Here is a 144,179-nt window from a genome sequence, read left to right as displayed (position 1 = left end):
AAAAAATAAGAGATTAAAAGTTCAGTAATAGATTTAGCTTGATTAAAATACAATAAACATGAAAAAGAAAATAGATAGATACTGTATCTTAGTTTATTGCTCACATTTTGAACATGTAATGCACTTTAAATTTCCCTATCCATCCATACTTCCATATGTCTATTCAATCAGTAATATTTATTGAGTTCTTATAAAGGGCAAGTACTAAATACACTCTCCCCAGGTCTCATGGAACATTCAGTCATATGAGATAGGAATGGACCAAATTAAGTAATGATACTCTGTATATGTGGAAATGAGATTCGGGCTTGGAAGAAAAGGAATATTCTAGGGGAAGAAAAGTTCATCTCAGGAAGTGACATGAGTAGAGATCAGGGTGATTATGAGTTTATTCAACAACAAAGAGAGGACAAGTATGCAGACACAGGGAACTGCATCTGTCAAGATCCTGTTGCAGAAGAAAACATGGCACATTTGGGGAACTGCAGCAGAGTGAGTGTGACAGGGCTAGGCAAAGAAGATGTCAAGTAGGGCTTCCAAGGCAGGCAGGAGCTTGACCAAACGATGTCTTGAGTACTGATATGGTTTGGCTGTGTCTCCACCCAAATCTCATCTTGAATTTCCACATGTTGTGGGAGGGACCCAGTGGGAAGTAATTGAATCATGGGAGCAGGTCTTTCCCATGCTGTTCTTGTGATAATAAATAACTCTCACGAGATCTGATGGTTTTAAAAATGGGAGTTTTTCTGCACAAGCTCTTTTTTTGCCTGCTGCCATCCACATAAGATGTGACTTGCTCCTCCTTGCCTTCAGTCATAGTTATGAGGCTTCCCCAGCCACATGGAACTATATGTCCAATTAAGCCTCTTTCTTTTGTAAATTGCCCAATCTTGGGTATGTCTTTATCAGCAGCATGAAAATGAACTAATACAAGTACTTTCTGTTTTCTTATCTTTAGAGGAACAGAGAACACTAAAGAGTTTTAGACAGGGGTGAGGTAGGGAGGACATAATCATATTTGTATTTTGAAATAATCAATTTACCATGATATTGGAGAATGAATTATAGTAGATTTGGGGAGACCTCATAATGAACTACTATAGGTCTTCAGGTAGGACAGGTTGGCAGCTTGGGTTAGGTTAGCAACCATGAAGATGGAAAGAAGGAATGAAATTCAACAGATATTCGCAGTAAAAAGTCTTTGATGGGCCTCGAGAATGAATGAGAAATGTAGGCCGAGGAAGAGAGTTTCTGATTTATATAACTGGGTGAATGATGATGCTATTCTACTAGATAAAAGGCACTGAAGGAGAAATTGGTTGTTTTATCCTGTACATGGATATATAATCATGCAATTGCTTTTGATTTTGTCATATTTGAAGATATTTGAGGAAGTAGGCAGAAGTATTGGTGGACAGTTATACACATAAACCTGGAACTCAAGAAGAGAGGCCTTTGCTGAATCATTGGTATGATAATAATGCTAAAAGTATGGATTGGAATAGAATCCCTAACCAATATTGTAGAGGGAAAGGAGGGTGAGAATCTGAACTTTAAGAAAATAAAATATTCAATGCCTGTGTAGAGAAGGAATTTTCCAAGAAGCATAGAGAGATTGACCAGGGAGGCAGGAAGAAAACTAGGATGAAAGAGTTCCAGAGGCCAATGGAAGAACATATCAAGAAGAAGAAAGGGGTTAACTCTATCAAATGCTGCTGAGAGGTCAATCAACATGATTTCCTTGAATACTCTAATAATAGTCTTTTCTTTGCAATGATTAGGAAACACACTAGATTTTTGTCTGAGTAAAAGATTAAGGATGGAAACATTGAGATTAAAAGTTTGGCTTTGACAGAGAGGAAATGGAGGATGAGGCTTGAGTGTTATTGGGATCCAGGAAGAGTTTTTATGAATATAAGGTGTGTATCAACATGTTTAAATATCAGAGGGAAGATTTGACTTAAGGAAGCAATGAAATATCCAGAAGATAAAAAGATATTAATATTCAAAGTTTCAGGGATTTTAAGAAGTGGTGAGCAGGTGGGATCCAATGAACAGGTAAATGAAATGTCTAGCCTTAGGCAAGTAAATAAATAATATCTCTATTTTATCAGAAAATAATGATGGAATAGTGCAGAAACAGACAGTGCAATAGTTGTTACTGTGAGGGTAAAGACTTTTGTCTGGTTGTTTCTATTGCTCTGATAAAATAGAAAACAATCAACCAACAGCATGAGAGAAGTGCAGGTGGCTTGGAATTCTGAGGACAGTGAAGAAAGTGTGAAATAGTTGTTGTGAAAGTGGGAGAATGAGTTAAGTTGAGACATATGGGGAGCCCATTAGAAGTTGATTATTGTGTCTTCACGGAAGCAGTTTGCCCTTCTGTACCAAGTAGTACTTGGCTATAGGGAGTAGTTGTGGAGAAAGAAGATAGCAGGGGTCTTTCACGGTTGGTGTTTGGCTGAAAAATGTCATGAACAGCAGTGAGCAAAGGATCTTGCCAAACGGACCGTAGGACCTCAGCTGGATGCTGGGGAAAGTGACAAAGTAGAAACTGGAGGTCTAGGAGAAGATAAAGGGTTTAATGTACAAGAAAACTTGATGAGCTGAAAGACATCAGGAAGAACTGAAAAAATAGCTAGAAGGAGGGAAAAATGTAGTTATAGATTAATACTTTTAAATTTGAAATTTTTGACAGGGAACAATTTCAGTAAGTGACCAGGTCCTGGCTGTGTCTATGGGAACAGATAGCAAAACTGGAGTGAAAAAGTCATTGAAGATGAGATCACCAAAGACTGATAAATCCAGGATATGCAATGATATTGAAGCCACCCTGGATGATTTCACAGCTTGGAGTAGTAAGGAGGATTGTGATCAAATAATAAAATCTTCAGTAAATGGGCATGAGTGACTAGTAGGTTGGTGTACCCAGCCAGATAGAGCAGAATAATCCAATAGCACAGACCCCAAACTACCAGAGCTTTCAACATGGGAGGAAGACATGCATACTGATCTGCAGTAATGGTGACAAATGTTCCAGTAATGATTGAAAGCACAGTGGGTATTACAGTGGAACGGAGGGAGCTAACTCTACTTGGGAGGTGGGAAGTCTAAAGAGGACTTCCAAAATGACATGAAATTTTAGCTGTTACTACTAATATGAATCATTGCTGTTAACATATTAATTATGATTCAAATGCCAATTTCTGTAACGAGAAATGTGTTCCTTATAATGTTTAAACCTAATTTCTGTAATGAAAACACTTAATTATCTCCAAACATATGTCCTTCTTTTGACCCTGGAAGTTTTCTTTTTCTTCCTTTTTTTTGAGACAAGGTCTCATCACGCTGTCACCCAGCTTGGAGTGCAGTGGTGTGAACACATTTCACTACAGTCTTGACCTCCTGGGCTCAAGTTATTCACCTCATCCTCTCATGTAACTAGGACTATAGGTGTGCACTACCACACCCAATTTTTTAATTTTAATTTTTTGTAGAAATAAGATTTCACTATGGTGCTCAGGCTGGTCTCAAACTCCTGGGCTCAAGTGAGCCTCCTGCCTTGGCCTCTCAAAATGCTAAGATTAGAGGCATGAGCCACTGTACCCAGCCTGGACTGTCTTAAACGAACCACATCCTTAACCAGATTGCACCATTTCCAATAGTTTCAAAGCCGTAGGATTTGAATGTTCAGTGCATTATTTCCAACACCATGAAGTAAGATAGCAAAGCTCCTAGAAGGGGCTGGGCATGGCGGCTCACACCTCTAATCCCAGCACTTTGGGAGGCTGAGGTGGGCGGATCACTTGAGGTCATGAGTTCGAGACCAGCTTGGCCAACATGGTGAAACTTTTTCTCTACTAAAAATACAAAAAATTAGCCAGGTGTGGTGGCAGGCACCTGTAATCCCAGCTACTCAGGCGGAAGGCTGAGGGGCAAGAATTGCTTGAACCCAGGAGGCGGAGGTTGCTGTGAGCCAAGATCACACCACTGCACTCCAGCCTGATGACAGAGCGAGACTCCCTCTGTCTCAAAAAACAAACAAACAAATAAAATCAAGCAAGCAAACAAACAAACAAACAACAAAGCTCCCACAATATTCAGTGTGCATTAGGGGGATTGCTTAGGGAACAGCTGGGGGCATTGTTCTAGGCATGCCTGTCAGAGGGAAAACTGTGTCTTCATCATTATCTAACCCTCACATGAAAGTTCTTTTCAATACCTTGTCTTCATTGGATGCACATGGTTAATGAGGAAATGCTTTTCTAGCTGCATTCTTCCTGCCATCGTTATGGTTTCTGGCAAGTAATAATTTATTTAGTAGCTGTGTTGTTTCTGAGTATTATAGTCTTCTTTACTCACTCTTAATGTGTAAAGTGCTTTAAAAACCTTGCAACCATCAAAGTAAAAGATGAAACTCAGTGCCTCACTCCCCGGCATTGCCACAGGGCTCAATAATCTATAGATCATGTAATAATTTCATTTAGCAGCACAATAAAAGTCAAATTAGTTTCCATAAGACAGTTATGTATGATAATCTGGATTACTGTGGCCTCCTACTGACTGTATTAGCATTGTAATGTTATTTCTGCTTCTGGGATTCTGGTGGAATTTTTTCTTCAGTTTATATTTATTGAATCATTATGAAAACTGAGTTCTCAATGTCTTGAAGAAAGAGATTTATAAAAAAATTAATGTGCAGTGATAATGATCTTAACTTCCAATGCATCACTTTTCTTTCCTTTAAAGTAGCTACTTTAACTGCTGGGTTTTCAATGTACTTGAAAATGTGGCACTATGAGTTTGAAGCTGAAAACTAATGGCTAAAGCCTGTGCCTGTATCCCTTATGGCTAGCCTTTGCCAGAGGCTTTCTCATCTCCTACAGTGGTATTCTACAGGTATATGGCAATGGAGAGTCCACTATTCTGTCTGCATTTCAGAGTACTGGGCCATGATTCCCAGTCTTCTATGTCAGTTCCTCCCGTACTTCATTTTTAGGTTTTGGCATCAAAAAGAAAGAAAGAACATAGGGGTGTTTGTGTGTGTGGTGTGTGTGTGTGTGCACACACACATATATACATATATTTCTCACACACACACATATATATATTACACACACACACACAACAGTTTCATGGTCAAGTATAGCACGATGTATCCTACACGACAAATAAGAAACAAGGTCACTTTTAATAGGATTAATCTGCTGTGTCTTGATATTTCTGAAACATTACGTTCATACATCTTCTTAAGACTCTTTGGTAATATATAGTTAGCTGTGTAGCTATCTTTCAACCTGACCTTTCTTTTAAATATTTTCAGGACTTATCAGGATGCAGTTATTGCTAGAGAGGGTGACAATTAGGAGAGCATTCCATCTTAGGAACAAAAAAATCGGTCCTGTGGAGTTTCAGTATCAGACTTATAAAACTCATAAATATAGACTCATATTCAGCCCACAGTTAGTTTGTAATTTGTGAACATCAGGCCATTCTCTCTGCTTCTGCTCTTACCAAGGAGCTCCTGCTGGCTGGATTGCTCATCTCCACGCATCGGTACATCCTTAAAGTGTTTTTTCACCCTTCTTACTTGCAGCTGACTCACTTCAGTTCACCAGACAGCATAGTCGCCATATCCTGTTATCTTAGAGCTGCCGTGTGTGTCCAACTCAGCAAAGTTATGCACCGTAGAACATCATTCAGGCCTGGGAGACAGGGCTTGGTAGCAGGAACCCACTGTGAATGATACTTTTTGGACATTTTTCATTAGGCACAGAGGAAACTAAAGCAGTAAAATACACACTATGCTTGCTACTCAAGAGATACTTATGTTAGAAATGGAAGGACATAGAAAGTGGTAAAGGAGGGAAGAGAAGAAAGAAGCCATGAAGGAAGGAAGGAAGGAATGAGAGGAGAGAATTAAAGAGGGAAAGAGGAACGGGAAAGGAGGGCAAAACAGAACAAATTTACAGCAAGAAACCTGACTTTATTCTTCATTTAAGATTTTACCCTCTTAGAGAACTTAACCTCCCAGAAAGAAAACACAACACGAAAAACACAAAGCAACACAAGGCAGTGCTTCAGCATGATTCTGGAAAGTGTTTCCTTTATTCACAATGCACATAGATAATAACAAAATTGATAAGAAAATATGATTGAAATCACATCATGAAATTGGTTATATTCAGTTTACTTAAAATTAAACATGTAAAAGAACATAAATACAAACTATATATAGTGAGCAGCATTAATGTGAAATGTTGATTTTTTATTTATTTTATTTTATTTTTTTTGAGACAGAGTCTCCCTCTGTTACCTAGGCTGGAGTGCAGTGGCATGATCTCAGCTCACTGCAACCTCTGCCTCTTGGGTTCAAGTGATTCTTCTGCCTTGGCCTCCCAAGTAGCTGAGATTACAGGCATGCACCACCACACCTGGTTAATTTTTGTATTTTTGGCAGAGACGGGGTTTCATCATGTTGGCTAGGCTGGTCTCAAACTCTTGACCTCAAGTGATCCACCTGCCTTGGCCTCCGAAAGTGTTGGGATTACAGGAGTGAGCCACCATGCCTGGCCTGAAATCTTGCTTATTAATGACCTGTGAAATCTTTAGTCAGGGGCATTTGTAATGAATTCTCTTTGTTTTAGTCCATTCTAGACCTTATTCTGGTTCAGTTTCATTTGTCAATTATCTGTGCTGTCTTTATTTTTGCTACAGTGCATTTTAGCAAAATATAAAAGCCATGACTGTGGCTTTTAAAATAAATGCAGAGAATTCTCAACCTGCAATTGAAAAAAAAAAATCAGAATTTCAGGATAGCCATGCTTCATCAATTATAAACTAATAGCCCTACTTATCTCTCTTCTGATTTCTTATTTTATGTCAGAAGCTTTGTTTCTTTCAATGCCCTCACTACAAAATGACTGTTGCAGGTGCTCGTTATCATTAAATGACAGCTCTCTCTCTGCTTTGCTCTGGGATGTGATGGTTGAAGATATTATACAAACTTCCTTGTCTTTTTACAGGAGGAAAATAATTTTCAACTTTAGTATTAATTGCAAAAAAACCCACACCATTAAGCAGAAGTCAATGACTTGACGCAACTTTCTCTCCTAAATAGCTAAATTGCAAATTAATTATTCTCCTTCCCTTTTAACATTTCCTTTCCACCTTCCAGTAAGCAGCTCTGTTTGCACCAGTGGTTTTTCTGTTCAGAATTTTTATGCTTCAAATTGTGGATTACCTTGTTTTGGGACAACAGTGATTTAATGTATAAAGCATGATGTGAAGTGCAATCCCATTGGTTTCTTTTAGGTAAAATAAGTTATTCAGAAGTCATAAAATGTGCCATTAATTACCATTAATGACAATTGACGTTGGGTTCTGATGATTTTGAGAAAGCAATGCAACAATTAGTCAGAATAAGGAATTATTTTTGGTGTTACTCTTCCAGCTGACTCAAATTCTGCATTTCTTGTTTTTAATAAAAATGCAAACTTGGTCATGTTAATTTCCTGAAACAATATGCTGAAACAAGGTTAAAGAGCATGTACATTCTAGAAAAAAATTAATTTGTTGTAGATTAATATGAATTCTGGTTTTTAATATTTCTGTCTGCTTCTCCAAAATTCTTAGGAGATAAACACCTTGGATAGGGAAATGTTCTACCCCTGAAAGGAACATTTGAGATATCAAAACTGAATTGTTGTTCTAACCCAACAGTGGTAATTAGTATCACCTAGTATATGAAAAATACACATTCCTGGGATTCTATTTTCAGAGATCCCCATTCAGTAAGTCAAAGGTTGAGCACAAGAGTTTGCATAGTAAAAGAGTTGCACAGTTTATACTGATTCACATACTTCATTGATCATATTGATCATTTCCCTAAGTTTATAGCCCTTACTATGAACAACTTATAGAATGGAAGCCAGGTATATTATATTCCAGTAATTGTTACTGAAGGAAAAATTGTGACTGCATCATCACTCCTGTATTGTCATACCCTCAGGATGAAATATTAAGTCAAAGATAAAGACCCATGCACAGATGAGATGATCTAGATGTGGACAGCGTTGGAGAGTCGAAGGATTTAACTGGTACAATTTAATGTGGTGCAAGTAGCATATATAATCACAGCCTTAATGGGAACACGGATTAGATGGTGAAAAGTGGGTTAACATCCAGGGAGAGAGACAGAGAGGTAGAAGTCAAGGAAACTGTGAGGCACAAAATGCTACAGGGAATATCAAGGTGTTTAGATCAATATATGCAAGCAATACCCTTACAGCAAAATTCCATAAAATGGGCACTGTTGCTCCATCTGACCTGCATAAGTGCTTGTTGCTAGGGCAGGACCGCCTCCCTATCCCTACCCCCTAGTCTTTAAAGGGACCTCAATTTGAGAGATTGCTGCAGGATCAGTATATTGAGTTAGATTTTCACACATCAAACATCACGTTTGATCTCTGTTTACATCTTATAATACAACTAAACAATATTATGAGTGAAAATTTGGAACAGATGAAGAAAATAACATTAACATTGTACAGAAAAGCCTAAAATAAGATTTTATAGTAGATGGTTCTAAAATTGGTAACTTAATCAAAACACATGATACTTTCAAGGAAAATTGGTAAAATTAACTAATAGCCAAAAGTAATTTATAAAAGGCTTAGAAATCAATCATTAAAGGAAAGGAAATGAGAGATAGAGCAATGTCAGAGAATAGAACCCAACCAAACCACAGGCTCAAGTCCTTTACATTCACCCGTACTAGCCTGACACATCAAACAGGTATTTTTACTAAACTAGAATCCCCTCACAGAAACAAAAATCATAAAATAAACTATTCCGAATCAAGACCAAAGCTGTGAATTCATTGACTAAAATCTTTTATTATATAAGTCCTATACTAGGTGAAAGAGTTTCTGATTTTATTTTGTTGTTATCCTTATTGGGTTGAAATCAAATGGACAGCTAAAGCAGTTGTATCCAATTCAATTTAGTATATAATTAAATGTGTATCTCTTATATGCCAGTCACTTTGTTCGACATTAGAGAACACAGATGAATAAAATGACATTTCTTCTTTGAGGAGTTCTTAATCTGGAAGAAGAGACAGAATAGTAAACAATTAGCTGTGACATAACATGCAAACTGCACAATAGAAACCTGATCCTAGTGCTGTGGAAATAATTACACATTGTCTAGGGAAGGACAGGGAGGTGGGAAGGGAAGTCCACAGGGAGTGAGTGACATTGGAGACTCTGAAGGATGAAGGAGTTTCTCCAGGTGAGCACAGAGAAGAGAGGGAGGGAGGGAGGGAGGGGAAAACCCCAGGAATGGAGACAGCATGGAGTGAGTAGAGCATTCCAGGAGTAGCGGCCCAGCATCTAGTGTGGTGACAGTGAGGGTTGAAAAGGTAGTTTGTGACCAGGTTGCTGTGGTTCTCTGTCTTCAGTGTGGCCGCGGGGGCAGGGTGTGGGGCACACTGGGGATACACAGTTGGAGGATTTGGATCTGCATTCTTTCTCACCACTAATAGCACTGTGATCTTTGACAAGTTATTCCTTAATTGTGCCTCAGTGTCCTCATCTGAAAATTGAGAATGATAAAAACAATTTCAAACTCATGGTATGGTTTTAAAGAGATAGTGAAATGAAGAATTTAGAACAGGGCCTGTCACCTAGAAGTGAGATAGAAATAATATATGGTGGTCGTAGAATAATAGACAAATCCAGGCAACAGTTTTACATGATTAGAAAAAAAGAAAAGAAAAAACTGTTGAAATAACTGCACAAGCTAGAGGCTGATAAAACCATGAAAACCAGGGTGTGGACTGTCATGTGCAACCATGTGAAGAGACCACCAAACAGGCTTTGTGTGAGCAATAAAGCTTTTTAATCACCTGGGTGCAGGCGGGCTGAGTCAGAAAAGAGAGTCAGCGAAGGGAGATAAGGGTGGGGCCGTTTTATAGGATTTGGGTAGGCAAAGGAAAATTACAGTCAAATCGGGGTTGTTCTCTGGCGGGCAGGAGTGGGGGTCACAAGGTGCTCAGTGGCGGAGCTTTTTGAGCCAGGATGAGCCAGGAAAAGAAACTTCACAAGGTAATGTCATCACTTAGGGCAAGGACAGGCCATTTTCACTTCTTTTGTGGTGGAATGTCATCAGTTGAGGCAGGGGCAGGGCATTTTCACTTCTTTTGTGATTCTTCAGTTACTTCAGGCCATCTAGGCATCTAGGCATATACATGCAAGTCACAGGGGATGCGATGGCTTGGCTTGGGCTCAGAGGCCTGACATGGATCAATCTGGCTAAAAACACTGGATGCAACATGGTCCTGGACTTAACCTAGATTTTCACCCAGGACCTCATTATCCACTCATTAACATCCTAGATCACAGACACACACCCCTGCCATGACAGCTCTGGGAACACTCTTATTTGGTGTAAAAATGGGTGGCAACACAGTTCCACCTTTTTCCAGGAATCTTCTTGAGTAATTTACCCCTTGGTTAAAGAAACCCATAAATCTAGAAGCCCCAGGCGCCATTGCCCAACTCTCTCTTGAGTACACCTACACTCCCCTTTCTTGAGTATGTACTTTTTGCTTTGCAATAAATCTCTGTACTTTCGCTATTTTCCAAGTTGTCCTTGAATGCCTTCTCACTACGATGTCAAGAGCCTGGACACTGGCTTGGGTCAAGGTCCTACTGGTGTCTAGGGACCTTCCCTAGCTCACCAGTATCGGAAGTATACTAAATAATGTTAACTACTGTCAAAATATTTTGGTGGTAAAGAACTTGGAAGGCAAGATGGAATGATGATTAATGGCACGGACTCTGGTGTCAGACAGACTGGGAAAGTATTTATCTTTTGCCATCCATACAACCTTGCAAGTGTTACTTAACTTCTCTGTACTTATAAATTACCAATTATTGTAAAGTATCACAATGTGGTTTTGAGAACCGAGAAAGTCCAACACTTAGCAAGTACTCAGTGAGGTTAGCTGCTGTCCTTTCAGAGTCATGAAAGAAGAGGTGAGGGTCTGTGTGGGTTAGGAAGGAAATTAGATGCATTTGGCTCCTGTAGAAAAACATGATAAGAAAGCAACAATAAGAGTAAAATGTAAATAGTTTAATTTGGCATTTGGAAGCAAATGGCTAATGCTTTGTGGTGGTGATCGATGGTGGTGGTGCTATGTGTGTACGTGTGTGTGTATTTCCTTAGAAAGTACAGCTTTTAACTGTTTTTAAAAGAGATGGTCATTTGTGGCATTTACTGGGTGGTTACACTGGCTTCGAGTCTTTCCATTCTTCCAAGCATAATTTCCACAATCAAGCAGAGCCAAAAATCTCTCTCAATGCAGTCAGAAGCAGGACTCCTGACTCTGAGCATTCAAAATACATTTAGCCTATGAAGCTGTTTGGCATAGCCACTGATTTCAAATGGCAGAAGCCACGGTTTGCTAGGATGGGAGAGGCAGCAGCATGAGGAATCTAGCCAGAATGCTATCTAGAAAGAAATCTAACTGGCATGCTAAACCATTGATGTGTTTGTTTGTTAAAAGGCACTTTGAAAATAATATATTTGAACTATCACAAATCATTCTTGATCATGATTAATCTGTTGTTTTTCAAATGAGGAAAAGGAGTTTCAGACATGTTAGGTAAATTTGCCCAAAATTTCACAATAAGTCAATAGTGGAATGTGTTTGGTCTCCACATTCTCTGTATACATTCTAAAACATCTTTCTGCATGCCAAGTAAGGTAGTTGTTGTGGGCAGAAGTATAACTTGAACCATATGTTTTCCAAATGGAAGTAAACCACAAGGCATCGCTCCACCTTTCTGGTCATAACATTGATTTAAATGAGTAACTCTGACTGTGCTTTAGAGATGGCTTTACAGAAGCAACTTTCAGTTCATGTGTACATTTCCCTGGAACATTATTAGTAAAACTGATCACTTCTCAAATTTGAGGAAACAAAGGCAAGCCATGGACTCATATAAGTAAAGCGGAAGACTGTCACCTTCTTCAGTCCCATAATCCTACCCCATCCTTAGAGGAGCAGGAACTGCCTTTAGGCTCTCAAGACACTGATCAGCATCCTGCCTTGCCATTCTTGAATTGTTTCTATTCCGTCTCAGGGCATCGATCCTTAAATTTGCTTCGATTGTCTTAATACCATGGCAAGACCCACTTCAAGTCCGATACATAAAATTCTTTAAATTAAAAAAATTGAGTTGGAAGATGTAGAAGTCTGTAGATGTGTGATGTGGATGTATATGTAGTGAGATGGGCAGGGGACAAAGGGGTGAGGGAAGGGCAACTGCAGCTGGAAGCTTAATCTAATCTGCCAGCCCCCATTAAGACTCTTCCTCTTCCTTTCATTTCCAGGACTTGAAGCTTGGAAATATCAGGGTTAAGAGAAGCCAAAAATTTGGTGGCACAGGCGGAACATAAGAAACAGTAAGGAATGAGAAACGAAAGCCTTTTTTTTTTTGCCCTCTGTCACCCAGGCTGGAGTGCAGTGGTGCAATCATAGCTCACAACAATCTCTAATTCTTGAGCTCAAGTGATCCTCCTGCCTTGGCCTCCTAAATAGCTGGGAATATAGGCATGCACCACCATGACCATCTAATATTTTAATTTTTCATAGAGACAATGTCTTGTTCTGTTGCCCAGGCTGGCCTCAAGTGTCCCTGCTGCCTCGATCTCCCAAAGTGCTAGGATTACAGGCGTGAGCCACCACACCTGGCCAAAAGTAATTCTATTTGTTGTATTTTCATCCTTAAATTCTGTCTCTCATCTGTAAACATCCTTGTATGATCATGCGATGGCCCACGTGTCCCTAGGCTCATTAACCTAGGCAAACTTTGCTTTGATATAAAGCAAATAAGTTGGTTTGGACTGTCATGCTACCGTCTATGGAAGAAAACCTACAATCTCATCTCCTTTTCCTTTGGGATGCCAGGTATTTTGGGAGGGTTTACAGTTTCTTTACCAATTTTTTTTCTCTTATCTCTTATTTCTGATTCATCCTTGTTTAATTTTGACTCATTTTCTCTGTTCCACACCCCTTAGCTCTTCTCAAAGCTAAATTTTGGGTGCTTAAAGTTTCTTTTTTTTGGAAACGGAGTCTTGCTCTGTTGCCCAGTCTAGAGTAGGGTGCAGTGGCACAATCTTGGCTCACTGCAACCTCCGCCACCTGGGTACAAACGAGATTCTCCAGCCTCAGACTCCCAAGTAGCTGGTATTACAGGTGTGTACTACTACGCCAGGTTAATTTTTTGTATTTTTAGTAGAGACAGGGTTTCAGCATCTTTGCCAGGCTGGTCTCGAACTCCTGACCTCTGGATCCACCTGCCTCGGCCTCTCAAAGTGTTGGGATTACAGGCGTGAGCTACCGTGCCCAGCCAGGTGCTTAAAGTTTCTTGACTTTTAAAAATGTCACTCACACGTGTGTAGCAGACTTTTTGATGAAGATCAAGAGTAATGAATGGGACTGCACACAGTCATCATAGAGTCAACAACTTGAAATCTAGCATTACCATGCCTTTTCTAATGAAATCCTCAGGCAGCCTCACCTCCATCTCCTGGCTGTCTTAGCCCTTCAGATTCCTGGTCTTTGTGCAGGGCTAACCCCGCCTCCTCTCACTGGTTTTCGTTTCTTCTCCGCGTTTATAGGTTTTTTCATCCTCTCTTTCCAGCAATGCCTAGAAAAAAATAAATTTTTTTCGGTTTATTTTTTTTTAATTGTATTTATTTTTTTTTTTTGAGACGGAGTCTCGTTCTGTCGCCCGGGCTGGAGTGCAGTGGCCGGATCTCAGCTCACTGCAAGCTCCGCCCTCCGGGTTTGCACCATTCTCCTGCCTCAGCCTCCCGAGTAGCTGGGACTACAGGCGCCCGCCACCTCGCCCGGCTAGTTTTTTGTATTTTTTTAGTAGAGACGGGGTTTCACGGTGTTCGTCAGGATGGTCTCGATCTCCTGACCTCGTGATCCGCCTGTCTCAGCCTCCCAAAGTGCTGGGATTACAGGCTTGAGCCACCGCGCCCGGCCTTTCCCTTTATTTTATTATGCATAGTGCTTTAGCTTTCCCTGGTCTTATTTCCCTTGTCTAGTCACATTTTGAAATCTAAAATCAAAATGACTCATTGAATCTTTTTGGTAAACAAAAGATTGCTCTTTCCTCAAACTAATTTTCCTGCTTTAAAACAATAAAGTCTTTGGGTGAAATCTTAGTTGGGATAAAATTCAGTAAAAAATCTCTTCACAGCCTGTGGGGTTGAGGGGTAACACATTGGATTTAGCTCAGTAACCAGTGAACTAGCTTGAGCAAAGCATACAAAGAAAATATTGCCTGCTTTATTTTACTTTTTAAAAACAATTTAAGTCAGAAAACATTAAAATCCACTGGGGAAATTTATGTAAAGTTGCTTCTCTTGTTGTAAGAAACCAAAGGTTCAAAAGTACTTCCAGTGGCTCATGCCTGTAATCCCAGCACTTCGGTAGGCTGTGGCAGGTGGATCATAGGTCAGGAGTTCGAGATCAGCCTATCCAACATGGTGAAACCCCATCTCTACTAAAAATACAAAAATTAGCTGGGCGTACTGGCACACGCCTGTAGTCCCAGCTCCTCAGGAGGCTGAGGCAGGAGAATTGCTTGAATCCAGGAGGCAGAGCTTGCAGTGAGCCGAGATTGTGCAGAAGATTGCACCAAATTGAATGTAGACTCAGAGCTACTAATTCAGTGCCACTGCACTCCAGCCTGGGTAACAGAGTGAGACTTCATTTCAAAACAAGAAAAAAGAAAAAGAAAAAGTGCTTGCTTCCAAGCTTTGTGTGTTTTGAAAGTTTCCATGAAATACATCTTGTCCAGTTTAACATTTTTCTAGGGTTTAGATGTGACATGGGGCCTAAAAAATATTTGCAGCTGCATTTGCCACAAATATATAAGGAATACAAGAACAATGACAGGGCGTGGTGGTTCAAACTTGTAATCCCAGCACTTGGAGAGGCTGAGGCAGGAGGATGGCTGCAGCCCAGGAATTTGAGGCTGCAGTGGGCCAAGATTGTGCCCAGGAATTTGAGGCTGCAGTGGGCCAAGACTGTGCCACTGTAGTCCAGTGTGAGTGACAGAGCAAGACTACTCTGTCTCTTTAAAAACAAACACACACATATACACACACACACACACACACACACACACACAGAGGAAGAAGGAAAGAAAAGCGGTTTCAAGCAAATCAGTAGCTCTGAATCTACATTCAATATTCAATTTGGGGCAATCCCCTGCACAGCTGTGCTGCAGACTCCCATTATGACCCAGAAGAAAAGGGAATCTCAACAAGTGATTTGAAAAGGTTGGACAAATACGAAACATTCACACATACAAGAATGTCAGTTCTTAAGTCAACTAAATATTAGGTTGGTGCGAAAGTACGCCGGCGCCGTGCCTCATGCCGGTAATCTTAGCACTTTGGGAGGCCAAGGCGGGCGGATCATGAGGTCAGGAGATCCAGACCATCCTAGCGAACACGGTGAAACCCCGTCTCTACTAAAAATACAAAAAAAAAAAAAAAAAATAGCCGGGTATGGTGGTGGGCGCCTGTAGTCCCAGCTACTCGGGAGGCTGAGGCAGGAGAATGGCAAGAACCCGGGAGGCGGAGCTTGCAGTGAGCCTAGATTGCTTCACTGCACTCCAGCCTGGACGACAGAGTGCGACTCTGTCTCAAAAAAAAAAAAAAAAAAAAAAAGTAATTGCGGTTTTTGCTATTACTTTCAAATGGCGAAAACCACACTTACTTTTGCACCAACCTAATAGATGGGAAAGCAGGAGCTTTTTTATGTCCTAAAAATACCTCAGAACTCACCTTGCCTATGTACTCAGCTACACACAATTCTAGTGGTTCGGAGAGTCCTGCTTTGTGGTGCACTTTCATTCTGAAAGACTTTGGTGAGTCAGAAGAGCAACTTGTTTGAAGCATACTCCAAAAACTCGAGAAATCTTGCTATTCCGAGCATGGATGCCCCTGGAACCTAATATTTCTATTGAATTTATAGACTGATATTATGAATACGTGTTGGGTAGTGGGGCAGGCGTCTGGGTTAAGGGTTCTTTCAACTATTGATCTCAGCACAATAAACAGTAAGTGGTGCCACTGGAAATTGGATTCTGATGTGATGGAAACATGCTGAGTCATCGATTACAGTTATACCCCATGTGTTTCAGGGACATTTATAAAGCTGTGGGGCTAAATCAAATCTGACTTGGAGAATGTACAGAAAATATTTGCAGAAAGCATTGGTGGGGGCAGGGAGATTGTCAAAAATATGACTTTAAAAAGCAGTGTTTAGGGTATTTCTGGAATAATTCTGGGCAAACCACAGAGATGTCTAAAGCTACTTTGAGTGTGCTGAATTAATTGACTTCCTAAAAATTAAATGCAAAATACATAATTTTAGTAATGCAAATTGTAACAAGGACACAAAATAGTTTATGTGCTCTAATGCCTGTAAATAGCTTTTGAAAAAGCCCAAATGCCAGGCAAATAAAATATGCCCCTTATGCATATATTGACTCCTATTAAAACTAGGGAGGATAAAAAAAAATGTCATGTTTTGGTAACAAGTAAATTTTTTAAAACTATGCTAAGCAAGAAACTGGCAGATAAATGCTGAGATACAAAAAAAATCTAAAGATGCATGGGATTCTTTTTTTTTTTTTTTTTTTTGGAGTTGGAGTCTCTGTCCCCCAGCCTGGAGCGCAGTGGCGTGGTCTCTGCTCACTGCAAGCTCCGCCTCCCGGGTTCACGCCATTCTCCCGCCTAAGTCTCCCGAGTAGCTGGGACTACAGGCACCCACCACCACGCCTGGCTAAATTTTTTTGTATTTTTAGTAGAGACGGGGTTTCACCGTGTTAGCCAGGATGATCTCGATCTCCTGACCTCGCGATCCGCCTGCCTCGGCCTCCCAAAATGTTGGGATTACAGGCGTGAGCCACCGCGCCTGGCCAGATACCTGGAATTCTTAAGTGATTAATGATAAAGGTTAGGATTTAGAGCTGGAAATAAAGAAGTATTTGCTAAATGATGTAGATATTGATGATGTAAATTTAACTGAGGCCTCAAATTTGAATGGAACCTCCCCCCCACCCCCGCTCCCCGCATGAAGAAATCTGACTTTTGTAAATATTCTGTTACTTACCCTTTCTGGTCTATTAAGCAATAGACCATGATAACTGCAAGCAGTGATCGAAGTGTTGCAACGAATTTGTAAACCTAACCACACTTTATGATTTATCACCACATTTTAAGGCGGTGCATTTCCTTTCTGTATCATCTCCCCTTGTCAAGGAATGTAAGAAATCCTTGTGGGGTGGCCATTGCAAGTGTAAAGCACTGAACTTTGAATGAAGAAATCCATAGTTTAGACTTCACTTTTCCATAACTAGATGTATGACCTTGGGCAAGCCATTTAATTTCTCAGGATAGTTAGACTAAATAGTGTTAATAATTCCAGTTTATTATATGCCAATACACTGCTAAATACATTCTTACACCATTAATAATCCTTTGAAGTAAATATACTTTCGTTGACACACACACACACAAAACAGAGTTTTAGAGATGTTAAGAATATTGCCCAAGGTTGCAGGGCTAATAAAGAGCAGAAAAAGGATTTTAATGGAGACGTTTTCATTCTAAAACTTATGTTCTTACTCAACATGCTGTGGTGCCATTCTAAAAATATATGCATTTTCCAAGTTAGCTTGGTAACATAATGGTTAGGAGCATAGATTGGAATCCGGAAAGCCTGAGTTTTAATCCTGGTTATTGACACTTACTAGTTTTGTGACTTCAGTAGGCTACTTACCCTTTGTGTATCTGAATACTCTCATCTGTAAAATGAAGATAATAATAGTATATCCCCCTTACAGTAGTTAGAAATTATAAGTAATACATTTAGAAGAGTGTCTGATGTATACATTATGAATATTACTATTTACTGTTATTTTACCCTCAAACAAATTGGATATATATATATACTGAGAAAAATGTGAAAATACAGTGGGATGACAGAACAAATATTTATTAATATCCTAATACAGTCAACAAACCTGTCCCAGGTTTTAGGAAATGCAACATTAAAAAATATTGACAGGTTCTATTGTAAACAGCAGTCATTCTACAGAGTGAAAATTCTTGCCTTCTTGTTACTTCTCTAAATAAAGTCTCCTGGAAGGTGATTTTTGCTTAGAGAAACTGATGTCTATCACACTGCACTCTTCTTTATCATAGGTGACTAAGATGTCAGGCAAAGCATTTCTTTTTGGAAAATATTAAGTGATAAATTACTGGTAACTTAGTTTTCTGATTATTCCTTTTAAAATGCATTCTTTTATAGATTTAAAGATATTATATTTTATTTATTATGACTCATTTTCTTGTGGCCTGGAGAGGATGTATTAATACTTCATGAGAACTTATTTATATTTATAAAGCTTCAAAGAAAATAAAGCTTCAAAACCAAAGGTTTTCAGTTTGAGACTTTTATGTGGTACAAGAATTGGTGTCTGAATGATGGAAAGATTAATTTCACTAGTGGAAAGTAGTTTGTACTTAAAATAAAAAAAAATTAGTAATTTAATAGGTGACATTTTCCACACAATTATTGCTAAGGTATGACTAGAAGTTATGATATTTGAATACTTGGTGAAACTTATATATTTTACAGAAACCCAAAGTATTCTCTGATAACGGTATGTTGGAGATATAGAACTTAACTGCCTGATTAAATCAAGTGAAGCATTTCTGAATTTGCCTAAGGTTACAACCTGAAACAGAGATAAAATCTGGAAATCATTTCTGGATCAAAGTCTAGTAAATCACTAAAATCCAACTGCGTATCACACATCGTATATAGTGTGAGGGTAGAAAGAGAAATTCAATAAGCCAACAAATACTTATTGAATGCCAATATATGTCAAGCATTTTCTTTCCACTTGTCACAAAGCAACCTCAGAGTTCTGCATGTTATCACTACTTTTAGTTTGCAGGAAATGAATCCTATTGGGGTTTGGATTCAGCAAATAGTCACCCTTTCTCTGTTCTACTGTGGGTGGTTTATTTTCCTACTTCATTGATGACAGTGGGCTGGGCCATGGACTTGATTTGGCCAAAAGGTGTTGTAAAACATGATTCAATCTGAGACTTGAAATGTGCTTCTCCATTAGAGCCATCTTTCTGTGTTTTTGCCATTGCTACAAAAACATTGTGACCTTGGCAGCTCATTTGTTCACAAAGAATTGGAGATATTTTGAGCAGAGCTACCTTAGGTGACTGTCTCTGGAATCCTTGGTAACTGAGACAATCTAAGGAATCTGCAGATCTGCAATTTGAAACAGACTCACCCCAATTTACCAAAAGACTTTTGAGAATAATAACCAGTGTTTACTGGTGCATATCACTGAGTTTTGGGGTATTTTTTACCCAGCAATAGTTGACAGATACAATTATGCTGACTGAAGTCACATAGTTAATAATTGGGGAAAGAAGATTCTTGCTTTCACATGTCAGTAGAGGAAGATAAATCCAGAGCAATAGACAGCAATTGATAATCTAGATCATACATTTTAGGCAATATTATCTCTTAGAATTTCCACAGATGAAAGATTAGTGAGAACTGGAATGTAGATACAACATTCAAAATGGTAAAGTAGCCCAATGTCTCTACTGAGGACACTAGGATTGTCACTTTAACATAGATTTAAAAGCTCTAAAGGGCAAGTATGTTTGACAATTAGCATCATGCCCAAATCCTGAACCAATGACATGGGCCCTAAGGCCATTAAGATGCTCTTTTCTGCAGTGCCTGGAAGAAATCTCAACAGTCCTTGTTAAAGCAGTACTCTAGGGAGTGACGATCAATTGATAAAAGTTGGCATGTAAGCCAAAATCTGTGTCTCCCTTGATCTTGGCAGAAAATCTATCAAGATATATTAATATGTTGGGGCTCATGGCACAATACCCAAAGTATGGTGCTCTGGCCTGCTAAATATTTAAAATGAAAAGAGATTAGTAGGGCTGAGACCTCTCTGACTTTCTCTTGCCCTCCTATCTCTGACCCCTCATTCTCTCCGAAGCCAGTTATAGAAACCAGAGTCCCTCTTCCCCAAGTTAGGTCAAAGAGACTAGAACCTTTTCCTCCAAAGGAAATCATAAACCTAGAAAGGCCATTCTCTTCCTTCTCCATTCTCCCTTGAATCTGTCATTCTAGAGAGGTCCTGCCCTGTACCCAGGAGGAAAGAATGCTACATATAGCAGCCAAGAAGAATCTGAACAGACAGGCCTTGGTGGGGTTCCCCACTACCTCCATCTGTTACCATTAGGTCATATTGATTTTTCCAATCACATTTTTACATCACTGCTAGGCAGTTTTGCTTGGGTCTATGGGTATTCATTTCTGAAAGCTCTCGTGTCACATAAAATTTTGCTTAAATAAATTTGTTATGCTTTTCTCTTGAGAGCCTGTCTTTTGTAATATACCTGCTGGCTGTGACACTTACGATGGGTGAGGAAAGGGATCACATCTTTCTAACCTGCAGTTTTGGCACACAACCCAGGGTGGCTGAGACAACTGACTTGCTCTAGAGCCTGCAGATGAGAATCTGGAACAACTGACAAATAGCCAGGCAAGAAAAGGTAAGAACTTTGTATTAAGGTCAGCTCTCCTGGATCTCGGACTGTAGTGCCTGGTTGAGAATAGAAAGTAAACATTTCTCTTTATCCCTCCCCTTCTAAATTCAGGTTAGCTTGAGAAAATCATTTGTTTGGATCATGAGTCTTTTGTAAATCTGGTTTGGGTTTGGGGATACCCATTTCTTATTGGTCCTTTCCCTCTCAGGGACAGCTTTTTCTTTCTTGTCTCATTTTGTGTCCTGAGAGTTTGACTTTGTGACCAGTGAGAACACACTCTGATTTCTACCAGCTGGAGGACAATATTTTACACAGTATCTATTTAAAAATTGTTTCAAAAATATATTTGGTAACTTAAAACCAAATATTTTTTATCTGTTAAGTGAAATTAACAGATACTCATTATCGGGGTCATTTCTAAGTAAGTTAAAATAATGAAACATAAATTGCTAAACATAAATTTAAGTTTATATATGTTGGCATCTCTTCTTTTCACATGGTATAGGGAAGCTAAATACATTTGGTTCTATTAATAAAAATTGAGATAAAGTGAGTTTCTAAAAATTATAAAATAGTGAATGCGGATGTAATACAGTTCAAAATGCTTGCTAGATTTCACTAGAAGTAAAGATAACTAAGAGTTAAGTATTATAATTAAGTAATGTGACTACATTACTAGAAATTATAAGGGAAACAATTATGTATGTGAGAAAAGTAAGGTGTATTTGATAAGGAGAAGTATGAGGAATTAGTTTTTCTTCAAAATACAAAGCTAAGCATATGAAAAAAGGTTATAAAAGGTTTGTGTAAATCTTATATTGTGTAATTAAAACTTACTGAGATTGAATGAATTTATTTAAAAGATTTCATTAAAAATTAGCTTTAGTATTAATATTACACAGATGCAGAAGTCAAGCTTAGTCTGTTAAAACAGAATATTAGTCTGAAAATTTAGTTTTCTTTTTTTACAAGCTGTTGCTTAGGAAACAAATATTATGTGTTTTATTAAGATTTTTTGTAATTATTGTTGTCTTTTATTAGGCCTTTGATTACTTAAGAAAAGTGAGTCTTCTTAATGTTAAAAGAGGTAAGTTGTTTTTTGCAACTACGTGACCTTCTGTTTTTGCCTTTAAAATATTTTGTTGTTGCTTCGATTAAACAGATAAACAAGAAGACCCTATTCAATTGTTTAAACCTATTTACATTTTTGACAAACTTCCCTTAATCCAATTCTAAATTTAGTCTTTTGACCTTGAATTAACTTTGGAATTTCCCAGTTTTGCTACTGAAAAACTGAAAGGATGTGTGCCTCACCTTGTACAAGAGCAATAGTAAATGAATTTGGCTTATTTATATGTTAAATTATGTGAGAAGCATTGCCAAATAAGTGATGCCTGCCATTGATATGAGTGTTTCGAAGTTTATATAAAATTCCTGGGAATCTGATATGTTATCAATCATAATTTTGGTAATTATGTTAAAATGTTATTATATGCCATGAAAATAACCAAATATCCTCATGAGTTGCACCATTAACTTGATGAACTCATCAGATTTTCAACCGTAGTCATTTTAAATATTTGTAATTCAGTTATTGTTTTGATTCTTTTTAAAAAGTATTCCTAGTCAGCTGCAATATGAAATAGTTTGATGATCAGTTTTTGGCTTGACTTCCTATCCTTGAGAGGCTTCTTAAAAGTTTAATCTGAAATTCCTTATGAAAATTTTCACCAAAGCAAACTTAAAGAGATCCTGTGTGGTCAATCACTATTCTTGCTGTACTTGTATAAATGATCAGACAAAGTTTCATGAGTTTAGACTTATTTTGCAAACAAATTGATGTCACTTTGATTATCTTTGGCAGAAATGGAGGTAACTGTAGAGAGAAAAATTACATTAAAAAAAAAACTGCAGCACACTGATTATTAGATTGTAGCTCATTATTTCTGAGGATTTGTTATCCACCTGAAATCTGGACTGGATCTTAAATTCTTCCAGTTTCCTCTTATATCTGGCTATGATCCTTTAAACTAACATTTGTAATTTTTCTCTCACCCTTCTAGCTTGGCCATTGAAATTAAGACTGCCTTCTTCCTGAAGTCCCACAAACTGAAGCTAAATGACTGATACAGACTTCCAAGAAGTCACTACAACCCCACTTATATTGAACAGCTTTCGTACTTGTTGCTATATGAACTACTCAGAATGTTTACTGGGACACCAGAAACAAATTGCAAATCAGAAAACTCTGTCAGAATATCACTGCCTATCCTCACTCTGACTAAGAATGCTTTGAGCCTAACATATAGAAATCTTAACTGGTTGCCCTCTAGACCCCAAAACTGAGTTCATAGTTTGTTCTAACCATTAACCTTTTCTTTCTTTCTTTCTTTCTTTTTTCATAGAAATGCTTCTCATGAAATACCCAATTGTTCAAACTATATACAGGCCTGACTTTGGTAGAAGCCCATCTGCCACACCACCTCCTAAAGTGAGACACAAGTGCTGTTAACTGTCGAACTTGACTTAGCTCTCTCAGGACTGAGAGACTGGTTCAATGGCTTATGAGACACAACAGCATCCCAATTTCTTGACTGTAAGATTTTTGGGTAAGTTTCATTCAGGGGAATGTTGAGGCTCAGAACATGACATCCTAAAGAATGGCGTTTGTTCATATTGAGCATTTTGAAGACAAGGACATTGGAAGGGCCTCAGAAACAAGGTCACTCTGACCTTTTCCTGCCTTCCTGAATTCCACTCCTCTTTCTTCAGCTGAAGGCAGTCGTGGAAACCACAATTCTTCTTCCTTAAGGCAGGTTGCAGAAAAGAGAACTGCTTCCCGCAAAGCAAGCCATACAACTTAGAAAGGTCACTTTCTCCCTTCTCCCTCCTCCCTTGAGAAGGACCCTCATTTCAGAGTCCCGCCCACTATCTGGGAGGAGAAATGGTACACAGAGAGGCCAAGGAGAATCTGAACAGAGAGGCCTTGCTGGGTTCCCCTCCCCTCAGCTACTACCCTTAGATCACATTTCGTCCAATCACATTTCTACATGGCTGTGCATTCTTCATCAAACTTAAGCCTAAAAATAGAAAGTTTTCTGTAGGTTTTGGATTTTACTTTTGGGGGCTCCCATGTCAAGTAATACTCTTTGATTGAAAGATTTTTTATGCTTTTCTCTTTTTAACTGTCTTAAAGTGTGAACCATCCAGCCTACCTGGCTTGTGTTTCTCTTTACTCCTTTTTGCCTTTCTTTTCCTGGTCATGTCTTGTACCTTATGAAGAGCTGTTTTTGAACTTATGGAGTTAGCCATCTCTGTCTTGCTTAGTTACTGCTGTCAGTCTACCTGCTCTTTAGTCATAGCAGGATTTTAAGCTCACTACATGCTTCTACCCCTTGTCTCTCAGCCTCCTCATAGATTTCTTTTCCTTATTCAATTTTGAGTCAACTAATTCAACAAGTCTTTTAAAAGTACCCTAAATTCTCATGACCCTCTCATTTTGTCCTAATAAATTTGTTGTCTCATTGCCTCTAATGCAGATGGGGCACTCACCAGTCTAGGCCACTTTGAGGCAATGGCAGAGAGAAGAGGAGAAAGAAGTGGGGACAGAGGAGTGGAAGTACAAGTGCAAGTAGGGATGGCACTTACCTCCCTGCCACAATGCCTGGTTGGCTGAAGATTCTATGACCATTCTAACTTTAATGGACTAAGCCATTCACCTATTAGGCACAGAATCTTTATTGCTCTACATGAAATTGTCATTTTGTTGCACTCAATGACAAAGTATCATTCAAATGCATTCATTTTCTCTAGTACTCACTTGCTGTCATCCTTTTCAGGGATCTCTTTGGCTCTCTTTTGGTTAATGGCATCAATCCCTAGCAAGCCTCTCAGATTTAGTCTTGTTCTCTTATAGGTCACCCACTATGTTGTTTTCAGGGTGAACATTTTAATATTTAGAAAACGATAATTTGATTATTCCTATTTAAAACCCTCCTACAGCTTTCCATTGCTCTTGGAATGCAACTGAAACTTTGTGGGAGTATTTCTCCCATAATCTATGTTATACCTAACTCTATATTCTCTTACCAAGCTCCATGAACTCTTATATTTTACACTTTATCATGTTGTATTCATTTTGACATTCAAATGTTCTGTACTTCCTTATTTCATGGCAGTTGAACATGTGTTTTTTTTTCTTACCCTGAAGTTACATTACTTTTTTCTTTTCTCAGTTCCTCAAGCCAGTTTCAATCTAAGCCCCACTGCCCTTAGAATGCCATTTCTAATGACTAGATAAGAGGAGTTGCCCTTTTAATTTTTCTAATTGTTCCTTATATACTTGCTAAGTAGTAGTTATCAGAATTTATTATCATTGATTGTTTAATTATGTCTCATTTCTACTAGACTGAAAGTTCATGCAGTAGTTATCACAGATGTCTTACTCATCCCTCTATCTCCAGTGCTTAGCATAATACTTGGAACATGATGGAACAAAAAACAATTCATCAAATAAGCAATTACATTATTATAGCCTTGGTTAGATGTACCTCTATAGACTCAGTGACTCAGTACATTCTGGGACAGGTTAGGCTGATTCATTGTGAGTCATCAGGTCCATAGGAAACATCAGTAGTGAGGAAGCAAGGAAGATAATTTGAGGATATGTATTTGAGGGACTTGAATCCTACTGTAGTTGCTGCAGGCAATAAGGGGATACCGCCTTTCCTAAGGTACCTTCACCTGAGTGCCCTCTGGTCAGTTTATTGGCAACTTTCTAGCAAGGAAAGTTAGGATAGCTAGCAATTACTTCTAATCATTTTTGATTCTGTGGCATCCAGACATAGCATATCATCTGCAATTACGCTGGTAGCTAAATGGCAAAAATTGAGGTAAGATTTGATGTAAATAGAACAAAGAAACCTTGATCTTTATTGAAGATGCATATTCCATTGCACTTAAAAAGAAAGTATTCATTACTCTCAAACACAAAAGAGGTGGCAGAAATTCATATTAAAAGTGGAAGGTTAAAATTTGATGGGTTGTTTGTGTCACCCTCAAACATCTTTGTGATCATAGACAACTAAAGAAGTATCAACAGGCACATCTCTTCCTTAAGAAAGCTGGAGAACAAAGAGTTTCCTATATTACTTTGCTTTCAAATTTAGGTGTCATATTTGACATCTAAACATATGGAGAAATGCTCACCAAATCTGATCTTTTTTGTTGTTGCTGTTGTTGTTGTTGTTGTTAAATAAAGTCAATTCAGAAAAAAATGTCATTCAACCCATAAGATAAAAGCAAATCTGTCTGTGTATAAATTAGAAGTAAATGAACTTGAGGAGAAAATACACTGATTCATACCTCAAAAGGCATGATTTAAAGGCTGTTGTGTAATGAACGTTATGTTTTGTATTTTTAAAAATTGGTATATCACTATGAGATATTTTTAACATGGTTAATGTTATGTTTAATATGTAATTGTTATGTTTACCATTGTCATTTACTTCGCTATAGCCACCCAGTAGTACAGAAAAAGAAAGGGCAAAATATAGATAGTAATGCTAGTGCAATTAAATAGACATCTCTCATGTTTTCAAGATTCATTTGCAGCACAGCATATTCATGATTCATGTAACTGTTGCTCCCACTAGGATGAAGAACCCTACAAACACGTTCAGCCTCAACAAATGAACTAAGGATCCCTTGGGCTGCCTTTCAACATGGAGAGATTGTTCTTTGTGTTCAAGGTGATGCTACTGGTGTATTAAATACTTATTTCCCACTAAACAAATATCAGCAAAGAGACCAATGCGTAACCAAAAACTGAAATAGAAAAAAAGTATTAAGGTTTGTTTTGAGAAAGCTCTAATGCTCAGATGTTCAGTGAGTTTCCCTAGTGGACTTCCCTGTCTCATGGCCCTCTCAAGTCCTCTTTTCATACATTTAAAGTTTTTCTTTAAGAAATCTCCTCCCTATTTGCTTGCTTTCAACTTCAACTGGCAAACAATATATCTTTTCAACTCCACAATACTAGCCGTCTAAAAGGAGAAAATAGAACTATCTATTCCATGTCAGCTTATCCCCAAATGAGGTCCCAGAACAGCTTCTTCATGAAGAATAGCCTGGAATATTGTGTATAAGCACTTATTTCTGGATCTTACCCCAAACTTAGTATGAAAGAATCTCTGGGGTGCATCTCATGAATGCACTTGTCTTTTTTTTTTTTTTTTTTTTTATGGGGTCTTGCTCTGTCTCCCAGGCTGGAGTGCAGTGGTGCGATCCTGGCTCACTGCAACCTCCGTCTCCCAGTCTCAAGCAATCTTCCTGCCTCATCCTCCCGAATAGCTGGGATTATAGGTGTCCACCACCACACCTGGCTAATTTTTGTATTTTGAGTAGAGATGGAGTTTTGCCATATTGGTCAGGATGATCTGGAACTCCTGACCTCAGATGATCCACCCACCTCAACCTCCCAATGTACTGGGATTACAGGGGTAAGCCACCGTGCCCGGCCAAGAATGCTCATTTTAAACCATCTCCCCATGTGATGACTCTGACACATGCTACAGTTTGATGTTCCTGTGGTTTGACAAAGGGAGAGTTGAGATAGAGTAGACCTTAGCTGAGGCTGTGCCTGTCACCTAGGGAAAAGCTACATTAATTCATAAGTGTGGCTTATACTATAAATAGAATAATAGTGGCTAACATGTAACACTTATTAAGTGCTTAACACATGCCAGACACTGTGTTAAATATACTTATACATGCTACTTCATTAATTTTTTACAATATGACCATGAAACAGATGCTATTATCACCCCTAAAGAATGAATTAGACCTTTTTCAGGGTTGAAGATGTTACATAACTTTGGTAAAGTCACATGACTACTGACACCTAACACTCAAAATCATTTTATCTAACCATTCTCACCATAGTATCTCCCAGAAAGAAATAAGCAAAGATTTGGTATGTAATGGTCAAGTCCTCTACAGACCGGTGAGATTACATAATCCTTGCTCTTGTTTAGTTATACAGAGAAAATAAGATGGACATAGCCTCTTAAATGTGATTGTAACTTTCTAACTTTTCTAGATTATCTCTTAACTGTAGGTCTGATTCTTCTTGTATACTCTAAAGAAAACACCATACATCAAAATGGTTTGAGGGATCTCCTCCTTCTTTCTCTCTAATAGTATTCCTTCCTACATTTTTCCCTACATAATAGCTCTTTTTTTTTTTCAATTCATTGATATAACAGGTATTTATTCAATATCTACTATGTATCAGCCATTGTGGTAATGTTAAGGACACAGTTATAGACAGCAGTTTTAGTCTATGCCTTCGAATAAATAAGCCATATAAACACTTAACATATATGCTTAGTGTTTTTTTTTTTTTTTTTTTTTTTTTTTTTTTGAGACGGAGTCTCGCTCTGCCGCCCAGGCTGGAGTGCAGTGGCCGGATCTCAGCTCACTGCAAGCTCCGCCTCCCGGGTTCCCGCCATTCTCCTGCCTCAGCCTCCCGAGTAGCTGGGACTACAGGCGCCCGCCACCTCGCCCTGCTAGTTTTCTGTATTTTTTAGTAGAGACGGGGTTTCACCGTGTCGGCCAGGATGGTCTCGATCTCCTGACCTCGTGATCCGCCCGTCTCGGCCTCCCAAAGTGCTGGGATTACAGGCTTGAGCCACCGCGCCCGGCCCATGCTTAGTGTTAAGAAGGAAACATAAAGGCATGAGATATAAAATCTCTGGAGAAACTAATTTTATTATTTATTTATTTGTTAACTTCGCCAGGACCAGCTGAAAAAGAAATCAATTTTGATTAAGATTATCCAAACCTTTTTTTTTTTTTTGGAAGAGCTGACGTTTATGCTGAAACCTACAACAAAGTGAAGAGAGGAAAATGATCCTATAGAGAAAGAATGACAAATTCAAAGTTTCTGAGATGACAAAGATCTTGCATGTCAGAGGACTTTAGAGAAGGCCTGTGGAGCTAGCATTCAGTGAAAAATGAGGCTAGTGGCCCAGTTCTGAGTCAGTATCCTGCAGGGAGGGCTCAGGAAATTGGGTTATCTTCTGAGTTGAAAGGGAAGCCACTGAGGGGTTTCGTGCAAGGGAGTGACATTGTTATTTAATTTATTTCTTAAGAGGCTCTCTTTTGCTAACATGTGAAGAAAAGATTGGAGGGGAATGAGTCACTGAAAGACCAGTCTGTTGTCTATTGCACTATTTCGGATAAGAGATGATGGTGGTCTAAGGGGATGATTTTGGAAATAATGGATGTGGATGATTTTGAAATATTACATGCACATGTAATTAACAGGATATGCACATGTGTTAAACAGAGGGCAAAGGGAGAGAAAAGAATCAAAGTTGACCCTTAGTTTCTAGATCTAACACCCTTGAGAAAGCTGAGACGAAAAATTTAGAAATAGGGGATATTTCTGGGATTAGGTAGGGAAAAGAGTGGGAAAACAAGATTGATTGTAACAAAACTTTGTTTTAATAAAACTCGAGGTGTCTATGAGAAAAATTAAGTGTGGATGGCTACTGGCTATACAACCTTAAGACTCAAAAGAGAATTCTGTAATAGAAAGATAAATGTAAGAATAATTAGCATAGATATGCTATTTAAATTCATAGAAGTAAATGAGATGATGTAGGCAAAGAAAAGTATTTAGAATAGAACCCTGTGAGGCTCTAACGTTTAGAGGTCAGATGAAAGAGGCTGAGAAATCAAAGAAACTTAAGAAAGAATGGCCTTAGAGGAAAGAAGAAAACAAATAGAGCATGTTGTCATGGAAGCCAAGAGAAGAGTGTATTAGAAATAAGAGAATGTGGTCAAGTATATTGAATGCAGGTCAAGTAAGATAAAGACAAATAATTTGTACATTCAATTTAGCACTATGGTTATCATCAGTGACCTTAACAAAAGCAGTTTCAGTGAAGTGAGAGAGAGTTAAACCAGATTATAGAGGGTGAAAGAGTAATGGAAACAGAGCATGGTTTCAAGAAACCCAACCATAATCCAATGAACTTGGTCCAAAAATTTCAATTGTATAAAATGTGGAGGGCTGTTATTTCAAGGTTAATAAAATGACCTGTGCAGCAATCATGCTGGTAGTTGTAAGGGTCCAGCTGTGTGATCCACATTCATCCAAGTTCTGGCTGTAATTTGCAACCACATAACAGTTGTCCACTCTCGTTCAAATATAGACAGGGATGATTCTGGATCCTGCAGCCGTCTGGACTCCCATGACATCTGCAGTGATTGTGATGTCTCCTGATATTAGAGTGATTGAAATTGTGCTGGAAAAATTCTAGGGATTTAGTGTCTACTCCCTGCAATCCAAATTCAATCCTGCCATTCCTCAGCCTAAACACTCTTCTTATTCTTCATTCCAAAGTAAAGAACTTTAACCTACCCCATCTTGAGACTGTAGGTTGGTCAGAGAACTGAATCAAAGTGCCAATTGTTTTATATCAAAATTTGAGCTGTAGATTTTTATTATGTCTAAAAACTTTTTGCTGCAAAGAAAAGTAAAAAAAAAAAAAAAAAAGAGTGATATATGAGGTGGAGTTGAGAGGGTTTTTGTTTGTTTAATGTTGTTTAAGATGGAGCTAGTTAAATATGTGAGATGCTAATGGAAATAATATAGTAGATGAGCTTTCTTAGGAAAACAAAACTGCTAACGGTAAGGTGGACAGCAAGGACTGTCAGCACATGGAAAGATGAGAGCCTCCTTGTTTGGGTTTAGTGCAGGATATCTGATCCTGAAAGGGCAAAAGGAGAAGGAAGTAAAATTGCTGATTTAGGAAAACATGAGACTCCTGCGAGAAATTAGAGCAAGGGGTTAGGCTCACATCATAAGAAGACTCAAGTTACTGGAACTGGGACACGAAGCAAAAAATTGTTTTAGAAATGAAGCACAAGTTTAGAGGCAAAAGATCAGAGCAATAGCAGCAAAAGTTCCAGCTCAATGTTAAATTTTAGGACTACCAATTCTGATTCCAGTCAAGAGACAGCTTAAGAGACCTATACCCAAGACAGGGCTAAGTCAATACCTGGTGATTCAGTTCGTATCACAGAGCTGGACATTAGAGGGATATATGGCCAAAACCATTAGATATAACTCCTTAATTGAATATTTCTTTCTCTGAAGACTCAAAACATCACTTAAAAATTATCTATCAACTCTACTTTCATTTCAGATTACTCAACATTTAACATACTTTTCTATATTACATTTTATAATACATTTCCTGCCTCACTTTTTATATTTCTATTGCAAAATGTCATAAAACAGAAGAATACAGGTTTTATAATCCTACACACCTAGTTTTAAATCTTCAGTCTGCTACTTACTACATATGTAATATTTTACAACTTAAACCTAAGTACTGATTTGCTTTTTGTAAAACAGTGTTAATACCTGATAATTTTAAAGTATTTTTAAAAAATAAAATGGCATAGTGTATGTAAAATATCTAGTGTGATGGAATACATAGTAAGTACTCAATAAATATAAGTTTCCTTTTCCTTTCACAATTTATTCAGCATAGATTAGAAAAATATGTGGTCAAATGTTCCCTGTTCTGTTTGCATTCTTTGGCTGCTTTATTCTTTTGACAATAACTTTGACTACGTTCATATCCCTAAAATACACTTAGTCAAATGCTTAATAGATTTTCTTTATCAACAACACAATCTCTATATTTAGATCTTCAACTATCTCTTATGTAAATTCTCAAATTCCGAGTCAGACTTGGCCACTTAATGGCTGCTTAAAAATATGCTTCTTCAGACCAGTGTTTCTCTCTGCTGATTCTGTTTAGAATGTTCTTTCTAATTCTCTCGACCTAACAAAGCTCTATCCATCAAGGCCCAGATCTAGTAATGTCTTTCATCCACAAAACCTTATGGTATCCCTGAGCCCTTAATGAATGTTTCTCATCCAAAATCAGCACTTATTGTTTTTACCCCTCATGTGGCAATTAATCTTATATAAGAATTGCCATCTGCAATGCTCCCCAGCAGTGTTAATTCTTGGTTCATTCAGTGCTAGATAACTAAGAATTGTGCTCTCCTTTGCTAGACTTTAGTTAGTACTATACTACTTTCTGAAACTAGACCTGGATAAGACACTGGACAGGAGCAATACTAGCAGGTGCACTTCATTCATTTTAGTACCTGAAGATCCTTTCCATGGAATCTGACAAATATCTGGCTACCTGCCAACATTTCAAGGCTCCTGATGGCCCTTCTCATTCTCCTTACACATATATTCTTTGACTCTCCATTGGGAGTTGTTTTTTCTTTCAAGAAAAAGTGGTTTTGATGTTGAGAAGGAAAAGAAAAAAGTAGAAGAAAGGAAAACAGAGAAAACATCTGTCCACATACATATAATTCAAGTAATGAACCATCAAATATTTTCATACTTTTATGCCTTTTATAAAATAATATTATCCAATTTTAAGTTTAGTTTTAAAGCAAATAAAATAAATCTAAAAGCCTCAGCAGGTTATAAAAGATTTCTTGGAGGAAAACATAAAAATGAAAGAAAAGAGGATAGCTGAAATTTATGTGGATGATATTTATAAGAGATAAATTAACTTAGGCAGTTATTCATTTATCCATTCAATATATATTTACTGAACATGAACTAGATGCAAAGCAACTTGGCTCCAACCTAGGCACAAAGATGAATAACCCATTTGCTTCCTGGCTATTAGGAAAGATACATGTTAATCAACTTATCTTATTAAAAAACATGAAATTGGTGGCCAGGTGCTGTGGCTCACGCCTGTAATCCCAACACTTTGGGAGGTCAAGGAGGGCAGATCACCTGAGGTCAGGAGTCTGAGACAGCCTGGCTAACATGGTGAAACTTCATCTCTACTAAAAATACAAAAATTAGCTAGATGTGATGGTGGATGCCTGTAATCCCAGCTACTCAGGAGGCTGAGGCAGGAGAATCACTTGAACCTGAGAGGCAGAGGTTATAGTGACCCGAGATCGCACCATTGCACTCCAGCCTGGGTAACAGAGTAAGACTCTCTCTCAAAACAAAAACAAAAACATGAATTCGTGATAAAGTCAAGAGCTGTAAAAGGTGTCCAGCACTATGGTAGCCCTAAGGACTTTGTCCTAGAACAGAAGCACATAGAATGCTTTCTTAAACAAAATAGTAATTACCTAGGTAAGGAAGTGGAGATTTTCTAGGTAGAGAAAATTACATGTGCAAAGGTCTATGCTATGATGAAATGTGAAAATTACGATGAACCAAAAGAAGGTCAGTGGCATGGGTGAGAATGATTGTGAAGAACAGCAAAGGGCAAGAGGAACCTGGAGAAGTCAATGCCAATGACAAGCCTTCCTGGCCATGAGAAGGCACTTGCTGTTATCCCAAGATCATGGAACTATTTTTAATTGTGTAAGATATGAGGAAGAGTGACACAAATTAATTTTAATTTTCAAAAGATCACTCCAGCTGCAAAGTTGCAAGAAGAAGAAGAGCTTTTGGGATAAATGGTTAGGACACTGTTGCCATAATTTAGGCAAAAGAAGATGGGGGAATTAAAGACTGATATAGAGATAGAGGGATTTAAAATATCTTTTAATGGGTAAATTAATAAACAACAATTATCAAAGAAGACTATGAGGTTTTTGACTTGTATAGCTCGATGGTAGGTGGTAGCTGTCACTGAAACAGAAACATTGGAGAAAAACCGTATTGGTGGCAGAGAACATACAGGTGATTTGTTTTGAACATACAGTTTGAGATACCTCTGATACATCCAAAAGAAGGCATCATCCGTGCAGTTGTACATACAATAAAAATAATTGCTAATACTTATAAAGCATTTAACATGTTCCATGTTCAAGTGATTGAATATATCAATTCAAATGTGTTCTGGAAATCCAAGGAGAGCTTAGCTAGATATACAACTGTATGAACTACCTGCATTTAGATGGTAAATTTATCTAAGATTTTGTATAATATTACCTAGAAAGAAAATATGGAATGAAAAGAGAAAGATTAGGATTGAGTCTTGAACAACTCCAATTTTTAATGCCTCATGGATGAATTTTAAAGAAACAAGGAAAGAGGAGAGGAGTTGCCAAAAATGTAGAAAGGAAAACAGGATAATGTTGCTTTAGAAAAACTAAGGGAAAAGAATGCTTCAAAAAAGGCAAAGTGGTTATCAACACCCAGTGCTACCAGGAAGTCAAGTAAAATGAGGACTGAGGAATATTTGTTGATTGCAGTGAGACACAGCCCGTGGTATCAGTAGTAAGAGCTCATTCGGAGGCATGGTAGATGAGATTCTTTTTTTATTGTGTAGATATGTGAGAGAAAGGTGAGAAATAAAAGAATGTAAGAATAGGTAGCTCCTTTGAGAAACTTTACGCCAAACTGAAGGAAATATGTAGAGGAGAAGAGAGAAAAAGGAATAGATACACAAATGAGAAGCTGAGTGAGCATGTTTTCTTTTTTAAAAGGAGAAAAATTTGAATGAGTAAAACAACAGCAACAGTAATCATATTCAAAACAACAACAACACAAACATTGGAAAAAAATCTATTAGAGATTGAGAGGCTAACTATAAAATAGAGAAGCAATAATTGATTGTGAAATTGTTCTTGAGAAATCAACTGAATAAAGTTAGGCTTGTATAGAAGAGTGACAGAGAACGTGGATTTATTTGTTTGGTATCTTGAAAATGAAGGCCGGGCACTGTGGCTCACGCCTGTAATCTCAACACTTTGGGAGGCTGAGGTGGGTGGATCACGAGGTCAGGAGATAGAGACCATCCTAGCCAACACGATGAAACCCCGTCTCTACTAAAAAAAAAAATACAAAAAAATTAGCTGGGCGTGGTGGCAGGCGCCTGTAGTCCCAGGTACTCGGAAGGCTGAGGCAGGAGAATGGTGTGAACCCGGGAGGCGGAGCTTGCAGTGAGCCGAGGTCGTGCCGCTGCACTCCAGGCTGGGCGACAGAACAAGACTCCGTTAAAAAAAAAAAAAAAAAAGACAAAAAGAAAAGAAAATGAAGAAGTTGCTGTTTAACGGATTGTATTTTTTTTGGTAAAACACGAAGGTGAGAAAACTAAATGGAGAGTTTGAGGAGACATAGTCTAAGAGGTAGTGGGTGGTAGAGTGAGTAAACAGAAATGTGGTAGGACTTTTGAGTAGTGTTGAAAGATCATTTGAGATTGAATCACAAATTTACAATGCATGCCATCTTCTGTGTTGTCTGTCTCTTACTAGCAAGATCAATGAGCTACTAAGAGATAGGCATGGAGGAGTGGATAATTGATATATTGGCTATCATAAGGTTCAACTGTGAGTAACCAAAAAACAAACAAAAAAAAAACCAAACCAAACCACAACAACAATCTATGATAACGATAACAGTAGCTTAAGAAAAAGAGAAATTTTCTCTCCCTGAACATTCACTGACTTTGGGGATGTTCTATCTTTCAATGTTGGTCGTGCTCCAGTGTTCTATCTAGTTCATTTGCTGTGTATGGCTTTTTTCCACATTCACATCATGAAGCAAAAGAGTTTCTGAATTCCAGTTGTTATGTCTAAATTTTAACAAGCTTGAAAGGGGAAGGAGTGAGCAGAGCATGTGCTCTTTCTCCAATGATACTTCCTGAAATTTCACACAATGTAGTCACATGGTCACCACTAGCTGAAACAGATGTTGACATCTTTGGTGTTTATTCCAGACTTCCATGTACCAAAACAACATTCAAATGTTCTGTTACTGAGTACAAAGGGAAGATTAGCTATTAGATGGAACCTAGAAGTCTTTCTTAGAGTTGGGATAATCCAGGAAAAAAAGTTTGTCAAGGTGGGTGGTGGTAGTAGTTGCAAAAGAAGCATCTGGATAACACAAAGGCTGTGGCTGAAGTGAGATGCTTAGATTGGGATTTGGTAGGTGAGGCAATGATAAATAATGAAGTAGCCAAAGCATGCCAGAGGATGTCCATGGACATGAGGTGAGAAGCTGAGACACGTGTGATTAAGTCTCAGAAATTCATGTTAATGCTGTTCCAAATGACAGCAGAGTTTGGAGCAGGGAGAAAGCACATTCCAGGTATTGAACCTATTCATGAATTAGAAGTTATCAGAGGCATGGCAAATTACAACAGTAGAGGACAGGAGAGAAGGATATGGCTGAATATCATGAGCTTTAGAGAGATAGACTTTTAAGATTATATTGGTGGGGTGATGATCTGAAAGCAGCAATGAGTAGCAAAGATAAATCTAGATCAATTTCTAGTTTGAAGATATAAGCTTGGGGAAAATAAACTGCCGCCATCTCAGAGAGTCTAGAGGAATCATTACCCTCTGAAGATCAGCAGGTGTCAGTTAAGGCAATGAGAAAAGAAATTAAAGACTGAGATGTTTGTTGGGCCATGAGGTGCAATTTCATAGAAAGTTTAGAAAGTCAGAGAGGCCAGGATGAGGGAGGGTTTCAGAGCAATATGGAGATGATCATGGGGGAAAGGATGAATGGGAACGGTAGGAAAACAGAGAGCAAGGGAAGGGACATTTTGTTTCTACAGCCACCTTGACTTGGATGGACCCTGGACATAATGGCCTGGGAACTTCTCACTCTTATGAGGTGATGGCAGATCCTGAAGGTAGAGACTCCACATGTATCAGAGACTGGATGAAGAGAGAATCATAGCTGGAGTTTCGCTGGTTAGTTGTCTTGATGATGGTGATTCCAGGAACTTGGAGGCATCACTCACTATCAGTGGGCTGATATCAGACCCACTCAAATCATTCCATGCTAAAATACATATTTAAAAATAAATACAGTTTAAAATGTTTAGTCTTATGTCTAAATTAAATATATATTTTATAAAATATAGACATGCATCAAGAAGAAATTTTTAATCATTGGTATTTTAATCTTTCCAAGCAAGTATCTTTTAAAGAACAGGGAAAATACTGTATATTAAGTATATAATGCGTGTAGAAATTAATGCTTTTGTTAAAAAGTAATTAAATGTATTCAAAGTCTGTACCTTTTATACTATTTTTGGTTCTTTCGCATAGTCCATGAATGCTGTACCTTCACATTTCAGTTAATGGACTCTGATTATAATTTTACTGCCTTAAATCATTACCAAGGTTTAGAGTTTGCATTTGCTAGTTTATTCTTTCTAGCCTTGATTTATGTAACATAGAATGAATGGCAAGGAGTGCAATATCCAATGGTTCCATTATCATTAAAGTGGTCAATGGTAAAATGCAGTTTCCCAGAATCATAAAAAATCGAAGCTGGAGATAAAGTTAGAAATCATTGTCTAAAATCCTCTCATTTTACATGAGGAAACTTGAGCATATGAGTTCTTGAGCACAGCAGGGTCTTGTCATCAGTCACTGAGCTAGTTAGTAGTAGGGATGAAACTAGAACAGTTCTCCTATCTACAGAGACGGTGCTCTCCCACTGCTTCGCTTCCATGGTATTTTCTGTTACCCTCTGAGTACAAACTGCTCTGAGTGTCTATTCAAGAACAGGGGAGGCAGCCATCCCCTGTGCTGATTGGTGACATCTTTTGTGCCACCAAATAATTGGTGACATTTTTAAAGTATCCCTGTATATAAAGTTGCCCTTCCTCTTACATGTCATCTTCAGTGTAAGTTGCCTATGGGCAGAGATATGATCTGGTTCACCCCATATTCCCTCAGCACTAAGCACACTATTGCAGACAGATTGGACCTTCAATAGTGTTTGCTGGATGAAACATGGCCAAGTAATCCTACTTTTTCTCCTTAGGTAGGGTGGGGTAGGAATTTTTAATAATGTGCAATATTTGCTTTGACAGAGGAGTAAATAAAGAACATCTGAGTGAGAAGCAGTGTTGCTCCATCAGAGGCACAGAGTGAGCCGCCTATATGGTGGCCCAGCCAAGAAAAATAGGTTGTTTATGGTAGGGGATGTGTCCTGAGGCGGCGACTCCCTGGTGAGGCAGAAGCTGGTTTGGGGAGGGATCATCTCATTTATACAGAGATGGGAACAGTCAGGTTAGTTTGACGTATCTTTGAATGTTTTTATTATCTTTGTAAACCAAAGTTCTGAAGTGTATCAGGGCTCAAAGCCAGGCTCTCACTGTGAATAATGAACTTAAATGAGGCCTTTTGTGTTGATTATCTGATGATTCATTCTAATGCAGCCGTCATTTTGGGCTATACTGAGAAAAAAATAGAGGATATGTTCAGGTGGCATTTTTGATTCATGGCCTTTCTTTTATAATTTATTATTCTGAGGTATTCAGTTTGAAAAGCAAATAGTTTGATACCAAGTGATAGATTATTTTTCTTCAGTGTGAAGAAAGCCACGTTGACAAGACCGGAGGAGGGACTAACAGTGGGAGGGGAGAAATTTCTGTCCTCATGATCCATCAGGAAGTGGGGCTGACTCTGAAAATGAGACACTCTTTGTATAAAAGGATCATTTGTTGAAGCCTTTTATTCCTTTAATAAATAATTTTGAACACAAGCCTAATTTAATGTCAAGGCCTTTACTAAGAACAGTGGAGGAGTAACAAAGTGGAAAACCGGCATAGGCTCTTAGGGAGAGACAAAACATGTTACAGGAAATGACTCAAGGGTGGTGAAAAGGCCTCATAACAAATGCACACTAGAGGTAAGCAAAAAAATGAAGAAGGAAAAAGGGCAAGGAAGTGATCATAGTGAGATAGAATTTATCAGGAAAGGCTTTGGAAGAAAACCAAAGACGTTAAAATCAAACTGAATTCAGGCATTTGCAGAAAGCTGAGCTCTGGAAGATCAGGTGTGTAGATGTGGTTGCAGAATCTCTGCTGTCTTGAGATTACTTTAAGAATTCTGAGCAGAGAATAGGGAAGAGAAAATAGTTATGAAACTGTACTAAGGGGCAGGAGTGGTGGCTCACACCTGTAATCCCAGCAGGGGGATTTGGGAGGCTGAGGCAAGTAGATCACTAGAGGTCTGGAGTTCAAGACCAGCCTGACCAAAATGGTGAAACCTCATCTCTACTAAAAATACAAAAATTAGCCAGGTGTGTTGCCGAGTGCCTGTAATCCCGGCTACTCGGGAGGCTGAGGCAGGAGAATCACGAACCTGGGAGACAGAGGTTGCAGTGAGCCGAGATTGCGCCATTGCACTCCAGCTTGGGTGACAAGAATGAGACTCTGTCTCAAAAAACAAAAAACACACAAACAAAACTGTACTAAGGATATTTTAAAAGATCAAAATAAATGCAAAATATATACTATTTTATGGAGAAGAATATTGTGATAATATAAATGCTACCCAAGTTTATCTATATATTCAAACCAATTCTAAAAAATTCCCAAAAGTTTTTTATGAACTGGATTCTATGATTGTTAAATTTATCTGGAAGAGCAAAGTGCCAACGATAGCTAAGAACTTGCTATTCTTTTCAAAAAGAAGTAGAAAAAGGTTCTTGCTTTTAGGACTTTTCATAAAGCTTTTGTAATAGCCTAAGGTCGTGAGCCTAGGAATAAATAAATTAGGCAGAAAGATAGACAATAGAGATGAGATCCGATCCACATCTTTCTGTGTCCATGTTAGAGAAAGAATATAAAGCTAATTTGGAGCAAAAATCTAATTTCAACTAGCAACTTTTACAAAATGTTGTTAGAATTTTTAAAAAGTTGTAAGTACTTGGCTAGCTAAAATGGATCTCTTTAATCTTGAGTTCTATTCTCCAGTGAATGTCACAGATGTGGGTGCCATTTATTTGGTCAGTGTTTTTTAAAACACATATTTTTGATTTTTAAAATTGAAAATTTAATTTTTAATCATTTCTTTATTTTAAGTATATAATTTTCAAAAAAAATTAAGTTGTATAATGGCCTTATTTGGACCCCTTTAAATGTTGATTCCTTGGTGAAGCAGCTCCTGACTCCCTTTGACCAAATAAATTGCTGTGTTCTTTGAGTTTTCCCAGCTATCTGAACAAATTCTCATTATAATGTCTTTTATTTAAAAAAAAAAAAAAATCTGTCTTCCCTTCTATACAGTGAGCTCATCAAGGGAAAAGGCAATGTCTTTTCATCTTTGTGTCACTTGGGCTGAACAGGGCAGTTAGTTTATGGTTAAGCATTAAATAAATATTTATTGAAAGAATAAAAGAATGAATGGATCTTTCCAAGATGGTTTACATAAAGTACTTTCTGAATGCAAGGACAGGGCCTGGAACACTACTTAGGGAATCATTTCCAGCATTGTTTTACAAGTCACTGATGAAACAGGAATGGGGATGTTAAAGACCCAGAAGTAAAAACAAATGAAAATTCAATTTCTCCAGAAAACGTTCTCTTTTCCATTGCAAGCACTTTAAAGTTACATAATTTATTCTCACTACTAAACTAGTAATTTCAGAGCAGCAAAAACAGTTATATTTTATGCTGTTGCATGAGAACAAAAGGTATTAATTATATTTGTGTGAGAAAGAATAAAAGGTGCTTTAAAATTCTAAACAAAAGTGATTTCTCAATGACAAGAGGCGAACCTATTAAAATCCGATACAGAAAAGAAAAGTTTGGCAACTGCATTGTAATAGACATTTTTGAGAATGCTGCAGGGACAATGATGCTTGTCTACCATTTATTTCAACCTAAATAAGACAAGGAGCAAAAGAGACCTGTCAGGAATATTGCATAAATTGAGTTAGGAACTAGCCCAGTGCATTGGTTTAGGATACACTTGTGAATTTCCAGAAGAGGTTTCTATATCCCTCTTCACACAGTTAATCACTAGTTTAGTCGTTTGTTCATATATACACATTTCTACCCCACTGTATGTTTTTATTAATACAGGGAATATGACAAAAAATAATTATGCATCTTCTCTAAGTTAAAGCCCCAATTTTCCTTCTTAGAAGCTTTTATTAGGCAGGACTTGCCATGTCGCCAAAAATCAGTAGTTTATTTTTATAATTTGAAACTGTGAGCTCTAGATATATCTTTAAAATCAGTAATTTGGGTAATTGGTATAGTTTGGGTTCTGATTTCATTATGAAGATCTTTTTAAGTAGCAATTCTCATTTGCTCTATTCTACTTGCATTTGTTGAAGCATGTTTGTCATCAGAGCATACTGTTTCATAGCCATTCCGTAGACTTCAAAAATTAAAATAGCATTGTACAGGGGTTAGGAACAGAGACTCTGGAGCCAGACTATCTGGCTTTGAACTTCAGCTGTCACTCACCCACTTCATGATCTTGGGCCCATGGCATAACCCGTCTGTGCCTCTATTCCATCATTTGTAAAATAGTAGTGATGACAATGAAAGTACCTACTCATAAAGTTATTTTAAGATTTGAGAAATTACTCTCTATATTAAATCATTTACTTATTTTATTTTATTTTTTTTTAGACAAGGTCTCACTCTGTGCAGTGGTGCCATCTCGGCTCACTGAATTCTTAACCTACCAGGTTGAAGTGATTCTCCCACCTCAGCCTCCTGAGTAGCTGGAACCATAGGAGTATGCCACCACATCTGGAATTTTTTTTTTTTTTTTTTTTTTGTAGAGATGGGGTTTTACCATGTTGCCCAGGCTGGTCTCAAACTCCTGGGCTCAAGTAACCTGCCCATCTTGGCCTCCCAAAGTGTTAAAACATTTAGAATAAAGCCTAGCACACAGGAAACATTGTGTGTGCTTATTATTGCTATTATTATTTTTGTTGTTATTGTTGTAGGTTTCTGCCAAGATACCATACTATTTTAACCATAGCTTCTTCCAACCTACTCGCTACTTAAACAATCCCCAGAAAGGCAAAGTGAAGGACTAGTGTGGAATCAAACATGTGTAGACTGGCATTGTAATGTATTTGCTTGAAAATAAAGCAAATATTGTCTATGAGTCACAGAAGTACCATCCACCCCTTTCATAGCACCACTACCCCTGGATACAATTTGAGAAACTTCACATTATTTACTTTTGTGCATCAGTGAAGAGCATGGGTTAGCAAACTTTTCCGTAACAGTCAAGAGATCATGTATGTTCAGCTTTGTTGGTTATACAGTCTCTATAGTCATCTAATAGTGCATTATGAAAACAGCCACAAGCCAAAAGGTAAACAAGTAGATGCGACTGTGTTCCAGTAAGGTTTATTTAGAAAAATAAACCTGGGCTGGATTTTGCCCATAGGCTATAGTTTGGTGACCCCTGATTCAGAGCATCAAAGACACTGATTTTAGTTTTTAGCAACTCTGTTGACTGCACATGTTATGATTTGTGCAGAGTAAAGGGTGGCTAATATCAGCTTCTGCTTTCTTCTCTGCCTTTACGTTTTCTAGCTCTATCCATGGAGGATTAAGTTGTCCATGGAGGATTAAGTTATGAGTCCTAACTATAGATTTGGACGCTTGTCGACTCCCTTTCTTTTGCCCTCCAGATCAACACTTCAACAATCTTGTTGGGTTAGTGTATTAGTGTGTTCTCACAATGCTGTAAAGAAATACCTGAGACTGAGTAATCTATAAAAAGGAGAGGTTTAATTGGCTCACAGTTCCACAGAATGTACAGGAAGCATGGTCAGGAGGCCTCAGGAAATTTACAATCATGATGGAAGGCAGAGGGGAAGCAGATATTTCTTACATGACCAGAGCACAAGGAAGAGAGCGAAGAAGGAGGTGCTACACACTTTTAAACAACAAGATCTCATGAGAACTCACTCACAATCATGAGGACAGCAAGAAGGTAGTTCACCCCATGATCTCATCACCTCCCACAAGACCCCTCCTTAAACACTGGGAATTAAAATTCGACATGAGATTTGGGTAGGGACACAAATCCAAATCATATCATTCTGCCCCTGGCACATCCCACATCTTATGTCCTTCTCACATTACAAAATACAATCATCCCTTCTCAACAGTCTCCCAAGTTCTATTTTTTTTTTTTTTTTTGAGATGGAGTTTCACTCTTATTGCCCAGGCTGTTGTGCAATGGTGCTATCTCAGCTCACTGCAACCTCTGCCTTCCAGGTTCAAGTGATTTTCCTGCCTCAGCCTCCCGAGTAGCTGGTATTATAGGCATGCACCATGACACTCAGCTAATTTTTTTTTTTTTTTTTTTTTAGTAGAGATAGGGTTTCTCCATGTTGGTAAGGCTGGTCTCGAACTCCCAACCTCAGATGATCCACCCACCTTGGCATTACAGGTGTGATCCACCGTGCCCAGCCCCAAATTCTTAACTCTTTCCAGCATTAACTCAAAAGTCCACAGTCCAAAGTATCATCTGAGACAAGGCAAGTCCCTTCCACCTATGAACCAAAATAAAAAACAAGTTAGTTACTTCCAAGATACAACGGGAGTACAGGAATTGGGTAAATACTCCCATTCCAAAAGGGAGAAATTGGCTAAAAGAAATGGGATGCAGACCCTGTGCAAGTCTGAAACCCAGTAGGGCAGTAATTAAATCGTAACGTTCCAAAATAATCTCCCTTGACTCAATGTCTCACATTCCAAGCAATACTGATGCAAGGGCTGGGTTCCCAAGGCTTCAGCCAGCTCCGCCTCTGTGGCTTTGCAGGGCTCAGTCCCAAAGGCTGCTCTCAAGGGCTGGCTGGCATTGAGTGCTTATGGCTTTTTCAGGTACATACAGCAAGCTGTCTGTGTATCTACCATTCTGGGGTATAGAGGATGGTGGCCCACTTCTCATAGCTCCACTTGACAGTGACCCAGTGGGGACTCTGTGTGGGGACAGCAACCCCACATTTTCCCTCTGCACTGAACTAATAGATGTTCTCCGTGAGGGCTCTGTCTCTGCAGCAGATTTCTGCCTGGACATCCAGAGTTTTCCATACATCTTCTGATATCTAGGCAGAAGCTCCCAAGCCTCAACTCTTGCACTCTGCCTACCTGCAGGCTTAATTCCACCATGGCTTAGGGCTTGCACCCTCTGGAGCAGCAACCTGAAAACCTGGGCCCCTTTGAGCCATGAATGGAGCTGGAGCAGCTGGGATGCAGGGAGAAGTGTCCTGAAGCTGTACAGGGTACTGTATGGGGCCCTGGACCTGGCCTACAAAGTCATTCTTCCCTTCTAGGCCTACGGGTCTGTGACGGGAGGGACTGCTTTGAAAGTCTCTGAAATGCCTTTATAGCCTTTTTCCCATTGTCTTCGGTATTATTGCTCCTTTACTTTCATTCAGTTGTGCAAATTCCTGCAGCCTGCCTCAATTCCTCCCCTGAAAAGGGGTTTTTCTTTTCTCCCACATGAGCAGCCTGCACATTTTCCAAACTTTTACACTCTGCTTCCCTTCTAAATATAACTTCCAGTTTTAGGTCATTTATTTGTTCACCCATATGAGCATAGGTTTTAGAAGCAGCCAGACCACATCTTGAATGCTTTGCTGCTTAGAAATTTCTTCCACTGGATGCCCTAAATCATCTTTCTCAAGTTCAGAGTTCCACTGATCCCTTAAGCAGTGGCACAATGCCACCAGGTTTTTGGTAACATAAAGCAAAAGTGTTCCCAACAAGTTCTTCATTTCCATCTCAGACCTCCTCAGACTGGACTTCATTGTCCATAGTACTATGAGCATTTTGGACACAACTTAACAAGTTTCTAGGACCTTCCAAAGTTTCCCTCATTTTTGTCTTCTTCTGAGCCCTCCACACCCCTCCAACCTCTGCCTGTTACACAGTTCTGAAGTTGCTTCCAAATTTTCAGGTACCTTTATAGCAACACTCCACTTCTGGTCAATTTTTGGTAACAGTTTATTCTCACACTGCTACAAAGAAATACCTGAGACTGAGTATTTTATGAAGAAGAGATATTTAATTGGCTCACAGTTCCACAGGAGGTATAGGAAGCATGACTGGGGAGGTCTCAGGAAACTTACAATTATGGTGGAAGACGAAGGGGAAGCAGTCACATCTTACACAGTCAGTGCAGAAGAAAGAGAGAGAAGGGGGAGGTGCTACACACTTTTAAACAATCAGATCTCATGAGAACTCATTCACTATCATGAGAACAGCAAGGGGGAAATCCACCCTCATGATCCAGTCACCTCCCACCAGGCCCTTCCTCCGACATTGAAGATTACAAGTCAACATGAGATTTGGGCAGGAACACAGACAGGAACACAGACTGAAATCACATCTGTTGGTGTGATGAGAGTGGTGAGGTTGGATGCTAGCCCATGGGGACCATATGACTGGGTTTCCACATCCTCTAGCTTTCAGTTACGTTCATCCAATATGGATCCTAGTTAGAGATCAAAGGAAAAAGAGAATTGAGGTCAGGGTACTTCTTTCTCTATGCCCTCTAACTCCCTTCCTGTGACTACCCCAGGGTGACTGTGTTCTTCCACAGAAGTACTATTCTTCTCAAAATGAGCAACATACTATAGCACTCTTTTCCTCTTTGGTTTTATGCACTCCTTTTTGACCTCATACTTTTGAGCTTATGAGAAATAAACTCTGGATGACCAAACTCTGTCTTGTGATTCCCTACCCCATCTATGGAGGTAATTTTTTGGGAATGAATCCTTACTGACATGTCCTAATTTGAGTGTTTCATCAGTTTCCTGTTGACACCTAGGCTAACGAAGACTTGGTCTCTCAGAATAAACCCTACAGGAACAGAACTGGCATCAGCAGGCTCAAAATCAATGTCTTATGAATCTTAGCATTTGTTTTATTATTGATTAGTCCTGCAATGTAAGGTTGGAGTTTACAATAAAGAGTAGTCAATGTTGACTGTACAGTTCTCTGAGTCACACAGCATGTTGGGAAACGTTTCTCAAGAAGTTCTGAAGAGAAGGAGTTATCAGAAAGTTAGCATAGTATCAGAGAAATGAAGGCAGAGATGAAATCTCTGAGAGATACAACTGGTAATCCAAGGATCAATACAAATAGATCAACTTTGGTTTTAGGCCAAGCACCAGATGAGGAGGAATTTGATCTGGTGAATCAGAGAAGAGCGCAATTTTTGTGCTAAGACAGAAAGAAGTGGGTACTGAGTGTAAGAATTTCAGGTCCAATGTAACATGTCTGTTTTGCTGGATCTGAGTTAACCCATAGGTCTGCTTCTGCCTTGCCTTGGGTGTGGTACTGAAGTATACATATCTGAAACTGTCTTCTTGAGATTCTTTCAGGTCATTGGAAGAAATTCCATCTAAGTCCATAGCATCCACCAGACACTATACCAATCCCTTCTATTTCCCTACCCCACTGTGTTGAGTCCTCATTCTTTGTATTCTAAACTACTGGTTGAAGTCCTATTATATCACAACATCCAATAACTAAAATGCAACAACTCCTATATAGTCAGAGTTCTGAGAAATAGAATCAATAGGATATATGTGTATATATATATATATATATGGAGAGAGAGAGAGAGAGAGAGAGAGAGAGAGAGTTTTCTTTTAGAAAAACTCTTTCAGGAAAACGCTTGTCTGATTATGGAGGCTGAAGTTCCAGTGATGTCATCTGGAAGCTAGAGATCCAGAAAAGCCAGGGGTGTAATTCTAGTTTGAGTCTAAAGACCTAGAAACCAAGGGTGTTGATGGTGTAAAGCTTAACTCAAGGGCAGAAGAAGATCAATGTCTAATCTAAAACAGGCAGGCAAGAAACAAAAGAGGGTAATTCCTTCTTCCTTTGCCTTTTGTTCTATTTGGGGCCTCAATGAGTTAAATAATGGCCATTCACATTGGGGAAGGCAATCTACTTATGGAGATCACTAATTCAAATATTAATCTCATCCAGAAACACCCTTACAGACACACACAGACATATTTAATCTGAGTACACGTTGGTTCCAGTAGTTATCACATAAAATTTACCATCATGCTTTATTTTGTAAATTCTTGCCTTCTATCTGAGATTGGTATGTTTTCTCATCAGAATTGAATCTCCTGGAACAAACTCATCGTATAGGACCTTCTAGCTGTACTTGTGTAGACCAATCTCTATAGCCAGGTTAATTGTCTCAGAACCATGTCATAAAATTTAGAGAAAAGGACTCTGACCAACAGGCTCCACCTTGATTCACTGAGTGCTCCCCTTTCTAAATGCTCTGCTACTCTAACTCCTTTCTATTTTGAAGTTGGCCTGTCTGAAAATTCACTGTGTTTCTTGACCTTGAAACGTCCACACATTTATACATGCGTGCACATTCAGGGAATGCAAAATGACCTTTGATTTCAAACTGCATTTGGTTAAAAGCAACAAAATCTAAGTGTGAAGTATCGAGGAATCAGAAAACGCATCTACTGAGAGTACAGGATGCAGAGATAGTCATAGTTTGCATCTTTACAAGAAAAAAGCCAGGCCAAAAATGATATATGGAGAGTGAGAAAAGTGCAAACTAATGGGTGGCTGGCTAAATTCATCTTCAATAATTCATTTAGATATAAGTAGCAGAATAGAGCCTGAGAAATCTGAAAATGTCAAGAAGAGAGTCCTATTAAATGACTTTCCAACTGTTATCCAAGGTCAGGAGAAACATTAGCTTGAAACCATGAATGTCCTGGTTCCTAGGTTCCAATTTTAATAACTAGATGATGTATCCTGTTCTTCCAGGTGCAATCTTCATTCACCGAGGAATGAAAAGGAAACAAACCCAGAGATAAACAAACTTATTCCAGATTATCCTGACTTTATCTGTTAAAAGGCATTTGTTTAGTAGAAGTAGCAGTGAGTGTGAATTATTCAATGCCCATATCCTTCCCAACTTTAAGGATTTTTTAAAATCCAGGTATAAAGACCATTAAAAATTGATAAAGCATTTGTAAACCCTTAGCAAATGAACCGTCAAGGGACACATTAATAAAACATCTTTTAAAATCTCCGTCTCTGAGCTGATTCTCATCATGCTGTCCCAAGGCAGAGTAAACCGCGCTGCTTATCTTGCAGCTCTTGGTACTACCCAGCATGTCTAGCAAGGTGAGACAGAAGACAGAGGGCAGGGCCTTTTAGGAAACCAGTGCCATCTTTCACACAGGTATCCACACTCCTCCAGCTGATTCACAGCTTAGAACGATTCCCTAAGTAAATAAATCCTTAGCCAGAATTTTTCACTGGGTCACTAAATATAAATTTATAGATGGGCCTTTCGACATTTCTATTTGCAAAGCAAAACATTCAAGATCCTAGGGGAATTGAAGTGTTAGGAATTTAGGAGGAGCCAATGAAAGTTTTCACCTTGGGGTCACTGTTCACATTCAGCCCAGGCTAAAGGAGCAGTCAGGGTCACTGAACAGCACAGCTTTGAGGCAGTTAAGCGACTTGGCTCATCTTATTCTCACTGGCTAATGCAAAAGATATAAAAATGTATTTTACTGACATGGCATCTTTCTTCTTCGCAATGAAGAGCAATGCAGGCACAAGAAGAAACCAGCTATTAGCATATCAACCTGTCACTGTCCTTGGACAGAGCAGAGGTTGTCAAGAAAGCTTAGTGTAAACAAGATCAACAACAAGGATCTGGAATCAGGAGCAGGAAGAATTTTCTACAATCCTATAAAAAGAACTACCGACCTGGGGTGTGACTAGAGATTACCTAGTAAGCACGTATTCATCAAGAAATTTGTCCCCATGTCAAGGCACAGAATAGTCATTTTAAGGATGGTGAACAATTTTGTCATTAGTAACACCCCAAATACTTACTGAAGTCTAACTATATGAATGACTTTGTTGGCACTGAGTGTATAATGATATCATAAGACCCAGTCTGTGCTTTCCTGAGGATATCACTACATTTTTTAAGGTAAAATTCATAGGTAAACAGGAAAATAATTTTTCTAGGTGGCACAAAATTTCCAGGTATCAGAGAAAAATCAATTTTACAGAAGTACTAAGATGAGATGGGCGTTTTAAGAGTCTACAACTGATATAATTAAGGACATTATAGGATAATAAAACAGAAATTTTCTTGATTCTTATACATTTTGGCCTAATTTACTTAACACTGTGCCCACTTAGAATCCCACTTCGGTTCAGTTTTGCTTCATCCAAATGAAGGAGGTGAACCTCTCATTTGCAAGAATACTAGTTGAGACACGGAGTTTAGATTTATTGCTCTGAAGGAAGTCCAGAGTCTTTGTTCATCTTTAAAAAGTACAACTTTACCAAACTTATATCAAAATTTCCAAAAGAGAATAAAGCCGTTTCTCTGTATAATTTCCCCTGATAATCCCGTTAGCTTGTGTTAGGGTTAGAGTTTGGGTTAGGTAAGGATTGGAATTCATGTTGCCCCACATTTTCCTGATTTACAAATAGAGGTTGCCAAAATAAAGACATATGCTCATTCCAGGAAGACTTCCTCTTTGTTTCATTTAATTGCCTACATATTTTGTCCTCAACAACCCCAGGGTGAAATGATATAATCCACCCTCATTCAAGATGCATTCACTCTCACCTGGACTAATGCATCCTCCTTGTAACTGGTCTTCCTCTTGCCATTCTGGCACGCTTATAATCCTGTTCTACACAACATTCAGAAGGGTCTTTAGCAATGAAACTTAGTCTATATTACCCACCTGCTTAAGATGCTCCTTTTCACAGCCCACTAGAGCTTTATGATGGTTTCCCCAACTTCTATCCATCCCTTAATGTTGACCGAGAACACATACCCACAAACTAACCACTTTTTCTTTACCGTGCCTTCTAAGGTCATAACTGTCTAAGAAAGAGACTTGCTCTCCGTTGCTTGTCCATAAAACACTCTAGTAAGAGATATTTGCATCTTCAGTTCTTTCTTTTCCTTCAGGCCTCAGCTTGAACATCCCAGAGGCTTTTTCTGATTATTCAACTTCTCTACTATCTACCTCCTCAAGCATAACAATGCACCCCACCTCCACTGCCTGGTCACTCTCTACCACATGACTGTTTTATTTCTTTTAAAAATGATTATAGTGTTAATATGTTTACCTTATTATTTTATTTGCTTCTTTTTTTTTTATTTTCTCTACCCCTACCTTCAATTAGAAATGCATCAGGAAAACAAGACTATGTTTAATGTTCACATTTATGTGACAGTGCACTTAAGATATAGTCCCTACTCTTAAGAAAGATATGTAGTAAAGAAAATAGGGAATACACCTAAATAGGTATGAAAGACAAGTGCAAGAAGTACTATAAGTGAAGGTGAGCCACAGATTGGAAGAGGTCAAGGGAAGACAACTTCTAGTTACAATTAATAAGGAAAGCATTGTGATCGAGGTGATTCTTTAATTGACAAAGGATCTGGGATTGAGGGTGATTTTAGGTGACTATTCCACTCAGGCTAAAGCATAGGCAAATATTTTTCAAGACATATAGAAAATGAACCCCAAGCTGCCATCCAAGAATGATGGAACAGAGACCAGGTGACGCAGCCAAGGCCCTCCAAAGAATTTTATTATTTCTTTCATTATGTGGCAAAAATATTTCCCATCATTCAAACTAAGAAATTCAAGGCAGTTTTTCTTAAAGATTTGAAAACAGTAAATAAATAACTTATTTTAAATAATTATATTGCCTGGCACGGTGACTCATGCCTGTAATTCCAGCACTTTGGTAGGCCAAGGCAGGTGAATCACCTGAAGTCAGGAGTTCAAGATCAGCCTGGCCAACATGGTGAAACCCTGACTCTACTAAAAGTACAAAAATTAGCCAGGCGTGATGGTGTGCACCTGTAATCCCAGCTACTCAGGAGGCTGAGGCGGGAGAATCACTTGAACCCGGGAGGCAGAGGTTACAGTGAGCGGAGAACGCGCCACTGTACTCCAGCCTGGGGGACAGAGTAAGACTCTGTCTCAAAATAACAACAACAACAACAACAAACACAATAACAACAACAAAACAACCCGTTGGCAGGGCACGGTGGTTCACACCTGTAATCCCAGCACTTTGGGAGGCCGAGGTAGGCAGATTGCCTGAGTTCAGGAGTTCAAAATAATTTGGGCAACATGGTGAAACCCTGTCTCTACTAAAATATATATTTAAAAAAAAAAAAAAAGGAAAGAAAAATTAGCTGGGCGTGGTAGTGGGCACCTGTAATCCCATCTATCTGGGAGGCTGAGGAAAGAGAATTGCTTGAACCCGGGAGGCAGAGGTTGCAGTGAACCAAGATCCGGCCACTGTACTCCAGCCTGGGTGACAGAGTGAGACTCTCTTTCAAAAAAAAAAAAGCAAAAATAAATTATATTCTTCTGTAAAAGGAGCATATTCACATAGCTTATGTATAGCATATAATCAAATACTTGGCTACCTATAATAAACCATGCTTTACTTCCCTTGGACAGGAGATTTTTGCTTAAATAATAGAAGAGATAATCTCAAAGAATCTTAAATCCAATGTTTCTTCTTCCCAATTATTGTCTCCTCAATGACAAGATACACACTATTTTTGAATATATAAACAAACTAACTGTCTAAAATAAAAAAAAAAAAAACAGCTGTGACTGTAGATGCAAAAGTCCTGGAAATTATTCTTTGTTACCAAAAATGGTACTCTCTTCTCCCAGGTGATATTTAAGCCCGCGAGCACCCCAATCACTCACTCCCTGTTCCTCACCCAGATATTTGCTCTTGTAATAGTCTTGTTCTTCTTACAGCAACACAATTCTCTCCAACAACCTCCTATATCCTTATAGGCAATGGGCTGTGTCCATCCCTATTAACACAAAGGATACAGTGAAATAGATCTTGAGGTACCATGTAGTGCAAAGCCCAGGAAAGAGGTTTTGACTATGACATGGCCCTAGTTGCTTATGAGCACTGTCCGATAAATCACCCAGTTAGACCCCTACTGCCACTTGGCTTCTGTGCTGCTGTAGTCTGATCTTTTTCAAAGCAAAGTCCACCCAGCCATTAAAATAAATAAGGAGACCATTACTGACTTTCAATCTCTTCACAGAAAAATAAGTTAAGAACAACCACACACAAACACATATATACATAACACACTCCAAGACTAGTGTCACTGAAGATTTCATCAGCTGTCTGACAAGAAGATATTTAATTAACTCTCCTACCTGTCTCTCCCTGCATGATACAAACAAATCAAGGAGCTTTGGAAGAATAATTAATTCAAGATGTAAAAGCAGTGTCAGATTAAAAAAAAAAAAAGAGAGAGAGACGGAAGCAGGAGGATTCTGGAGTGCTTAATTTTCATTAAATAGCACCCTTGCTAAGAATTTTGCCACCAAGCATGCCTCTGAGGTCAGGACTTAGCATGTCCTGATCCACCAAATGTATACAATAAACCTGAGGGTCCTAACAGAGGGCCACATCAGAAGGTGAAAGTATGCCTTTGGAAATGAGTGCATCCAGAGTATTAAAGTAGCTCTCCAATCTCATCTTTGGAAGTGTGTAGGTTGGGAGTTCTCAATGGTGAGGGTGGGTGGTGGCTCACACCTGTAATCCCAGCACTTTAGGAGACTGAGGTTGGCAGATCACCTGAAGTTGGGAGTTCAAGACCAGCCTGACCAACATGGTGAAACCCAATCTCTACTAAAAATACAAAATTAGTCGAGCGTGGTGGCACATGCCTGTAATCCCAGCTACTCAGGAGGCTTAGGCAGGAGAATGGCTGGAACCCGGGACGTAGAGGTTGCAGTGAGCCGAGATCACATCACTGCACTCTAGCCTAGGCAACAGGAGCGAAACTCTATCTCAAAAAAATTTAAAAAATAAAAAAAAGTCAACTATATCCTGGCTGGGTACGGTGGCTCATGCCTGTAATCCCAGTGTTTTGGGAGGCTGAGGTGGGAGCATCACTTGAGGCCAGGAGTTCACAGCTGCAGTGAGTTGTGATTGTGCCCCTGTACTCCATCCAGCCTGGGTGAAAGAGCAAGACTCAATCTCAAAAAAAAAAAAAAAAAAATTATTTCCCTTCTGTCAACTTATGGGTGCAGAGGAACTCTAGCCTCTCCTCCTATATATAACCACCCCTACCCAATGGGAAGAGATGTAACTTTCTTAATTGATGAATTTGGAAGAAGTGCTTGAGTGTTCTTGGTTCTGCTCTTCCTGCTCTCCACTTTGGGGCTGATCTTGTCAACAAGAAACTTCCATTTTCTGATAGACAGTTCCTCACAAGCGAACTTTGATTTTCCTGTTTTTCCTGTCATGGGAATGAAGCATGAACAAGATCAGTGTATCACAGGTATTACATCACTTTCTCCAGATTTGCACTGTTTTGTAGTAATGAAGCTACTATTTTGTTCTCTATCTCTCTGGTGTCTCCTTCTCTCAGTGATTTTGGAATTTGGAAAAGGAGGATGGATGTATTTATTGATACCACAACACCTCTTTCACCTTGTGGAAGGAATGTTTAGATACCTGTTATGATTTAAATGTGTCCTCCAGAGTTCAGGTGCTGGAAACTTCATCCCCAATGCAACAGTGTTGGGAGGTGTGGCCTGATAGGCATTTAGGTCCTGAGGGATCTACCCTCATGCAGAGATTAATGCTGATTATGAAAGAACAAAGTCTGTGGTATTCCTTTACAGAAACACAAAATGAACAAAGACAATACCATAAAGATAATTTCAATGATTTTCTGTTTTCTTTTGCTACATTAATAGAGTCTTACTAACTTTTTGACTTCAGGCAAACCAGGATAAAATTAAAAGGAACAGTCACACAATCAGAAATTGTTCTTTTTAATATGTTTTGATTTGAAGTTATGAAAGTTAGAAAATGGTCTTAGGAAAGAATTCTCAAATGGAGGGATGTGGGTCAGGAAACCCTACATGCATTTACAAGAAATGTAAGACTGAGAACAAACTGTCATTTACTTACTATAGCCTCTGTCTACTACATTTTCATTAATAACAGTTTGAAGAAATTTACATATTTTTAAAAAGTAGCCACACTTGCCAGGCTTTCTGCAAGGAGAGTCATTTGCTTCCCTGGTTACATCTTTAACACTAGTTGGTTCTGCATACACTGAAAACAATCCTGTTCCTGGTGGCCTCAGGCCCTCTCTTCTGACTCTGATTTTCCTCTTCCAAAACTTCTTGATTAGCTGACTGTGCAGATCCCTTATGTCAGGTCAAGTTTTGTCCAGCTCTTTCTTCCCAATACACTTGGTGCTTTCAGCCATCTCCTGATTTTCAAGCGTTATCAGTCAGAGGCTTTTTCTTCCTCTTTGTATACCAGACATGTACAGTCAATAATAACCTCCTCCTAACATTGATACCTCAAACACTTCTGGATATCAGCCTAGGCGCTCTACAAATTTGGAAGGATTAGTGACTACTTTTGCTATATACCCAACACTTTAAAAATGTTATGATACTTATATCAATACAAAAGTACATAGGCACAAGGTTATTCACTGCAGCATTCTTTGTAAATGCAAAATATTAGAAACAACCCAAGTGCCATACATAGAAGAGTGTTTGAATAAACTAAAGTATAGCCACACAATAGAGAAGTATGCAGCAATAAAAAAAAATAAGAAGATATCTTATTAAGTAAGATGGATGAATTTCTTGGATGTATTGTTAAGTAAAAAAAATCAAAACACATATAAATATCTACGGTATGCTACTTCTACTTAAGAGAGAGGAATACAAGAAAATATATATATACCTGATAATATATGCAAAAATAAATACAGGAAAGATAAACCAGAGACTAATGACATAACGTACCTAGGTGGGGAAGATGACATTAAGGTAAAAAGGATGAGTAAACGAAAATGGGATAAAAGGATTGGCAGGAGTCATACTTTGCTGAGTACAACTTTTGTGATAGCTTTGACCTGTAGAACATATCAAAAAAATGAATGAATGAAATTTACTCATTGCTGGAGAAATCATATAACCATATGTGTGTGTATATGTGTGTGTGTGTATATTATATATAGCCATGTGTATATGTGCATGTGCATATGTATGTGTTTGTATTATACACATATTTCCTAAGAGTATTTATTGCAAGCACCTAGAAGCAATAATATCTTAGTAGGCATCAGCTCACCTAGCATCTAGATATTGATTTCTAAATGCAATTTCCCAATAAAAAAACTAGGACTCCTTGGAGAAATAGTTGATTCCAAAGTTGAGCAGGAAAAGTACAAGTTAAGCATGGAATTTTTGTGGTTCCAGAAAGTCAACAACTACTCAGAAAATGATGGGACCATGTTCAAACAACTCAGAGTCTAATTTGACATACCTCTCAATGGTCAAATCTAGGAAGAGTCAAGCAAAGAATATACACTGATGGAAAGAGATTATAACCCATACAATAAAATAGATATATATGAGTCCATATTGATGGAAGTAAACAATTAAATAAATAGATAGGGAAGAAGAGATAGCTCTTCTTTACAGTAAAATTCCAATTAATTTGCAGGAATAATGAATAACAAGTGACCATTAGGTAATCAACACATATGGATTGCAGGCAGGAATCATGGGTAGATAATAAAATTAGTAAACAGAAGTATGAGAAAAGGGATACTTTTATGGTCACAAAATATCTCACCATAAGACATTCATTACAAGGAATAAATGGTTGCCTTACAGTGATAAAATCTGGCAGGCCTATCTTCATCAAGTGATCAAAATTAATATCACTAATAACAAGCCATAACATCATGTTCTCACTGTTTTGTTGTACTGAGGAGGACTCATCACACAATCATCACAATGCTACACATTGGGCTGCATTCTTGACAGAAATGTGTAATCTTAACCTAATTATAAAAATAAATCAGCCAAGTCCAAATGGAAGGAGACTCTAAAAGATAAATTGTTAGTACTATACAAGACAAAAGTGTTAAGGTCATGAATGACAAAGAAAGACTGAGAAACTACCACAGACTGGAAATCACTAAACAGACTTGAAAACTAAATGCACTACCAAATTTGGAATTGGATCTTGGACCAGAAAAAAGGACATTAATAAGAAAATTGATGAAATTTGTATAATACACATACATTAGTTAACAATCTCTAAATTTGAACGATATCAATGCTAGCTTCCAGGTTTTGATAATTGTAGTATGGCTATAGAAGGTGTTAACATCAGGAGAAGCTGGATGAAGAAAATTTGTGTTACTTTTACAACTCTCTAGTAAGTCTAATATTATTTCAAAACAAAATTCTAAAAAATTCTATACTTCATCCTCTCATTAACATTATTATGTAGATATTACTACCCCCACTTCATAAATGAAGAAACTAACCCAAAGAGAAAGCACCAACATTAAGATTGCTAAACAAGTGAGATGCTGGATCCAAGTTTATTTGACTACTACTATGAACAGGTATTTTCAATATACTACACTGCTAAATCTTTCCTTGGTTATTTAATTCTAAGATTAGATGGGCTCTGTGTCATCTCTTTTACTTATGGTACAGACAATAGTAATAAAATATTCCTGCTTTAGATAGACAACACAGGCCAAGAATAATTGTGTGATATTACAACAAATTGAAGAGTGATTGAGGACATGAACACTTCCAAATACACCTAGAATTAAAACCAACCTACCAAATTCATCAGAGAAAACAGTAATATCTCTGGACTCTTTATGCTCTATATTAGATGACAAATTCTTTTAGTGCAAGGGCAGTCACTTAATGTAGAGTATAAAGATGCTGTTGTTTATCTTATCTTCAACACCTAACATTTTTCAGGGAACTACTATATAGCAGACCTCATGCTTAGAGCTTTATATACAGTGTTGCATTTCTTCTTTGCAACCTTCCATGAGTTAGGAACCAACATAATCTCCATTATCTCAGGAAGATATATCATGGGCTAGGTATCTTGCCTGGTAGGAAATTTAGATCCAGACTTTCCATCTGACTACAGAGCCCATGCTCTTCCCAACTGCACATAATACTCAGTGTAAATGGAGTGTAAGTGCATTTAACTGTAGTATGTTGTTCTCTTCTTCATTTGGTATCTTTGAAAACTCAGTGTGCTTCTAGGACACACTTATGACTGCTGGTTTCTTGAAAAGGTCAGGCAGTGTCCCTGAAGGTGCATTTTTCCATCACACACCATGCAAGCATATCTCTTCCAGCTCTGTCATTTATTGTTATGGATTTCCTATATTTTCAATTATGTTCTTTTTTTTCAGCAGATTAAATCAGATTTGAGGACAATAAAGGGTTAATGAAATGATCTTGGTGTAATTACTCATTATAAAACATCTCCCTCTTGGTTGAGGCCTTATTTGGAGAGAAAAAAAAAAACCCTCCTGGGGCAGCAGCAACAAAGGAAGCTGATAAAGGAAGGAAGAGTCGCCTGTTCTTTAGTGAGTTTTATTGCAAATGGAAAAAACATGTTACTTGTCAAAGGCGTTATTAGGAAACTCACTGAAAGATAAAAAGTGGAACCAAAAAAAAGAAACCCCTTCAAAAAGAAAAAAATAATAATAACAGCCTGCTTTGCTTCTTCTCATTGCTCAGGAATGTTTGTATTTGCTTGTTTAAAATGACAGTTTGAAATGTAAGATGGAAAATGACTGGTTGACACGAGCCTTTGTTTTCTACTCTGTGCCTATTGTACCTGCATGCACTGTATATGTATAAATCTTGCTAACCCTCCCTCCTCCCCTCTCCAAAGTGTCTGGATAATGACACGATTGGAATGCTTAGTACTCAAAGTTGTATCTTAATTGAAAGAGAAAGAAAAGGAAAACATTAAAAAAGACAGCAATAATAAATATCTGGGGTTGTCTTTTACCTAAAGTGAAATGGATTTACTCTATACTTAATCTTTATTACCTAGTCATTCTGTGGAAGGTGTTTTGGTTGATGCCTGGCTTTTTTTTTTTTTTTTTCTACAGCAAAAAGCATTTATATAACTCAAGCTGTTAAAATCATGGATAGGAATGCCAAGGTTTTGAGGTTTTGCCTCCCTCCGGTGTGGAAGCATGGTACATCGCCATCTACGAACCTGAAGTCATCAAATCCCCTTTTCCAGTGATTCACTGGTGCTAAATGAAGCTAAATAAAAAAGCAAAGATCAAAGCAGAAAATCTCAAGAGATCTGTGTGCTTCATATTTTAGACAGCTTCCTACATGAAACTACTAAGGAGTAGATGGCAGAAAAACATTGGATTCCAGTTCTATCTCAGCCCTCATCTGGTTTGAACACTAGAAAAGCTTCTCGCTAACACCTTTACCATGAGTCTCATTGCATTTTAGTTTTTAGTTGTATAGGTGTCTTCCTAAAAAGCAAAGTTAATCATGGCATTTCCCCATACAAAAGAATATTTTAATTACCTCAAAACAAAGAATAAAATTAAAATTGTTCAGATAGACATTTAAGGCCCTTCACAACTGTAGCCTTTTCTAGAGTCTTACCACTTGTTTGTCATCTTTGTCATCTTTGACAGGCTTTGAAAAGTGGAATAGGAGGGACAGTAGCCTCTGACAGGGCTTGGTAGATTACTAGGTGAGTCAATATGATTCTTTCCCTGGAGTTTGTGTTAGGAAATCTGGAGGAGAATCATCAAATTGTTAACAGAAAAGTAAGTGGACAGATATAGAGATAGATTTGAATTAATAGTAAAGAGTTAGAATAAAAATTGAGAAGCTTTGCTGCAGATATTTCTAGAGCTGTTTAGGATTCAAACGACTGACTTGTCCAAGCTCAGAGACTAGTTTTGCTACTGTTTCTGCTCCTTCTTAGCTTGGATGCTTTGCTTTGCCTGGCTTCCCTTGAAATCTATGCATATGGCTGAAATCCTTGTTTACTTATCTACATGTCTATCCTTAAAATAAACTCTACATAGTTTAAGATAGCCACAGTTGATCCTTGAACAACAACAAGGTCAGGGTTGCTGAACCCCACACCCTGTGCAGTCAAAAATCTGCATATAACTTTTGACTCCCCAAACACTTAACTACTAATAGTCTATTGTTGACTGGAAACCTTATTGATTACATAAACAGTCAATTGACACATATTTTATATATGTATTATATCCTATATTCTTACAGTAAAGTAAGCTAGAGAATATCAGAATGTTATTAAGAAAATCATAAAGTAGAGAAAATATATTTACTATTTATTAACCGGAAGTGGATCATCATAAAGGTCTTCATCCTTGTGATGAAGGTTGAGTAGGCTGAGGAGGAGGAGGAAGGGGAGGGGATGGTCTTGCTGTTTCAGAAGTGGCAGAAGAAGAAGACAATCTGTGTAAGTGGGCCCTTGTAGTTCAAATCTGTTTTGTTCAAAGGTCAACTGCATAGTGAGCTTATCATTCCCAAACATCACCAGCACGACCAAATTAAGCTCTGCCAACAGGAATGAAACGGTAGATTGGCCCTAAACTAACTTCACCTGGAAAATACTAACTCTTTTTTAAAGTTCTGGGTCTGATATCATGTCCCTTGTAAAACCACATTGCCCCACAGAAAGCTTGGTTCTACACTGTTTCCCCACATATTTTGCTTCTATCTCTGTTACAGCAGGTAGGGAGTTCCTTGGGCTGCCCCAGCACACCACCACTTACTAATTGGAGACAGAGGACATTTCTCTTCTCACACTTTTTAGGTCTGAACTCCAAAATCAGTGTTGGTAGGACTACGCTCCCTCTGAAGGCTCTAGGCAGGAATACTTTATTGTTCCTTTTGGTTTCTAGGGATTCCTGGTATTCTTTAGATTGGGAAGCATAGCCCCAGTCTCTGCCTGTCTTCACGTGGCCTTCTTCCCTTATCTTTGTGTGTTTCCTATTCTGTCATTCTTTTTTATTATTATTATACTTTAAGTTCTAGGGTACATGTGCACAACGTGCAGGTTTGTTACATATGTATACATGTGCCATGTTACTGTGCTGCACCCATTAACTCGTCATTTATATTAGGTATATCTCCTAATGCTATCCCTCCCACCCCTCCCCACAATACAACCCAGTGTGTGATATTCCCCTTCCTGTGTCCAAGTGATCTCGTTGTTCATTTCCCACCTATGAGTGAGAACATGTGGTATTTGGTTTACTGTTCTTGCGATAGTTTGCTGAGAATGATGGTTTCCAGCTACATCCATGTCCCTACAAAGGACACGAACTCATCCTTTTTTGTGGCTGCATAGTATTCCACGGTGTGTATGTGCCACATTTTCTTAATCCAGTCTGTCACTGATGGACATTTGGGTTGGTTCCAAGTCTTTGCTATTGTGAATAGTGCTGCAATATACATACGTGTGCATGTGTCTTTATAGCAGCATGATTTATAATCCTTTGGATATATACCCAGTAATGGGATGGCTGGGTCAAATGTTATTTCTAATTCTAGATCCTTGAGGAATCGCCATACTGTTTTCCACAATGGTTGAAATAGTTTACAATCCCACCAACAGTGTAAAAGTGTTCCTACTTCTCCACATCCTCTCCAGCACCTGTTGTTTCCTGATTTTTTAATGATCACCATTCTAACTGGTGTGAGATGGTATCTCATTGTGGTTTCGACTTGCATTTCTCTGATGGCGAGTGATGATGCACATTTTTTCATGTGTCTGTTGGCTGTATGAATGTCTTCTTTTGAGAAGTGGCTGTTCATATCCTTTGCCCACTTTTTGATGGGATTGTTTGTTTTTTTCTTGTAAATTTGATTGAGTTCTCTGTAGGTTCTGGATATGATTCCTTTGTCAGATGAGTAGATTGCGAAAATGTTCTCCCATTCTATAGGTTGCCTGTTCACTCTGATGGTAGTTTCTTTTGCTGTGCAGAGGCTCTTTAGTTTAATGAGATCCCATTTGTCAATTTTGGCTTTTGTTGCCGTTGCTTTTGGTGTTTTAGACATGAAGTCCTTGTCCATGCCTATCTCCTGAATGGTATTACCTAGGTTTTCTTCTAGGGTTTTTATGGTTTTAGGTCTAACATTTAAGTCTCTAATCCATCTTGAATTAATTTTTGTATAAGGAATAAGGACAGGATCCAGTTTCAGCTTTCAACTTATGGCTAGCCAATTTTCCCAGCACCATTTATTAAATAGGGAATGCTTTCCCCATTTCTTGTTTTTGTCAGGTTTGTCAAAGATCAGATGGTTGTGGATGTGTGGTATTATTTTTGAGGGCTCTGTTCTGTTTCATTGGTCTATATCTCTGTTTTGGTACCAGTACCATGCTGTTTCAGTTACTGTAGCCTTGTAGTATAGCTTGAAGTCAGGTAGCGTGATGCTTCCAGCTTTGTTCTTTTGGCTTAGGATTTTCTTGGCAATGCAGGGTCATTCTTGGTTCCATATGAACTTTAAAGCAGTTTTTTCCAATTCTGTGAAGAAACTCATTGGTAGCTTAATGGGAATGGCATTGAATCTATGAATTACCTTGGGCAGTATGGCCATTTTCACAATGATTCTTCCTATCCATAAGAATGGTATGTTCTTCCATTTGTTTGTGTCCTCTTTTATTTCACTGAGCAGTGGTTTGTAGTTCTCCTTGAAGAGGTCCTTTTCGTCCCTTGTAAGTTGGATTCCTGAGTATTTTATTCTCTTTGAGGCTATTGTGAATGGGAGTTCATTCATGATTTGGCTCTCTGTCTGTTACTGGTGTATAAGAAAGTTTGTGATTTTTGCACATCGATTTTGTGTTCTGAGACTTTGCTGAATTTACTTATCAGCTTAAGGAGATTTTGGGCTGAGACAATGGGGTTTTCTAAATATACAATCATGCCATCTGCAAACAGGGACAATTTGACTTCTTCTTTTCCTAACTGAATACTCTTTATTTCTTTCTCTTGCCTGATTGCCCTAGCCAGAACTTCCAACACTATGTTGAATAGGAGAGGTGAGAGAGGGCATCTTGTGCCAGTTTTCAAAGGGAATGCTTCCAGTTTTTGCCCATTCAGTATGATATTGGCTGTGGGTTTGTCTTAAATAGCTCATATTATTTTGAGATACATACCACCAATATCAAATTTATTGAGAGTTTTTAGCATGAAGGGCTGTTGAATTTTGTCAAAGGCCTTCTCTGCATCTATTGAGATAATCACGTGGTTTTTGTCTTTGGTTCTGTTTATATGCTGGATTACATTTATTGATTTGTGTAGGTTGAACCAACCTTGCATCTCTGGGATGAAGCCCACTTGATCATGGTGGATAAGCTTTTTGGTGTGCTGCTGGATTCGGTTTTCCAGTATTTTACTGAGGAGTTTTGCATCAATGTTCATCAGGGATATTGGTCTAATATTCTCTTTGTTTGTTGTATCTCTGCCAGGCTTTGGTATCAACAGGTACCAGCCATTGCAAAAACATGTCAAAATGTAAAGTCCGTCTATGCTAGGAAGAAACTGCATCAACTAGTGAGCAAAATAACCAGCTAATATCATAATGACAGGATCAAGTTCACACATAACAATGTTAACCTTAAATGTAGATGGATTAATGGTCCAATTAAAAGACATAGACTGGCAAACTGGATAAAGAGTCAAGATCCATCAGTTTGCTGTATTCAGGAGACCCATCTCACATGCAGAGACACACATAGGCTCAAAATAAAGGGATGGAGGAAGATCTACCAAGCAAATGGAAAACAAAAAACAGCAGGGGTTGCAATCCTAGTCTCTGATAAAACAAACTTTAAACCATCAAAGATCAAAAGAGACAAAGAAGGCCATTACACAATGGTAAAGGGATCAATACATCAGGAAGAGCTAACTATCCTAAATATATATGCACCCAATACAGGAGCACCCAGATTCATAAAGCAAGTCCTTAGAGACTTACAAAGAGACTTAGACTCCCATACAATAATAATGGGAGACTTTAACACCCCACTGTCAACATTAGACAGATCAACGAGATAGAAAGTTAACAAGGATATCCAGGAATTGAACTCAACTCTGCACCAAGCAGACCTAATAGACATTTACAGAACTCTCCACCCCAAATCAACAGAATATACATTCTTCTCAGCACCACATCGCACTTATTCCAAAATTGACCACAGAGTTGGAAGTAAAGCACTCTTCAGCAAATGTAAAAGAACAGAAATTTTAACAAACTGTCTCTCAGACCACAGTGCAATCAAACCAGAACTCAGGACTAAGAAACTCAATCAAAACCGCTCAACTACATGGAAACTGAACAACCTGCTCCTGAATGACTACTGGGTACATAATGAAATGAAGGCAGAAACAAAGATGTTCTTTGAAACCAATGAGAAAAAGGATACAACATACCAGAATCTCTGGAACACATTTAAAGCAGTGTGTAGAGGGAAATTTATAGCACTAAATGCCCACAAGAGAAAGCAGGAAAGATCTAAAATTGACACCCTAACATCACAATTAAAAGAACTAGAGAAGCAAGAGCAAACACATTCAAAAGCTAGCAGAAGGCAAGAAATAACTAAGATCAGAGCAGAACTGAAGGAGATAGAGACCCAAAAAACCCTCCAAAAAAATCAATGAATCCAGGAGCTGGTTTTTTGAAAAGATCAACAAACTTGATAGACTGCTAGCAAGACTAATAAAGAAGAAAAGAGAGAAGAATCAAATAGACACAATAAAAAATGATAAAGGGGATATCACCACCGACCCCACAGAAATACAGACTACCATCAGAGAATACTATAAACACCTCTATGCAAATAAACTAGAAAACCTAGAAGAAATGGATAATTTCCTGGAAACTTACACTCTCCCAAGACTAAATCAGGAAGAAGTTGAATCCGTGAATAGACCAATAGCAGGCTCTGAAATTGAGGCAATAATTAATAGCCTACAAACCAAAAAAAGTCCAGGACCAGATGGATTCACAGCTGCATTCTACCAGAGGTACAAGGAGGAGTTGGTACCATTCCTTCTGAAACTATTCCAATCAATAAAAAAGGAGGGAATCCTCCCTAACTCATTTTACGAAGCCAACATCATCCTATTCTGTCTTTTTAAAGTGCATTCATCATTGAATTTAGGCACCGTCAAAACCAAAAAGATCTCATATGAAGATCCTGAATTAAGTACATCAGCAAACATTCTTATTTCAAATAAAGTCACATCCTGTTGATATTGGTGATCATATCTTTGGGGGACCACAATTCAACCTAATACAGATCAGTTATTACATTATTTTATAATTCACTTGGCTTTTCTTTGAGACTACAGTCCCTCAACTGCAAGACTCACCGCTTACTTTTTTATATCCTGGTATTTAGCAGTATCTGGCACATAGTTGAAATTCAATGAATAACACATTGAATAGACACACGAATAAAAATACTAAGCATTTCTCTCTATATTTCTAGGCTTTACTTTCCTAATATTTAAAATGAAAGCCTTACTTTATTTTTAGCCACTTTTAGCATTTGATTAGTAGAACAAACAGGCAGAACACTAAAGTTTGGACCTCTCGACCTTCCAGAAAGTCTTTCTGGAAAGATCGTCCCTTACAGTCTTTGATAATTTAAAATAACTAGCTCTGAAAATAAGTCTTTTTTTTAAAAAGGTTATTCTATGCAATGCTTGCTTTGGAGGTAAACCTACATACAGGATTAGCATTAAGTATATACTTAATGCCCTTATGGAGACACATCTATTTTATAAGTCAAAAAACTGGGACTATGAACAGATAGGTAAGAACATCTTTATGGCAATAAAGTAAAATAATATTTTAAATCAATCATAATTGATACTATTCTGTACAGCCCAGATTACTCCTTCAGAACTGAGACAAACATTTCACGCACATCTGGGAGTAGCTGTGCAGATGACCGTGCACAGATGAGTCACTTTCAATGCCCTCTGTGGAAGAGAACTTTCTTGCCTAAATCATGATCTTCACTGGGGCCAAAGTTCAACCAATGGCAGGTCAATTGTGGGGAACCATAACGGGTTTAAAGACCCAGCCCCCATTCCACTAGGATAGGATGCTTCTGAAGGGCCACCTTGGCACCAGAGATCTAATGGGATCAACATTTCAGTTAAAATTCTCCTTTGGCTTAATCCTATTTCCAGACAGGCATCAGTCCTGAGGGCACCCTCCAATAATTTTGGGTACACGTCTCTGTCCTAGAGTCTCTTTCCCTTGGGCCTACACCTAAGGTACCACACCTGTTCCAGAAGATAATTTAGCATATATTCTGTTTAACTTTAGTCTTTTTAAATTTAGTTTTTAGTTTTTTAAACTGAGACATTGTAATTGTTCATATCGAGGGGGTAAAATTTGATGTTTCAATGCATATCTATGTTGTACAATGATCAGAATTTATTTGTGCTATCTACTTGCAACTTTGTACCCATTGACCAACCTCTTTCCATCCTCTCCCTAACCTGTCCCCTTGCAAGTCTCTGGTAACTACTCTTGTACTCTCTGTTTCTATTCTTTCTTTCTTTCTTTCTTTCTTTCTTTCTTTCTTTCTTTCTTTCTTTCTTTCTTTCTTTCTTTCTTTCTTTCTCTTTCTTTCTTTCTTTCTTTCTTTTTCTTTCTTTCTCTTTCTTTATTTCTCTTTCTTTCTTTCTTTCTTTCTTTTAATTCCATGTATGAGTGAGATCAAGCACTATTTGTCTTTCTGTGTCTAGCTTATTTCACTTAACTTGATGTCCTCCAGGTTCATCCATGTAGTCACAAATGACAAGACTTCATTCTTTTCTATGGCTGAATAGTATTCACACACACACACACACACACACACACACACACACACACCCTTTTCTCCACATTCTTACTGACATTTATTTTCTTTTGTGTTTTGGATAATCGTCATTCTACCTAAAGTGAAGTGGTACTTCGTTGTGAATTTGATTTGCATTTCCCTGATGATGTTAAGCATTTTAAAAACATCCCCGTCGGTGATTTTTTTTTTTTTTTTTTTTTTTTTAGAAATGTCTGTTAAGGTCTTTTTCTCATTTTTAAATCAAGTTGCTTGTCTTTTTGCTGTCTAATTGAGTTTCTTATGTAGTCTGGATATTAATACTTTGTTAGATGTATAATTCGTAAGCATTTTATTTTATTCTGTAGGTTTTCTCTTCTCTCTGTTAATAGCTTCATTCGTTGTACTTTTTAGTTTTATGTAATCTCATTTGTTTATTTTTGTGCTTTTGAGGTCTTGTTTAAAATATCCTTGCTCAGCCAATGTCATGCAACCTTTCCTCTGTAGTTTCTTCTAGTAGTTTCATAATTTTCCATCTTACATTTAAGTCTTTATTCCATTTTGAGTTGGTTTTTCTATATGGTGACAGATAGGGGTCTACTCTCATTCTTCTGCATGTAGATATCCAATTTTTCCAGCGCTGTTTATTGAAAATACTAGCTTTTCTACAATCTGTGTTCTTAGAAACTTTGTTGAAAATCAGTTTGCTGAAGATCTATGAATTTACTTCTGGGTTTTCTATTCTGTTCCACTGACCCATATCTGTGTGTGTGTGTGTGTGTGTGTGTGTGTGTGTGTGTGTGTGTGTGTGTTTGAGACAGAGTCTCACTCTGTCACCCAGGCTGGCGTACAGTGGCGTAGACTTGGCTCACTGCAAGCTCCACCTCCCAGGTTCAAACCATTCTCCTGCCTCAGCTCCCGGAGTATCTGAGACTACACGCGCCCGCCACCACGCCCAGCTAATTTTTTGTATTTTTAGTAGAGACTGGATTTCACCATGTTAGCCAGGATGGTCTTGATCTCCTGACCTCGTGATCCACCCTCCTCGGCCTCCGAAAGTGCTGGGATTACAGGCGTGAGCCACCGCGCCTGGACTCCATGTCTGTTTTTATGCCATGGTTATTATATATTGGTAGTATATTTTAAAGTCAGGTAGTTTGATGTCTCCAGCTTTGTTCCTTTTTGCTGAGGATAGCTTTGGCTGCTCAGAGTCTTTCGTGGTTTTATATAAATTTTAGAATTTTTTTTTTTCTATTTCTGTGAAGAGTGTTCTTAGAATTTTGATAGGGCTTGCATTATATTTGTAGATCTTTTGGTGTAGTTTTAACTACCATTATATTGGCTATTTTAACAATACTAATTGTTTCAATCCATTTCTGTGGGACATCTTTCCATGTTTTTCTGTCTTTTTAAATTTCTTGCATTAATGTTTAATAGTTTTCGGTGTAGAAATCTTTAACCTGTTTATTTCTAGGTAGCTTATTTTTTGTGGCTATTGTAAATGAAATTATTATTATTTATTTATTTTTCAGATAGCTCACTGTTGGCATATAATGAATTTGGTATTTTGATTTTGTATCCTGCAACTTATCTGAATTTGTTTATTAGTTCTAACAGTTTAGTTGTTGTTGAAATCCTTAGTGTTTTCTCATATAAAATCATGTCATTTGCAAAAGGGACAATTTGACTTCCTCTTCCCAATTTGGATGAATATATATATATTTTTTTCTCTCTCTCTCACAGCTAATTTCTCTGGCCAGCACTTCCAATACTATGTTGAATAGCAGTGGTAAAAGTGGGCATTCTCATTTGTTCTTGATCTCAGAGGAAATGTGTTCACCTTTTCTCCATTCACAGTTAAGTTAACTTAATTCACAGTTAAGATGTTAACTGTGAGTGTGGCATATATAGTCTTTACTGTGTTGAAGTACACACCTTTTATGCCTAATTTGTTATAATTTTTATCATGAAGGGATATTGAGTTTTGTCAAGGGACTTTTTTGCATCTATTGAAATAAACATATAATTTTTATCTTTCTCTCTACTAATGTGGTCCATCACATTTATCAATTTCTGTAAATCATCCTTGCATCCCTGCGATGACTCCCAGTTGATCATAGTGAATGATCTCTTTAATGTGATAATGGCTTTGGTTTGCTAGTGTCTTGTTGGGAATTTTTGAATCTGAGGTCATCAGAGCTACTGGCCTATACATTTTTGTTTTGTTTAGTTGTGTGTGTGTGTGTTTGTGTCCTTTTCTGGTTTTGCAGACAGGGTAATCCCAGCCTCATGAATAAGTTTGGAAGTATTCCTTCTTCCTCAATTTTTTGGAATAGTTTATGGATCATTGATATTATTATTATTTGGATATTTAATAGAGTTCAGCAGTGAAGTCATCATATCCTGAGCTTTTCTTTGATAAAAGACTTTTTATTAGATTCAGTTTCCTCACTCATTACTGGTCTGTTTAGATTTCTGTTTCCCTATAATTTAATCTTCATAGGTTGTATATATCCAGGAGTTTATCCATTTCTTCTGTTATTAAATGATTTGACATTTAGGTTTCTATAATAGTCTTTTATGATTCATTGTATTTCTGTGATATCAATTGTAATGTCTCCTTTTAAACTGTTTTTGAGTATTCTTTCATTTTTTCTTAATTAATCTACGTAAAGGTTTGTTAATATTGTTTATCTTTTCAATAAACCAACTCTTCATTTTGTTTAGTCTTTATTTTATTTATTTCTACTCTGAGTTTTAGCATTTCTTTCTTCTACCAATTTTGTGTTTAGTTTGAGCTTGTTTTTCTGGTTCCTTGAGTTGAATCATTAGCTTATTTATTATAAATCTTTCTTCTTTTTTGATGTAGGCATTTATTGTTATACATTTTCTACTTAGAATTGTTTTTGCTGTGGCCCGTAGATTTGGTATGATGTGTTTCCATTCTTGTTTGTCTCAAATTTTTCAATTTTTAAAAAATGTATTAACTCCTTGATCTTTCAGAAGTATGTTGTGTAATTTTTATGTTTTCATAAAGTTTAGAAAGTTTTATTTATTGTTAATTTATATAGTTTAACATCATTGTGATTGGAGAAGATACCTGATATTATCTCTGTCTTATTAAATTTAAGACTTGTTTTGTGGCATAAAATGTGATCTATCCTGGAGAATGTTCCATATGCAGTTGAGAAAAACAAGTATTCTGATGCTGTTGGATGAAATGTCCTGAATGTTCTGTAAATGTCTGTTAGGTTCATTTTCTCTATCATATGATTTATATCTAATATTTCTTTGTCTATTTTTTTGTGAACAGATGACCTGTTCATTGTTGAAAGTTAGGTGGTAAAGTCTCATACTTTTGTGATATTGCTGTCCTTCTCTCTGCTTAGGTCTATTAATATTTGCTTTAGTAGCTGAGTGCCTCAGTGTTGGGTGCACATTTATTTATAATTGTTATAGTCTCTTCTTGAATTGATGTCTTTACCATTATATAATGACTTCTATGTCTCTTTATACAATATTTGACTTAAAGTCTAATTTACCTAATATAAAGGTGGCTACTCTTTTTTCTCTTTTGGTTTCCATTTGTATGAAATGTCTTTTTTCATTTCTTCACATTCAGTTTGTTTGTCTGTAACAGTGAGATGAATCTCTTACAGGCATCATATAGTTGGGTCTTCTGTCTTTTTGTTTGTTTTTGTTGCTGTTTTTATCCATTCAGCTACTCTATATATTTTTATTTGAGAATTTGGTCCACTTACATTCCAGGTTATTATTGATAGATAAGAACTTGAGGATTTACTCCTTCCTTTTTGTTAATTTTTTTCTGAATATTTTGTAGATCCTTTGTTTCTTTCTTCCTCTCTTTATTTTTTATTCTGTGGTTTGGTGGTTTTCTGTCATGCTGAGCCTTGTTTTCTTTTTTGGATTATTTGTATATCTGCTACAATTTGTTTCTTTGTGGTTACCATAAAGATAACATAAAAAGTCTTGTGGTTGTAATAACCTATTTTAAGTTGAGAGCAATTTAACTTTGGTGACATAAAAATACTCTAGACATTTTCTCTCCTCTCTACAATTTATATTTTTGTTGTCTTAATTTACTCTGTTAAAAATCTATTATGTGTTCCTTAGCTGCTAATGATACCTTACTGTTTTTGACTATTTTGACTTGAACCTTCCATACTAAAGGATTGAGAGATTTACATTACACTGTTACATCACTGGGGTATTCTGAGTTCAATTTATGGATTTACTTCTACTGGCAACTTTTCTATTTTATTGTATTTTCATGATGGCAATTATTGTCCTTTTGTTTCCAGTTGTAGCACTCTCTTAAGCAGTTCTTGTAAGGCTGATTTAGTAGTCATAAATTTTCTCAGATTATATTTGTCTGGGGAAGTCTTTCTTCTATATTTCTGAAGTATAGCTTTGTTGAAAGTAGTATTCTTAGTTGACAGTTTTTTATTCTTTCAGAATTTGAATATATTGTTTTATTCTCTCCTGGCCTGCAAGGTTTCTGCTGAGAAGTCTGCAGGTAGTCTAATAGAGATTCCCTTCTATGTGACTTGATGCTATTCTCTTTCATGTTTTAGAATTCTCTCCGTTTTGAATTTGGTAGTGAGTATAAAATGCCTTCAAGCAGTTCCTTTTGGGTTAAATGTAATTGGGGACCTTTGAGTTTTCTGAATCTGGATGATCATATCTCTCCCCATATTTGGGAAGAGTTCAGCTATTATTTTATCAAATAGGTTTTCTGTGCCTTTATCCCTCTCTTCTCCCACTGTAACTCCTGTTTATTTTATGGTGTCTCATGAGTCCTGTAGGCATCCTTTAGTTTTTATTACTTTTATTTATTTTTAATATTCTGAGTGGGTTATTTCAAAACTACCTAACTTCAACTTTAAACACTTTTTTCTTCTGCTTCTGCTTGATCTATTCTGTTGTTGAAGCACTCAGTTGTGTTTTTCATTTTATTTACTGCATTATTTAGCCCCAAGGTGTCTGCTTAATTCTTTTTTATAATTATGACTGTTGATATTCATTCAGACCATGAATTGTTTTCTTAATTTCATTGAATTATTTGTGTGTATTTCCTTGTATTTTGATGAGTTTCCTTATGATCATTATTTTAAATTAATTTTCAGGCATTTTGTTAGTGTTCTTTTCTTCGGGGTCTGTTACTGGAGACTTATTGTGTTCTTTGGAGGTGTCATGTTTCCTTGATTATTCATGTTTCTTGTGTCCTTACATTGATATCTGCATATCTGTTGGAATAAAAACTTTTTACAATTTTATGCAGTACCTTTAAAAAATTTACCTATTTATTTAATTTAGAATGGGATTTTGCTCTGTTACCCAGGTTGCAGTGCAGTGGTGTGATCTTTATGGAGTAGCTTTTATGAGAAGGCTCTTTGCTGTAGATGGGTTCTGGGGTTTTATTTGGTTATGTTGCATTCAGTTTGGTTTTGAGTAGACTCAGTAGCATAATGCAGTCTCTTTAGCTGTAATCTGTGTCAACATCTTTTGTGTCAGCAATGTCTGCAATTGCCTCAGTGGCCTAGGCTGTGAGAATTTGTGATGACAGTGCTATGGTTATCTTATGCTGAGGACCAGCTTGGCATGTATGGGCACAGCTAGGCAGGTATCTGTCTCTCTGAAGAGATGAGGCTGCTGTTGGGTCACCTTTCATGCTGGGTGACTCTGCAGTGGTCTGTCAGTGGGACATGGTCACTGCAGGACCAGCTGTTGGGGCAGATGTGAGTATGTATGGGAATGATGTGACCAGGCAGCTATACTGCAGTCTTCTTTGGGGGACAAATTGCAACAATACTGTGTTTTGTTGTACAGCTGCACTGTCCAATATGGTAAGCACTAGCCAAATACAACTAAACAAATTTTAATTAAATGTAATTGAATAAAATTAACAATTCAATTCTTCATCCACATTACCCAAATGTGACTAGTTACAGTAATATTGAACATCACAGATATATAACATTTTCATCATCACCACAAAAATTTCTACTGGGTGGTGTCTTAGTCTGCTTGGGCTATCATAACAAAATACCATAGACTGGTGACTTAAACAGCAGAAATTTATTTCTCACAGTTCCAGAGGCAAGATCCCTCTTCTTGGCTTGAGGACTGCTGCTTTCTTGAGTCTACACATGGAGGAGAAATAGAGAGAAAGTCAGCTCTCTGGTGTGTCTTCTTATAAAGGTACTAATCTCATCATGAGAGCCGCACTCTTATAAAACTAATAACATCTCAAAAGACTAATTTCCAAGTACCTTCACATTGGAGGTTAGAGCTTTACTATGTGAATGTCATGGCAACACAATTCAGTTCACAGTCGTCATTGATATGTTAGGGTACAGAATCATTTTACTTACACTTCTCAGTCTTTCCTCCATTCCTAACTTAACCAAGAACCATTTCCATAGTCTTTGATAGATGAGAGAATAGAAATGTAGGAACCAGGGTATCTTGTTTCCTTATATATATAGTGTTCTGTTGATCCTCTCCAATTGCTTTTTGGAAAGGAATGCTGATGCCTATGGCCTGGGGGAACATGCACAGTCACTGCCTTGTATGCTGGGCATCTTTCCCTACGCGTATGGACATTCCCCCCAATTCTTCAGAATGTGACTTCTGTGAAAAGCAACCAGTGGTATTTTAGAAATCTCTGGGGGAAAAAAAAAGAAAACATAAAGTGAAGGGGCTCATTGGAAGACCTAAAATTATAAATACTGTAGAGATATGTATGGAAAATGAGATGGAGATAAGAAAGAAACAATGCACTAAGTTGCTTTTAGTGACAAACTTCTCATCTATTTCAGTGGGAACTGGAAAGTATGAGGCATAAGGTACTAGATTTGAATCTTGCCTCTGTCATGTATACTCTATATAACCCTGAGTCATTTCCTTTGTGTCTTTGAGCCTCACTGCTTTGCTTGCACAATAGATCTAAATTATATTCTGATAATTAAATAAGAAAATATGTAAATTCAATTTTACCTTTTACCTAATATAGTGTAAGCTGGCACCAAATATTTGTTCTTTCTTCATCGTATTCCATAAGGTTCCACAGGGTATAATTTTGTTAGACATTGTTTTTAGACATGGCTTCCATTTACTTTTGTTTACCTTTATTCGAAAGTATAAACAGTGAATTGTATACTATCATGGCCTGAATTAGACTGAAATAATGCAGTATGAGAAGATGGCTTGAATTTGGGCTCTGAAATCAGTTAGATTCAGCTCTGAATCCCAGTTCCATAACTTACTTTATTTGTAACCTTTGGCAAGTTTGACTCTCTAAGTCTCAGTTTCTTCATTTATAATATAAAGATAATAATTGTAGTACTTGTTCTTTGGCTATTGCTAAAATAAGACAAAATAATGTGTGTATAGTGTTTATCTAGATGTCTGACCAATAAAGTGAAAGAAGTGGAATATAGAAAGGGAGAACGAAGAGAGAAGATGAGCGTTTGAAAGTCATAGAAAACTTTAGAGTAAAATCATTTCCATGGCTTCAAACTTCCTTTGTCCCACTTCATTCCTAAGAAGTGGAGGCAGTGTGCCACAGGAGAAGGAACACGGGTTCAGGGGATTATATTCATTTTCTAGAGCTGCAATAACAAAGTATCATGGACTGAGTGTATTAAAACAATGGACTTTTAAAAATCTCACTACTTGTTTTGTCCTTGTGTGTCTGTCTCTGTGTCCCTTGTTGTCTTCTTATAAAGATACCAGTCATATTGCATTAATGGTCCACCCTACTCCATTATGACCTCATCTTAATTAATTAATCTAACTCATTTACAATGAATCTATTTATTTTCTTTTTTTTTTTTTTTCTTTTGAGGCAGAGTTTTGCTCTTGTTGTCCAGGCTGGAGTGCAATGGCACGATCTCAGCTCACTTCAACCTCCACCTCCCAGGTTGAAGTGACTCTCCTGCCTCAGCTTCCCGAGTAGCTGGGATTATAGGCATGAGCCACCGCACCCTGCCAATGAACCTATTTCCATATGAGTTCACATTCTCAGGCACTGGGGATTAGGACATCAACATCTGTTTTTGGGAAGCACAGTTTAACCCATAACAAGGGCCAAAATTCCTGGGTACAAATTGCATATCACCTTCATCAACCTCTAGCTGTGTTCATTGAGTCTAATTTTAACCAAATCTCCCTTCCTTCTTCTCTGAATTAGGAATTGTAATACCCATTTAACTGGTTTATTGTAAAGAGTAAATGAAATATTTGATATCTGTTGTTATGTATATCAGGTACCCCAAAACTTTGGTGAACAAATATACACATAATTATTCACCCATGGAAATCCATATGTGTATGTTTAGCAATATATTCTGATTATATAAAATGTAATTGAAAGTACTGGAATAAAAAAGGTTATTCTGGTTCAGAGAATTTTTTCATATTCTAGTTTTTGTCCAAGTGAATTGTTTTAGAAACTATATCAGAACTCTGTTCTGATCACATTGTTTCATAATTCTCAGTAGAAGAAAAAAACAAAAGTAAGCAAAATTAAAAATTCTACAAGCTCAATTTTGGAGTCGTAATACTCATACAGCTTGTTATCATTTTTAGTTGACAATTTAGCCCTATTCAAGTCCCCAGTAATTATTACAGTCCTCTTGGTTTGTGTAAAGGATGAGTGGTTTTCCTGTTATAGAGTGGTTATTTATTTGCTCTATTACTTAGAGAGACTTGTGGGTGTAGCAGTAAATTGAAATCAGAATGATAATTTAAAATGTCCTCTTTGTTGTTGATTCATCTTCTGCTTCCAATGAACTGTGACAAGCTCAGCAAACCCATTCATGCCTACTACACTTGTGTGTGTCCTCACAAGACATGAATGCCTCTGCATTCAGCTAGATGCTTATAAATTGTATCTCCATGTCACCCTTAAATGAGAAGGTAGGAACACAATATAGCTTAACATAAGAGCAGACTTGTACTAAATGCCTGAGTGAAGCTAAAATAGTAAAAACTCTGTCCTGTTTTCAACAAGATGTGTGCGCATTGTACATACAGCATTTTATTTTTAACAAAAGATCATTGATGAAAGTCTTTGCATTACAGAAAGTAAATAGCATAATTGAAGGAAAACAAACCTACCTGAAGTACTAACATCTATTTTGTCCCTTTGAGACACAACAAGAAAGTTCATGTGGCGGAGTCTTGGACCAATGAGAACTGGGAATCAATGCTAATTTTATAACAGGTCAAAATTTTAGGAATCAACTTTTTACAAAGATTCAAAATTAGCTTTTTTAATTCTCTTATTCTTATATAATGTAAGTCAAGATATTATTTAAAAATATTTCACACTGGACTTTCTCATTCATTTGCTTGCATTCCCTGTCTCTCTATGTGTATCTATATCATGTTTAGTAGTTCCTCTTTGACTTTTTAGGTCCACTGGTACTTTAATTTTGGAATTTTATATTCATTACTTCCTTAGGTTTCTCCTGCTATAGATAACAATCTCTTTCCTTAGCTTTTTAAAACTTATTATTTCTAAATGGATCTTTTCTCATTTTTCATACTCATCACCACACTTATAATTGCTTGTTTTCCATCTGTCTCCCTTCTTTCTTGCCTCTTGGGGCTTCTTAAAATCTCATCGGAAGCTCATCAATGAACCACACTATTAGGAATCAAAGTGGAGTGCTCATAGATAACTATTTACATCAAATAAAAGAAATATGGGAGATTATCAGGGCTTCTGGCTAATTCTGCTCTTTTCCAGGACAAAGACCCATAAATCATGTGCTAAGAAAGATTGTCTCATAGCTTCCCAGATACTGGGGATGGCTCTTAACAGAAAGACAGGAAACGGAGATTAAGAGGATAGGTTCCTCAGGTAAAAAAGTGCTTAGTGCATGGAGAACCATAAACTAGGGGGAATAGTATGAGCTAAGGCTATGGGGGAAGGGTATCTTGCAGGTCATTTCAGACTGGTTAGTACAATGGTGGAATCAAATTGAAGTATAATTGAAAGTTATTGAAATGGTTCAGATAGGACAATAGTATTAGCCAATTCATTATACGTTGGATTTTTCTGAGCACTATGAGGGTAATGAATGGAGAGGGATGGTGAGGATAGATGCTAAAAGGCGTATGGTCAAAGAAAGTTAGGGGTCGCTTCAGCAAGATGAGAGAAGAAAGTGCGAATATTTTGTAGGCATTAGTAACACAGTCCAAAAACTTCTACAAATCAGAAAGCAAAAGTATGAGGTTGGTGTTTCCAGGTTGTGTTTTTTTTTTTTTTTTTGAAGGACTGCTATTTTTGAAGAGAGAAATCCTTGGAAAAATAAGAAAGTTAAATTGGTTGTGATATAATTATGCTCTTTTAATATTAATATTCCCCAAGGTTTAGTGTCCTGTAGTAATTTGTGTTGGAGGGATATACTAACTACCAGATTATTTCTTATTTTAATATATACTTTATTATATTATTATATATTATATATACAATGTGTTATATTTTATACCAAACACCAGGTTTTTTTTGAAAGGACTACTATTTTGAAGAGAGAAATCCTCAGAAAAATAAGAAAGTTACATTGGCTGTGATACAGTTATGCTCTTTTAATATTAATATTCTCCAAGGCTTAGTGTCCTATAGTAATTTGGGATATACTATTCACCAGACTTCATCTGCATACCCAGTCCCTGGACCTTGCCACTTTACTAATTGCTGTGTTTATGTAATTTAGATTTGGTCACATAGTCTTACTGTCATAGTGTTTTGATCAAATTAAACTGTGATATAACATTAAATCATGATTGTAAGAAAGAGTTGTATTGAGTGTGCTTTACTGCTGGGTAGCTGCTTCCTGTGGAGCAGGGTGTGCACCATACACCCATATTTAATGACCTTGCATCCACACTGATGACCTCTTGTTGTGCCAATGAGATCTCCACCCCAGCCTCCATCTCTCTCTACTGCAGCTCCTCATGCACCTTTGCAAGTGCTTCTCTGGCTTCCACTGCCAGTACTGTCCTTAGTTTAACTCACCCCATCTTGATTCTAACAATGCTGAATGAACATTCCCTCTGTACTACTGCAATTTTGTTCTCCTGGAAGTATTGGTCTAAAGCATCCACCATAGGTTTTGAAATGCATCAAAGAGAAAAATGAGAATGCCCATCACAAAGCAGCCAGTATGTGAGATGTGGGATGCATACACATAGCTGGATTGACATGCACTGCACCAGAAGGTAAATCCTTTTTTCTGTTCATTCAAACAAACCATTTGGTTCTTTACAGGTGCACGCTCATTTCTTATCACTTTTGTTTAGTATGCCTCCTGCTATAGTTTGCCTTTTTTCCTTACTATCATTCCATTGGACACAGACCATAGTTCTTCATGAAAACCACAGACTGTTATTTATAAAGTCCTTTCCGGTGAAAATATTTCATTTCTTAGAACATTCCTATAAGGTACCCATTTATATCCCACTTGTGTCCTTCTTGGTTTTGTTTCCATGTTTTTCCTATCATTTGTTAGATCTTGATTAACTTAATAAAACATCAGTAGAAAGGTTTAGATATATCTTTTTTTTTCTCAGCTTCCTGACCTAGGATATTTCTGACTTATTTTCAAAGCCCTTTCTATGTTGTTTCTAAAAGGTTTCAAATTCAATATAATGCAATTAGCTGTTTCCCTGTCGTTATTTTTTAAAAGAATGGCAGGTATAAATCTTGAAGTCCATCAACATCAATGTTATCATTTCTATCCATTTGTCTAATTGCTATTGACCATGGAAAAGTAGTTTTTGATTGAGGTACAATGTAAAGTAATATTGATTATAGTAAATGAACTTTTCAGCAGTTGCTGAATCAATTAGGGAAAAAATATCTAGAGTTGCTTCTAATGTAACAAAGTCCAATTTTCATGTCACTGACTCTAGCCCTTGTTCCTTGCTTGGTTTAGGCCTAGATATTTAAAATAAATCCCTTCTCTTGTTTAATGTCAAAATCCCAGTGCCCTAAAAAGAAGGATAGTAAAAATAAGTCTGTACTCCTGCTGTTCGAATAGAACAGAAGGAAATGAGAACAAAACCAGATTTTACTTTTAATCCTTCAAATAAGAAGCTTTTCTGCATGCATTTAATATCAAAGCAATATACATTGCATTCTAGGTTAACAATCAAGAAATCCATATCAAGAAGATATCAGCAGTTTTCAGCTGCTATCACACAGGAAGGAGGCTCAGCTCTGATTTTTCTGAGATGACTGATAATGATAGCATTGTAGGTGGATGAAGCACCTTTCACCCTGAAATGCTTTATAGAAATCACTCGTGACAGCTGTGACTACTGATGCTTAGGCCTCTAGGGACTTATATGCAGCAACAGAAATGCCACATGGAGGGAAAATGGAGAGAGAAAAAAGAAAAGGCTACATTACAGGGATAACCTTATGGCTAAAGACCCATTCAGGAGCAGGGAGGACCTCTTCAGGTATACAGTACTCTCAAGATATGAAGATGGGGGTCTGAAGGTTTACAGCCTTGTGATCTGTTATTTTAATGTAACTATTGATATTCATGCTAGCCTTTGATCTCAGGGCCTCAGTGTCTCTGGGGTGTAAAAATTAGCAAGTTCAAATGTAATATTAGAATAGCTGTTATTCCATGTAATTTTTATTGAATTTTCATAGCAATCTCTGCTGTATCATAAATGGGTTGGATTATTTCTGTGCATATGGGTGCTCAATGTCTAGCAAATCTGTGTATCATTATTACCTAAAATTCATAGCTCACCTTTAATAAGGCATTGCAACTTACAATATTATATCATATGTTTTTTCATTTGAGCCCCCACCTTTCATAAGTGATAGGAAGGAACTTTTTTTGTTGTTGTTTTGTTTTTGTGTTATAGAAGGAGATATTAAGGCTTTCAGAATTTAACAGACTCGTACAAAACAGTGAAGGCACCAACTGATTATCTAACACCAGATCCACTAATGTCTTCCTCTAGACAATATTACTAAATGATGATTGAGGTTACATTTTTTTACATTTGTCAAGAAAATATTCTTAATAAAATATTCCTAATAAAACCTTCCACTCCTATGCCAATGATTCTGGAACTCCTAATCCACTAAATAGCCCTTCTTTGAGAGTACACATTTTCTTGGTAATCTATATACCTATGACTGTAGTCACTTCATTTGTTTTAGAGTTTAGAGGGTCTTTTTAGAGTTAAAATTCACGTTGTATATTTGAGTGATTCATACTGGTGTTAATGACCAGTTTTTTCTTATGCCAACATTAGCTAGGTATGCTTTTAGAAAAAAATACTGAATATGTCTGTTTTACAGATTGCTCAATGAATTTCACTCCTCTGGTTCCCAGACTAAAAGGACTGAACATCTTCATTACAAAACTTGATTGCTACTAATTTATTATAAGACAATAATTAGTGTAATTATATTATCCTCCTGAATAAATCAACTACTCATCTCCCACCCTGCCTTTCTGCAAATATAATACTTGCCACGGTTCTAATATGAGAGTGATCAAGACTTTTGCCAAGGTAATAAATAATGTAATCTTGAGCATATGGGGAAAATGAATTAAAATGAAAATTTTCCACTCACCCCTTATATATGGCTCTATAACATTCTTAAGATTGTTAAATCATGATTATAAGGAAGAGTTTTATTTGGTGTACTTTACTTCTGAGGAGCTGCCTCCTGAGAATGGTTGAGCAGGTTCTGCACTGTGCTCCCATATGTAATGACCTTGCATCCACACTGATGACAATAATTATTTAATTCAAACATTAAGTGCTTATTTTGTGCCTTTTTTCCTAAAAGTTAGGAACATCATTAAACCAGATGGCCTAGGTGTCTGCTTTCATAGAACAAGTATTTCAGCATATGTGTGTGTGTGTTGTGCATGTGTGCCAGAGGGATACACATAAACAAACAAGAAAGTATATCAGCTGTTTATGTGATATGAATAAAATAAAATGGTATGATGTGTAAGTAATTCAAGGACTCTTTTAGACTAAGTGGTCAAGAATTGTATTCCTGAAAATGTGACATTTAAGCTAAGATCTGAATGATAAGAAGTATACAAGCAAGCAATGTTCTGGAAAGGAGTATTTTAAGTAGAAGAAACAGGAAGTCCCAAGGCTGTATGAAGAAAATATGTGTGGCTGGAGTTTAGTAAACAAAGGAAAAGTGATACCAGATAAAGTCATAGAATTAAAGAGATGAAGAGCAAGTTGTGCAGTAACTAACTAACAAGATTAAAGAGTTAAGATTTTATTTTAAACACTGTATAAAGGGATAAGAGTGTTTTGAGCAGTGGAATGACATGATCTGACAGATGTTTTTTAAAAGATGCTCTGGTTATAGAGTGATAGAGGATACCCAGCAGGGACACCAGTTAATAGTTGCTTCTGTTTTCCAAGTGAGAAATAAAGATGGCATGGTTGAGGATGCTCTTCACGGCTGTGGTCAGGATATATTTTGAAGGTACAGACAATAGAATATGCTAATATCCTACATGTAGGATAGATATTTTATATATAAGAAAGTAAGGCATTAAAACCAACCCCTGTGTTTTTATCTTTTTTTTCTCCTTTTCTTTCTCTTTCTTTCTTTCTCTCTTTATTTCTTCTTTCTCTCTCTTTCTCTCTCCTTCCTTTCTTCCTTCCTTCTCTCTTTTTTTCTTTTTTTGAGACAGAGTCTCACTCTGTCACCAGGGCTTGAGTGCAATGGCATGATCATGGCTCACCACAACCTCTGCCTCCTGGATTCAAGCAACTCTCCTGCCTCAACCTCCCAAGTAGCTGGGATTACAGGCAGGTGCCACCACACCCGTCTAATTTTTGTACTTTTAGTAGAGGCGGGATTTCTCCATGTTAGCCAGTCTCAAACTCCTGATCTCAGATGATCCACCCGCCTCAGTCTCCCAAAGTGCTCGGATTACAGGCATGAGCCACTGCACCCAGCACCCTTTGTTTTTATCTTAGCACCTAAAAAAACTTTGTTGTCATTTACTGACATGGAAAAGTCCAGTGTACAAGCAGGTTTGTGGTGTTGAATGAGTAGAATACAGAGTTATTTTCTAGATATACTAAGCCTAATATGCTGTTTTTAGATACATACTCAAGTGAGTTGCTGAGTAAGCTGTTTGGTAAGCATATTTGGGGCTCAAGGGGTGATTGAGGCTATAATTAATTTTTTTCAGTATTTGATTAATATATATTAAACATTCAATGGAAACTTATTGAACATCTATTGAGGTCAGGCGCTATACTAGTAATTAAAACACGGAGAAATATCTGTTCTTAGTCTGATTGTAGTAACAACAGAAAATCTGAACACAATATTTTGTGTTATGATATAGATATGTAAAGGATGCTATGGGTATCATGAAGTTTAGAAGAGATCATGAATAAACTGAGCCTTTAGAAAAAAGTGAGAGCCAGTTGAAGCAGGCAGGATAAAGATATTTTAGGTGCAGTCATATGGAGGTAAATGAGAGCTTAACTTTACCATGTGATTTTAGCATAGGTGACATGTGGTAAGGCCTTGGATATTACACTGTTTAAATTTTCTTTTAAAGCTAATGGGAAACAGGGAAGGATTACAATCAGATTTTGGTTTTAGAAAGAATTCTCTAACAGCAGCTTGGAGAATAGATTAGAGGAGGATAGTACTGAAGACTGGTTAATCATTGCATTCATTTTCTGTTAATGGATGAGAAATACTACTAATGCACAAGGGACTTAAACAAAACCCATGTATTAGCTCACAGTTCTGCAAGTAAGAAATTGCAATGGGTTTTGCCGGTGTATTAGTCTGTTTTCATGCTGCCAATAAAGACATACCTGAAACTGAGCAATTTACAAAAGAAAGAGGCTTAATTGGACTCACAGCTCCACATAGCTGGGGAGGCCTCACAATCATGGTGGAAGGCAAAGAGGAGCAAGTCACACCTTACATGAATGGCAGCAGGCAAAAAAAATAGCTTGTGCAGAGAAACTCCACCTTATAAAACCATCAGATCTCGTGAGACTATCATGAGAACAGCACAGGAAAGATCTGCCCCCATGTTTCAATTACCTCTCACAACACGTGGGAATTCAAGACAAGATTTGGCTGGAGACACCGACAAACCGTAACAGCTGGATTCATTGTTTAAGGTCCCACAAGGTTGACAGCAAGGTTTGGCTGGGAAATACTTTTATTTGGAAACTCTGAGACCTGTCCTAAGCTGCATCTCACTGAGGAGCATCATCAGAAGCTTAACACTGTGGAAGGAAAAACTATGTCACTAAAATAATGAGTCATGAAAAAATAATTAAGCAAACAAAAATAATAAGCCTCAGGGAGAGGTAATGCCCAGAGTTGTCAAAATAATATATTTTAGGCAGGGTGTAGTGGCTCACTCCTATAATCCTAGCACTTTGGGAGGCTGAGGCAGGTGGCTCATAGGCAGATCATTTGAGGTCAGGAGTTCGAGAAGAGCCTTGCCAACATGGTGAAATCTCATCTCTATTAAAAACACAAAAATTAGCTGGCCATGTTGGTGGGCACCTGTAATCTCAGCTACTCATGAGGCTGAAGTGGGAGAATTGCTTGAACCCAGGAGGCGAAGGTTGCAGTGAGCCGAGATCCACCACTGCACTCCAGCCTGGGTGACAGAGCTAGGCTCTGCCTCAAAAACAAAAACAAAATATGTACATATATATGTGTATACATATATATACATACACACACACATATATGTGTATATATACACATATATATATAATACACACATATATATAGAGAGAGTCTGGTTTCCAAAAACAAAAATTATGAGCTATGCAACTATAAAACTATGACCTATATACGAGAACAAAAAAAAAAAAAAGCGTGCAACAGAAACTGCCTATGAAAGTGACCAAAAGTTGGATTTAAAAGAAAAAAAGACAACAAAAGTAGCAATTATAAATATGTTTAAATAACTAAAGGAAACCATTATTGAACAAGTCAAGGAAGATATAATAGGTGGGAGCAAAGTTGTATTAGGCTGAGGAAATGACTCCAGATGGCAACTTTAAAATCCACAAGAAGTAATGAAGATAATTAGAAATCTTAAATAAGAATGTTTACATATAAAAATCTCTAACTTGTAGTTCTTACTAAGTTTTTTTTTAATTTTCTCTTTCCTCCTCTCAGCTTCTTTGAGACATAAAATTATACACAGTAATAATTATAACAATACATTGTCGGATCTGTACCATTATTAGATATAATGTGTGTAACAATAATACCATAGAAGTAAGAAAATGCATAGAAATATATAGCAGTAATATTTATATGTCTTCATGGAAATAAGGTAGTGTAAACCTGAAACTGGTTCTGATAAGTTATGATGTATGTGGGAAGTTATAGAATATCTACAAAGAAGCTACTTTTAAAATAAAGAGAGAGTAAATTTTTTAAAACTACTATAGAAATTTAGTGCCTAATTAGAAATTATTTGCTTAAGGAAAAGGAAAGCAATAGGGGGAAGAGGAACAAAATAGATATGAAAGACATGTAAAGCAATAATTAAAATGGCAGTTGTAAATCAAACTATGTAAAAAATAACAAGTGTGAATGGATTAAACAATTCAATTAAAAGGCAGAGTTCATCAGATTTGATTTAAAAAACTATATACTATTTACAGGAGACACACTTTAGATTCAAAGATATAAGTAAAAGGATAGAAAAAATTTTATCATGCAAAAAGTAATTACAGATAGCTATCGCAACTACAATAGTATAAATCAAAATAGACTTTAAAACAAAAAGTCACTAGAGATAAATATTATCCTTTTATAATGATAAAAGGATAAAGTGATCAGGAAGGTATAACAATTGAAAACATGCATGTATTGAAGAATGAATAATCAAAATACATAAAGCAAATACGTTACCAAAGTAAACGGAAAAATGGGAAATTTACCATAATATTTAGACTTTAATACATTACTTTCATTAATGGATAGAACAACTGCCCTAAATATCAACAAGGAAATTGAAGATTAAAACAGCAACATGAATTTACTACACTTAATGATGTCTTTAGAACACTCTACCCAATAAAAATCAGAAAAGGAAAGAAAGAAAAAGCTCAATAAGTTTAAAATAATAGTAATAATACAAAGTATGCTCTCCATTCACAACATAATGAAATTAGAAATCAATAACAGAAAAAGATTTTGGAAACTCACAAATATGTGGAAATTAAATAACAGACCCCTAAATAGCCAATGAGTCAAAGAAAAAAGTCAAAAGGGAAATCAAAATACTCTTAATGAAAATAAAGATGCAATACAGCAAAATGTGTAGAGTGCAGCTAAATAGGTGCTTAGAGGTAAATTTACAGTTCTACATGCCTTTCCTAAGAAAGAGGAAATATTTCAAATTAATAACCCAACCTTCAACTTCAAGACATTGGAAAAAGAGGAGCAAAAAAACCCTACAGCAAGCAAAAAGAAGGAAATGGTAAGAACTAATGTGGAAATAAAGTGAAGAATATTAAAAATTAAATAGACAAAATCAGTGAACCTACACTCTTGTTCTTTGAAAACATGAACAAAATGGACAAACCTTGAGAAGTGGGAGGTGGGGAGGATAAAAAAGCATGTAAAACTAATGGAATCATAAATGAAAGATGGGACATTATCGAAAACTACATAGAAATAAAAGCAATAATAAAGTAATATTTTGAACAACTGCATGGCAATAAATTAGATGACTTAGATTAAATACACAAATACCACAAAATAAACAAATATTCAAAATGACTTTTGAAGAAGTAGGCAATATAGAATATAAGTGATGTAGAATGTAGGATAGACCAAGAACAAGTATTCAAAAGCTGCCAACAAAGAAAAGCTCTGGACTTAGATGGCTTCACCTGTGAACCCTATCAAACATTTAAAGAATTAAAATCAATTCTTCACAAACTTTTCCAAGAATATAAGAGGAGAAACTCTTCTCAACGCATTCTATGAAGTCAGTATTATTCTGATACCAAAACCAGAGAAAAACAAACATCTAAAGAAAAAAAAAAAAAGCTACAGACCACCATTGTTTATAAATATGAACACAAAAATACTCAAGGAAATATAGTCAAATTAATTCCAGAAACATATAAAACAATTATTATTCCTGACAAAGTGGGATTTATCCCTGGAATGCAAAGTAGATTTAACATTCAAAAATCAATTAATGTAATACACTATAACAACAGAATAAAGAACAGACACGATATGATCATCTTAATAGACATAATAAATTTAATAATATGTAATACAATTTTATGGTAAAAACATTCAACATATTATAAATTAAAGGGAACTTCCTCAACCTGATAAAAGTCATATAAGAAAAACTCATAGACAATATTATACTTAATGGTGAAAGACTGCATGCTTTCTCCCCAAAATCGGATGACATAATCTTGTATGCAGAAAAATATTAAGGAACGCACTACAAATATATTAGAAGTAATAAACAAGTTCATCAAGATTACAGTGTACAAAATCAGCATGTGAAAATCAATTATATATTTATACACATGCAATGAGCAATCTGGAAATGGAATTGAGGAAACAATAGAATAAAATGCTTAGGGATAAATTTTATGAAAAAAGTGCAAACTTACTCTGAAAACTACAAAACATTTTTGAAAGAAATTAAAGAAGATCTAAATAAATAAAGAAAATATTCCATGTTCATGATGGAAAGACTCCATATTGTCAAAATAGAAGATTTCATATTGTCAAAATGGCAATACTTCTCATATTGACCTACTTATTCAATGAGATCTCTGTCAAAACAAGAGATATATGATAAAAGTGTTCTAAATTTTATTGAGGTAATGGTGAATGCCTCTGAGTACACTAAAAAAATTGAATTATCCGCTTTACATGGGTAAGTTGTATGGCATATTAATTATATCTGAATGAAGCTGTTTAAAATGGAAACTTAACAAAGAAAGGGGGGAAAGAGTTAACACTGATTCCCATAAATGCTTAGTTCTAATATTTAAAATTATAGAGAAATTTACATTTTAAAAGTAATAATCTCTAAAAAATAGCAGAACATCAACAATTTGATTAAGCTATTCCTTCTCTTGCAATGTTGCTTTGAACATGTTCACTATTTTGATATTCTATTTTGAGTCACCTCCAGGTTATCACACTAAAGAGATGGTGCCCCAGAGTGAATTTATGGCCCAGGATGGAGTGTTTCTCTCTCTTCCCTTGTCCTAGTCTTCTTCTACAGATACATTCAAATAGCTTGGTAAATCCTGCTTTCCTCTCTAAATGCTCACAGAACACTCTTTCATCGGTGAGTTCTAAACTGTGGACCGGAATGGATATCAAACTCACTTTTAATAATTTCAACAATTTACCTTTTTCTACTCCTTGAAATTGTGTTACCTCAACTTCATTCTCTCCCAGTCATGACGATGCATTTTCAAAGTTTCCTGCTCATATTTTAGGGATCTCAGTACTTTGAGCTCAACTCCTTACTTCTCTTAGACTCCAATTTCCTCTTAATGATGTTTCTTGTATATCTATCTATCTATCTATCTATCTATCTATCTATCTATCTATTATCTATCTATCTATTATCTATCTATCTATCTATCTATCTATCTACCTATCTATCTTGAAGCTCACCCTGTTTTGAAGCCAAAGAGGGGTTGACAAATTTGTCCAGATAGCTTTCATTCATTCATTATCACTGTGCCATCAATACCAAGCTAAAAGTCTATCTTTTATCTTTTCCTTTAGAAAATGTCTTTCAAAACTTCTTTTTTTTTTTCAAAGTTGAATTTAACTTTATTTTATTTTATTTTTTGAGACAAGGTCTTACTCTGTTGCCCAGGCTGGAATGCAGTGGCTTGATCATAGCTCCCAGCAGCCTCAAACTCCTGAGCTCAAGCTATATTCCTGCTTCAACCTCTCGAGTAGCTGGGACTACAGGTGTGTGCCTCTAGGCCTGGCTAACTTTTTCAAAATTTTTAAATTTCTAATTCTGGTGGGTACAGAGTAGGTGTAAATATTTACCAGGTACATGAGATGTTTTGATACAGGCACACGATGTGAAATAATCAGATGATGGAGAACAGGGTATCCATCTCTCCAAGCATTTATCCTTTGTGTTACATACAATTCAATCACTGGCTAATTATATTCTTTTTCGTGGAGACAAGGTCTTTGTCGCCCAGGCTAGTCTTGAACTCCTTTGCTCCAGCAAACCCCCTGCCTTGGTCTTCCAAAGTGCTGGAATTACAGGCATGAGGCACTGCGCCCAGCATTAGCTTTTATTTTTTTTCTTTTTCTTTTTTAATATTAATTCACAGGGTGCCCTTTCTGTCATATACCATTTTATAATGATAAATTATTTTCAGCATATTAGTTTGAAAATTGTATTTCTCCAAAAAGTTTCTGTATGATTTCCTCGTTTTTTTGTTGTCTAAGATCTGAATTTTATCAGACTAGCTTGTTCCATAGCAAGTCATTCTTTTACTGATCTTTGGCTATCTAATGAGTAATCAAAATACTAGATGATACTGATTTAAAGTTTACTAAGTGTCAATTTCTTTCCATCAGTTTGATATGGATTATCATATTTAACCATTACAACAACAATATGCAGGAGGTATCCTCTTTAGATGAGGAAACTAAAGCACAGAGGGTGGCATAACTCACCTAATCTTATCTGGCAGGAGAGTGGTGGAGTTAGAATTGAATTCTGAAAGTCTGACCTTAGAGATTGTTATCTTGATCATTGTTATAGTCTTCCTTCAGCCCCCTGACCTCTGTCCTTGGTTCCCGGATGTCCCAGGAGTTCTGTGAATTTTTTTGTCTGTTTGATATTTTTATATGTGCACAGGATCAAGTACCTTCTTTTCTTAGTATTCATTGCACTGGATAACCTTTTGTGTCTGCTCCATCCTCATCACACGAGCTTACTCTAGGATATGTTAAAACAAATATAGATGAGGTTTAGAAGTAGAAAGATTTGGTGTGTATATGTTTTATACCACTTGTTATGTTATGTAGGTGTCAGTTAAGTTTTGAAAGGTATGCTGAATACCGTGGGAAAGAACGTTTCTAGTAAAAGGAGCAGCCCACGCAAAGGCATTGCTAGTGGTTTGGTAGGTAAGAGGACAGAGCACCTGGGAGTTGGGCAGAAGTGAGGCTAGAGAGGAGGAAGTAGAGGGGAGAAAGATCATGATAGGGTGGTAAGTTATGTGAAAGAGTTTATGATGTTGGTCGGGCACGGTGGCTCACGACTGTAATCCTAGCACTTTGGGAGGCCAAGGCAGGTGGATCACTAGGTCAAGAGATCGAGACCATCCTAGCAAACATGGTGAAATGCCATCTCTACTAAAAATACAAAAATTAGCTGGGCATGGGGGCGCATGCCTGTAATCCCAGCTACTCAGGAGGCTGAGGCAGGAGAATAGCTTGAACCCGGGAAGCAGAGGTTGCAGTGAGCTGAGATCATGCCACTGCACTCCAGCCTGGTGACAGAGCAAGACTCCGTCTCTAAAAAAAAAAAAAAAGAGTTTGTGATGTTATCTTTAAGTTTTTGTGAGGGGAATAATCAAATCATTAAAATTTTAGAATTAATTTAAAATCAAATAATAAAAACTATGCTACTTTAACTTTTGTGTAAAAAAGATATGCAGCAAATGTGGCTAAATGTTAGCATTTTTTATATTTGCTTGCTAGCAAAAATAACTATTTATAAGTAAATATATGGATTAATATTACATATATTTTAATAGTTTATAATGAAAATAGTAAAAATAATAATAAGCACTACCATGGTGGAAGTGAGGGGGAAAATTGTGAATCTAAAGCCCAGAAGAGACTAGAAGAGAGAGAGATCTTGGTAATAAGAGGGAAAAGAAGGAAGGAAGGAGAGAAAGAGAGGAAGAAAGAGAGAGAGGGCAGGAGGAAGAAAGGAAAAAGGAAGGAATGAAAGAAGAAAGGAAGGAAGGAAGGAAGAAAGGAAGAAAGGAAGGAAAGAAAGATAGAAGGGTGTTTAAAGAGAAAAAATAAAATGAGATGTCAAATATTCAGATCAGTATGTATGGGTTAAAGGTCAAAGTTGGCATCTTTCTCATTCAGAATCTAAATTTCAGATAGTAGCTAAAGATGTGGGAGTATATGATATGGCCAAGGAAGACAGTGTAGAATAAGAGGAGGAAAGGGAGCACGAAGTGTCTAACTGTGGAAAATATCACATTTAAGTGGCAAGAAGAAGCAGATACACTCAGCTTAGAGTATTTGAGAAGGTTTTTTTTTTTTTCATGATTGTATAGTTGACCTAATTTTGGGAGTGAAGACCTTATACCTGTACCTTAAACCATTCAGCCTCTTGGTAGTGAGCCAAAATGTGTTCTCTCAAGTATACCTGAGTTATGTGCTGTTTCCTTTCCACCTGGAGGCTGACCCAGATTGTGTCTGAAAGTGACCCTGCACTTGTTTATTGCCTGTTCTACATTACTCATCCCTGATTTTTAAGATGCAATATTCCTGCTAAGTTTCGTTGAAGTAAGGTACAATTCCGAGATTTTTTTTATTCATCATTCCAGTATATTTGCCGATTTTCCTGCCCCCATTTTAGTTATATTAAATAAAGTCTGAAGATATTTTTAGTCGATTACTGGGAAGAATTCATCTACTTGCTTCTATTTGCTTAGGATTAGAACTTCTTGATTGCAATATGAAGATTGATAAAGTGACAAGCAACTTTGTCTACTACACTATATTGTTTACTGCAGCAATATAACAACTGAAATTAAAAACCATGCTCATTTGAGTCCTCCCAGTTATTCCAGATACAAATCAGGTAAGTGAACTTGGAGTGTCCTTGAGATTCTATTTATTTTTTTATTTTTTTATTTTCTTATTTTTAGTATTATTATTCTTATACTTTAAGTTCTAGGGTACATGTGCATAACATGCAGGTTTGTTACATATGTATACTTGTGCCTTGTTGGTGTGCTGCACCCATCAACTTGTCATTTACATCAGGTATAACTCCCAATGCAATCCCTCCCCCCTCCCCATGATAGGCCCCGGTGTGTGATGTTCCCCTTCCTGACTCGAAGTGATCTCATTGTTCAGTTCCCACCTATGAGTGAGAACATGCGGTGTTTGGTTTTCTCTTCTTGTGATAGTTTGCTGAGAATGATGGTTTCCAGCTGCATCCATGTCCCTACAAAGGACGCAAACTCATCCTTTTTTATGGTTGCATAGTATTCCATGGTGTATATGTGCCACATTTTCTTAATCCAGTCTGTCACTGATGGACATTTGGGTTGATTCCAAGCCTTTGCTATTGTGAATAGTGCCGCAATAAACATACGTGTGCATGTGTCTTTATAGCAGCATGATTTATAATCCTTTGGGCATATACCCAGTAATGGGATGGCTGGGTCATATGGTACATCTAGTTCTAGATCCTTGAGGAATCGCCATACTGTTTTCCATAATGGTTGAACTAGTTTACAATCCCACCAACAGTGTAAAAGTGTTCCTATTTCTCCACATCCTCTCCAGCACCTGTTGTTTCCTGACTTTTTAATGATTGGCATTCTAACTGGTGTGAGATGGTATCTCATTGTGGTTTTGATTTGCATTTCTCTGATGGCCAGTGATGATAAGCATTTTTTCATGTGTCTGTTGGCTGTATGAATGTCTTCTTTTGAGAAATGTCTGTTCATATCCTTTGCCCACTTTTTGATGGGGTTGTTTGTTTTTTTCTTGTAAATTTGACTGAGTTCTTTGTAGGTTCTGGATATTACCCCTTTGTCAGATGAGTAGATTGCAAACATTTTCTCCCATTCTGTAGGTTTACTCTGATGGTAGTTTCTTTTGCTGTGCAGAAGCTCTTTAGTTTAATGAGATCCCATTTGTCAATTTTGGCTTTTGTTGCCATTGCTTTTGGTGTTTTAGACATGAAGTCCTTGCCCATGCCTATGTCCTGAATGGTACTACCTAGGTTTTCTTCTAGGGTTTTTATGGTATTAGGTCTAACATTTAAGTCTCTAATCCATCTTGAATTAATTTTCGTATAAGGAGTAAGGAAAGGATCCAGTTTCAGCTTTCTACTTATGGCTAGCCAATTTTCCCAGCACCATTTATTAAATAGGGAATCCTTTCCCCATTTCTTGTTTCTCTCAGGTTTGTCAAAGATCAGATGGCTGTAGGTGTGTGGTATTATTTCTGAGGACTCTGTTCTGTTCCATTGCTCTATATCTCTGTTTTGGTACCAGTACCATGCTGTTTTGGATACTGTAGCCTTGTAGTATAGTTTGAAGTCAGGGAGCATGATGCCTCCAGCTTTGTTCTTTTGACTTAGGATTGTCTTGGAGATGCGGGCTCTTTTTTGGTTCCATATGAACTTTAAAGCAGTTTTTTCCAATTCTGTGAAGAAAGTCATTGGTAGCTTGATGGGGATGGCATTGAATCTATAAATTACCTTGGGCAGTATGGCCATTTTCATGATACTGATTCTTCCTATCCATGAGCATTGTATGTTCTTCCATTTGTTTGTGTCCTCTTTTATTTCATTGAGCAGTGGTTTGTAGTTCTCCTTGAAGAGGTCCTTTACATCCGTTGTAAGTTGGATTCCTAGGTATTTTATTCTCTTTGAAGCAATTGTGAATGGAAGTTCATTCATGATTTAGCTCTCCGTTTGTCTGTTACTGGTGTATAAGAATGCTTGTGATTTTTGCACATTAATTTTGTATCCTGAGACTTTGCTGAAGTTGTTTATCAGCTTAAGGAGATTTTGGGCTGAGACAATGGGGTTTTCTAAATATACAATCATGTCATCTGCAAACAGGGACAATTTGACTTCTTCTTTTCCTAAGTGAATACCCTTGATTTCTTTCTCTTGCCTGATTGCCCTAGCCAGAACTTCCAACACTATGTTGAATAGGAGTGGTGAGAGAGGGCATCCCTGTCTTGTGCCACTTTTCAAAGGGAATTTTTCCAGTTTTTGCCCATTCAGTATGATATTGGCTGTGGGTTTGTCATATATAGCTCTTATTATTTTGAAGTACATTCCATCAATACCGAATTTATTGAGCATTTTTAGCGTGAAGGGCTGTTGAATTTTGTCAAAAGCCTTTTCTGCATCTATTGAGATAATCATGTGGTTCTTGTCTTTGGTTCTGTTTATATGCTGGATTACGTTTATTGATTTGCAAATGTTGAACCAGCCTTGCATCCCAGGGATGAAGCCCACTTGATCATGGTGGATAAGCTTTTTGATATGCTGCTGAATCCGGTTTGCCAGTATTTTATTGAGGATTTTTGCATCGATGTTCATCAGGGATATTGGTGTAAAATTCTCTTTTTTTGTTGTGTCTTTGCCAGGCTTTGGTATCAGGATGATGTTGGCCTCATAAAATGAGTTAGGGAGGATTCCTTCTTTTTCTACTGACTGGAAAAGTTTCAGAAGGAATGGTACCAGCTCCTCCTTGTACCTCTGGTAGAATTCAGCTGTGAATCCATCTGGTCCTGGAGTTTTTTTGGTTGGTAGGCTATTAATTATTGCCTCAATTTCAGAGCCTGCTATTGGTCTCTTCAGGGATTCAACTTCTTCCTGGTTTAGTCTTGGAGGAGTGTAAGTGTCCAGGAAATTATCCATTTCTTCTAGATTTTCTAGTTTATTTGCAAAGAGGTGTTTATAGTATTCTCTGATGGTAGTTTGTATTTCTGTGGGGTCGGTGGTGATATCCCCTTTATCATTTTTTATTGTGTCTATTTGATTCTTCTCTCTTTTCTTCTTTATTAGTCTTGCTAGTGGTCTGTCTATTTTGTTGATCTTTTCAAAAAACCAACTCCTGGATTCATTGATTTTTTGGAGGGTTTTTTGTGTCTCTATCCCCTTCATTTCTGCTCTGATCTTTGTTATTTCTTGCCTTCTGTTAGCTTTTGAATGTGTTAGCTCTTGCTTCCCTAGTTCTTTTAATTGTGATGTTAGAGTGTCAATTTTAGATCTTTCCAGCTTTCTCTTGTGGGCATTTAGTGCTATAAATTTCCCTCTACACACTGCTTTAAATGTGTTCCAGAGATTCTGGTATGTTGTATCTTTGTTCTCATTGGTTTCAAAGAACATCTTTGCTTCTGCCTTCATTTCATTATGTACCCAGTAGTCATTCAGGAGCAGGTTGTTCAGTTTCCATGTAGTTGAGAGGTTTTGATTGAGTTTCTTAGTCCTGAGTTCTAGTTTGATTGCACTGTGGTCTGAGAGACAGTTTGTTATAATTTCTGTTCTTGTACATTTGTTGAGGAGTGCTTTACTTCCAATTATGTGGTCAATTTTGGAATAAGTGCGATGTGGTGCTGAGAAGAATGTATATTCTGTTGATTTGGGGTGGAGAGTTCTATAGATGCCTATTAGGCCTGCTTGCTGCAGAGATGAGTTCAATTCCTGGATATCCTTGTTAACTTTCTGTCTTGTTGATCTGTCTAATGTTGACAGTGGAGTGTTGAAGTCTCCCATTATTATTGTATGGGAGTCTAAGTCTCTTTGTAAGTCTCTAAGGACTTGCTTTATGAATCTGGGTGCTCCTGTATTGGGTGCATATATATTTAGGATAGTTAGCTCTTCCTATTGAATTGATCCCTTTACCATTATGTAATGGCCTTCTTTGTCTCTTTTGATCTTTGATGGTTTAAAGTTTGTTTTATCAGAGACTAGTATTGCAACCCCTGCTTTTTTTTGTTCTCCATTTGCTTGGTAAATCTTCCTCCATCCCTTTATTTTGAGTCTATGTATGTCTCTGCATGTGAGATGGGTCTCCTGAATACAGCAGACTGATGAGTCTTGACTCTTTACCCAGTTTGCCAGTCTGTGTCTTTTAATTGGAGCATTTAGTCCATTTACATTTAAGGTTAATATTGTTATGTGTGAACTTGATCCTGCCATTATGATATTAACTGGTTATTTTGCTCGTTAGTTGATGCAGTTTCTTCCTAGCCTCGATGGTCTTTACATTTTGGCATGTTTTTGCAATGGCTGGTACCGATTGTTCCTTTCCATGTTTAGTGCTTCCTTCAGGGTCTCTTGTAAGGCAGGCCTGGTGGTGACAAAATCTCTAAGCATTTGTTTATCTGTAAAGGATTTTATTTCTCCTTCACTTATGAAACTTAGTTTGGCTGGATATGAAATTCTGGGTTTAAAATTCTTTTCTTTAAGAATGTTGAATATTGGCCCCCACTCTCTTCTGCCTTGTAGAGTTTCTGTCGAGAGATCATCTGTTAGTCTGATGGGCTTCCCTTTGTGGGTAACCTGATCTTTCTCTCTGGCCGCCGTTAACATTTTTTCCTTCATTTCAACTTTGGTGAATCTGGCAATTATGTGTCTTGGAGTTGCTCTTCTCTAGGAGTATCTTTGTGGCGTTCTCTGTATTTCCTGAATTTGAATGTCGGCCTGCCCTACTAGGTTGGGGAAGTTCTCCTGGATGATATCCTGAAGAGTGTTTTCCAACTAGGTTCCATTTTCCCCCTCACTTTCAGGCACCCCAATCAGACGTAGATTTGGTCTTTTAACATAATCCCATACTTCTTGCAGTCTTTGTTCATTTCTCTTTCTTCTTTTTTCTTTTGGTTTCTCTTCTCACTTCATTTCATTCATTTGATCCTGAATCACTGATACTCTTTCTTCCAGTTGATCGAGTCAGTTACTGAAGCTTGTGCATTTGTCACGTATTTCTCGTGTCATGGTTTTCATCTCTCATTTCATTTATGACCTTCTCTGCATTAATTAGTCTAGCTATCAATTCTTCCACTCTTTTTTCAAGATTTTTAGTTTCTTTGCGCTGGGTACATAATTCCTCCTTTAGCTCTGCGAAGTTTGATGGACTGAAGCCTCCTTCTCTCATCTCGTCAAAGTCATTCTCCATCCAGCTTTGATCCATTGCTGGCGATGAGCTGCGCTCCTTTGCAGAGGTAGATGGGCTCTTATTTTTTGAATTTCCAGCTTTTCTGCCCTGCTTTTTCCCCATCTTTGTGGTTTTATCTGCCTCTGGTCTTTGATGATGGTGACGTACTGATGGGGTTTTGGTGTAGGTGTCCTTCCTGTTTGATAGTTTTCCTTCTAACAGTCAGGACCCTCAGCTGTAGGTCTGTTGGAGATTGCTTGAGGTCCACTCCAGACCCTGTTTGCCTGGGTATCAGCAGCAGAGGCTGCAGAAGATAGGATATTGCTGAACAGCGAGTGTACCTGTCTGATTCTTACTTTGGAAGCTTCCTCTCAGGGGTGTACTCCACCCTGTGAGTTGTGGGGTGTCAGACTGCCCTAGTAGGGATATTTCCCAGTTAGGCTACTCAGGGGTCAGGGACCCACTTGAGCAGGCATTCTGTCCCTTCTCAGATCTCAACCTCCGTGTTGGGAGATCCACTACTCTCTTCAAAGCTATCAGACAGAGTCGTTTGCGTCTGCAGAGGTTTCTGCTGCTTTGTTGTTGTTGTTGTTGTTGTTGTTGTTGTTGTTTAGCTATGCCCTGTCCCCAGCGGTGGAGTCTACAGAGACAGGCAGGTATCCTTGAGCTGCTGTGAGCTCCACCCAGTTGGAGCTTCCCAGCGGCTTTGTTTACCTACTTAAGCCTCAACAATGGTGGGCGCCCCTCTCCCAGCCTCCCTGCTGCCTTGCGGTTAGGTAACAGACTGCTGTGCTAGCAATGAATGAGGCTCCGTGGGCGTGGGACCCTCCCGGCCAGGTGTGAGATATAATCTCCTGGTGTGCCTGTTTGCTTAAAGCGAAGTATTGGGGTGGGAGTTACCCGATTTTCCAGGTGTTGTGTGTCTCAGTTCCCCTGGCTAGGAAAAGGGATTCCCTTCCCCCTTGCACTTCCCAGGTGAGGCGATGCCTCCCCCTGCTTCAGCTCTTGCTGGTCGGGCTGCAGCAGCTGACCAGCACCGATCGTCCAGCACTCCCTAGTGAGATGACCCCAGTACCTCAGTTGAAAATGCAGAAATCACCCGTCTTCTGTGTCGCTGGCGCTGGGAGTTGGAGACTGGAGCTGTTCCTATCTGGCCATCTTGCTCCGCCCCCCCAAGATTCTTTACTGGTGACCTTAGTACTGAGCATAAAGCTTGGTACTGCAGGAGCACTGCAGCCATATTATTGTCTCTGTGTTTTAACTCTTTGTATTTATTGCCAGCACTGAACAACTGCCAGGTTGTTTCATTCGTTAATTGTTCTACAGTGTTATTGTCGCTATTGCTTTCTATAAACGTATTAATTGTTGAATGTATATAGACCATCTTTCAACAGTTAGTATAAGGTCTTCTTTAGGGGTGAAAGCATGTTTCATACTCCTCTTGAAAGCGACAGTTTTTGGCATAATGCCAAATATTGGCATTGTACTCAACAAAACCTTTTGATTTATCAATTAATGTACTGATTACTTACTATCATTCTTATAAAACCATGGTAGGTAAAATAGAAATACTAATGATGCCTTTGCCTTTTATATGATTGCTGTGAGGATCAAGTCAGGTGTGAGAGGGGAAGTTACTCCACTAATGTTACGAAGACCTATTGGGTCATTAAGAGAAATTCCGTTGAAATTGTTTATTTTACAGGATATGCTTTTTTGCCTCCTGCTTTAGAATTTCATCAAAACAAAGAAAACAAACAAATCCTGAATATACACTGAATGGTTTGACTCTAGTTACAGATTTTTAAAGTTTTGCTCCAAACCTGGGCTGACTCCAATTCTAAAGACAACTGAGCAGGCTAGTTGGGAAATTCTTACATAACTTATAAAATAGAGACCCTAAAGGGTTTTTTCGCATAATAGAATAGAATAGAATAGAATAGAAAAATACTTTTGATGTGTTGTTAGGGTTTAATCCCTTCCTCTTTGTCACCATTAATGAAGAGAATACTCCTCTAAGATCAAAGCAAGGATTTTGACCTGTGTTTCCCAAACGCTGTGCAGTGGTACTCCATACCATGTCATGGCACCTTCCTTTCAATGACATATCTTGTGAAGTTGAGTTTGTAGCAGGTTTGATAAAAAGCAAATATGGGATGAAAATTGGAGTGGAACAGGAAATGAAGATGGCTGTATGCAATCTGATTCTAAGGTTTGAGAAGTCGTGCAGTGCCTAACAGTGCTCACATGCCAACCCCAAATAGAGTAGTGCCCCCTTATCCATAGGAAATATATTTCAAGACCCCCGATGGATGCCTGAAACCATGGACAGTATGAAACCATACACATACTGTGTTTTTTCCTATACATACACATCTCTAATAAACTTTAATTTATAAGTTAGGCACTGCAAGTCATTAGAAACAGTAACTAATGATAAGTTAGAACAATTATAACAACATACTGTAATGCAAATTATGTGAATGTTTTCTCCTCCTCTTTCTCTCAAAATACTGTAATGTTTTCAGATCACAGTTGATGGCGTTAACTGAAACTGCGAAAGTGTAACTGTGGATAAGAGGCAACTACAGTTTTGGGGATAAGAACGAAATAAGAATATATTTTTATTTTATGTGTATTATATTTTCAGAGTGCTAATAAGTTGTTAAGACATAAATACTTGCTAAAGTGTTTGGATCTACTTTAATAAACTGAACCGTTAGGTCTTCATTTTTGCCCAAGTGTGCTGTAAAAAATTATTGAGACATTGTGAGCACTGAGGATCAAGAAAGATTGGGAGCTACTCACTTAGTGCAATGAAGTATGTTTGATTTTCCGTAAACCAAATCTTCTATATCTGCTTAATTTTTATGTCAATTCCTTTACACTCCTATGACAGTTTTAAGAGATTTTTTTTGTACAATCTGTCTAAGTAAAATACATTTTTCTCATAGGGCACCCAGGAGAGGTTCTGATATATGAGTGTCACCTTTTGGATTAAGTCACTTCACCACTGTTGGCCTTGATCTCTCCACATCTATGAAATAATTTGATATTATGTGATATCCCCAGTCTCTTTACAATCTAGAATTTGATATTCCCACTCTGTTTACAATCTAGAATTCCGTAATACTATAAACTTGGAAGATTCTGAAAATATCATTAGAAGGCCATCAGATGGTGGAATCAAGAGAATTCTTCACCCACTGTTAATTAAAGAGAGAATTCATATTCTGTCTGGAAGCAATGGCCTACAATTTTGACATCTGATATTCTGCACTGATGTGGGCATTGTCCAAAGTAAAGGGTACCAGAGAAAGACCCTGGATAAATAGGTGTCAACGCTCATGGTACATGAGACAGGAATGTCTGAGCATTGTGGAGCAGGCAATTCTTCAGACTTTATAATTTTGCTTAGGTCTTGGAGTTGGAGGAAGGATGATGTAGAAGAAAACATGCTACCTTGTTTTTGATAGCAATGTACTTAGAACTCAGTCCTGTTCTTTCAAATGTCCAAAAACTCATGTCATATGTGTAAAGAAAGTTCACAACTATTTTATTTTGCTCCTCTACAGGGAGGTTGATAATGTAGCTAAATTGTGAATACAGGCAGAATCATCTCGCTGGATATTTATGGTGATATAAGGGTCCCTGACATAACTTTTCTAATATTGCAATAGCTGCTTTTATATATAAATAACTCTTAATTACAGCTTAAGAATACTTTTATCATCCTGTTGATGTTCTTTCAAGCACTATCAAATGCTTTTGCAGTAGATTTAAAAACAAAAACAAAACTCAGCCTATTTGCAGTTTACATTTTCTTTACATCCATCACCCACTTTTGCTTTTCTATGCTGTGAGTAGTGCTCTCATGCCTTCTCTGTGTGTTATCTTAGTATCTGTCACTTCCTCAACACTTTTATCCTTTTTGTCTTCATCATGTTGGTTCCTCTGTGGCTGAACTTGATTTTTCTTTTTTTTAATTCAGGATGCGGTTTCTCTCTGATGTTTTTCTCGCAGTACTTTTATAATCTGTAATGCATTTATTGTTCTTTGCAGAACCTTGTCGTTGCCATGTTCATTTGTTTTTCCAATAATCTTTATTAGATATTTTACTTTGTATTTTTTCAAGTCTTTTAAATCCCTTCTTATGCAAATTCTATTTTTTATTTAACTCTCTTAACTTGCCTTGTCTCTGATCTTCCTTTGACAACTTTATTACAGTTTCTTTCATCATCTTTACTCTTTCTTATGTCTTTGTAATATGATCCTCCCACTTTCCTTTTACTGTTTCTATGATTCCACTCCTATGTTCCCTTTCCCATTCTTGGCCTTATAATTTAAAATAATTCATTATCTTACCTCATCTTTTTGTCTCTCCCCCTTCCTTTGTTTGGAATTGGTCCTTTACAAAAGAATTGTTTACCCAGAATGGCTTTTTTAGTTGTTTAAAGGAGGACCAAACTGATATTGCCAAATACCTAAAGCTTTACAAAAATCAAGGTCTGAGAGATGACAAATTGAGGGTCAGGTCTGAAGGGCAGCTATATGACTTGAAAGAAGAGGTTTAACTCAGGTGAAATTATATCATTTTGTAGGTTATATGTGCCATTTACATTCCATAGTTTCCTAAATAAGCCGTCCAAAATACAGGTGATTTCTAGTTTCTTGGCATTTTTTAAATTTTTATCTTGCTCTGTTGCTCTGGCCGAAGTGCAGTGGAGCAATGATACCTCATTGCAGCCTTGAACCCCTGGGCTCAACCTTCTGAGGAGCCGGATTACAGCCCAGCTAATGTTTCCTACTTTGTATAGATGGGGTCACTATGTTGCCCAGACTGGTAACTCTTGACCTCAAGCCATCCTACCACCTCAGGCTCTCACCCCCGCACCTCAACCTCCCAATTATCTGAGAACCCAGCAGGTTCCTGGCATATTTTATTTTCTCTCTCACCATTAGAAACTAAAGTCCAAGTTTCTAAGTTAACATAAAGCCTATAATTAGAGTAAAGAAAGTCTTCTCCAACCTCTGAGCTAACTTGGGATGGGGAAAAAATATAGTAGACAACTTGTTACGTTTCTTTTTTCCTTTTTAAAAATATTTGCTTTTAAAGCTTGGCTGCTTCTTCAGAATGGAGTAAAATAAAAATAAAGCTGGGCCAGGTGTGCTGGCTCATGTCTGTAATCCCAGCATTTTGGGAGGCTGAGGCAGGAGGATCACCTGAGGTCAGAAGTTCAAGACCAGCCTGGCCAACATGGTGAAACCCCGTCTCTACTAAAAATACAAAAAGTAGCCAGGCGTGGTGGCATGTGCCTGTAATCCCAGCTACTAGGGAGGCTGAGGCAGGAGTATTGCTTAAACCCAGGAGGCAGAAATTGAAGTGAGCTGAGATTGCATCATTGTACTTCAGCCTGGGTGACAGAGCAAGACTCCATCTCAAAAATAAATAAAGAAAGCTAATTAATCCCTTCCTGCAATATGATGGTCCCAGAAGAAGGCCTAATTGTTTGATAGTAATTGATTAGTGAGTATTCTCCTAGTAAGGCATTATCAGTGCCCTTGCTATTTCTAGGTGATAAATATCAATTTAGTATACTGCTCTCTAGGATAAGAGGCTCAGCAGAGTGCTAGGCTCAGGAACTTATCCAGCTGCTATTGGATATGAGCATTCGGTAGAAAGCATAGCAAATCTTGGCTGCTGGTAGTAAGGTAGCTACTGCTGAGTCTTCCCTCAAAGTAAATGGCACGTTAGGCAGAGCATCGTGTTATGAGTCTGATAACCTGAATCCCTGCCTGAGTTACTGACCTGGGGCTGTAGTTTGACACCTGTCATTTCTCTCTCTCCTTCTAAGTTTGCTCATGCAGAAGATGAATTGGTTGCACTCAGTGAAGTCTAAAAATTCCTTTCAGCTCCTTCTCCTTTGTCATAATGTTTCAAGTTCCATCATTAAACATTGATTTCTTCTGGTTTCTAAGGCTTTTAGGTTTTCAAGGATTGCCATTAAAATGCGAACCTGAGGGGAAGAATAACATATTAGAGTGTTTTTAGCCCATATATTTGAGGAGGTTTTGACTGATCTCTTAAGGGGCAGGCCATTTGGGAATAAGGCATGGGTGATCCACCAGGACAAAGGGGGCTAGGAGGATCAGGGAGGGACAAAAATGGGGTGACAGAGGAGACAACAGACATAAAGAATAACTAAATGCTAGTTTCTCTTACGTACATTTTATCAATTCCTGCAGAAAACCTGGGATTTAGTCATTGCCATATCCATATTTCATATGAAAAACTGAACTTCAAAGACCGAACATGACACATGTGCAGTTACTTGGAGAAGCAGAGATAGCATGGGAACCCAGGCTGTAGGATGCCAGGGTCTATGCCCATGTTCTTCCCACTACAGCCAGCTACTTTTTGCTTATTGTTGTTTACAATGTTACCTAGAGTGAGTTCTGCAGAAATAAAGCACTTCACCTAGATTGTCACATTCAGTCCTCATCAGTGGATACCATTATTGTTTCCAGCTTTCCAGAGGAAGACCCTGAAGTTTAAAAGTTTAGTAGTCTGAACAACAACACATAGCTCATATCTCAGGGACAGATATAATAGGTATATACATGGCAAAAATTTTTTGGAACTTTTGACAAAGACCTTAACGCACACTGTATTGAATCACTACTGCTAAAACAAACAAACAAACAAACAAACAAAAACCACAACCTTTTCTTTCCCTCTCTTTGTCTTTTCTATCATATTAGTCATTTCTAATAATCTGAAGTTTTAAGAAATCGATCCCCTTTCCCATCTTTACTTTTCATCAGAAAACTATTTCCTGTGGGCCTCTTTCAATTCAAACTGCCTCACTCTTGGATCTGAAAGTCAGGTTATACAACCTGGTTTATTCTTTTTAATAAATTCAGAATTTCAAGAGGCACTTTTTCAAGTGTTATATGTCATAATTAATTGCCACAAATACTTCTTGTTGAATAGCTAAGCCATTTCTGGAGTCAAATTTTATAAAATTTGTCTTCTTTCAATATTACTAGATGGCGTTGCACAAATTATGTCATCTCTCTAAGACCAATTTTCTATAACTATAAAAGAAAGGAGTTGTACCAGAGAGTCTGTAAGATGACTTGCAGCTCCCAAATGGTGTGCTTCTTACCATGCCAAAGCCTTCACTAATTTATCTGAAAAACATTGAGAGCACAGAGTGTGTCAAGTGCTGTATAACGCATTGTAAATGTGATCATTAGGTAGCCCTGTGTCAAGGAGGTGAGAATCTGCTGGAGAGCTCACTGCGGTAGAATTACAACACTGATTTATGTTTGCATGCTGCTTACATATATTTAACTCATGTTTTCTATGTAATTTCCCTTGTGTCTCACACTATCCACCCCATAACAACATGCATTTCTACTCTTCTTCCTTACCACCATCAATGGTTCCATTCTCAATCTGCCAAGATTTCAGGCTCCCCCAGCTTTCTCTTCCATACATAAAATCATCGATAGAGGTAGAGTTAATAAATATATATATTTGTTAGAGTTAATAACATATATATGTAGAGTTAGTAATACACACACACACACACACACACACACACACACACACACACACACACAGGCTGAAGTGCAGTTGTGCAATCCCAGTTCACTGCAGCCTTGATTTCCTGGGCTCAAGTGATCCTCCCACCTCAACCGTAGCTAGGACTGCAGGTACATACCACTACACCTGGCTAATTTTTAAAATTTTTTGTAGAGATGGGGGGGATCTTTCAATGTTACCCAAACTAATCTCAAACTCCTGGGCTTAAGCAATCCTCCAATGGCCTCTCAAAGTGCTGGGATTACAGGCATGAGCCACGGGACTCAATTAAATTTTATTTCTTATTATATTTAGAGTGTTTAAAGAAGTATAGATATAATAGAGGTTTTAGGCTGGGAGGAGATAAGCTAGGGAAAAGTAATAGGCAATGGACATAGTGATGAAAGGGATGCTTTAGTGTGAAGGATATACCCATTAAAAGTCTTCAGCCCACCCCAGTTTTTTCTGGGCCTATCACACTTTTGAGCTGTTTTAGTCTGAGTCATAAATTGGGATACAGTTGTCAGCTAGTTTAGAAATCTATTAACGTCTTGATGTTTGTATAGTTTGTTATTCCTTCATGGACCATTTCTCCACTTAGCTTTCTGGATGCATCCTCTCTTGACTCTTCTCTCTCCTTCTTTGTTCCTTAGCAGCCTCCTTTGCTAGATTCTCCTTCTATTGTTAGAGGGTTTCATGCCTTAGAATTTGCTGATAATCCTAAATTCACCTTCCACCACCATCCTTCCTAAACTTCACATTCATATATCCAACTACTGACTCAACATCACTAGCTGGGTGCTTAAAAGGCATCTCAAAATAGTGTATCAAAAACTCAACCTCTGATGTCGCCTCATACTCATCCTTCACTAGTCTTTCCTGTATTGGTTATAATCTCTTCATTCTAATGACTTGGATCCAAAATCTGGACGTCATCCTTGCTTCTTTATTTTTCCCCTTTACTTAGCACACCAAATCTATCAGTAAGCCTTGTTGTCTCTACCTTCAAATTATATCCTGGAAATAATATACTCCTACCTCCACCTCTACCACCCTAATCCAAACCATCCACATTTGTATCATAGACCAAAGCAGTAGTCTTCTAAGTACTTTGTCTGTTGGAAGCTTTTTTTCTATTTTTCTCATTACAGCCACAGCAATCTTTTAAAAGTCTACTTTTTTTTTTTTTGAAACAGAGTCTCACTCTATCGCCCAGCCTGGAGTGCAATGGTGCGATCTTGACTCGCTGCAACCTCCACCTTCCGGGTTCATGCAATTCTCCTGCCTCAGCCTCCTGAGTAGCTGGGATTACAGGGACACACCACCACACCCGGCTGATTTTTGCATTTTTAGTAGAGATGGGATTTCTCCATGTTGGTCAGGCTGGTCTCGAACTCCTGTCCTCAAGTGATCTGTTTGCCTCAGCCTCTCAAAGTGCTGGGATTACATGCATGAGCCACTGTTCTTGGCCTGAAAATTTAACATTTAATAGACTGTGAAACCTCTTACTTGAAATCCAACATTTTCCCAAAATATGAACTCCCTACCATAGCCTTCAAGGCAATGCATAATCTTGCCCCATACACCTTTTCTTTTCTTTTTTTAAAATTTTTTTAATTATTATTATACTTTAAGTTCTAAGGTACATGTGCATAATCTAGAACTAGATGTACCATATGACCCAGCCATCCCACTACTGGGTATATACCCAAAGGATTATAAATCATGCTGCTATAAAGACACATGCACACGTATGTTTATTGCGGCACTATTCACAATAGCAAAGACTTGGAATCAACCCATACACCTTTTCTATCTCATCTTATGATTCTTCCTGGCTTGCTTCACTGACATTACAGGTCCTTTTACTGCTCTTCCTGGTATACATCATCTCATTGTGATTTTGTATGACAACTTGGCCAGGCTATAGTCTTCACACATTTACTCAAACAACATTTCAGGTGTTGTTGTGAAGGTATTTTGTAGATGTGATTAACATCTACAATCAGTTGGGTTTAAGTAAGGGCTATTAGCCTTGATAATCTGTGTGGGCCTGATTCAATCCGATAAAAGGCTTCAAGGGCAGAGCTGAGGTTTCTGTAAGAAGAGGAAATTCCACTTGTAAACTACAGTCAACTCCCACCAGAGAGTTTCCTGATGGTCTTCCTTACAGATTCCAGACTCACCTAGCCAGGCCCTAATGCAAGCCAATTCCTTGGAATATATCTCTCTCTGTCTCTCTCTGTCTCTCTCTCTATATATATATATGTGTATATATATATATACACAAACACACACATACATACACATACTAATAATCAGTGCTATGAGAAACAGAGCAATATTATATATAGGTTTTATGTGTAATTATATGTATAACACCTATGTAAAATATTATTCTATTTACATATTGCACTCTCTCTATATATATGTGTGTGTGTGTGTGTGTATAATGGTGCAAGCCAATTCCTTGCAAGAAATCAATCTCTATTCACATTTCATACACACACACACACACACACGTGTATACACATATATACACATATGTGTGTGTATGAAATGTGAATGATAGAGAGAGTGATTGATTTCTTTCAAGGAATTGGCTTGCACCATTTTCATATATATATACACACACACACATATATAGAGAGAGCGAGCGCAATATGTAAATAGAACACTAATATAAATAGGTTTTATATATATATTATTATATATATAAAACCTATTTATAATATTGCTCTGTTTCTCATAGCACTCTGATTGATGTGCCCATACACTTCATTCTTCTCTCACAGCTTTTGCTTTTGCTGTTCCCTGTTCCTGGAATACTTTCTTCCAAATATTTGCTTGGCTCATGCTCTTACATGATTCAAGTCTTTGATCAGTTGGCCCTTCCTCAGAAGGGCCTTCTTTAAAAGTGACCCAAGTGACTCCGTATCAGTCATATTTTCTTCCCCTCACTGCTTTATTTTATAACATTTACCACTATATGAAACTATGCGCTTGGTCATTGTCTCTCCTATTCCCCAAGACTAAGCTCCATGATGGGGTGCGTTTCATCTGTCTTGTTCACTGCCATATCTCCAACCTCTAGATCAGTACGAAGTCCAGGAATGCATAGTATATCTTTGTTGAATAGTGAGGAAATGGGACACTGTATTGATTTATTGGAGTTTAGAGGGTGGTCTTCAGAGGGAGAAAATGGCTTAAAAAATAGAATGAAAACTATAAAAAGCTTTTTATATCTGCCAAATTTTCAATCTTAGCATTCCTTCTTTCTAAAAATAATTTTTAAAAATCCAGACTTATTATCTGCACTTCTCTTTCCCATGTTATTCTATACCTGATAATTTTCTTTTATTTATCAAAAATTTACTTAGAACCTAGTAGGTACTAGGAACGATTAGACAAGCCAAAAACAACCAATCAGAAGGGAGAATTTCTCAAAGGAAGGACTTGTAAGCTAAGATGTGATACCAACTAAGCAAAGAGTAGGGGAAATGAACAGGGTAGAGAAAAGTGCATGCATAGTGGCCTGGAAATGAGAAAGAGCATACTGTCTGAGGAAATAAAAGAAGATCAGGTTGGCCAGGTGTGATGGCTCATGCCTGTAACCCCCCAGCAATTTGAGAGTCCGAGGCGGGCAGATCACGAGGTCAGGAGTTCAAGACCAGCCAGTTCGAGACTAGCCTGGCCAACATGGTGAAACCTCGTGTCTACTAAATGTACAAAAATTAGCTGGGCGTGGTGGCACACGCCAGTAATCCCAGCTACTCAGGAGACTGAGGCAGGAGAATTGCTTGAACTCGGAGGGCGGAGGTTACAGTGAGCTGAGATCATGCCACTGCACTCCTGCCTGGGCGACAGAGCAAGACTCCGTCTCGGGGGTGGGGAAAAAAAAGAAGAAGATCAGGTGATCAGGTTGACTAAAGTACAGTTTTTGAGAGAATGTATGTGAGTGCATTAAGAGGGTAGATAAATCTGGAGAGGTGTTAGAGCATGAAGCTCCTTTCAGCTTAGTTACTAGTTTTTAATTCCGTCTGTGGAAGATGAGAGTATAACAGCAGCACTAAGTAAGACTAATATGTCACCTTTGTGATTCAGTAAGACATTTTCAATACAAGAGCAGAAAGAGCAGCGTCACAAGGAGTTTTTGCATTTATGGTTGCTTCTCCTTAAACCTCTGAAACTTACGGGTTTCGCTAAAAACTTTGTTCATGCATAACCTCAGGTTAATGAAAACAAACAACAGCACAACCTATCTACCAACAACCAACAGAAATAAAGATAGAAGACTTATTTCATCCTGTTAGATTCAACATCTCCAAAATTTATCCTGGATGGAGATAGAGTAGCACATTTATGTATGAAATGTGAATAGGGTTTGGAATTAGAATGCTTCAGACCCTAGCTCTGCCTTGTGTTGGCAGAATTCCTTAACTTTCTGAAGTCTCCTACAGGTCATGCATTAAATGAAGCTACTGAGAATACCTTATTCCACAGGAAAATTGTGTGAATTAATGTATGGTGAGTTACCTGGTGAAATATAAAACTCTGGTTAAATGAGTTATAGTCATCTTTGCCTCATGAGTTCACAAGGGATTTGACATCAAATAACCAGCTTATCATTAGAAGTTATTGCTGTGGGATGGGTGGAGTGGATTTAATGTAATCACACATGGAGTCTTATAGCGCTCTGAAGATGGAGGGTCTATGCAGGAAGAATAGAACCTGCCAAACGAGGATAAAATACTACTCATCACCTCAGGAGGCATTGATTATGTTGATCCTACAGACAGAACATTACTGTCATAGGGAACACAGAAAAGACACTGCTTATTCATGTTACGGGGGAGAGAGATACAACACTCCATGGCCATTTCCAGTATTTGGGGGGTTATATTAAAGAAACGAACTCCTTTCATTCAAATCAATGAAAAAAGGCTTGGAACTTAAGAAATTCATCTTGAGCCAATGCATAAAAACTCTTTGGGAGAGACTTTGATTCAAGACACTGACTCACTGGTACAGAGGTAAAAAGAAAGTCCGACAAATGAGAATTCAGACTATGCTTCCCTTTGTAACCCTGATTGAGCGGCTATGGGTTTCCTGGTAACAAGGATCTGTAGGGTGACTTAAAACAAAGAAAATTTTTAAAAGATCAGGATTATCTTTACTTTTTATTTTTCTTTCTAGATACCATTTTTGAATGAGAGATTATTATTTATTATTCAAAAATAAGATCAACTTTATGCAATCAATCATACAGTAAAGAATCCCTCCAGAAAGAGGAGCTAGAGACACATTGGGGCTTAAGAAAATATATATTTTTAAGAAGGTGGCAGATACACGGGTGTACACATACGGAAAAATGAACCAAGCTGTGCATTTAAGATTTGTATACTTGACATCACTAGAGAATAATGTGAAAACAAGATCACTCTGTCCAGAAATTAAATATGTAGCTAGTTTGGCTTGTTAGAACATACCTATTATAGCCAAGATTCTGGTGCTCAGGTAAGTTAAACCGAGTAAAATATCTCTCCTCTGGCCAGGCATGCTGGCTCACACCTGTAATCCCAGCACTTTGGGAGGCCAAGGCGGGCGGATCACAAGGTCAGGAGATTGAGACCATCCTGGCTAACACGGTGAAATCCCATCTCTACTAAAAATACAAAAACTTAGCTGGGCGTAGTGGTGGGCGCCCGTAGTTCCAGCTACTCGGGAGGCTGAGGCAGGAGAATGGCATGAACCCGGGAGGCAGAGCTTGCAGTGATCCCAGATTGCGCCATTGCACTCCAGCCTGGGCTACAGAGTGAGACTTTGCCTCAAAAAAAAAAAAAAAAAAAAAAAATTCTCTTCTCCAACACCCATGTCAGCGCTACAGGGCTCCTGCTGTAGAAGCCTATTTCTGTTTGCATGTGCAACATATTACTCCATAAACATGAGAAAAAGACCTGATATAGCCACAAGAGTAATTTCTTTCCATCTGGCCCTGCCGAGGCTTTCAGCATTTATAAAGAGCTGAAAGCAGTTTGTTTTAGCATCTCATAAAGCCCCTTCCTTTAACCAAGGGCCAGCTTTCTACTTCTTTGATGATAATGGCTCTTATTAGAGAATGCACGGTTGTGTTTGTGGCTAAGTTGCTACTATATACACCTTCAAAGGCCAGAAAGCACAGGCAGTCTCTGGGATCCTTGCATCTCGGTGCAAAGTCCTTCACACTCTATTGGTAGGTGGCCCTCCTTCCTAGAAATTCTTTCTCTCTCTTCAGCTCTGCTGAGACTTGCTCAAGGCCAGGGCATTGAGTGGTGTGTACTAATGACATATTGGATGTAGGGTGAAGACAAGAAGGTGGAATGGCAAAGAAGATGAACTAAGTTCCAAAATACTGACTTTAATTGCTTTTGCCTGTTAAAATAGAGTCATGTAGAAGGACAGCTAGGGGAGAAATATACAAAGCATTATATGTTGCTGAGACCATCCCAGAAGCTGCTAATAGTGGAATCTTTCATGATTCAAATTATTTTCAATTATTCTATAAACTCTTCAAATTATAACTTTACATTGCCTAAGTGTTTCTTGGTGTTTTATCATGATAACGACTAGCATTTATACTCTACCTGTAACACCAATAGGTCTGTGGGTAGTTCCAGAATGGTACATAAATTCTAATACATAAACTAATTAGAGAAATCCCCTCTGTTTCAATCAGATCTAGAGAAGGAATAAAAATGTATAGTAAATGTGTCAAATTTAATATACTTGCATAAATATGATATAATACCAATACTCATAACAGAGTGCTTGAAAAAAATGTAATGCCCCTTCCTATGGATGTACATGGACTTTTCAGGAATTATCTGGTGGCAGATGTAGAAGTCACCTCAGAGGAAACGCATGAGGTTTAGTTGAGTTCAGATGTAAGGTTCTGAGCTGCTTTCTGCCAAGCAGGCACTAAGTGATCCTGAAGCAGTGAATTTTGACTGACACGGGGGCTTTTCTTAGCCTTGCGGTTGGCTAGACAACTGAATTTAAAAATGTCACCAGCTCCTTAACTCTCAGGGTCCTTATCTCTGAAATGGATTCAATAATCGTCGTCGTTAAAGGTGGTATGAAAATCACATAGGTGGTCAATAATTAGTAGTTTTATCTTTTCTCTGCTCCCTAACATTTATGCCAAGCCCATTGTATCCTGAAAACACTTCTCTTACTGTACCCTTCACATGTTCTTCTAATTGATTGTGTATGTATTTGTCTTTATATTATATTTTGAGGTCCCTGAGGTTGAGGGCTTTGTTCTATGCATGTTTGCATCCTTGTAGGCCAGTGCAGTGACTGTCACATGGTAAGTAATTTTAAGATGGTGAACCAAGGAAATTATTTAATGCCTAAATTTTATTAAATGAGTTACTCATTCAGTTAATTAGTCATTTTTTCAGAGGCAAAGGAATTAAGATAATAGGATACTTAAGCTGCTGTGATTTAGTAAAAGAATTGATGGGGATATAAGGCTGATTAGAAAGCTGTCCCCATGGAAGCCGAACTAACCAGGCCTGAGGAAGAGCTGGAGCACTCTGAAGAGCACCACACAGCTCTGATGACCAGTCATTCTGTCATTCTCTCAGGAGATCCTGATCCTCCTGACTCGGGATATAAAAGAAACTTGGAGAGTCCTGATATAGTTTGGACATTCACACTCACCCAAATCTCATGCCGAAATGTAATCCCCAGTGTTGGAGGTGGGGCCTGGTGGGAGCTGTTTGGGTCACAGAGGTGGATGCTTCATGCCTTGGCAATGTACTTGTGGTAGTGAGTGAGTTCTCTCCATAACTGGTTGTTAAAAGTGTATGGCACCCCCACCCCCTCACTCTCTCTTGTTTCTGCTTTTGCCATGTGATGTGCTTGCTCTGCTTCACCTTCAGCCATGAGTAAAATCTCCCTGGGGCTTCATCAGAAGCCAAGCAGATGCCAACACCATGCTTCCCATAAAGCCTGCAGAACTGTGAGCCCGTTAAACCTCTTTATAAATTACCCAATCTCAAATAGTTCTTTATAGCAATGCAAGAGCGGCCTAATACAGTCTCATTTAGAATGGGAGACCATCTGATGCTGGGACCTAGTAATTATCAGGGCCCACTCATTCCTGAGCTGAGCCGGTCCTCACCTGTGCTAATGGTTTCAAAAGCACGATAGATCACATATGACATAAGAGTTATGAGTTTCCATTTACCTCATCTCAGGGTAGCCTCCAACAAATTCCATGATATCCGGGTGTTATTTCCCCACTTTTCTGCATGGAAAACAGGCCCAGGGATATTCAGTCCATTTACTAAGCTCACATAGACAGTAAGTTAGAGATCTACAATTTAAATCTAGGTGTGGCAGATGCCAAAGCCCATGTCTGTGCTTTCCTCAATATTTTGTGGCTGCCTCAGGATAAAGCCTAATAGACATAGTTTATGAAAGGCAAAATTTTTATAGAACAAAATACCTCTAAAATGGGCATAAAACCTCATTCACCAACTAAATAAATTCCACTTTGTTTTTACATGACATACCACAATCTGCTGGGACTAAGGAACTTTATGGGGATTGCTACAACTCAAGGTGCGGTCAGGGGACAAGGGCATAAGTCATATCCTTTCTTAGATTCCAAATCTGTCCAGAATTTCAGTCACTTTGCCTTCACAATGGGAACATGACTCAAGATGTGAAAGGCAAAATGGCAGGTCAGATGGGAGGCAGATCATGTAGAACCCTCTGAGTATGGCTCTAGTGTGTCCATCTAGACATAGAAAAGGGAGGACCATGGGTAGCTTGGTCACTGGTGATAAATAGCCTAATGGTCTCACCAGCCTCTTCGCCCACCCACATGCATGAGGAGTTATGATCTCCCAAGTCACTGGTTCTCAAGCAGGGAGACCTCATTGTGGCTGCCTTGAATCTGTTAGGAGCATGGAGCCGTTTAACACAGTTTATTTCCTGAATATAGAGGGTACACCCAAGCTCATGTTTGGTTCTGAAATCCAGGGTTTCATTAGAATGTACAGTATATTTCAGAATAGCTGAAGACTAAGGTGAGACCTGGGAGAAGGACTGAAAATTCCCCTTGAGAATCATGGTTTGAGATATTTCTGGGACTATTCTTCCTCTCTTTCCTGGTGGAGTATGAATTGAGGTGAAGGTTTTCACTTCTCAAAGCTATCCCTTTTAGAGAATCCAAAGAAAAGGATAGATGGTCTAGACTATCACATCCTGATAGATTAACATATCCTAAAGAATGTTTCTGCTTCTTCTCACCTGAAACCAAAAGGTAGGGTCATGTCATTTTAATTTTGAAGGAAGGACTTGTTTAGTGTTCAAACTTGGCCATGGAACTATCATTTCATGTGAAATGCATCTACCTACTGTTGTTCAAAGCAGTCCTGAGGTGAAAAGAATTATCACATTCCTTTCCTTTTTTCCTATATGCTAAGCCTGTGAGTTTTCATCCCTTTTTTTTTTTTCCCCCCCCTTAAGACAAGGTCTGGGCCGGGCACGGTTGCTCACACCTGTAATCCCAGCACTTTGGGAGGCGCAAGGCTGGTGGATCACGAGGTCAGGAGAGCGAGACCATCCTGGTTAACATGGTGAAATCCCGTCTCTACTAAAAATACAAAACATTATCCAGATGTGGTGGCCGGCGTCTGTAGTTCCAGGTACTAGGGAGGCTGAGGCAGGAGAATGGTGTGAACCCAGGAGGCGGAGCTTGCAGTGAGCTGAGTTCGTGCTACTGCACTCCCGCCTGAGTGACAGAGGGAGACTCTGTCTCAATAAATAAATAAATACATACATACATACATACATACATAAATAGAAAAAACAAGGTCTGGCTCTGTCACCCAGGCTGCAGGCTGGAATGCAGTGGGTCACTGCAGCCTCCTCCTTCCAGGCTCAAGTGATCCTCCTACCTCAGCCTCTCAATTATATATACATACATTATGTGTTTTGTAGCAACTTTGCAAGTATTATGCAGATTTCAAAATCGAGGAAACTGAAGGTCAGACAGTTGTTTGGTTTGCCCAGGTCCATGAAGTAGGTAGAAGAGAGTTGTTGTTGTTGCTCCCTCATACCAAATATGTGATATCTTTTCCAACTTCAACAACAAGTTTTCCAGTTTTCTGACACCAATTAGGTATCTAACAATTCAATTCAATTCAATTCTGAAACTATTTGGAGTTAGCCCAAACCCCACAACTTAAGGGCAGAACCCCAGAAGAGTTTCCTACCTCAGGCATTAGCTGCAAATGAGGTGTGCAGGACACCTACATTTCTGCCTAGCAGACTACAAATTGAGTTCCCATGACCCCTCTCAGGTTTGTTAATTCCCAGAACAAATCACAAAACATAGCAAAGTGCTGTACTTACCATTACTTTTTTTTTTTTTTTGGAGGCACACAGAGCTTCCATGCCCTATCTGGATGTGCTACAGTTGTTTTTTGCTTGCTTGTTTGTTTGTTTGTTTGAGAAGGAGTCTCGCTCTGTCTCCCAGTGTGGACTGCAGTGGCACGACTTCGGCTCACTGCAAGCTCCGCCTCCCGGGTTCACGCCATTCTCCTGCCTCAGCCTCCGGAGTAGCTGGGACTACAGGCGCCCGCCACCACCACTGCCTAAATTTTTTTGTATTTTTAGTAGAGATGGAGTTTCACCGTGTTAGCCAGGATCGTCTCAATCTCCTGACCTTGTGATCCGCTTGCATTGGCCTCCCAAAGTGCTGAGATTACAGGCATGAGCCACTGTGCCCAGCCTGGATGTGCTATAGTTTTAATACCTCAGTGTGTTAACAAATCCAGCTCTCTGGATGCGATTACACAGCTTTTTGTTTTTGTTTTTTGTTTTTTCTTTTGAGACAAGGGACCACTCTGCTGCCGGGGCTAGAGTGTACCTGCGTGATTATAGCCTCAACGGCCTGGGCTCAAGTGATCCTCCCATCTTAGCCTCGCTAGTATCTGGGACTACAGACGTGTGCCACCACTCCTAGCTAATTTTTGTAGTTTTTGTGGAGATGGGGTTTGAGATCCAAGGTGGATCTAAAACTTCCAACCCACTCATAAATGCTTGGTCTCTCTGGCAACCATTCCCAACCTCCAAGCTATCTAGGGAACCCCATTTCCTGCCTCAGGTAAATCACTGTTCTACTCTCTACTTCTATAAGAACATTTTATTTTGTTTTAGAGTCTACATATAAGTGAGGTCATGTGGTATTTGTCTTTCTGTGCCTAGCTTATTTTGCTTAATGTTACATTTTACAGGTTCATCCATGTTGCCACAAATGACAGAATTTCATTCTTTTTTTTTTGTAGCTGAGTAGTATTCCATTGTGAATATATATATCTCACATATATGTATATATCACATATATATGTTGTTGTTGTTGCTCCCTCATACCAAATATGTGATATCTTTTCCAACTTCAACAACCAGTTTTCCAATTATCTGACACCAACTAGGTATCTATCTATATATCTACCTACCTACCTATCTATCTATCTATATAACATTTTCTTTATCCATCCATTCTTTGATGAATACTTAAGTTGATTACATCTCTTGGATGTTAATAGTGCTACAGTAAACACAGGAGTGCAGATACCTCTTTGATGAACAGATTTTCCCTCTGCTTTGGATATATACCCAGTAGTGGAATTGCTGGATCATATGGTAATTCCATTTTTAATTTTCTGAGGAAATTTAATACTGTTTTCTATAATGACTGTACTACTTTACATTCCCACCAACAGTATATAAGAGTTCCTCTTTCTCCACATTCCTGCCAACATTCGTTTTTGACTTTTTGATTACAGCCATTCTAATTGGGGTAAGGTGATATCTTACTGTGTTTTGATTTGTTCTTCCCTGATGATTAGTGGTGTTGAGCGTAGTTTTGTGTGTCTGTTGGCCATTTGTATGTCTTATTTTGAGACACTTATTCATGTCCACTGTACACATTTTAATGGGATTATATGGTGTATCTCCTGTTGAGTTGTTTGAGTTCTTTTATATTCTGGATATTAACCCCTTGTCAGTTGCATTGCTTGTAAATGTTTTCTCTCATTCTGTTTCTTTACTCTGTTGTTTTCTTTGCTGTGCAGAAATTTTTTAGCTTGATGTGATTACATTTGTCTATTTTTGCTTTTGTTGCATGTGCTTTTGAGGTCCTATTCAAAAAGTCTTTGCCAAGACCAATGTCATTAAGCATTTTCCCTATTTTTTTAGTGGTTTCATAGTTTAAGGTCTTACATTTAAGTTTTTAATCTATTTTGAGTTGATTGTTATATATGGTGAAAGATAGGAGTCTAGTTTTATTGTTCTGGATACGGATTTCTGGTTTCCCCAGAGCTATTTATTCAAGAGACTGTCCTTTCTTCAATGCATATTCCTGGCAATTTCGTTGAAAATCAGTTGACTGTAGATGTGTGGATTTGTTTCTATGCTTTCTAGACTGTTCCATTAGTCTGTGTCTGTTTTTCTGCCAAAGCCATGCTGTTTTTGTTATTATGGATTTGTTGTATGTTTTCATATCAGGTAGTGTGATGCCTCCATCTTTGTCTTTTGGCTTCAGATTGCTTTGGCTATTTAGGATCTTTTATGATTCCATACAAATTATAAGACTTTTCTGTTTCTGCTAAGAATGTAATTTGTATTTTGATAGGAACTGTGTTGACTCTGTAGATCACTGTGCATAGTATGAACATTGTAGTGATATTTATTCTTTCAATCCATGAACATAGGATATCTTTCCATATATTTGTGTCTTTGTTTCATCAGTGTTTTATAATCTTCATGTAAAGATCATTCATCTCCATGATTATATTTATTCCTTCATATTTATTTTTGTAGCTATTGTAAATAGGATTGCATTCTTGTTTCTTTTTCAGGGAGTTCACTATTAGTGTATTTTAAAACTACTGATTTTTGTTTATTGATTTTGTATCCTATAACTTAATTGAATTTATTAATTCTAGAAGCTTTTTGGTAAACTCTTTGGGACACATATATATGAATATATGTTACATTATATATATGGATATATAATTATATATTCACATGTATACTACATATTAAGATATAAATATATAATTATATATCTATAGCGTGTATATTAGGATGTAATCTGCAGACAAGATCAGTTTGATTTCCTCATTTCCAATTTGGATGCCCTTTATCTCTTTCTTTTCCCTAATTGCTTATTGCTCTGGCTAGAATTTCCAATACTACATTGAATGGGGTGGTGAAAGTGAATGTCCGTGTCTTGGTCCAGATCTTAAAGAAAAACTTTTCTTCCTTTAGTATGCCATATATGGCCTTTATTATTTTGAGGTATGTTTTTTCTATACTTAATTTTTTGAGAGTTTTTATCGTGAAGAGATAGTATGTTTTGTCAAATGCTTTTTTTTCTGTTGAAATGACTATATAGTTATTGTTTTTGATTCTGTTAATGTGATGTATCATGTTTATTGATTTGTGTATGTTGAATCATCCTTTTATCTCTGAGATGAATTATAATTGATCATGATGAATAATTTTTAAATTTATTGATGAATTCAGTTTGCTAGTATTTTGTTGATAATTTTTGCATCTATGATCATCAGAGATACTGGCCTGGAGTTTTCTTCTTCCTTTGTGTTCTTGTTGGGTTTTGGAATCAGGTTAATTCTCGACTCGAGGAATAGTTTTGATGTATTCCTTCTTCTTAACTTTTTTCAGAGTTTGAGAGCAATCGGTGTTAGTTCTTTAACTGGAGAATTCAGCAGTGAAGCCATCAGGTGCTGGGCTTTTTTGATTGGGAGAGTTTTTATTACTTCCGTCTCATTACTTATTATTCGTCTGTTCAGGGTGTCCATTTTTCATGGTTCAATCTTGGTAGATTGTATGTATCCAGGAATTTATCCATTTTCTCTAGATTTTCCAGTTTGTTAGCATATAGTTGTTCCTAACAGTCTCATAATAGTCTCTGATGATCCTTTGAATTTCTGTATTATGGGTTGTATTGTCTCTTTTTTCATCTCACCTTTTATTTATTTGAATGTTTTCCTTGTTTTTTTTTTAGTCTAGCTAAAGATGTGTCAATTTTGTTTATCTTTTCAATAAACCAACTCTTTGTTTTGTTGGTTTTCCATTTTTCTTTTTTTTTTTTTTAGACGGAGTCTCGCTCTGTTGCCCAGGCTGGAGTGCCGTTGCATGATCTCGGCTCACTGCAACCTCCACCTCCGGGGTTCAAGCGATTCTCCTGCCTCAGCCTCGGAAGTAGCTGGGATTCACAGGCACATGCCATCATGCCTGTTTAATTTTGTATTTTTAGTAGAGACGGGGTTTCACCATGTTGGCCAGGCTGGTCTCCTGCTGTCTTATGTCTATAGTCTAGCTAAAGATGTGTCAATTTTGTTTATCTTTTCAATAAATCAACTCTTTGTTTTGTTGTTTTTGTATTTTTCTTTTCTTTTATTCTTTTTTTTGTTGACGGAGTCTCGCTCTGTCGCCCACGCTGGAGTACGGTGGTGCGACCTCAGCTTACTGCAAGCTCCACCTCCCGGGTTCAAACCATTCTCCTGCCTCAGCCTCCTGAGTAGCTGGGACTACAGGTGCCTGCCACCACGCCCGGCTAATTTTTTGTATTTTTAGTAGAGATGGGGTTTCACCGTGTTAGCCAGGGTGGTCTCGATCTCCTGACCTCGTGACCCGCCCACCTCAGCTTCCCAAAGTGCTGGGATTACAGGTGTGAGCTACCGCGCCTGACCTGTTTTTGTATTTTTCTAAATATCTATTTTGTTTGTTTTTGTTCTGATCTTTGTTATTTTTTTCTCCAAATAATTTTAAGTTGAGTTCATTCCTGTTTATTAATTCCTTGAGGTATAACATTAGGTTGCTTATTTGAGAGCTTTCTGGGGTTTTTTTTTTGTTTTTTGTCTGTTTGTTTGTTTTTTTGTTTTGATGTGGGCAGTTATTGCTATAAACTTCCCTCTTATGACTGCTTTTTCTGTATCCCATAAGATTTGGTATGTTGTGTTTCCATTGTCGTTTGTCTCAACTATTGTTAACCTTTAAAAAAGTCTTCATTAACCCATTTGTTGCTCAGGAGCTTGTTGTTTAATTTTCACGTGTTTGTACTATTTCCAATTTTCCTTCTGTTATTGATTTCCAGTTTTATTTATCATGGTCAGAAAAGATATTTGATATGATTTAAATCTTTTAAAATTCGTTAAGACTTGTTTTATGACCTAATTTATGGTCTGTCCTGGAGTATGTCCCATATGCTGATGAAAACAATGTATACTCTACAGCTGTTGAGTCTTAACAAGAAATTTACCTCAAGCTTTTGTCATTTCACTACTTTTTCAAAGAGCCAACTGAATTCTCTCTACTATTGTCTAAAGAACGGAGCATTTTTCAGTATTTGATGAATATCCTCCCACTTCCCTAAGGTTAAAAAAGAAAAATGTCAGAGATTTTCATTCTATCCACATAAAGAAATGTCTTTCATTTGGTATAATTACAGCCTTTACTGCCTGGTTTTGACCTTTGCCTCTCTGTCATTCACATCTTGGGCCCTGAAAACTAAAATATACAAGAAAACAAAACTGGCATAGATGCCACTTAATATGGCATAATTTAGTGTGTTGAAAAACAATTCTACATAGTTCTAAGCCTGTTTCATTTTTCTTTTAGGGAGATAGCAGAGTAATTACATTTAGAAATCTATCAAGAGATAAAGAAAAGGGAAATGATAGAGGAAGAAAATTCCTAGAGGGGTAATAAATTAATTGTCATATATTTCTCAAAAGTTTCTTGATTTTTCCAAAATTGCCATCTCTAACCAAACTCACAAGACAATATAAAAAGAGGTAGAAATTCCTAAAAGACCCCTTATTCATTGATTTATTCTTCACATGTATCAGGGCCCTACACTGGGCTGTCCCTGTCCTGGGCATTGGCAATAGGCTGTTGAACAAGAAAAAAAATTCTGAAGTCTTGAAACTTCATACTAGTTGGGAAGGATTTGAGGAACAATAACAATAAAAACAAATAGAAGAATTCTTATCCTCGGTATTAATCACCTTGCCAAGCAATTGATTTTATATATATTTAACATACATATATATGCATATATCTGCAATGTAGCACATTACACTATCTTGTTTCATCTTCACACAAAACTGTTTAATCAGCATTCTTAGTACTCATACTTTGAAGATAAGAAACATACTACTGGTTTAAGTTGACTGACATAATCACTCAATGAATTAAAGAAATAGCTTGAGATACTTTAAGCTCACTTTTAAAATTCCAAATCTTTTCCTCTATAGTGTGATAAAAATTCTGAGAAAAAGAGAATGCAACAAAAATTTAAAGTCATTAAAAAAAAACTAAAAGGAAGAAAAAGACAAAACAGATAGATAATGGCAAACAGAAACAAAAACAATTTCATTTTTTTTCCACAAAAGCTACATTGTCTTACCCATCTTTTTTTCCTCTAATTATGTCACCCGTTTTCTTACCCAGAAAGGGAATTGTGAAAATTATCTCTAACATTTCATTTAAGCAAAACAAAAAGGAGGACACACGTAAGAAAGTCAACTGTTGGAATGAGTGCAGAACACATTTATGAGAGGGGGGAACAGAAGAGCACATATCTAAACTTGCTTCCTTAGCATCCTTGGCAAACCATTTGTCTTTACTGAAGGCACTTAGAGGTGTTTCCTAGGTAAGGATTTAATAATGTAAGGAGGTAAAACAGAAATATCCTGTGCAAAGTAAGCAGAAAACGTATTTCCCTTGAAGAAAGGTCCCTTCTGGATCAGGTCAGGGAGAGAGCTTCCCATCTCCAAAACTTCTGACAAGCTGATTTCCTTTGAAGTCATTATAGCTTGTTCAAGCCTCAGCTGCACTCATTTTCAGAAGACCCAGGCTGGAGACACACTTCTAGATGAAGAATCATGTTTGCTGAATCATCTCTCTTCTTTGGTCACTAGTTGGCTAGCCGGTCTGAGTATGGTAGCAGTGTAAATTCTAAATAATATCTCCCAGTGTCTGAACCTCACAGATGTCATAAGCAATAGAGAAATCCAGGAGAGTTTAAAAATCACTCTGTGAGTGATGCTGACAAGGACATGGGGAGCTGAGAGAGTATATCAACTACCAGTGGTGTGCAAGATGGTTTGAGCAATGTGTGAGTTTGGCCAACCAAAACGTGAAAAAACTTGCTTTCTTATTAATGTTCCTAGAAGCAGATAGCCTTCACAGTCAAGATAGTATGCCTGGGAGATCACAGAATCAATTTTATTTATTGACTGGTAGAATAACAGTATTTTAGAGGAACTAGGAAATCCTCTGGTGATAGTATGGTCTTGCAGTCTTTCTTTTTTTTAAGTTATCAAATGCCTTCTTGATTTTATTAACATTTCATAAATATGAATTTAGCACCTAGTTAGTTGGAAGCATTGTTTTAGATATTTAAGATGTAAAAAATGAAGAAAGGTAGGCAGAGAAGCCCTCCATCATGAAGCTTATATTCTAGCAAATATATGTGGGTAATCAGTAAGAGCCGTCCGGGCACTGTGGCTCACGCCAGTAATCCCAGCACTTTGGGAGACTGAGGTGGGCGGATCACGAGATCAGGAGATTGAGACCATCCTAACTAACACGGTGAAACCCCATCTCTACTAAAAATACAAAAAATTAGCCAGGCGTGGTGGCAGGTGCCTGTTGTCCCAGCTACTCAGGAGGCTGAGGCAGGAGAATGGCATGAACCGGGGAGGGGCAGCTTGCAGTGAGCCGAGATCCTGCCACTGCACTCCAGCATGAGTGAAAGAGCGAGACTCCATCTCAGAAAGAAGAAAAAAAAAAAAAAAAAGTCAGAGCCAATAAGTAAAACGTAGGAAATTAAAATGAATGATGGGTACAGAAAAAAAAAGTGGTATAGGATAAGAGGAATAGGACCAGCTGGAGGAGGTGATGGACTGAATTTTAAATAAAGTGGCCAAGGCAGGATGCATTGAAAAAATGAAATGTTTAAAACAACAACAAAAAATGTTAGCAAAGACTTTAAAGAGGTTGAGAAGTTAGTCATTTTAATCATGAGCATAGGAGAGCATCCAAGGCCATGGAAAGGCCCCAAGGCAGGAGCAAGTCCATCTTGCTGAAAGAACAGCCAGGAGGCAAGTGGGGCAGGAACTGGATGATGAAGACAGATAAACGGAAGAAGAAGCCAATGGGGCAGTGCCCCAGCCCACCTGCAGCACAGATCTCTAGAATTTTTTTATCTCATGATATTGACTTTATCTTTTATTCTGAGTTAGATGAGGTAACTACTGGAGAGCTGTGAACAAAGAAATGACGTAATTTGACTTAAGTTTTACAGGTAGGTATCTGGTTGCTATGTGGATAATAGACTGTTGGGCTTAAAGATAAAAGCAGAGAGAAGAATGTATTCCTCGAATCCATGTCAGGGACAATGGAGGCAGCCTCCAAGGAGGGGGTGAGATGTGGTATGATGCCAAATGGATTTTGAAGATATAGCCAACATGACATACTTAAAAATTTGAAGTGGGTTGTAGGAAAAAGAGAATAATCAGAATGACTGGTCAGATTTCATGTCTGAGCAATTAGATGCATGGCGTTACCATCAGCAGAGACACAGTAGGCTATGGATGCAGCCGACTGGGGATAAAGTTCAAAGCTCTGATTTGGACTTGATGATCTATTAGACATTTGTGTGGAGATGTCAATAACACAAGTTTTTTTTGTTTTGTTTTTGTTTTCAGAGAAATCTTATGGAAACACAGTAAGTAAAAGATATGAATGAGACACAAAGAAGAGAGGTCAGTGGAGAAACACTCTCTCCACTCATGATTACCTCTCTCCTTCTGTGGCTCTAGCAATAACTATGTGCCACCCAGAAACTTCATAACACATCTCAAAAACCAACGGTCTGCTACACTAACCTCATTTATAAATGTAGAAACTTGGTTTCCCATAGTTACACAAAGTAGTTTTCAGGCATTCACATATTCAAGTAGTGACAGAATCAGGGCTTAAACTCTGGCCTCTGGCCTCTCAACCTATGGTTCTCCCAGTACCTATCAACAATTTTACTTTATGTTCTCAGGAACTTTCTTGTTCCCAGACTGGCTTTTTTTTTTTTTTTTTTTTTTTTTTTTGGATCAGTTGAATTTCAAATACCCTTTTAAGTTATACTAGAGTGCTACTAAACTTTAATTTGTTCAAGTAAGAACCTTAAAAATAGAAATCCAAATTAACCACAACAAAAAAAGAAATCAACAAACAAAGACATATCAATCAAAGAATAAATGTATAACTATTGTTGTCATCGTTTCTTCTATACTAGGAAAAATAAACAGGAAGAAATCAGAAAGCATTTATTCTCACAATGAAAGATAGTCCTTAGTAAAGCACAATTGGCAATTAGACACTGGTTCTCATACTCACCTGCCTATACTTATGTGTTTGTATGCTCTTTATTTTTGTTAATTTCCTTTATTTTTTCCAGGTTGTAAAAATTCCAACACAGATAGTTTTTTCTGTAGGATTTTCTAAGCCATGGACTTTTACTGAGTGGTATGTGGGAAAAATAACATTGTCAGAAAACATCTTGCTCTAGTCATAGATCTTCTTGTCATCTTATCAATCCAGCTTCTTCTGGTGGATCCAGATTATGTTCACTTTGAAGAGGAAGCAGCTCTTCTGCTCTTGGCTACTAAGTTGGCTTCTGAAGAAATAATATCTGCTCTGGAGAAAAGGCGTAAACTCCATTCCTCCATGAACTCAAAAGGGCACATTGCCATCATACTTCAGACTTTAAAAGGTCTCCCAATCTTTTATACTCAGAAGTAATGACTATGTCTTACTTTTAAGTTCAATTTAATTCAGTTGAGTTCAGAGTAACTCAATCACCATCTGTTGGGTGCTTGCTTGTATGACACCATATACAATTCCAGGGGTTCAAACATAATATGCCTTCTAGAAATACACTTTCAATTATAGTAAACCACATAAAATGCTAAAAACTGTCAGAGAAGTATATATAGAGTGTTTTAGGAGCACAGAAAAAACAACTCATTCTGGTATGAGAGCAATGGAATATATAATATCAGAGAAGGTTATAGAGAGGAAAGTATGGTTGAGTTGGAGCTTGAAAGATAAGTTAGAGTTTACAAGACAGAAACATGAATCAGGATAAACAAAACACATGAGCAAAGGTGAAGCGATATAAAATGGCACATGGGAGAGAAAAGAATAATCTGATTTGTTGGGAGGTGACTGGAAAGGAGACTGGCCTGATTGTGAAGGTCTGTCCATGTCATGCAAATAATTTGAACTTCATCCTCAAGGATTCTTAAGCAAGAGAAGAATACAAGTACATCATTAACAGCATATACTGGGAATAGAAAGTGGCCTGCTGGATTTAGCGGGAGAACAAACTAAAGGCTAGAAGAATAGTTTGAAGACTGTTAAAATAATCTGGGCAGAGGATGTTATGGTTGTGAGCTAAGCAGGAAGAATTGAAAGAAAGGTAAAAATTCAAGATGTGATCTTCTTATCAACTCAAAGTCACTGTAAAGTTCCAATAATCCCATCCCTCTGGCACAACCTCCATTCATTTGAAAATAACAGTATTAATTTTGGCAAAGCAAGGCACCCTAGTAAAATGTAAAATATAGATAACCACCTCAGGCTGCATCCTAGAATCGCTGTGATGGGTAGTAAAAACCATCCTCAGCCAGCCACTAAGTTAGACTCCATAGAAATTCTTAACAGCAATAATAAAAATAATATAGCCCTCTAGAAAGTTAGAAATGTACTTGAACACACAGATTTTTATTAGCACCACAAACTTTTCATCAGGCTTCACACATTTGATTTGTGAGAGTAGCGATGTGATACGTCAATAAGTAGAGAGCATCACAGGTGAGCAAGTCTGGGCTTTGCATTTCACCCTGAGGTTTACTGGCTGAGATCTTCATATTTATCGAGAATAAACTTGCTTTTGTCTTGAAATCTGTTTTGACTTACTTTTTTTTTTTTTTCTTTTCTGGGTATTCGAGCTAGAAATGCCAGAAATGGAATCTCAAACTCAGATTCATTTATATTTTCTCATTTTATCTATAAGCATGTGATGTCACACTCTACCAAAGTTACATGTCAAATCAAAGGCAGATCTAAAAACAGAGGCAGCTGCCCTGCCTCTGAATCTGGTGCTTTTTTGTTTTTGCTACACTCTGCTGTCTTTTCAAGGAATTCCTCTGAAGAGTTTCCTTCCTTTGAAGACTGCAACTATTATGACATGTACCATTCAATGAATTCATATGAATTCAACTCACATTTAGTTCCTGATGTGCTAATTCCATTTTCTATTTCCTCATTCTTCACCCAGTACTGTCTCCCGCAGTTTCTTGCTTTGACTTAGTTAAGCTCTCTTCATTTAGCATCATTTTTTTCTTGACATTTTCCTCCATCTTCTTAGTTTTTTATTTTGTTTGATTTTTGCATCAAGCAGACCTGCTTTTTTTCCTAAGCCAGAAGCACATTCATTGCATAATGTTTACTACTTTATAAGCACATAATCAGAGAAAGCCTTTCTGTATTCTGTGAATTCAACAAGTTAATCCCTTATGGGGCAATCCCCCTCTAACCCTGTTATTACACAAAGGTTTTCTGTCACACCATCCATTCCCCAGTCTTCTCTTCTGCAGAGTTCTCATAATCAGAGGTTTCAGACCTAATAAGAAAATCTGAACAATTCCACATTTCACTTTCTCTGTAACTTGAGAATAGGTGCCGTTAATTTATTCAACAAATAAGCTGAGTGTCTATGTGTTAGACACTCCTCTGAATTAATAGGATTAATAGCTGGCTGAAATAGATATAAAGTTTATTTGCTAGTGAGTGAAATAATAATGAAACAACAAATGCCACAAATAAGTATAAATTGAGAAAAGTGATGTGGAAAAAATCAACATGCATAGTAGGATAATTAATTTAGTATGCCATGCAGGATACAGGGCAGAGAGGAGAGGTGGGGAGAAAGGTTTGTGAGAAAGTAATGTAGAAATAGAGATCAAAGGCAGGATGCTGGTAGAAAATGGGGAAGTAAGTGGGAGCATTGCAGGCCAAAAAACACTGTGTCCCTGACTAAGGCAAAGTCTGGTTGTGTTTGAAAACTTTAAGGCCAACGTGTCTAGAATCTGTTGAGCCAGGAAAAATGGAACAAGATGAGACTAAAGAAACAAGCATGATTTAGATCACACAGGACCTCACAGAGTGAGATCTTGGGATTTTATTCAAGTGCAATGGAAAGTCTGCTAAGGGTTTTAAGCAAAATAACAACTAGATCATTCTTTTATTTTAGGAAAATTCTAAATTCCTCTTGGAGAATGGAGGAAGGAAGGGGAGAGTTAGGTGGAATGGTGAGGAGACCACATAGGAAGCGATTCTCTGAATTCTGATAGGAGTTAATGGTGGCTCTGAAAAGAGATTTTGGTTCAGGGCCTCCTCACTGCAAAATGATAGAGTCACAGTTCATATGGTTGTTGGTACACATGGTGCTCACTGGAATTTGTAACAAGTGGCTCACTTCTTTGCCTCTTCTTTCCTTTCCTTTTCTTCTCTTTAATCCTCCTCCTTTTTTTCTTTTTTCTTTTTTTAAAAATTTCTTCCTATACCCTAAACTAATTTTCTTTGCTTTGAGGCTATTCTAATTATATAACTTGAAGCAATATGTGTGATATTTAACACATATTGGCTTTGCAATATGGCTTTCAACAATAATATAATAGTAGCAACAGCCTTTAGCGTAAGTGTTTATTCAGTGTCTTATGTTCCTCCAGTTCCCCTTATTCCATTCGCAATTTGGATTTCCTTTTCAAACTTGTCTTTAAATACACCATTAAGAATGCATGACTGTCTTTACACACAAAATAATAACAAATCATAAGATAAACAAAAACCTAAAAGCAAAACAAACAGACGAATCAATAAAATATTGTGGAGGTTTTCCATAAGGAAGTTGAGATGGTAATGTTTATGTGAAATTTATTTCATATCTATTAATAAGGGTTAAGTAGTTTTGACCTGCTGGGAGAAATTTTAGAGATCACATGGCATAATTTCAAATTTTTTAAAGATGAGAAGGGAATCCCAACCAGAGTTAGCAAAATCTGGGGAAAATATAGGTGTCTTCACTCTTGGGCATTTATCTAATTATAGTTCGTTGACTTTTTCTTTGCTTCCTTCTTTTTGTTTTCTTTAAAAGCTCCATCTTTCCTGCAAAATTCCACTTCCTTTTAACTATTGTGATTTCTACTGCAAAAATCTTATAGATAAGCAATGCAATTTTCAACTAGTTGGCTAATGTTCCACACTAATAGCTTTTCCCATTATCAATTGAATCAGAACAATAATTTTACCATTCAAAGCCCAGAGTTGCATTTGTACAGCCATATTTGACCATAAAGTAGGTTCATTCAGCTGATTAAGAATGGCTTATAAATTCTCATGTCATCTACTGTTACTTACACCAAAGGAAAAACATCCCTGCCTTCTCGTTCACTCGTCTTATTGCACAAGCTGATAGAAATATCATTCTTGTAGTCAATGAGAATTCAATTACGCCAATTTAAAGACTTGTATTAAGAACTTAATGGACTGTTTTCTCTCTCTTATTCTGGAAACTCAGCTCATTTCCCACAGAATAATTTAATGTGCTTTGTTGATATTTGACAAGTGGCCTTTGTTCTAACCTTCAGACTTTACCATTTTACCATACATACCCAATCTACACTTTTCTATTTAATCACAGAAATGCTTCAAGGCAAATATATTTTTTTAAATTTTAGAACATATTGTAAGGTGGATTTTTTTTGTATTAGCAATGTACTAAAAATATAAACTACAAAAATTCATATATTTTTTACTGGGGTCCTTGTGGCTTAGAAACAAGGGCCCAAAATGCTAGCAGCCTCAGTTAGTACTGTGTGCGTATTGCTGTTATATATGTTAACCAATAGCTACAGGTAAAGGTTACAACACTTACATGTTGGTCCTGAACATAACCTGGAAATGGGAAGCTAAAAGTTTGCTGCTGCTCAGTCTTAGCAGTATCATGAGTCCACTGTGACAGCCACAGAGTGGAAAACATTCACACAGAAAGTTTCTTGTTGGCTACTCCAGGCAGCCTAGGCTGCAGCTGAACTGCTACTCTGTTTCCTGGAAACCAATCCTAACTATATACTCACTCCACAGCTAGCTCAGGTTATGATTAAAAACCATTCAATACATTTATTCTAAGAGTTCCAATTTCTTTTCCTAAACAAAATACATATAATTTCTAGGCAGTCAAAATAGTCATAAAAATTTTGAGAAGGTTTATTTGGGACTTAGGCCTATAGGTGTCAGGCCTGTTTTCTTTACATGAAGATAATGGAATTGATTAGCAATAGCCCCCACCCCTCATATTTAGTCTTGGTTCCTACTTGGTGTCTGCTGCCATACTAAAGATGGAAACCAAGCAAAAGTCATGTTGATTAGCAGTGCTGTATCCTCACTGTCTCTGATTCTCATCCTACCTGACTCATCCCCAGGACCAGTTCCCTGTTGAAGGAGAGAAGGGAGGCTTTTGTGGAGCAAAAAATGCATATATGGGCCGGGCATGGTGGCTCACGCCTGTAATCCGGCATTTTGGGAAGCCTGGGTGGGTGGATTACCTGAGAACAGGAGTTCCAGACAAGCCTGGCTAACATGCCGAAACCCCATCTCTACTAAAAATACAAAAAATCAGCCAGGCGTGGTGGTGGACACCTGTAATCCCAGCTACTTGGGAGGCTGAGGCAGGAGAATCGCTTGAACCCAGGAGGCAGAGGCTGCAGTGAGCAGAGATTGTGCCATTGCACTCTAGCCTGGGCAAAAGACCAAAACTCTATCTCAATAAACAAACAAATAAATAAATAAATAAAGCATCTGTGTGTGTATATGGAAGTGCACATGTAAGAATATTTTGAGGCGAAGGAGAATAATTTTTTTTTTTTTTTTTTTTTTGAGACGGAGTCTCGCTCTTTCACCCAGTCTGGAGTGCAGTGGCGTGATCTCGGCTCACAGCAACCTCCGCCTTTCAGGTTCAAGCGATCCCCTGCCTCAGTCTCCCAAGTAGCTGGGATTACAGGCATGTGCCACCAGGCCCGGCTAATTTTGTATTTTTAGTAGAGACAGGGTTTCACCATGTTGGCCAGGCTGGTCTTGTGCTGTCTTATGGCTATAGACACATTTACTGACTATGGTTTTTTTTTTTTAAATGTAATTGAGTGAAATGATTTCCTCATTGGACATTCTTCAAGCCCTTTAAGCTCACAAAATGTCCACTCTTCCAGAATTATTATAACTGTGACCAAATCACATAGCTGGTGATATCTATTCAGTGATGTGAACTCTTCTCTTTTGGTTCTTTTTTCTTCGCTTTTACATTTTCTTAGATTCATTGTCTGCACGTAAGTCCTTTGGTTGATTTTTTTTTTAATTTCTAATTTTTATTTCAACAGTTTTTGGGGTACAAGTGGTGTTTGGTTACATGGGTAAGTTTTTTAGTGGTGATTTCTGAGATTTTGGTGTACCTGTCACCAGAGGAGTGGGCACTGTAGCCAATATGTAGTTTCTTATCCCTCACCCCATCCCAACCCTCCCCACAAAGTCTCATTTTTAAAAGAAATATAGTATCCAAATATAAAACAATTAAAATAATGATATTCATCTTCTCTTCTCTTTTTAACATGTTAAGTAATTGAACTTAGAAAATAAAATGTTAAAACTTCAAAAAGTGGAATACAAGCAGGAGTTTAAAATTGCCAGCTTTCTTCTTTTCAAGGCCAAGTTTAAAGACTGACATTATGATGGAATAAAACTCCTAAATTAGGTGTCATTCCTTGAAATCAAATATAAAATCAAAGATTTCCTTTTATCTAAATTAATATAGATTATTTACAATTTGTTCAAGTCTTAAAAAGTTTTTAACACCTCCTGAAATTAATGGGGCTTCTTTCCCTAAGGGACAAATCTTTGCTTAACATGATCCTGCTTCCCATTGCAATTGATTTCTGTGTTTGTGAGATTGTCATCAATCTGCAGCATCTGATAATAGAAAGGCAAAATATTTTTCTCGTCCTTACCTTATCATAAAATACCACCCATCAAGTGGATAAATAGATGAACCAGATCTAGAAATCACAGGTTTGGGTAAGCAGCAGGGTTTTAGGAGCTGCTTATCTCTTTCCCTTTTCTGCCTTGTGAGAAATGTATTCACTGCTAGTAATTCCTCAGGTACCCTTCACTGGGGCCTAAGGAATTAGAAACCAACCAACCAACCAACCAACAAACAAAAAACCTGCGTACCTACAACAATGCCTAAAGTTTCTAATCTATAAATGCTGTTGACTTTCCATGAGTAATGAAAGGGTCCCTGAGACAAAGTCTATACAACAACTCAATATCACTTTGAAAGTTCCACGGAATACTATGCAGCCATAAAAAAGGATGAGTTTGTGTCCTTTGTAGGGACATGTATGCAGCTGGAATCCATCATTCTTAGCAAACTATCACAAGAACAGAAAACCAAACACCGCATGTTCTCACTCATAGGTGGGAACTGAACAATGAGATCACTTGGACTCAGGAAGGGGAACATCACACACCGGGGCCTATCATGGGGAGGGGGGAGGGGGGAGGGATTGCATTGGGAGTTATACCTGATGTAAATGACGAGTTGATGGGTGCAGCACGCCAACATGGCACAAGTATACATATGTAACAAACCTGCACGTTATGCACATGTACCCTACAACTTACAGTATAATAATAATAAATAAATTAAAAAAAAAAAAGAAAGTTCAAAAAAATTAAATAATGGAATTTATCACAAAGTTGCCTCTTCACATTCAGTCTTAGTGTCTGTTTTCATGGAAACTCACAAGGCTTTCACATCAACCACTTAGTTTATTGTTGTTTCTCTTATGCGATTACTCAAGCTATAAAACAAGTATAAGATTGCTTCTCAATCATTTAAGAAGATTTCTTTCTGAAGTTATTGTCACTAATTTCAGAGCAATTCATTTACAGCATCCTGCCTAGGCTGTCAGTGAGTTTAAATGTGAAGCAACATTTAATTAGCTCCTACTATGTATCCACTTTTGTGTTATTTGAGGTTTATCATCTCGTTTAACCTTCACAGCAATTTTAAGATTTTTTTTATTGTAAAGATGGGTAAATTAATAATGAGATCTTCCCTAATCACCTAATAATTAAGCAGAAGATTGCAGAGTTGAAGTTAAATATTTTAAGTGTGGGATTACAGAGATTTTGTTATTATTGCTTGCTTTCTTACGTTTCATAATTTAAACTCTTCCAAATTAAATATATACTAAGTTAAAAGATAAACCAAGCACACGTGTTATTTTTTAAAATGGCCCCTGTTTGACTCCTTTTTCTCCGTGGTGATGATGTAAGAAACTAGAGCTCCATTATCTTTCAGTGTCCAGTGAGGAGGCAAGGAGTTTCAGTTTGAAATGTATCAATGAGAGCAACTATTAAAGTGAACAAGTCTTTCTTCCCTCCCTCCGTAATCCTTCCTTCCCTCCCTTTTCTTTGTGGCACCAAAAATATGACCATTGCCAAGACAAAATATGATTGGGATTGGGTGATTCCAGCATGAGAATAACAGATGGCAATGTCTGGCCTATGTATCTGGGACTTTCCAAAAAGCTCTCAACTCAGAATATTACCACAATAAAGTATGCAAATAAGAATATAGATCACATTAATGGGCCTGTGCATGCACACAAGTTTAGAATGGAAGGGCAGTAGTGTTTGACATGCGGTGCTACTGAAACGGAATGCTTAATTACCCATAGGTCAGGATTAGAGAGAATATTATTGAAATAAATAACAATTGGAAATCATTGTTTAAATTTTTTATTAACTATTTAATAGGGTTTAGTAAGTAAGAATAAGCAATTTTGCTGAATAATTACCAAATAATACTGAAGATTAAATGTGAAAAAAGCTTGCAACACTCTCAGGGGGGTCATACTTGTATAGGGGAAATAACTTTATTATTCATTCTATAATTTTCTTTTCTTTTAAAAAGTGATTTTCTTTAATTTTTCTGCAGATTGTATTGTCCAACAGTATGAAGAAAAATATGTTAGAGTTGTAAACCTTTTAGTTAAGATTGTTAGCATAACTTTAACTACAATTAATACAATTCCATATATTTTAACTGACCCTTTTTTATATTGTAAAAGGTATCTGTGATTTTCAATCAGTTAAGCATCCCATTATCTTTGATTAATGCAGTAGTAGGAATTATTGCAATAAATCTGACAATTGATTCATTTATTTTTGATAATCTGAGTCTTCCAACTGTTTGGATGAGTTCTTCAGAGTCACTGGGAAGCTCTTGCCGAAATCGTAATTCACGGTGGGCCCCTTGAAGGCATAGTCATGCTGTAGTAAAACTGTTAACACAATTATACTTGTAGTCATTTTGAATAAAACATCCATTGACGGTCAGACTTGTGGCAGGACTGGAGGCGATAGATGTGCTTTCCCTTGTCTGTGCTGACCTGGCTCTGAGTCCCTAATGTGCTACCCGTGAAACCAAGCTTGTGCCTTTATGTGGTACCAGAACTTCCAGGTAACAGTTCCCTGGTGAAAGTGTCATTAAATTGACTTCTTTCACCACAGAGAGGGTACCATGAATTGTCCTCACAAAATATAAATTAATTCTAGATCTGGGTTTGCTTTTTTTTTTTTTTAATCATTTATCTTCTAGCACTATCATATGAGAGAAACTTTCTGGATGCCAATGGAATCTCAAATTACATGAAGTCCTACAAAGTGACTTAATTTATAGTGAAGGAAGCTAGAGAATGAATGGATGCCTATGAGATTCACAGATCTTAACCTTTTATCTCTCAGAAGCAGCTGATCTTAGAGAGTGGTGGAAGAGCTTATTAAAGACATGGTTACAGCACCGCCGCAAGACAAGACGCAGGAGTCTGTGGTGTTGCCTTTAGCACATGGCCCAGTATCTGATCACGCTATCAATATACACTGCTATTTTTCCCATACAGGTTCAGGCATAAAAACACAGAAATTGAGTGAAATTCCTCACAAAAAAAACACACCTAAAACAGCAAAACATTTGCTTCCCATCTCAGTGGCTTTAGGCTTTAGAGCCCAGTGGAGGAATGCTATCATTGGTGAACACATCCTCGCTCCAGTGAAGTAGGATTCTGCTCTTCAGTTTAAGTTTGCTTATGCTACTGAATGAAAGGGCAAGGAAAAAGTTCCATTATGGGTTGTGTAGATTCAACCAGACTAACAGGACAAAATAGTGTTGTTATCCATTGAAGGTGGGAAAAAGGCATGAATTGCAATAGGTGATCACCAGCAACACTTATCATTGTTACATGCACAAGTAGATGTCCTTGGGATCTGAATGCGACTTCAAACAAGAACCCTGGTTATAAGTCCAAGGTTCCGATTCCTTCAGTAATACAAGTTTGCACCTCTCTCCTGGGTAGAGAAACCAGGTTATCCGAGATGCTAACTGAAGGTAAATGGAAGCATAGTAAAGAAGGAATATCACAAATGTCATCCACTTCAATTGCCTTGGGTACAGCTACAGAATCGAGGACTGTAATCACACTGTGGACTGAAAAGCACAGGGGAAGCAACAGCATGTGGTAGGTGTGGGCAGGCTCTGAGGGCCAGCTGTGTGGATTGCACACTGGCTTACTAACTCTGGCCTTTTAACCTCTCTGTGCCTCAGTTCTGTTCCTCTGAAAATGTGGATAACAATGGCATCTACCTTCTAAAATTGCTGTCAGTACAACATGATACAACACAGAAACAAGTACAAAATTAAGTGTGTAAGAAATGCTACTTATTTAACTAGAAAGGTTATTGTTAACATTATTTATTGCTATTGTTTCTCCTCCATGCAGTACTATATATTTATGTAGTTTTATAAAGCTCTCTCCCTTTTTCCTCTTCATTTTTCTTACTATTGAAAACAGGACTTGTTGGTCATATTTAACTTTCATATGCAGTCAAGATTGCTGAATATTGATGAGGTAATAGCAAAATTAGTAGAGAAATGGATATCCAGAGATTCTGGACAAGAAGCTACATAGGGTAAGTGGTGAGATTTTTGGATCATCTCCCTTTAAGGAAGGGCCATTATTAGTAATAGAAAAATAACTGCATTTCAGAACTGTTTATTTTTATGCACTGAAACATTTTCCGAAGTGTAAAAAATTGGGTATATTTTTATTTGTGGCAGCCAATGTACTGGATTTTAGTGGGTATTTTGCCTTTTTACCTTAACCCCAGTATTGTCTTCTAGTTGTCTGGGGGAAGTTTCCTTCTGGCAAGGAAGTCCTAGTGGGGCCCATGGACACTTAATTGGTCTAAAAGCCCCTCTTCCTCTCTGGGAGGCGTGTGCCTATAAGCTAGTATAGATAATTGGTTACTCTGACTTGGAACTTTGACTCTTTAGAAAGTGATGCAAACCTAAAGTTTCCAGTCTCGCATTTGTTGTAGCAACTGCCTTTCCTCCTGTAGCTTGCTTTTGCTCATTGCACTTTTCCTTCAGGGCATGGGGATGAACATGGGAAGACTGAAACCAGTGAACACCATTGGCCTCCCACAGCAACAACAACAACAAACCGGTCAATCTTTCACAATAACTCTCCAAAATGACTAAGATCTAAGGAAATAAAAGATAGGAGTTTTGAAATAATAAACCTTTAAAAGCCACTAGGGGAGGAGAAAGCTAACTTCAAGAAAACTGCCAAGAAGAGATGAAAGTCTTCAGCATGAAAAGCGCTTCACCTCTCCCTGGAGTAACTTCAGAAAATACACCGATGTGTCTGGGAGGGAGGTGGTGAAAATATTCTCCTCTCCTGGATAGAACTGGCACTAGAGCAGATAGATACTGCTAGAGGTAGAGGGGAGCAGGGGGAAGTATGAGGAAAATCAGAGGAGGTCAAGTGTATTTTGTCAAATGTAACCCAACAGGTAAATATTCCCGTGCTTCATGGCTAACTCAGAGTCTGGCTTCTGACAAGGCAGGAGGTACAATAAATCTAAGTCCCGGCCTGAGTGTTAGAAGGCATCTGAGCAATCAGATTCTGACTCTGCCACTGAGTTATTTGTATGTTTTCTTTAGCTTTTCATTTTGTTTTCTTTTCTTACTCTCTTTCTTGCTTGCTTTCTTGCTTGCTTGCTTGTTTTCTTGCTATCTTTTGTCTTTCTCTTTTCCTTCTTTCTTTCTTTTCTTCTTTATTTCTCTTTTTCTTTCTTTCTTTCTCCTTCCTTCCTTCCCTCCCTCCCTTCTCTCTTCCTTCCTTCCTTCTTTCTTCTTTCTTTCTTCTTTCTTTCTTTCTTTCTTTTCTTTCTTCTTTCTTTCTGCTTGAGACAGGGTCTTACTCTGTCATTCAGGCTCAAGTGCAGTGGCACAATCTCTGCTTGTTGCAACCTCTGCTTCCCAGGGTCAAGGGATCCTCCCATCTCAGCCTCCTGAGTAGCTAAGACCACAGGCCCACACCACCATGCCCAGCTAATTTTCTTTTTATTTTTGGTGGAGACAGTGTTTCACCATATGGCCCAGGCTAGTCTCGAATTCCTGAGCTCAGGTGATCCACCCACCTTGGTCTCCCAAAGTACTGGAATTATAGGCATGAGCCACAGCTCTGCTCTAGTCCTTCATTTTCTAATATATAAAATGAGTAGAAACTCTGCGGTGTTCAGCATGACACATGTATACATATGTAACAAACCTGCACGTTGTGCACATGTACCCTAGAACTTAAAGTATAGTTTTAAAAAAAGAAAAGAAAATGTGTGGTGTTACCTACATCGTAGAGTTGAGTCTAATATTAAATGAGGTAATATAAGTGAGGGAAGTGCATATATTTAAGGCATATAAAACAAAATGGCAATTCTACTTACAAAGTTGAAGTATGGAGTTGCTCAAACCTGAATGAGTAGAAGTGCACATTTTGATATCCAGAGCAATCACAGCACAGTCTATGAGATACGTACACTCTGTGTAGGCGCTGGAATGCTCACAACCAAATCTCAGCAACAAGGGGATAAACATGTTGAAAATGTGGAAAAACGATCTCCCTCATTCATTCCTCACTCATTTGTATGGACTTAGAGGAAACTCTCCTAAATTGACTTATTATAACTGTTTCTCCTGCCCCAGTTCTTTGCCTATGCTCTTCTGTAGTTTGGAAATGGAGAATAAAAAGAGGTCAGGTATTGACCTGGCATTGCCAACCTGGCTGCAGAATTTAGCACTTCATTATTGCACCACAACTCCCCAAAGTATTGACAAACATGGTAATTTAATTAAGAACCTCATGGGGAGGACAAAGCAAAAAGAAGCATCTTAAATTCCCTTTAAATACTTCTAATATTTTCTAAAGTCCCTCTTCACCCGTCAGTTCTTAGATTTCCCCTCAATGCTATTTATATTTCTCTCTGTGTCTCCTCTCTCTCTCTCTCACTCTCTCTCTCTCTCACTCTCTCTCTCAATCTGTCTCTCTGCCCCGAGCCCCATCAACCCCACCATCCTGAACACCAGTGGTCCCACCAATTCCAGATGTCTTGTCTTAGTATGAATCTCACACAATCAGGTATCATCCTAAGGGGACTTCTCCTGTTAGGAAAAATAAACTTCTCCCCACAGAGTTAGTTTAAAATCTTTGTAAATACAAAACTTCTCCATTCCAGTCCTTGGGCACTCCATCAACAAATTCTCCTTGACTTACTCTGTACCTCGCTGACCATCAGACACTTGAAAGCATTCAATTCTGGATCCTTTGAGGTTGAGTAAAGCCACAAGCCTAATTCTGGCCAATGAGTATTGAATGTTTGAGTGACATATCTATGAATTGAGCATTTACTTGCTGTTGATGTTGTTCTCTAGAGTCTCATTTCTTTTTTCCTCTGCCACAGCAGTGGTTCTGATATAGACTGAGATGGGGTGCTCTTTAGTCTAGGTCTCAGTGTGAAGAAATGTGGAGCCTAGCCCCCAGCTGATCATTTCTGAACATGTAACATAGGTGATAAAAAACAAAACAGACCAGGCACAGTGGCTCACACCTGTATCACTTTGGGAGGATAAGGAGATTTATCACTTTGGGAGGCTGAGGCCGGTGGATCACCTGAGGTCAGGAGTTTGAGACCAGCCTGGCCAACATGGCAAAACCCTGTCTCTACTAAAAATACAAAAATTAGCTGGATGTGGTGGCAGGTGCTTGTAATCCCAGCTACTCAGGAAGCTGAGGTAGGAGAATCGCTTGAACACAGGAGGTGGAGGCGGCAGTGAGCTGAGATCGCGCCATTGCACACCAGCCTGGGAGACAGAGCAAGACTCCATCTCAAAAAAATAAAATAAAACCTTTTGTCTTAGAAGCTACCAATAATCTGAGGGTTGTTTATTACAAAGAATAGCCTATTCTATCCTGACTGATACAAATCTTCAATCCTAGAAAATCTAAGTCACTCTATAACAGCTTTATAGTTGTCCTTAATCTGTCATTGAGTCTGGTAGCAATTTCCCTTCAAGACCACCAATTCCTTTGTCAAACTCTATGACTCTCTAAAAATGGCTAATTTCTCACAAAAATATGTAGAAAGGCAGAGCCTATGATATAAATCTAATTTTCTAGTTTCTTAAATTTTCATCTCAAAGAAAATTCTCCCCTCTGCGTATTCCTTTTTCTGATAAAAAGAGAAATTATCTAAAGAATAGAGCAAAATTTCTGTAAACAATCTATTTTTCAAAGTGACTACCATTTAAAATTATTGTTTATGGGCTGTCTGTGAGATTTGGCTCTTTAAGTTGTATAGAGCGTTAAAGATTGAATTTTGTAATTAGTAAGAAATAGGTTCAAATCCCTGGATTTAGGCCTATTTGTAAGGGAATGTGTTTGAGCAAATTATAAAAAAAGTCATACTTTGAAATATTCTCCAATAAAATGGTCACAATTCTAAAACATCTCTCAAGGGAATTGTGAGGATTTAATTAGGTAATGTACTTTAGGTCCTAATTATAGCATCTTTCAAGTAGTAAATGCTTAATAAATATTAACTATTATTATCATCTTATAGTCAGTAGATAGCCTAAAATAGTCATATTTACTGCCAAAGAAGCATTTGTGGCAGAACATCATTATATTTACTTGGGAAAGTTATGTGTATGTATGTGTGTATATCTATACATAGATATTTATATACATTTTAAAAATATGTGCATATGTATACATCACTTTAAGAAACATTGTTCTTATCACAATTCTCTGAGCAAATGATGCCCTTATAGGATTGTACTTTTCAGATTTAGTACCTATGCACATTTAGTAGTCATATTCTAAGAGTTCCTATGGTTAAAAAGAAAAGAAATAAAGAAACAAAATCCTATGCCATTGCAAGCTGTAAAAGTAATCCTGCTGTACATTTCTTATATAAATGGTAAACAACATACATGGATTTTTAGAAAATATACTTTTTATTGCTTGAAGAAAACATCCAAATGGGATTAAAAAGATAGTTTTGTTGACAGGGATGTGTATAATTTGTTGTCAAGAGATGGCTAAAGAGTCTTTTTAATTTTTTTTTTCTCTAAATAGCTCCTTCTACTCTTTCAGAATTTTTTCTCACTTCTTCTCCTCTGTCCCTCACTACCACCAAGTCACATAAAGATACTTATAGGCAAGTAAGAACAGAGAGAGAGAGAGAGAGAGAGAGAGAGTGAAGCATCTAATGAGAAGCAATATATCATGATTGTGTGATTGTGCTAGGTACTTTCATTTGTAAACGTATTTCATCTTTATAACTGTCCTCTTGCTGTGATTTGGATGTTTGTTGCCTCTAAGCCTCATGTTAATATCTGATCCCTAGTGTTGGAGGTGGGGCCTAATAGATTATAGGATGTGCTTGGATCATGGAAGTGGATTCCTTGTGAATAGACTAATGCTCTCCCTGGGCAGTGAATGAATTCTTGCCCCATTAGTTCCTGTGAGAGATGGTTGTTAAAAAGAGCCTGGCACCAGTCCTCTTTTGCTTCCTCTTTCATTATGTGATCTTTGCACACACAGACTCTCCTTCATCTCCCTTATGAGTGGAAGCAGCCTGAAGCTCTCACCAAAAGCAGATTCTGGCACCATGCTTCTTGTACAGTCTGCTGAAGCCTGTAACCTTCTTTTCTTTACAAATTATCCAGCCTCAGGCATTCCTTTATAGTAACACAGGACAGACTAAGATACCTCTGAAATAAATGTATTATTTCTTTCTTTTTATGTAGATGAGGAAAAAAAGAATAAGAGCTCCTGAGATCATGTATCTATTCTGAATTGCTAAAGTTTGCACTGAAATGCAGGTTGATGCTGAAAGTAATGTTATTTCATACTGTTCAGTGTTCACTATGTGAGATTACTGATGAAGACCTTGAGGGCAGACTAAACCATGCTCCTCTCAACTACGCCTGCCATCTTTTTGTTTGGATAAGGACTCTAGAAATAGTGGGATTTGGCAGACATTTGTATTTCATGATACAACCCATCAGATTTTTTAGACCAGATGAACGCTTCTTTGGTTCTCACACAAAAAGGTATATTCCTGTGTCCCATGTTTAAATGGAGTTTGCCAAAAGTCTATACATGTTTTGCCTTCTCATTTAACTGAGTAATTGCTGATTGGACATTTAATATGCAACTTTAACAGCCAGCCCTCTGGACACTGTCTCTGTAATGAGTTCATCTTATTGTACATGCAATATATTTTCAAAAGTCTACTGTTCCTTTAATCACCAAAACTAAAAGATCCTGATGTTTTTCTTTTATGCAGCACCAAATTAATCATAAAAGCAGTATGTTAATATTAATATTGCTTCATGGTAGATCAATAGCTTTTATTACCTTTGAATCAAACATTTCCATTTTATGACAATACTTCACAGTACAATTCAGAAAATCTGAGCCGATAAATGTAGGTAAAGATTTAAATTGAATTGTTTTATCTTTTAATCACTCAACCAAGCTCCACTTCGGAAGCATAATCTGCTTAAACTGCACACGTTCTCACATCCACTGGAATAAAATGAAAGCAAGGTTTATGGCATTTCTGTCTCATTTTTTCCAGTAATTCTCCTTGATGGATTGCTGGGATTCACAGAGTTGGGGAAAATCACTGCCTACCAGCCATCCAGGCAGATCTAGGATGCTTGAGTGCCGTTGCCTTATTACCCTTTTCCTTCATGGCTGCATGACAGAAAGTGCAGGGGTTTTCCATGAATTCATCATACTGTTCTTCCCATAGTAGAAGGGAAAAAAAACTGTAACATTACGTAATGTAATCTGATGTACAAGTTTGCCTAATTTCAAGAGGAGTAATATTTGATGCCATAGACTAAGATGGGTTTATGTGTATGATTCTTGGCTTAAGGAGTGTTAGTGACAGCCTGGCTATGCTCAGGCCACTTCCTTATCTGGAACAAAACCCTCAGAACAACAGGGATGGTCTGGGACCCTGGATTGGTCTGGGACCCTGGATTTCTAGGTTTCTCCTTGTAGAATAATACTTCAGGGAAGAGCAGCAGGACAGGTATGGAAGGTACTCCCTTTGATGGAACCATTTCTTTCTCTGTCTCCTGCGTCTTATAGTCAGGTCTGCATGGAGTGGGTAAAGGATCACACAAGTGAGTCTTCATCATAAACCTCTTATGGTCCCAGTAGTTTCAACAGCTAAGCAAGTTGCCAATGAGTTGCTTCTTGAGAATCAGTTCGACATTGGCTGGGACTTTAGGGGGCCCCAAAGCTAAGACTGATTTCAGGCCTGAGCCAATGGCCAGAAGGAGTGGAAGGTCTGTGTGTTATAAAAATATAAAGCAGGTTCCACTCCCTTATTTTCTCTTATTTATCCTTTTTCTTTCCTCTCCTCACATTTTTCCTTTTTTCTTGTTTTTTATTACTCAGTTTAGTCTTGCTTTTATTTTCACTTTCTTCATCTTTTTTAGCTGCCACATGGAGTCTTATTAAATGTTCTTTTACATTTAATGCTGTTGATATATTTTTGTTTCTTTTGATGTTGGCAAAGAGAGCAAGTGGTTGAAAGAGCTTTTGTCTCACTGAACATTACATGGCCAGAAACTAAAACAGTTTTTAAAAGAAACTAAATTGAGAACTTCTGCTCTGGTCTTAGTATTTACATTTGTTCCTAAAAGCTTAGTGTTTTAAAAACTGGGCAAATTAGTTTCAGAATTTAGGTTGTGAATCTGTCACTTTAGACAAAAAATCAAAAATGGATGTGCAGATGATAGTATGTAAAGATTATGTTAGTTGGAAGGGTACTGTTACCTGACACTAAGCCTATTTGAGTGCAGTTAGATTTCACATGCAAACAATACTTCATATGTTTCCCTGCTGACAGCATATCCCCTTTCTTGAGTTTCAATTATGTCACATGAAATTATATTTGTGGGCTATTCCATGAAAAGAAAGAAGCTATGCTCTGGGATATAGACATTTCATTATTGTTAGAAAAAAAATAACAGAAAGAAGTATATTCTTAATATATCAGACAGTACATCTATAAAACCATTTTGTTGGTTTAAGTGACACATTTGCTATTAACTAGTTTGAGGAAAGACAATTCAACGTTCTGGGCCTCATTTCCCCTAATCATGAAAGGCAATAATAAGATTAAGTCATAATTTAAGTTCCTTCCAGCTCTAACACCTAACTTTGATGGCAAATTGTTGTGTACCCCAAAGGCAATTTAGCCTCACAGCACTCCTAAGGCAATAAGTGGCACAGACTTTGACTAATCAAACCCTTTTTAGTAATATTTTCACTGTTCATCGGTAGCACTGTTGATGATGGTTTTAAGTTGGTTGACTTTCACGTTAGCTTGGGCCATGTTGCTGGTTTGGGTTTAGAGGCGTAAGGGCCTTATCAAAGAAGGCTGAAAGTAAGAATTTTTGAGTATTTACTCTGAGCCTCACTCTGGCTAGAGAGAGATGCAAACATTTCATAACAACCTGTGAGTAAAGCATTATCAAACTGAGAATGTCCATGACAAAAACTGAAAAACAAAAGTCAGCTAACCCATTCAAGGTGTAACTGAGTAGTACAGCCAAGACATGAAACGAGGCTGCTTCATTCCAAAACCTAGGCTTCACTACCTGCCGCTCCCATGTCATTACATGGCTCTACTGATGGCTATGGGGTCCTGTGGGGCTCACTTCCAGGTTTAGGGTTGATCTACATGTCTTTGAGGACACAGAATGAAGAGGTAATCCCAATGTAGGGCATGCCCTTTCTTCTCTCAGAGGGTGGAATAGCAGAAATAGAATCAGAAACATGCTACACCTCTTCCACTCCAAGCTGATACATTGTCATTTCCAATCATATTCTACTGGTCTAAGTAATCCACATGGGCAAGCCCAAAGTCAGCGGCACCTGGGCATACACTTTATGTGTTGAAAGGCATGGTAAAATCTCACAGCAAAGGATGTAAGTAAAGGAAGCTACTAGAGATAAGAGATAGCTGGGAAAAACAATCTGTTTTGTGACACCAATAAATAGATTGCTGGGTGGAGTTTGGAAATTTCTTTTCTTAGAGACAATCGAGAGTAGTAGTCCAGGCACTATGGCCACACTTGTAATCCCAGCATTTTGGGAAGCCAAGGTGGGAAGATTGCTTGAGCCCACCAGTTTGAAACCAGCCTGGGCAACAGAAGGCGATTCTATCTCTCCAAAAAAAAAAAAAAAAAAAAAAGATCAACTTGGTGGTGCACACTTGTAGTCCCAGTTATGTAGGAGGATTGCTTTAGCCCAGGAGTTTGAGGCTGTGGTGAGCTATGATTATGCCACTACACTCCAGTCTGGATGACAGAACAAGACTCTGTTAAAAAAAAATTCCACAACCCAACAAAACAAAACAAAGAATAGGAGGAATGAATAGCTTAATTTTCACTTTGTGAAATTCTAACAGCAAACAAGGTTATATATCCAATATTCTGTGATTATAATATAGGCATCATTTTCTTGTAACTTTAAAAAGGAAATATTAAATAGACAATATTCTTCCTGGTATATATCCACATTTCCCATTAAATCTGTTCATTTATTATATGCATTGCCATTATTTCTGAAATAACTGCATTATTTTATTATTTTAATGACCAAATCTTGGATTCTGTGTTATATAGTCCATCCTCAAAAAACATTCTTTAGGTTTGGGCTTCATGCCGGCTGAAATGGTCCTTGACCATTGATCATCCACTATCCGTGTCAAAGAAAACCAAGTTCTAATTGCTCATAATTTTCAATATGAGAACATTTTGTTTTTAAATTGGGGCATTCTAAATTCAAACCAACTATACCTTGTTTTCTCCTAAACAAAGTATTCTGTGTTTTCTATGTGTCTTTTTTAAGAAGAAGTATGGTAGATTGTGGATTTCTGGCAAGAGCAAACCCTTAATGAGCTAACTTTGCATGGTAAGGTAACAACAAAGTCAAACTTTAAACTTCCACACTCTTGATTTCACTGCAGAATCTACTCCCTTTCATCTAACTGCAAAGACACCAAAGACGACTCTTGGCTTCCAGGAAGACAGTTCACATTGAGGGTTTGCTGAGCTGAGCTTGTTTATTTGCTGCACAGATGTATTTGTCTCTGAGCAACAAAGGAAAGCCACCACATTGAGGTCACTCTAATTATTCATCTGTATGCAAGAAATAGTCTTCTGAAGGAACCCTTTCCACCCCTTCTTTAATTATGATTCGTTTCCTATCACTGAAGGGATTAAACTGAATGTGCCAAATCAAGGTAGAGATATTAGCACTTTGGAGTGCATTGAGTCAGTTCTTAAGCGAAATGTGAGTACGGTTTTTAAATATTTTACTAAGACTTAAAACGAACTAAGATTTATAGAGATACTGTTAAAACGTTTTTAGGGGTTGGTTTAAAATTATAGCTGCTTCTTATGTCACCAAACATACAAAAGAGCAAGAAAACAGACTTGTTTTATGAATTATGAAAGGTAATTGAAGCTACAGAGGGGTTACATTAAATTTGGAATAGTATATAGTGAATTTTAGAGAGAAGTGTTCAAAAACCAAATCATTTTTGTGAAATAATAAAAATTGTTATCAATTATAACAAGTACTTCATACATATAAATTTTTATTTTTTTATAAAGCTTATTCAATAACGCTATCTCATCTGATCCTCCTTGTAACACTGGAAGTCATATTAACATAGTTTTTGCTTCAGATAAAGAAATTAGTAGCCCTTGTCATGCAGTGGTTAACTTCCAAAGTGTTTATGCAAGATTCTGTAACAATATCATATGTGAGTCAGAATTTGTGGCAATTTGAACAGCTTCACTTAAAGTTGTTTTATCTTTTTATTAATAAATTTATTTTACCTCCTAAGGAAATGAGTTATATAAGCAAGACTGCTAATAGAATGATTAAATTACCTAATAGAACACAATTTTTCAAGTGTTATAAAGTATTTGAAAATATTCATTGGCTATAGTGAAATTGATGAACCAATTAAAAATCATTCTAATTAATTGATCAAATTCACTTTCTTTGAGATTTTCATTAAGATACAATCTGTGTGGACATTTTTTTAAAATTTGTTATTATACTTTAAGTTCTAGGGTACATGTGCACAACATGCAGGTTTGCTACATATGTATACTTGTGCCATGTTGGTGTGCTGCACCCATTAACTCATCATTTACATTAAGCATATCTCCTAATGCTATCCCTCCCCCCACATCCCCCACAATAGGACCCAGTGTGTGATGTTCCCCTTCCTGTGTCCAAGTGATCTCATTGTTCAATTCCCACCTATGAGTGAGAACATGCGGTATTTGGTTTTCTGTTCTTGTGATAGTTTGCTGAGAATGATGGTTTCCAGCTGCATCCATGTCCCTACAAAGGACACGAACTCATCCTTTTTTATGGCTGCATAGTATTCCATGGTGTAGATGTGCCACGTTGTCTTAATCCAGTCTGTCACTGATGGACATTGGGTTGATTCCAAGTCTTTGCTATTGTGAATAGTGCCACAATAAAGAAACATGTGCATGTGTCTTTTTAGCAGCATGACTTATAATCCTTTGGGTGTATACCCAGTAATGGGATGGTTGGGTCAAATGGTATTTCTAGTTCTAGATGCTTGAGGAATCGCCATACTGTTTTCCACAATGGTTGAACTAGTTTATAGTCACACCAACAGTGTAAAAGTGTTCCTATTTCTCCACATCCTCTCCAGCACCTGTTGTTTCCTGACTTTTTAATGATTGGCATTCTAACTGGTGTGAGATGGTATCTCATTGTGGTTTTGATTTGCATTTCTTTGATGGCGAGTGATGATAAGCATTTCTTCATGTGTCTGTTGGCTGTATGAATGTCTTCTTTTGAGAAGTGGCTGTTCATATCCTTTGCCCACTTTTTGATGGGGTTGTTTTTTTCTTGTAAATTTGATTGAGTTATTTATAGATTCTGGATATTAGCCCTTTGTCAGATGAGTAGTTTGTAAAAATGTTCTCCCATTCTGTAGGTTGCCTGTTCACTCTGATGGTAGTCTCTTTTGCTGTGCAGAAGCTCTTTAGTTTAATTAGATTCCATTTGTCAATTTTGACTTTTGTTGCCATTGCTTTTGGTGTTTTAGACATGAAATCCTTGCCCATGCCTATGTCCCGAATGGTATTGCCTAGGTTTTCTTCTAGGGATTTTATAGTTTTAGGTCTAATATTTAAGTCTCTAATCCATCTTGAATTAATTTTCATATAAGGAGTAAGGAAAGGATCCAGTTTCAGCTTTCTACTTATGGCTAGCCAATTTTCCCAGCACCATTTATTAAATAGGGAATCCTTTCCCCATTTCTTGTTTTTGTCAGGTTTGTCAAAGATCAGATGGCTGTAGATGTGTGGTATTATTTCTGAGGGCTGTGTTCTGTTTCATTGGTCTATATCTCTGTTTTGGTACCTGTACCATGCTGTTTTGGTTACTGTAGTCTTGTATAGTTTGAAGTCAGGTAGCATGATGCCTCCAGCTTTGTTCTTTTGGCTTAGGATTGTCTTGGGAATGTGGGGTCTTTTTTGGTTCCATATGAACTTTAAAGCAGTTTTCTCCAATTCTGTGAAGAAAGTCATTGGTAGTTTAATGGGGATGATATTGAATCTATGAATTACCTTGGGCAGTATGGCCATTTTCACAATATTGATTCTTCCTATCCACGAGCATGGTATGTTC

General features: G+C 37.6%; 1 long non-coding RNA gene across 1 annotated transcript; it reads right to left on the bottom strand.

Annotated features, from left to right (window-relative positions):
- Nucleotides 1-58,006: 58,006 nt before the first annotated feature.
- On the bottom strand, nt 58,007-108,122 carry LOC112629732. The gene is made up of 3 exons (XR_003120747.1): nt 107,947-108,122; nt 100,006-100,213; nt 58,007-58,140 (listed from the first exon to the last, which is right to left on the bottom strand). It is a non-coding gene; the product is annotated as an uncharacterized LOC112629732 (long non-coding RNA).
- Between the last annotated feature and the right edge of the window lie 36,057 nt (nt 108,123-144,179).

The sequence above is a fragment of the Theropithecus gelada genome, chromosome 8 (assembly GCF_003255815.1).
Source record: "Theropithecus gelada isolate Dixy chromosome 8, Tgel_1.0, whole genome shotgun sequence".
Lineage (NCBI taxonomy): Eukaryota > Metazoa > Chordata > Mammalia > Primates > Cercopithecidae > Theropithecus > Theropithecus gelada.
Note: the sequence above shows the minus strand (reverse complement) of the source record. Positions and strands in the feature narration are given on the sequence as shown.